This window comes from Leptosomus discolor, chromosome 4 (genome assembly GCF_034619465.1).
Source record: "Leptosomus discolor isolate bLepDis1 chromosome 4, bLepDis1.hap2, whole genome shotgun sequence".
NCBI classification, from domain to species: domain Eukaryota; kingdom Metazoa; phylum Chordata; class Aves; order Leptosomiformes; family Leptosomidae; genus Leptosomus; species Leptosomus discolor.
This window is the reverse complement of record NC_141394.1, coordinates 80,159,193-80,298,753: the sequence shown is the minus strand read 5'-3', so window position 1 is coordinate 80,298,753 and position 139,561 is coordinate 80,159,193. Positions and strand designations below refer to the sequence as shown.

The following is a 139,561-nucleotide window of genomic DNA, read 5'->3' as shown; positions in this document are numbered from 1 at the left end:
TTTTCTCCTCCTGGTGGAAGCCATCCTTGCAAGGAAAGTTCTTCCAAGTATTCCCCCACTCCTTTCTAGGTAGAGAATTTAAACTGCCCAGATTACACATTTGAGGAGTGAAAATGATACCTCCCTTCCAGTGAGCCCCTAATGACGTGGTACCCAATAAAGGTTTTTGAAGTCCTGTCTTTATAAAGCAGTCTTTCATCTCAATGAAGCCTTCTTCATTCAGCATTTCCAGGTGACACCAATACCAGCTTTTAGCTCTAAATGCTCTCCTACCAAGCGCAGAGAAGGTTAAAAGCGACATTTTCACTCATATTGGTATTTTCTAATGAAAACGAACAGGTGACAGTGACCCAAATAGACACTGCTGGAGGAGGGGCTCTCCAAAGTGAAAATACCAACATTTCTGATGCCCCCAAGCCATACCGTAAACCGTTAGCATCTCACTTTCATCCCCACGGTAATCTGCCCACTTAGATCTCGCCTCGGTTTCATCTTCACTTTCTCCCGGGGATGAACAATCATTTCCACATCAACCCCTCCTCTCTCCTTCCTTAAGGTCTTTTATAAATTATACAGAGGATTTCATTTTCGGCGCTATCTCCCTCAAAGCCACCGCGTTGGGCTTTTGCTCCCGCTGCGACGCCGCTTGTTTCCCAAGGACCCCGCGAGGCTCAGCCCGAGAGCAAGACCAGCCTCCCAGGAAGGTGCCAAGGGCGAAGCTGAACCCTAACGGCTCGGCACTCAGCGACGAACACCTCCCTCGTTAGCATGCTGAGCTACATTAGTTCTGCCACTTACAGCACTACAGCATCAAAAGCGGTGGCGAATCCTCAATTTCACAGTTCGCAACGTGATGCACGAGCTCCTCGGGGGGTCTCCGGGCACGGGGCGCCGGCAGCATTTACACGGTGTTTTAGATGCGCGAGGTGCCGCCAGTAAATCTGCTAACGCCTGCAAAAGAGGCAGCGTGTGCAAGAGATGAAGTCATCCGGACGTACGGCGGGGGTTCAGACGGCAGAGGGGCCAAACGACTGCCCGGTATCACAGGCGAGGCTTTGGTAATGCCATGACCTCAACCGAGGAGCTGGCATCATCCTACAAATCAAATATGGGCTGCCTAAGAAGCCAACTTACACCGCAGGCTTTCCATCAAGCCTGGGAAGGCTTATGATCTCTCCACTCAATCTCCCTGCTACTCAGTTTTCACAGAACTTGCAAGATTTGAAGACTTCAAAGTTTCTCAAACGTGGCTGAAATTGCTCCGCGGTTCCAAAGGTTACTTGGGATGGAGGGGCTGATAAATACAGACTGCGTCCCGTTAGTGCTCTCCTGTCTTTGGGAAATCAAGCTTAAAACCACAACGCTGCTCACCGTTATATGAAAACTATGAATGACAGTTGTAGCTGCAGTTGTAGCCGTATCTAATATCAAACATTACCATTTTAGCTCATGTAGCTAAATCATGTAGCTAATATAAATCACGTAGCTAATATCAACTATTAGCATTTTAGCTAATTTTTGCACTAAGAACTTTTTATCTGTATCGAAAACCTTGTCCCCCAGTAAGCACAAGCAACACATCAGCCCTGATGATCAGAGTAAGACCAACCAAGGCTAGGGACTATTTCCTTGGATTCAAAGTCCAAGCAAAAAGGTGTTGGGGATAGTAAAAGACTCCTAGATACTCAAACGAGGACTTGCAGTAGGATTCTTCAATGCCTATGTAGTATCATGGCTTTACAGGCATTGCGCAGATTAATCAAACAGAATCATGATCTCATAGTGAAGCACCGAGCTGGAATTAAAGAGATTAATGTTCGGGTCCAAGCTCTAGAAATTCGCACCCTTGGGGAAGTCGTATCAATTCCTGCATCTCGCCTCTCCTTTCCACAAATCCTCCTTCGAATTACCGACTGCAGTACTGCGTGAAGATGCCAGAGGGAAAGACCATTCCAAAGGCTTTTAAATATTATTATTTTTTTTCCTTAATACCCGCCATGAGGCACTGTCTTGTTTTATTCATGGCTCTTTGAAGAAAGGTCTTCCATCTTAAGGGAATAAAACCCAAGTCTGTGTTATCTTTTTAATGATATCCCGTGCTTCTACCGGTGAAGTACAATTCTAAACAAATACTCACACGAACACACCAAAAACCGCGTAGTACAACAACGCCTTGGACGGCACTTCCTTACCACGCGTCTGTAGACCCAAAGGTTAGGTCAGGCGAAATTCTGAAGTTAGTGGAGCACTTCTTGCCCTACGTTCACACAGGCGCAGAAGGGCACAGCAAGAAGTACTGTCCCACAGAGTGTTGTCTATTTTGTGATCTCTCATCGCTGAAGACTTTGGTTCGTCTAGAGTTAAAGCCAGGCTCTTCCTTTCGTTTCTCAGGCTCACACCATCGGAAGCAAGACATTTAACCATCCTGATGGATTTCTAATTCAGTTACTCCACACCAGCTCACCTGTCAACCCCTGAGCGTCCAACATCTGGCACCTGTAAGAGGTCGTATCCCAATTCCTCTGTAAACCACAGAGATATCCAAGACTACTTGGAATGTGGCTTTTTCTGAAGGCTCTTTGGATAAGTTCATTAAGTTCAAAGTCAGCCTAGCGACCGCACCATTGCCCCAAAGACAAAATGAAGGCCAGATTTTGGTGAGGATGAAAAGAAAGGGGAAAGAACGTGGGTGGAAGAAGAACAATGAAGTTCAGTCACATGTCAAAATGCAAGATTTCAACCAATCTCCAATTGCCTTCAAAGCATAATTAACTTCAATTGTCTTTTGATTTTATCTCCATTTTCTCAGGTTCTAGGCTATTTGGGAGAGCACCCCGTGTACGTACATGCGGGTACGCACACCGGTGTGTGCACGGACTTGTCTAGCATTACCAACTTCCCAGCGTATCTGCTTTTCTCAGGGCCTCCTTGGAGAGCAAAACTTCGTGAGGAAACCAAACCTTTGGGAAATTCTCCTTCTTATCCTGTACAGTCACCGATAAAAAGATTTCTGCTCCCACTGCACCCTGCTGACATGGATGAGCTTAAACCAAGAGAGTATTCGAGCTCAGCTTGGCTCTGCTAGGCTCAGCTCTCCACTTCCCCCAGCGTTTTCTGACAAATTGCTCTCACAGGGATTTCAAAAAAAGATGCTGACTGGGACCTTGCCGTAAGGAAGAGATTTTCCTTCCTTCTCCACATCAATTCTAAAGTTTCCTGAAAAACACAAGGACAGAATTCAGAGAAAGCGATGGGGAACCTGTAGAGACAAAAGACCGAGGAAAGCCTGACCCAGGCTAAAGACTAATTGACACTCCAGGCTACCTCCACAGCTCCATCCATTTTCCATTTACGCTTCTGAAGTTCCCTGGCAGCAGCTGGGGCAGCAGAAACCAAATCTCCAAACCTTGCTGCTGTCTGCGTGATCACACGCCCCGAGATGTGAGCCCGTCACTCACTTTTCCAGGAACCACAGCAAGTCAGTTCCCCCTCCTCCCTCCATGTCCTGCCGTATGTTGTGAGCCTCTAAATCTCTACGTGATGGTGAACCGAGAGTATTTTGAGGGAATTTAAAGGCAAATAATGATGGTCGGTGTTACCTTCACTGCAGCAGTTCTTACGGATTCCTACTGAAGAAATCAGTCCTGGATCTAGTCAGAGACTACATATCTATTCCCTCCTCTCCCCTTCTGCCCAAAATGAGATTTACCAGAAAAAAAACAGTCAATTGAGGGTCTCAGCAGCTCCCAGGCAGGCAAGTGACCGACATTACCATTCTCTCTTACGGGCCAAGAGGTAACGTGAGCAGCAAGACTACATGTTGGGGGGGCAAATACGGAAGAACATCAGCTTTAAGAAAACGTAATGACCCTGCAGGGTAGGTTCAGCACAAGTTTGATTCAGAAAAATAGACTGGGTGTAGCCAACGGGGTGGAGAATTCCAGCCAAAAAAATAGAAGGTTGTTTCACTCCCAAAAAACTTCCCTATTCAGTGGAAAATTCAGCTCGCTACGAAGTCAGATGGGAGTTTCTGAGCCAGCCCAGGCAGGGGTTCACCTATACACCCGAACGAGAAAGGCCAAGAACAAGGCATGCAAACACGCAAGCCCTGCCAAAACCCCCGTGGTTTTATCATCTAGAGTTCAAATCAAGACCTCCCGTCCTGCTGTTCGCACTGCACGCGGAAGAGTTTCCAAGAAACGTCTCTTGGCCGCCATCCCAAAAAACGCAGCTTCCGACCCGCTGCTGGGAGCGGAGCCGCTGCGCACGGCGGCGGCGGCGGCGGCTTCTCTGCAGCTGCTGAAATCCTGAAAGCTGAATTTCCTCCGAAGCCGCCCCCGTGCCACATCCTCTGCTGCAACAGCCCAGCGGTTTTGAACGATGCCCTCGATTTCTCTCAGCGCAACCGCTGACGCAAGCCCGAGGCGAGCCTGGTGGCCTAAGGCTCGAGGGGAAGATGAGCCCGCCCTTGCTCTCCTTGCAAGTTTTGCACGTCAGCGGGGACACTTCCCCCCTACCCTTCCTGTAAACCTGTTGAGATCGTGAAAACAAGGATGATGGAAAATCCTGGGCTAACCCAGCCGTGGCTCAGTCCTATCCAGTAGGGTAAGATGGGACAAACACCGAAGCTCTGGAAGATCTGGGAGTCATGAGCCAGCGCAACCATCCCCGGTGAGGAAAGGCAGGATTCAGGGTCAGGTTGGACGGGGCTCTGAGCAACCTGGTGTAGTTGAGGCTGTCCCCTGCTCGTGGCAGCGGGGTTGGACTAGATGGCCTCTAAAGGTCCCTTCCAGTGCAAATATTCTATGATGATGTGCTTCCCACTCATACTCTTCGGGAGAGGTGGCAAGCGTTTGCTAGGGCGTCTGTTTCTACCTCTCGCCCTCCTTCCCCTCCTCCAGTTCCGCAGCATTTTCACCTCAGCCAGTTGTGATTTGAGGCCACCACGACCTCTACCCAGAGGTGCCACCAGACCTGGGAGCACTACGATGCCTGGGATCTCAAGGTTTACAATTACACCCGCAGAACCTTTCAGGATGTAATCGAGGTTTCAGATCTCAACTCTGAAGTCTTCTTAGCCGTGTTCTGCAAATGCAAGCTCCCTCGTTTGCCGGCATTGCACCCCGTGCAAAGTCTGAGCTAGAATAAACGTGCCACATTGCTGAAACGGCTGACAAAAAGAGGACGGGAACTTGTGACAAGTGAATGTGACCCAGTGAAAACAAAGCCCAGAAATCTAGCGATCCATCTGAGTGGACAGCTTTGTATAGACTTCATGCAGCAGTTTTCTCCCACATAATCCAAACCTGAATGCTTTGGACCTGTGACATGAATCAGTAAGTGACGTATAATGAAACACTTTTTAAAAAGCAACCCACAAAAGGGTGCTCAAGCCCTTCCAGCGAACATCGGCTATTTCATAACCCCACTTTCAGAGGGAAAAAACCCCAAAATGCCTTTCCAGTAGCCCACAAGAGTTGAAAGGCTCACGGCGTGACAGACACGTCCAGCACCCCAGCACCCAGCGCTGCATCTTGCCTAGCAGCCCACGCTACCCGAAACAGCAGAACAAGCCCCATGACCTTAGCTGTGGACCTTGCTGCCTTATCCCAAAAGGACTTTGCTGCGGAAGAAAAGTGCTCTTGGATTATTTCACTCCAGCCAACAGAGTCACATCCACATCTGGCTTCATCACGCAAGCCAAACCCCTCTCACGCAAGCAATCCCCTTGAGACCATTTATGCTGGCCAGTCCCATCAGAGAGCGCTGGCCACAGCAAGGCATCAGCCCACGGCCGCCCCTCTTCACGTGAGTTCCGGCGCATCCTGCTGATTCGAGCGGCTTTAGGAGTCCAGGGGGCCACTGAATCGCCAACTCCCAACCCCAAAGAGCTAAGAAGCCTTGACAGGCACATCCAGGCCACAGGTTTTTTAGACAGCTACTGCCTGTGTGCAGGTAGCATCTTCATCCTACGTATTCACTGGATTACCACAGGACCTGTGTTATTTGGGGAGATATTTGAACATATGCATCTTGCTTCTCTAAAAAGGCTTTCCATACACAAGCAAAAACTGAGTAAGAAACGGAGTTTCGGCTATTAACGTTCACAGTGTGCACCACAGGCAAATTTCTTCTCTATCTCTGACTTTAGACTCGTTGAACTCAATGCTTTTCTGGAATCAGCTATGGAGAAAGCATGCACCAAAGACAAAGCCCTTCTTCGAGGACAGCCGGCCACTTCTCAGTACATTAGTGGCATTAATTCAGCCGTTGACCTCAACAGGAGTTGTCCCCAAATGAAGAAGTGAGCCAAGCAGACTAAAAAACACACGTAGCATAACACAACGTGAAATTCGGTTAAGTACATACACACACACACACTCACAGATCCGAAACACATGGCGAAGTATCACACACATTCAAAGGGAAGCATTTAGTCATCCATAAAAGTTACGACTGACTTCAGTTTGGCACAGAGGGATCACACCAGGTTTGCAAAGATTTCAAAGAATTTTTATACGAAACCATAAATTGGTCAAGCTCGTGAAGCACGCAGTGTCAGCGGGACTTTATGTGCAAGCTTTAAGGAAATATCAAACCACATATACAAATTTAATCTCCAGGCAGGGTGAATCCGTGAAAGCCACAGGAGCAAGAAATGCTTTCAAAAAAAGACCTCACTTATAAAAATCACCAGGTTTCACACACACATCTCAATTTTCTAGCAACACCATCCTAGCACCAAATCCATCTTGGTTGGGCTGAGTCCTTTGAAATACTAAACAAGAAATCTTGCAGTAAGATTTTTATATATTTTTTTAAAGCATTCTCAAACATTTCCTCAAGTCAGACCACGGGAAGAACTTAGACCAGAACAACTGCCCACAAACTCCCTGATGGATGTTGGTTTTTAAATTCTCTAACGTCCTGAGTAACGTTCCTTCTTACTCCATAACCTTCCTTCTTACTCCATGACCTTCCTTTTCTCAAAAAGACTCAGGGTTTTTTCTTTCCCTCTCCTTAATAAATCACTCATGCCAGAATTACGTGCCCATCTGTGCCAAGGTAATAGCAGAGGTCAGTATATTTCAGTCTAACACTGGTTTGTACAACCAAGAAGAACAAGCTTTAAGAAAAGCCCTCTTCAAAACATCGTGAATATTGATACCCAAACTCTGCGTGCCTCGCAACACAAACCACAAGCTTCAAAAATTAAAGATTCTTTCAAGTAAATAAAGAGAAAATACTGGATTTGTGAAAGTTTGCATCAAAACAAAGGCAAGCCCGCAGTTTAAGACGAGCACGCTCATTAAGGTCAAGCAGCGGAACGCCGGAGCGCAGGTTTCACCGTGCAGATGGTGTGCGACGGGAAGCTGTGAATCCACGAGAACGCTGTACGCTCAGCACCCCCGAAGGCTGCGGTGCCCCTGTGCACGGCTACAGCAGTACCAGCTTCAAACCCCAAACGTCTCATTTATGTTTCTACTATACCTCAAAAGGGATGCTCATCCAACTTTTCACCTCCCCAAGGTGACAGGCAAAGCTTTTTCCGATTAATAGCAAAGCGGGACGACGATGGGTAGTACACAGTCAATCCTTATTAAGGCTGATGATTATTCTCGATGCACCCTGTAAGACAGAAACATCCAGTTAATGGCTTGTGCCAAGACGAGTCGCTTCACGTGGTTGAGCCATGTTAAGCAAACTTTTTACTGCCCCAACTGCTTGAATTTTGGTGTGGATGGCTGGGGTTGTCCCATGTAACTGAGATTGTCCCACTCACTAACGTAGTCTCCATACAAAATTCGTTTATCAAAGCATTACAGGCACAGCTGGAGGTACACCAGCCTGCAGAAGGCATGGAGACGGTCAAGAAGACTGAAGACCACAGCTCAGGCCAATTAGGGAGCAATCCAAGGCTACGCGGTCTGCTAATACACATGGAGCTAACAAATTTACAAATTTAACAAAACAAATTTACTCTTTAACTGCTCTGTTTTGCAGAGGGGACAACACGGAACACACGTCACTTGGTCTGAAGCTGGAAAGATCTCCGTTTGCACCAGATTCTACATCCAAAACTAGACCGCTGCCTTCAAAACAACCTTATTTTCCCTCTTCTAGAGAAGGCAAGGTTTGTGGGCAGGAGCAGGGCAGCATCAGTGAAAAAAGGGACAAACTTTTCAACTGCACAAACCCTTCTGGAGGCCTGACACAGGGGAAGGTGCCTTCAAAGCTACGCTCTGCTGACGAAAATGGCTCCCAGGTGGAATTAGGCATGCACCAGTGAGACCATCTACAGGAGCGGATAGGTGGTTCTTCTGGAGTTGTGGGTACGTTATTAAGGAGGAGAAGAAAACAAGAACTATCACATCAAGTGCGAGGAGGGACGAATGAATTATTCCCTTGGCAACCAGTTTAACGGGACTCAGTTATTTTCTCAGTTATTCAGTTATATATACTTGGTTTCTCAGTTGCTTTCTGTAGGACTCCTTCCACTTTTAGATGTCATTTTCCACCAGAGCTTGTCACGCTTTCCACATGCCATACAACGCATAAACAGGCAAGATGCATTTTTATAAGGTAAGGCAAGCCCCAGGCAGCTAAAAGCACCTATGCTGTTAGAACACCTTGGCAAAATGCAACGTCCTCCTCAACTGCCACAAGTGAAAAGCTGATGCTCTTTCTTATGATGCTTTATCAGAGCCTTCAAGCCCTCTCACACATAGAGCAAGGTGCTATGCACAGCACCCAAATCACCCACCAGCACCCAGGCAGCAAAGCCGGCAGCAGAACCGATGCCCGAGAGCTCCAACAGCAGCTCCCAGGTTTGCCCCTGAGCATCTGGGTGTAGCTGACGGCGAGTGCCGGGCTGCAGAGCACCACTGGAAGAACCAACATCCCTGCTCCGACTCGAAGTATGGCACTGACAGCGTTTGTATTTGCATTTGGAGCGGGTCCAGAGGAGGCCACGAAGATGCTCAGGGGCTGGAGCAGCTCCCTGTGAGGACAGGCTGGGAGAGTTGGGGGTGTTCAGCCTGGAGAAGAGAAGGCTCCGGGGAGACCTTAGAGCGGCTTCCAGTGCTGAAAGGGGCTGCAGGAGAGGTGGGGAGGGACTCTGGATCAGGGGGTGGTGACAGGACGAGGGGTGACGGTTTCACACTGCAAGAGGGGAGATTGAGATGAGATCTTGGGAAGAAATTCTTCCCTGGGAGGGCGGTGAGGCCCTGGCCCAGGCTGCCCAGAGCAGCTGTGGCTGCCCCCTCCCTGGCAGGGCTCAAGGCCAGGCTGGATGGGGCTGGGAGCGACCTGCTCTGGTGGGAGGTGTCCCTGCCCAGGGCAGGGGGTTGGACTGGATGGGCTTTAAGGTCCCTTCCCACCCAAAATATTCCGAGATTCTGTGATTTGATAAATGGGATGATCAATTTATTTATTTGAAGCTGTTGCAGAAAGGAGATCTAGTCTGCAGACACAGGGAAGAAGCAGCAGAGCATCTCCTCCCTCGTGGCGCAGCAAAGCTCCCTGAGCGCCCACTCCAGCGCTTTGCATTCCCCAACAAATAACCCAGGCTCGCTCAGGGCAATGTGGATTCCCGATCCGGCTTTGTAGCAAAACAGGCTCCCTCTAATTATCCCTCAGCCTGATGACTTCTAAATGGTGGAACAGGAATACATCAGACTCAAAATGAGAGAGTGTGAAAACAAGACCGTCTCCTTTCTCCACTCACACCGCAGGTCCCAAGCGCACGAGGACACGCTCCCGCCTGAGTCATTCCCAGCAATGCTTCACAGCCCGGCAGCAACCACAGGCATTTCCCACGCAAGGGATTTTTTTTTTTTTAAATTATTTAAAATGAGAGGATAGAAAGAGCAACTTTGGGACTGCAAGGGGCAATGGCGTGATTTAGAAGGATCGGTCATGTCTATAGAGCCTTATTAGAAGTAATTTATATGCAAGTAAAACAAATCTCCCTCACTTTTCTAGGAAAATGCCAAATTCCATACTGATTTACACGCTTTACAATCTCATTGACTTCAGAGGGATTGCCTGCGGGGTGAATCACCAGGCTGCGGCCTCCCAGCGATACGGCGTAATCCCTTCATGCTCCTCCTTTCCAAAACCCCTATCCAGGTGCTGCAGCCGAGACCCCACGAGCCAAGTCTCAGCCCTGCGGCGACGTTTCTCCTCTCCCTGTTACAGCTTGGGGAGGGGGTGAAAGGGAAAGAAAAGGCTGATGAGGAAAAGCAAAACCCACAGCCTCGGCGAGCCCGGCGTGCGTGGCTGAGCACGGGGGCGGCCGGGGGGTTATTTGGGGCAGTGCAGGAGGAGAGACATGAACCCTCCTTCCACCTAATTAAATCCAGATCCAAAAGCCATTCTGAGCCGACAGCATGAAGTATTTTTGTTCGGAAGGGCAGGGATAAATTAACTCCTAACTCTGGCTCTAATCTTTTTTTTTTTTCATTGTTGTTTAAATTCTCCCACTTCCTAAGATTTCAGCATTTCCTCGTGAGAAAAGAGGAGCCCCGGCCTGCCAGCTCATCTACCCCTTCTCTCCAAGGCATCTGGGCAGATGCTTCCCCCAATCAGGCTCTTAAAAATTACACGACCTGCTTCTCCGTTTACAAACATCAGTGCAAAAGGCAACTGCCCACCCGGCCCTTCGCTGTTATTTACAGTGCTACCAACGCACCGGGCTAGAGGCTAATAAATGTGTAATGGCCCAGTAAACACCAAGGGCTTTATCTACAGCCCATTTCAAAGCCTGATCAAATATAATAATCCTTTGCACGTCTGTCTGCCCCTTCCCTGGCCTCCTGCGGGATGGGAGGAGATGAACACGGCTGCTCTATATTCAGACAAGAAAATGGGGTTAGCTATAGGGAAAGGGGGGGGTTAGCTATAAAGAAAGGGGGGGTTAGCTATAGAGAAAGGAGGGGGTTAGCTATAGGGAAAGGGGGGGGTTAGCTATAAAGAAAGGGGGGGTTAGCTATAGAGAAAGGAGGGGGTTAGCTATAGGGAAAGGGGGGGTTAGCTATAGGGAAAGGGGGGGTTAGCTATAGGGAAAGGGGGGGTTAGCTATAGAGAAAGGAGGGGGTTAGCTATAGGGACATGGATGTTTATCCCACTTCCACCTCAATTTCTTGGTCCCCAAAGGACAGGCACCAACCTGTCAGACCTCAACTTCCACACAATATAGAAATGCAGGTGGCACCTGCCTCTAGGATTCAGTAAAGCAGTTATTTATAAGACGAATATTACATGTAGGAAGCAGAGGGAAGTATTTACTTACAGACTGGGGTACAGGGGAAAAAGACCTGCACGCTTCATGAAGTGCTGTAGGAGACTATGAGATCAGAAATGCCGAAGCTTTTCAGAAGGAAGTGTTATTTTAAAAAAATATGGGAACAGGATCAATACTTAAGCAGTTTGTATATTACACAACTTGCACAATGCACAGGATTGCCAAGGAGCTGAATTCTTCGCGTGCATCTACCCAGGCAAGTGCTGACTTCTGCCAAGCCAACCGATTCAGCGCATGGGGGACAAAACTGATTTTTCAGGCAGATAATCCACCTCCTCAGATCTGAAATGGGAGATGTATTTCCCCCCCCCAATTACAGCTGTGGGTTCACTACTCAATATTGCTTCCCCATGCAAGTCTTGCTTGTCTTTTAGACTCTCATATCTCCAATATGCTATTTTAAATGAGTCATTTTGACACATTAAAGCTAAGCAGTTATGTTTTTATTATGCTATTACACATGGCTGTGACAAGCTTCCCTAAAGACCTGATGCTAAATCACAGTCCAATTATGGTTTGGTAAACTCACACGAACAAGAGCTAAACACACCAGAAAAAGCCACGAGGACTTCGCAGGGAGACCTCACCCCCAACGTGGGGTTACACCGCGGCACCATCCAGCCATTCAACACCCGGGGCTCCAGGAGCCAGACCTGCTCCATAGTTTTCTGGACCATATTCAAGGTTGGATTTTTTCCAGCCTCCGAAGTAGCCCCCAAACCAGGTCCCGGTGAGGTCTTCTGACAAAGCCAAGACCAGCTAACTTCACCACCGCCTCTTGGCTCAGGTGATGGGAGAGACCTGCTTCCCAGTTCGACCTGGTCAAGCTGGAGGGTCCTCCAACTCCGATCCACGCAGAAGGCGAGGGATCAAGGCAGGATTATGAAAATGGAGGCTCAAGGCCAAAATAAAGGAGCCTGGAGGCAGGGCTGTCATCAGGGCGTAGCTCACCCGTGCTGCCGCGCACCGGCCCCTTCCCTCCCCTCCACGGGACGTTTTTATTCAGCGTGGCCAGGAGACTCTTGCAGAGGATGTTTTAAAACTTGCAGAGCTGCCAAAAACGTCAAATTAGAGCTCAGCGAGAGCCCATAATAAATCCACCCAAGTGAACCGCAGCACTGCTCTGCTGCCTTTTTGGGTGAAACCAAAAATCGTGAAAGCAAAGATCGACCGGCAATTACACCCAAAACACTTCCTGTCTTTGCGCAGATCTTTGTTTGCTTTGGGTTTTCGTGGTAGATGGGAGCACAGACTACAATTTGCGAGAGATAGGTTATGGCTGCTAAGGCAAAGAGCTTGCTGGCTTCCCCCCTTCGCAGACAAAGCAAGCACTAAAAATGCCACTCTGAAACAGCTTGGTCCTGCATTCACAGATGGTAGCGAAAATTAGCATTATTTACTTGTGTCTTCAGTCACTTTTTAAAAGAAAAATAGATAAAGGAAGAAATGCACCTGAGTTAGGACTTCCTTCCCTTTCTTTTGCAACCCACACTTCAAATCGCAGCAGGGAAAGAGCATTTTGCACAGCTCTAGGAAACCACATTTAGAAAAAAAATTATACATTTACCCAAGAAGGAGAACGAAAACAAGCAGAACAATAAGAGTCACGGAAGTTTGCTCCGAGGAGACATCTGGGAAGGTGAAAGGAGGAAGCGAGCAAAAGAAAACACACAGCATAAAGATACAGGTTAATCCAAAACAGCAAGAGAAGAATTATTAAGGCATTTTACATCCATGCAGCACTGCATCCAACAAAGGAGATGGGATCAGATAGTGCTGTATGACCCAAACTCCGGCTGCACTTATATACACGGTCATACCCCTACACAGGGCTCAACCCTTCCCTGTATCTCCCGAGGACCTCAAGCTCCCTGTCTCAGAATCACAGAGTGGTTGAGGTTGGAAGGGACCCCTGGAGATCCGCTGGTCCAACCCCTGCTCAGGCAGGGTCACCCAGAGCTGGTTGCCCAGGACCATGTGCAGACAGGTTTTGAAGATCTCCAAGGACGGGCACTCCACAACCTCCCTGGGCAACCTGTGCCAGTGCTGGGTCACCCTCACAGTCAAAACCTGTTTCCTGATGTTCAAAGGGACCCTCCTGTGTCCCAGTTTGTGCCCATTGCCCCTCGTCCTGTCACTGGGCACCACTGGGAAGAGCCTGGCTCCGTCCCCTTTGCACCCTCCCCTCATGTATTTATAGACACGGACGAGACCCCCCGGAGCCTTCTCTTCTCCGGGCTGAACACTCCCAGCTCTCCCAGCCTGTCCTCGTAGCAGAGATGCTCCAGTCCCTTCATCGTCTTCACGGCCCTTTGCTGGACCCTCTCCAGTCTCTCCCTGTCTCTCTTGTACTGGGGAGCCCACCACTGGACACAGCGCTCCAGGCGTGGCCTCACCAGCGCTGAGTGGAGCAGAAGGGTCACCTCCCTCGACCTGCTGGTGATGCCTTGTCTAACGCAGCCCAGGACACCACTGGCCCTCTTTGCCACAAGGGCACGTTGCTGGCTCGTGGTCAGCTTGGTGCCCACCAGGACCCCCAGGTCCATTCCCGCCAAGCTGTTCTCCAGCGGGGTGGCCCCCAGCACGTACTGGTGCCTGGGGCTGTTCCTCCCCAGGGGCAGGACTTTGCATTTCCCCTTGTTGGACTTCATGAGGCTCCTGTTGGCCCATTTCTCCAGCTTGGTGAGGTCCTTCTGGATGGCAGCATGACCCTCTGGCATTTCAACCACTCCTCCCAGTTTGGTGTCATCAGCAAATTTGCTGAGGGTGCACCTAGTCCCAACTTCCAGATCATTAGTGAAGAAGCTAAACAGGACTGGACCCAGTATTGGACCCTGGGGTACACTGCTAGTTACTGGCCTCCCAGTAGACTTCATGCTACTGGTCACCATACTGTGGGCCCAACCATTCAGCCAGTTTTCAACCTCCCTCACTCTCTGCTCATCCAGTCCATACATCAACAGCTTCTCTACAAGGGTCTTAGGGGAGACAGGGTCTAAGGCCGCACTGAAGCCCAGGTAGACAATATCCACGGCTCTCCCTTCACCTGCCAGGCCAGTCACTTCACTGTAGAAGTTTCCCAAGTTGGTCAAGCAGGACTTCCCATTGGTGAATCCATGCTGACCACTCCTGATGATTTTCTCATCCATGAAGTGCCTAGGAATGGTTTCCAGGACGAGCTGCTCCATCTCCTACCTGTACTTATAGTTTTGGCTCAAAAAAGCTGTAGAATCTCACATTTATCTACTCAGCCTCTTGAGGAACACTGCTTGATTATAGTAGTGATAGAAATTGCAGGGAAACAGCACATGTAGGATAGAAAAATACTTGTAGGTGACTATGAAATCCGGTATCATACAGGCAAGGTCATCACCAAAGAGTTTAGTTTAGATGAACAAGTAAAAAAAGGCACAGAGAGCATCAGCTGTATGGATGATAAATACACATAATTTTCTCCAGTAGTGAAGCCTATCCTCGCAGCAAGAAATTGCCTTTTACTTCCAGCACAAATGGATTACTCATGGACAAAATGAACTCTTGAAGCCCAGTGTGTCCCAGGAGATCAGATCAAACCCAGCCTGCTCCTTTCCTCCACTGCACACAGAACCCGATGGCCTCTTTGATTGCTTCCATCATCACAATAACTATTTCAACTTTTAGCTTCTTGATTTCGGCAGACTCTTTTAAAAGCCGAATGAAGAACAATTAGACGCAAGAATTAAGTGAAATAAGGTGCCAACAAGGTTCGGTATCTGCCCCTCTTCCCTTAAGTGGGGTGGAAGATTAAGATTAAGCTCCCGAGAAAGCCTACAAAGCGAGGCACCCTCAGAAGAGATCCAAAAAACCTTTTTCTTAACAGAAACCATCTAGAACTCACTAATAAGAAAAGCTAAATCCTGCAAGGCCAGCAAGATGGAGCCCTGGCGTCAGCTGCCACTCGGGCTCAGCAGTTCAAATTCACTTCCCACACAGCAGGGAGAGCAGCCTCGTCAGCCCATGGGCTTTTCTGTCCTTCCCCGACGATGCTATGATGCTAAGCAGCCAAATACCAAAGGCACTACACCAGAAAGTACATAGCGTAGTCATTAACGGACTTACCTAGGAGGGAAATTCTGGCCATGGTCCTCTTTCTCAGGATTTTTTATGTGTTCTACATCATCTACATTGAATCTGAGAAACCCACATGCTGCTGAGAAGAGGGACTGGGACAGAAGTCCTTCCCAGTTATATTCCACCAAGAAATCGTGCGCTCCTCTGCACGGGTGCTCAGGCTTGAATGGCAAGAAGGGACTCGGCACTTGTGCTTCAAACAGCCAGACAGTGCTGCGGGTTTCTCGCCAACGATCAAAGGAACGGGAACCTAACACCTCGACCAGGAGCATCTCAAGGAGCTTCCAGTGTTGGCTGCCCAGGTTCCTGCGATCACAGTTCGGGTCTTGTTTTTTTTTTTGAAAGACCATAGGTCTTCAAAAAATTGTTTCTTACTCAAAGGCTAACAGCTGTATGACAGTCACATTCAGATTCAAAGTTTTCAGCTCATTCATGAATTCAAAAGTAAGGCTGAGCAGATGCACCATTAAGTCCAGTTTCCTTATTTTGAGAACAAGTATAATTATCCCCAACTTCACAGGCACAAGACACTCCTAGAGAAGTGACTTGTCAAACAGTGAGATGACAGAGGCAGCAACAAAAGCCCACTCACACTTCCACTGGTCTCATGCCTTGCAAAATAATTGCCTTCCCACCCAGAACTAAAGGTTACAATTACAGTGAGAATGAGTCAAGCCGGAAAGGCCTATTTAAAAAAAAAAAAAAACAACCCCAAAAAAAAGGAAAAAAATGGAAAAAAGTTTTAATGAAAACACGCAGGCGATGCCAAGACAGAAAATCAGCCCAGTTTTGTGTTGCACCTTGTTTGCTCACGCTTTGTCTCAGTTGCCGACCACAAATTGAATACTTGAGTTAAAACTTCGCTCATCTGGTACCTTTAATACTTACTCACTGGAAACCGAACATCTGTTTTGCTTTGAGGCTTTCAGCAGTGACTCAATGTTATCGACAGTGTTGGACCACTGAAGATGAATATTCCTGTGGTTTTTTCCCCCCCCCTTCCCCTAGCAACAGGGCTGCTTGCTTTCGGGAGAAGGCATCAGCCTGCACAATTGTATTACAAAATCATCAAAGTTTGACACAATTTGAGGAGGAAGCACAGGACCCCCGAGAGATTTCATCCACGCCTGGAAACAAACCGGCTGAGATCTCCACCAGCTCCCCCAGCTCTCCGGGACCGACGCAGGGCTTTCAGGCTCCGGAGAAGCAGCAGCAACCTCCTGCTGCGTTTACAGTAAGCACGAGAAACACGCCGCGATTCAAATGACTCCAGGGGCCCTCTCGGCATGTGCAGCTCCCTCCCGAGCCTGCAAGCAATCCCAAAGGTTTAGCTGGGATTTAACCTCCGCTGGCTTTGGGCAGGGCCGGTAGCTCAGCAGCACCTACCTTCAGCAGCAGTGAAGCACCCGAGGTAGACGCGGATCTTTAGGCAGAGGATGCAGCAGCAGGAAATATCCCTGCACCGAGGGACCCAATTAACTTGCTGATATAAGACACCAGCATCCTATTAACAGGGCAGACGCTGTGCATGCACAAAGGCACGCCACGCCTGGGAAAAGGACTTCAAGGATAACATATGCTGCATGTAGGCGCGAGGGAAAGAGCCTGGACACGGTCGTCGTGTTGTCCTGCTGGAAGGGAAGGGATCTGTGCAATATCCAAGCCAGCTGACAAACCACGAACAGCCATTTCCCCTCCATTTGGGCAGGGCTGATCCTGCAGCTCCTTTAGGGAAGGGGTATCTTCCCTGGAAGAGCGTTAGGCATAAAGCAAATCCATAGAGCTCCCCTTCGCCTCGCCAAAGGGCAGCCGTGGAACAGCCCCGTGGGCCCGAAAGGCGGACGCTGGGGCACACGTTGGCTTTACGGGGTTTCGCCGGCTCCCACGCCAGACGTAGGCACACCACGCTGGAAGGGTTTTACAGTCCCGTACAGGTTAAGGGCACTGCCGAGGAGGATGCAGCTATTAACCCGCTGGGGGACAGGGGGCCACAGGGAAATCTGGGGAAACCTCTATTCTCGGCTCCCACCCCAGCGCTTTAACCTCCCCAAAGGGTTTTCCCTCCTTCAGTAAAATCTCAAAAATTAGCGTGCACAGTTACAGCCTGAGACTGTGAACGAGCACGACGGACCACACCTAAGAATGGTTTCATCCAACACCTCCAAGAGAAACCAGCAGCGGGTCTAGGAAGCGAGGTCAGACCCACACCAGCACGTACCATTTTCTCCCCAGAACCCTTCCCAGTCTCTAGCAGGGACTGTTTCTGCCCAGGGAGCTTTGCACTTTTTCCTTCCATGAGTTTATCCAGTCACTTTTTTGATCCACGTACATTTTTAAGTATCCTACGGCAAGTAGCAGCATAACTTAACACATGGGGTGGAAGTGTTTACAAACACTGACAGCAGGCAGGGGGAGGACGTGCTGCCAGGAGAGTACCACCGACTCCAAAAATCACCATGCTACCAGGACAGTACCATCGACTCCAAATTTTACGATAGCCACAGCTCACAAAGCTCCACGGAGTTCTCACCCCGGAGTTTTTACAGCATTAATACAGACCACAACAAACCAGCATTGCCACGCAAGCCTTACAGATTCAAACCGTGCTCCTCATTAGTACCTCTGCGGGCAAAGACGCAGAAGAACTGGTTTGGAAAGAGAAAAGGAAAGAAAATACAGATGACTCTGATAACACGTCTAATTAATAAAGCATAAACTAGACGGGCTGGTTCAGTCTGCGCGTCCCATCTGCTTTGACTTCAGTCGGGATGGTTCCCATCTGCACAAGCGCCGCTTTCCATACAGATATTCCCACGTGCTGACAAGCCAAAGACGTGCCTTCAGCACCCGGGCCCATAGGCTCTTCCGCGGCGTTATCGCACGTCCTTGCGCTCTTCTTTTAGGAAGAAGGGGTGAACAACGAAAAATACGAGCGCCCAGTATGCAAAGCGTGGTCCTGAGACACCAAGGCCATATCCCAAGGACTAAATACAAGAGCTTGGTATGATTTTGCCGTCACTTTGTAGTCACCCGTCCTCCGTGGCCTCCAGATAGGTACTTATCTACCTTTAAAGCCTTAAATTCATAACAGCTAACGTTTTTTATTCGGTCCCACTTTAAGTGACTTTGCAATCAACTTTCATGAAGTTCTATGCTGTAAATGTTGATTTATAAAGATTTATTTGTGGAGTGACTAGGCATAGCTCCCTATAGGCATCCGTTGTTACGATACTAGAAGTTCAGGTTCAGACAAGGGCTTGATCTCTGCGTGGTTTCGCTCCTCCTTTTGGAAACAATAAGCAGAGAAAACACATTCCGTAGAGTCCCAACAAGGGGAAACATCCAGACACTCTCGCAAAACACACTCCCTGGCCCTAAAAGCTTCAATGAAAGCAAAAAGCGAGTAACAAAAGCGAGGGGAGCATCTCCACTGCTCCGCAGGAGGTCAGCGGCGGAGCCAAGGACAGGACGTGGGAGACGGAGAAGGACAGCAAGTGCCAGTGGCACCCTGACAAAGCAACCTCTGCCACTCCAAGCGAAACAGAGAAGAGGTCAGTAGGAGTCGCCGCCAGCGTAACGCAGGGATTTCAGCCCACGTGCCAGGAGAAATGCCTACGAGTTCAGAAAAGCAGCAGGTCCTCACCTGCACAAAGTACCATTGCTGCTGCCTAGGGAGGAGGGGGAAGATGGTTGTATCCCATTCCTGCTTTTTTGAGAGGATTTCTCCTAAGGTTTTCAATCTACAATACGTCTTGAGTCGTAGCAGCCAGGGACAGCCAGCAGAGAGCATAAGGAGCAGAAAACTTTCCCCTCCCAAAAAGCGAGGCAACCTCGCAGAGCACTTTTTCCTCTTTCTCCGTCGTTTAGCACACTGGAAATACCCGCTTTGTAACAGGCAGCAGGACGGAGGCAAGAGCTGTTCCAACAGCCATGCACAGGCCGCCAGAACAACAGGAAACTGGTGGTCAAGCGGTGGCGATAGTCCTGGTGCTTTCTCTGCACTGACGCTCAACTGAGGACAGGCTGACTCACTCACCCTGGTTAAAAACCCCAAACACCAACACGAGTCAGTCTGCCGGAGCCGGTGGTTCATTTTTTTTTCAGGTTTCATCGCTACAGGTGGATTTCACGAAAATGGAAACCTTTCACGGAGGTGAAACCCTCCAGATGCCGAGAGGAGGCTGCAGTCAATTCCAGCCAAGCTTCTCCTGCATCACTTCACGCGTGCTCGGAGCGGCTGTTGGCACCTGCTCCTGAACAAACCAGCAAGAACCAGACCCTGAAAAGACAGTCTATTATATTCTTGAAGCAGCACGAGGGAAGAGGAACGGGACTGAAGAAGCAACGCCCTATTGGGAAAGTCCACGCCACACCTACGATTAAATACAAGCCAGAAATCAGCCCAGCGTTCAAGCCAGCCAAACAGGGAACGCCAAACCTCTGCTAAAGGAAAACCTCGAGTAACTCTGATGCAAACAAGCTCACATCCACCTGGGATGCCAAACCCCTTTCACTGGCTTCCTACTAAAAAAAAGCTATTTTCATAAAGGTCTGATCTGCAGCCGGGGCTGGCTAGAGGAGGGACCGGGGAGGGATTTGCCATCCCAGAAGCAGCCCTAGCCCAAGCCGTGACTTCCCGCAGCGCTGGGGACATCCGACCGCCGCGGCTCGCTCCAGCCCGGCTCCCGTCTCCACACCCCTCGAAATTCAACAGTATTAAGCCACAGAGAGCCTCTGTTTGTAAGTCACAGCTGCTACACCGAGGGTCACCGTACCACGGCAGTGGCAAAGGAACATCGAAGCGGTGATGCCGAAATTCCCCGGCACAGGTTGGTTCTCCAGGCTTCCCGCTCGAAGCTAAATGAAGATGGTGCACGTAGGTGGCCGGAGCTTTGTCCCAGGATGGTCAACCAACGCAGGAAGCCTCAGCTGCACTAGAACAGCCGAGATCTTGGGCGAAATATTTAAAAGCAAGCAGTTTTCCTCCAGAAAGACAACAAGTTTCCAGCAGCATCCTGGAAGCTGTTCTTCCGACAAGGAACTGGTTACTTAGGAATGGAGCTAACTCAGGTACAAGCACAAAACAAAAGGCAGAAGAGAAGTTTAACTGGAGCTTGCTGACTATGCTGAGATGGTACCAGGGGGGCAGGGGAGATCGGGGCAGCAGCCAGTGCTTTGGAATAGGCACAGAAACAACTTTCCACGGGAGCGTGTTCCTTTAAAAGTCAGATGTATTAGATCATCTCGTCCCCTAGAGTATGTTGTTTCCTAATGTTTTGCCCAGACCAATTTCAAATGTCAAAAGCAACGGCTGGGTTTGTTGGTTTTGGGTTGGTTTTTTTGGGTTGGTTTTTTTTTTTTTTTTTCTTTTTTAACTACCTTGAGTCCCCACAGAGCCAGTCAAGGATGAGAATTTTAGACTCTGTTCTGTCTTTCGCATTACAAATGCAATTACCGCTGCAGCCTGGTTACAGCGTCTCCTGTCAAACAGATTCTGCAGGAGGCTGGAAGAACAGCTTGCCTTTCAAATGGAGTTAGAACAACTCAGATGAGTCCTTCAGTGCTCAGTGGTCACGTGCCACTGAAATTTAAGAAAAGCACGCGCAGTCTCGAGGGAAGAGCATCCCTCCGAGAAAGCTATTCGTGCTGTCTTCAAAAAAAAAGGACGTGATGAAAAGCCTTTGCAAAGCACTCACCCCGAAATACTCTCAAGATAGTCTTATTCCTCTCGCTTTTCAATACTTTCATCTAGTTAATGAAGAAAAACCTTCACTATGAGAAGGAGATTTTTAAGGCACGTGTCAGACTGGGTACGGGCAGACTTGCCCTACCTGGATGCAAGAGATACAGGATCGAGCAAAGTAACGGACCACAGGACTAACGTTAAGGTTAGTTTGACTCCTCTTCCCAGCTACGAAGGCAGAGAGCATCTTGGATAGAGCTCTTGGATAAACACAAGTGGAAATTAGCACTACAAGCTGGAAACATCTGGATACAGACAGTTAAACAAGATAGTATCGTCAGGTCACATCTGTTTCCCACATTTTCATCTCTGCTCACCAAGCGGCGAGAGTCAGGCGGTCGGGGCACCGGCTGGAAGTGGGAGAAGCTCTGCGGTGGGTTACTCGGGGTCCTCCGAGCCGGATGATCCCACAAACCACCGCCACCGGGCGAGAGCTCCCTTCTCCTCCCCCTCGCCACCCCAGGCATTCCCACAGCCGCCCGTGCCAGGCTCTGCGGCAGCCACGGCGGGCCAGCTCGCCCCGCGAACCTGCCAAACCATCAGCCGGGACGGCGTGCCGTGCCGGGGAGAGCGGTTTTACGCCGAGGTAAGCGAGAGGAGCTGCCTTACCCCATGGTCAGCTGTGGTCCAACACATGCAGAAAGAAGGGAACAGAAAAATAAACTCCCCAAACATCTTCCATCGGCTCCCTTCTGCCACATAACAACTCAGGAACTCTTCACACCTTAATTCCCTTTCGACACTGGGGCAATAGCCCTCCCTGCTCAAGCAAGTACTAATTAACGAGCCAACGCTGCCGTGCCTGAGCCCCAGCATTCGCCTAATTTTGACGAGACAGGGCTTGACCCCCGGTTATTAAGCAGTCAGTGGGAACACTAAGTGCAAACATCAATGGTGAAACAGGCACAAATGGCACCAAGGTTAAAGGGAGGTTATAGGACGGGACAAAAGCACTCAGTTCAGCTAACAGCGCATCAAAGACGACAAGGTTCAGCAGCTTATTATTAATAATGTCTGGCTATCAAAGACTACAAGGTTTAGCAGCTTATTATTAATAATGAATCCTCTCCAGGATGTTTTCTGCTTGAAAAAAGCGAAAGTGTTGCTTTTTCACCTGCCCATCACCTAAAGCGAGCTGGGCGAGCCTCACTTCAGAGGGAATAAATCCGTTTTGGAGCGGGCAGCGGGAAGCAGTCAGCATCGTTAGACGCATCATATCTATTCTCCAAGCAAGAGGTTTCAGGTCTAGAGTATCTCAAAAGCTGGCACTTCTCCACAAGCGTGGCATCACCAACTCCTCCCTTTATTTCACACCTCTCCCCTTTTCCCCTGGGGGCAGCAGGCAGCCTGGTGTGACGACACCCCAGTCCCTCCCTCGAGCACAAAACCTGCGAGCAAGGCAGGCGTCGATAAATGGGAGTAGGATGGCGAGTGAAGGAAAGTTCATGGAAGAGAGCTCACAGAAGACAGGAATATTAAAGAGCTTCAACGCTGAAGCCAGGAAAGAATTAACAAACAGGCATCTTTGCGCTTGAAGCTGTTAAGAAACAACCCGGCCCAGAGGGAAGAAAAACTACAAGTGGAAGAACAAAGTGGGCAAGAGCTTGACATAAGTGTGATTTTTGTCAGCGGAGACAATTTAGGGAACAGGTTCATAAAAGCAAAGGAGGGCGGGGGAAGAAAGGGCAGCGTGGGTACTGCCAGACTTTGCCTGCAAGCACCTTATTCCAAGATCATCCTTCGGCTCTTGGCCGTGGAGATGGAGGGGCGGGATCCAAGAGCAGCTCACAGCGGGGAGATGAAAACAGCTTCTCGGTGCCTCACTCCTGTCCTGCAGGAGACGGGTCTGGAGGGAGATTTCGGCGCGATCCAGCGCCGGTGGGCTCGGCAGCCCTTGCCTGCTTGCTCCGATCGGAGGAGCGAGGGTGCAAGGACGTCTGTGAGAAGAACTGGGAGCTCTCCTGCACGAGGCCGAATGCTGCACAAAGACTGAAATGAGCCAAGCTTCCGAGGTGCCTGGTCAACGTGGCTGGGCTCTGAGCAAAGAGAACATTCAGCAGAAACAAGGAGGTTTTTCTGAAGTCATCGGTTTTTTGTTGCTTCCAAAATTTATACCTGTACAAGCTCAGTGTCTCCAGCTGGCACATCTGCAGTCCTGGAATTCAAGACCCGGTGAGGCTGTTTGCCAGGGCATGGCGGAAAAGGGAGGGTTTGGCAGCTGAGGAATGGGAGTGAAGGAGGAGACAACCCAAAAAAACCAAGCCATGGATTCAGCTCCAGAACAGGATGGACCAAACTTGCACTCAGAAATGAATTCAAGTGGCTCTTACTGGCAAGAACAGATTTAAGCACCACATATTCAGTTCCACTCCCCCATACTGTCGCTTCCCAATGTTCCCCAGGCCTCTCACTTCTCCCCAGGGGTAGATCCAAGAGCCTCTGCAACCCAGGCACAGAGCTGGTATTCAGGATCAGATCCAGGATGGAAGTGACTTTGAGAATGTCTGAAGGCAGAAGGCTTGAAAGCTTTAGAGCATTTTATTCAATGTTTTCACTGCTTCAAAGTAAAATTAGGTCCCAGCTTCCAAAAATACATGAAGTAAAACCATCTGCAACAAGAAAAATTGATTCTAACGTAGCATCCAACACTATGGTTTGATGGGGTCATTTGTAACCGCACATCAAGCGACCACAAACTGGGGTAGCCAGAGATGCTGGAGAACTGGCTGGAGAACATTGGAGAGCTACAGCAGGATGACTGGGAGAGCCTCATTCAAGAGGGCAATAAAATACCTCTGTCTCTTTGACAAAAGCCATTGTTACCTGAGAGCTGGCCCAAAGATGGAAGTTGGTAGCCCAAATCGAAATGACGGGTTTGTGCCACAGCAGCTGCCAGCAGCCACGCTGCCTCCCAAGGCTTGATGCAGCCTTAGCTCTCCAAAAGCCCCCCAAAACTCCACCAAAACCCAGTGGCTGAACTTTGATTCCCCACAGACCAGAGGCTGCAGCACCTCTGGAGGGCAGCAGACGGGAAGCCTGTGTCCCGGCTGCTCACGGTGCATCCGCCCAGCCCCTGAAACAAGGCCTCAACCCCCACAGCCAAGTTTGGCACTTCCATCTTTAAAAAAAAAAAAAAACCCACATCATTCTCCAATTCCTCGCCACGCCACAGAGAAATGCATGACGAAGAACCACAGGGGAGAGCAAACCCACAAGCGCAGCTCAGCATCTGCTCCCGTCCTCAACCCTCCCGTCCTCTTCCTCCTCATCCTCAACCAAAGGCCGGGGTGGGAAGCAGGGCAGGCCCTCGGCTCTTGGGAAGGGGCTGCCGATGGCACCGCTCTACTAAGGTCTTGGGGGAAAGACACGCTTTGCCTCGCACAAAACGGTCCCGCGGCCCAGCCTGCTTCCCAAACTGGAAACCCCCCGGGCCTGGCACGCCGAGGGGCAAACTGCTGCCAGTCCTGTGGATCAAAGGACGGGAGGAAAAACCCTCTTGCAGCGCCGCAGCCTGAAGCCCATCACCCTTGTACCGGAGGCTTTGCCACGCTGCAGATCCTCCCCGTCGGAGATGCTGGCGTAGGGAGATAGAGAAGCAGGAAAGTTTTGGGCTGCAGGAGGATCAAGATTGAAAAGAGGCTTTTTGTAACCTTTTGTGCTGCCCAACCCAGGTCTCAAACCACGGGAGGGACACAAAAGGCCTGAGCTCTGGATGCCCAGCGCTCACTCGGAAGGCTAAGCTCTTCAAGCGTCAAGTCAAAGCATCCCAAAGGAGCTGAGCCTCAATTTGTCACCCAAACAGCAAAATCATCCTCCTGCCAAATGCCCTGCGCCAACAGGCCAGTCCTGTTAGTGAAGACAAAGCTCAGGCAATGCTTTAAGAGGTTTGTAATGATTACTGCAACAGGCAAAATGGGAAAAAAAAAAAAGGTGGAAGCAGCAGCCTTCTTCCTCCTTCCCCCCGGGCTTGGGATCTGCTGCCGCAGGGTTTCTGGCAGGGCTGGGAGCTTGGGGGCACTCCGGCGTTGGAGGGGGGACACTGCACACGGCGCCACAACCATCTCAGGGGCTGGAAACAGCTGAAGTGACACGGAAAGTGTTGGCTGTAGGACGGGACCGGTCACAGCCACGACGAGCGTGGCAGAGGTATCCTGAGACGACCTTTCCGCGTTGGACTGCAAACTGGGGAAAAACATCCACGTCCCCACGCAAGCCGGCTGCTGCGCTCCTGCCCATGTCCTTCATTAGTTAATTACTCACATTTCTGTAACTCCATCACCTTAATGAAGCAGCAGGGGAAGAAAAATTCAACAGCAAATATAAAGAGGCAATCTCAGCTGGCCAGCAGTACCTTCTCCGACGCAAGCAGATGGCATTTGGGCAGACAGGGATCCAGAAAACCAAATTCCCTTAAATCTGCACCACATTTCTAGGCGCTGAGTGGCCCCAAATTAAATCCCTCTGTGCCCACCACAACACCCTCCCTGTGCTAACGGCTTCCTGAGGAGCCACACCACGAGTCCCACTGGAGAAGGAATCCTTAAACATCGCAAAACACAGTTTTAAAGATTATCCCCAAACTGAGCCAAACCGTCAGCAGACAAAACCTCCCCACTCTGTGGGTGCCCCAGATCATGGGCAGCAACAGGCAGGACTGCGTTTCGGGGAGCAATGCCAGCTTAAACAGACTAAACTCCAGGTGTGGTCTGTTAGTCCAAAGGCTGCTAGCACGTCCAGGGATCCGTCACCTTTAACCAGGCACCACCTCGCTGGCACCTCAGCCCTCCTCCCCTGGCAGCAGCCAGGAGAGCCTTGCACTGCTGCTGGCCACGCCACGTCTTTCCACGGCAGCTGAACACACTCATCTCCAAAGATCCCACCTCGATGACTCTAAATCCACTCTGCAAGAATAAAATAATTCCAAATAATCCATATGAAAGCAGCTGAGCAAGGACTGAGCAACTCCAAAGTTCCTGGCTTCCTAAGAACCATCACGATCTTGCAGTAACTTTAAAAAAACCCCAATGAATAGGTCAATTCCTGGGCCTGGACACTGAGGAGCTCAGCCTTCCCATCACCGCTGAGGCTGCTTCGGTGCCCAGGAGCCCCGGCTGAAGTTTCCACCTAGCTATCACCAGACTGCGTGGCTCATCTCCGAAGCACTTTTTCCCCCCAGGACTTTCCACCTCTCCTGCGCACTTGTGGACAGACTTCCCCATTCTCCACCCGCTGGTCAAATAAAAGCAGAGTTTTCAGAGTAAAAATGGAGTTTCTCAACCTTAAAATTCAAAGGGGGGGGGGGGGGGGGGGTTGTGTGGGGGCTGGCCTACTTGGCTTTGCTCCAGAGGGGTTGGGGAGGGAATGGAAATGGGTGTTTCCAGATACCCTCACTACGTGCTGCGTAATTATTCAGCAGAGGCAGGCGGCAAACTCCGCAGCGTCACACCTACGAGCTCTTCTGCTTGTGACCGAGCCATTTCCAAAAAGGATGAGCAGAAACGAACCACCCAGCAGACGGGTGAACGGCTTCTGCCAAGTTTGCAGCGAACAAGAGCCGTGAATCTCCTACCAGCTGCCAGGCTTGTGTCCCACAGGAGCCCAAGGACCCTCTTCTGCAAGACGCCGAGCACCCTCAGACCCCCTCGAGCTACACAGGGACGGAGACCAGGCAGCACCCAGCAAGGTCAGGTCCTGCCAACTGGTTCGACCAACACTTGAGTGAAGGCTCCAGCGAAAACGCCAACCTCTCTGCTGGGCAGAGGGGCGCTGTTGGGAGCGCAGAGGTTTTGGGAAAGGGGCAGAGGGCTTGCAGGGACCGATGCTGGGGCTGCAGCACCTCCTCGGAGAGACCGCTGCCCTTCCTCACAGCACGTGCTTGCTCTGCTGACGGCTCCCCATGCCCTCTTCCCAGGGGAGCAGCACAGCGTTGGGCAACGGGGGCAGCATCAGATGCTCCATCCCACGCTGCTCACTCAGCTGCATGAGAGAGAAAATAAGGACAGAGGGCTCCCTGGGTTCCTCTTTGCTCGCCACAGGCAGGCAGAGATCCAGCAGAGGGTAGATCCTTTTAAAGCAGCTCCCTGCATTTCACAATTTATCTTCAAGTTTCTACACAAAGAGGGCAACATATGGGAAGTTACATAAACTGAAACACCCCCCGCAGAATATGCTGTAGCCTGGAAAAAAGACAACTACCTCTGCACAGGCACCGAACTCAGCTTAACAGATTTCAAGGAAGGCAAAGAGCAAACCCTCCGTCACAAAGCGGGTAAGACACGGACACCAGCAGCAATATCAGGTACTCAGATGTCTACACAACCTCTCTTTGGGTGGATCACGAGATCCCCCCACCTTTGTGAACACGCACCTGCAGCACTGGTTTTAGACCTGTATCACTAAGAGTTCCCCCCTCAGCCCTGACCGAGGGATGTGACCTCCCCCAGGGACCCTCTCAATAGCAACTGAGAGGGATGGAGACACTTTGGTGACCCTCCAAGCCGTCCCAACATGCTGGTGGAGCCACGGTGAAAAAACGCTTTCAGTTTGGGTTTGTCAGCCCTCTCTGGAGCCTCAGCTGAGGAGGGGATGGGAGAGCTGCTCTTCCTCTACCCACCAGAGGAGACAAGCAGGAGGAGGTGCTCTTAGAGACCAGGTTGAACAGACAGAGAAGGCTGCAAGCTGCCCATCCCACACCTCCTTCCATCACGCTTTAAGATACGAGAAAGAAAAAGAAAATCGTGCATTTAAGGAGGGCAGAGATTCACCCTAACCCTTCCAAAGCTGCCTTTGCACGTCAGCCAGCTCGTGCCTCAGCTTCCCTTGGTAACGAGACCTCTTTGGAGCATTTTATTCGTTTGGATGTTGGATTCTGGGAGGCCAGACCTGCCTGCTCAGCACGGCGAGAGCGAGAGGACAGGTCCAGAGCAGGCATTGCTGCACCCCTGGGTCACAGATTTCACCTCCAGGTCCCTCCTGGAGTCAAAAAATAACTTGCACACAACTGCTGCAGATCAAGCCAGGTATAGAAAAGAGGATGCACGAGTTGGCTGAATAATTCTTCTAAAGGGCAGCGCTACGGAAGGGATTCTCCCACAGCCCCACGGGAAACGTCCGTAGGCTGCTCTAGATGAGCTCGCCGACCCGTGCGGACTTTCAGAGCCCAGTGGAGGAGTGAAACGCTGAATTTCTCCAAGGCTTAAAATGATGGAAGAAATCAGGGATCCACTAATTAAGCTGTTGGAGGCCACTGCCCCATAGAAAGATTCTGAAGGACTGAGTGAATCAGAGCCAAAAAGCAGTAAAACGTTTTTATTCACAGAACTGCAAAGCAAAACCACGCTACTCGTGAAATCGGTCTTCCCATTTCTTTTCCATACGCTCCGAGATAACCTTAGAAAACACCTGAACCTCTCTAACCCCAGTCACAGTCTTCCTGAGTATCTAAAACCAAGCTGCTGCCATTGAGTTGACCAAAGCTCCCGCCTGGCATTCCCGCCCTGCCACCGGCACGAGAATGCAAATTCTACACGGCGACTGGGATTAAAAACATCTCTCTGTCTGCAGCCAAATAGGTTTAAAGTCTCCTCAAGAGAAAATCTTGAGGATTATCCACGCTTTCCAATTTATTATTAATTTCTAACTCATTTCTGTTCATCTCTAACTCATCACCCAGGCCTAGCAGGGATGGCATTAGGGTCTTTTGGGAGAGAGACGTGAAGTTGCTGCATTTGGGCTGCTGCAGAGAGAGGAAAGCACTGCCCTGCTGATCTAGCAACGCAGAGAAACAGGGGGAGACTGTACTTCCAGTTGGAAACTAGCTGAATATGCATGTGCACAGCTGAGAGCAGGCCTAAAGTGATGCTTCTGAGCCTTTGCACTCAAAAGTTCCCAGTTTGCAAGAGAGCGAAATCCCGAGGCTCCGAGATACACCACGTGTGAAGCAACACTGGAAAACACATGTGAATATATTTATTTTCAGGCTTCTCAACCATATCCATAAGAGCTTCGCTTCTGGAACAAAAGTGAGATGATTATCTGCTGGCATGATAAAAAGATTATTCACGTTGTAAAGCAGCAGGGAGGTTTTGCATGCTGTCCTGCCACGCACTATCAAGAGAAAAAATTATGGCACCTCAAAACCTTCAGGTTGAGAGCCAGGATATCCCCGTGCTGGGCGTGCGGTGCCTGGAACGAGAGGCTGCCCCTTCCCAGAGCGCTGCTGGAATCTTTATAAACCACTAAAATGCTTTTTTTTTTTTTCTTTTAAAAAAAAAAAGCAAATCCTGTTCTTCATATTTCTCCTTTTACTCAGCAAGATTTAATTACTTGAGGGTTTCTGCCTTCTAGAAACCTCTACCAGCAGCATCAATGTAATATCTGTCCCTTCCGCCCCCCAGGTTTAGTCGGGTCTCTCGGGTCACCTTGCCACCAGCACCAGACCTGAGGGGCCTTCCTGGCTTTTCTTCCACTAACCCATTTCACCACCTACGTGGGTCACTTCTTCCTCCACCTCCGTTTCTCCTCCTGTCCCTGCTCAGGGGCTGGATCCGCACAGCGTGGATGGAACAAGCACGGCTACGGCCGGGGTCTGCCCACATTAAGTGGACAGACCTCAGGTCAATGCAGGTCCTCCCTTTCCTTTTCTGTTTTTATTTTTTCTTCAAATAAAGATGAGTAAACACAGAACCTTCCCCAGATTCATCAAGACCCCTCGAGATCACATCATCCGTTATCACTTCAGCGCTCACCTGAAAGCTCCCGAGGGCAAGGTGGCTGTTTCAAAGGGTGGAGTAAGAGATGCCCAACTAGGAGCAACGATGACTTCAAGCCGGTTGCAACGCACGTTGAGGCCAGAAACAGATTTCCTGGCTGCAAAACGCACTCTGACACGTACCATGACGTAATTTACTGACACAAATTAGTAATATCAGCCCTTAGCTGATTTGGGAATGAAGTGTTTGAAATCCCCAGAGCACGAACCGAGACACCGGCTGCGAAAACGCAGGGTCGCAAGCGAGGGATGGACCCCACACAGCCCCAGGGCTTAAAGGAGGATCTGCTTCTTGGTTTTGCAAGTACCACACAGCTCACCACGATGGCTGAACCACTTCGTGGCAGCTACTATCAGCGTTCCCAAGGGCAGCAACGCTCCCGAGAAGCCCCAGAGCTGCCTAGCCCATCATCTCGGATCACTGCTCTTCCTACCACCTGGTCAACCAGCGCCAAAGACGAGCCCGAGCGAGCACACGCACTAAAACAGACACAGAAGACGACACGCTGGATGCACAGAAGACAAGCGAGGATGGTTGGGTACCAGTTTTGGGGAAACCCTCTACAAGTTGCCTTCTGGTCCCCAACTCTTTGGAGGACAGCGCCTGAGCACAGACCCAGGGAGACACCCTACCTTCACCAGTTAAACCAGAAAGGTCTGCTGCTTTCCAGAACAAGGTCACCGCCGACGGGGTGGGGACCAAAGCGAGCTAAACCCCTGGGTTTTCGATCATCAGAGCAATCGTGACTCGGAGAGGTTATTTCAAAACATCAGGCGTGACACGGGAAGGCAGTCATCCCAAGGGGGGGGAGGGTGGTTCAACCGCAGAGCAATCCAGCATTGATTGATTCACTGCTCATACCTGAATCAAGGTTTCCTGTCACCTATTACTTAAGTCAGACACACAAAACCTACAGGCTGGAACACGCCGGGATCTGTTTTTAAGGCCGGTGTGCTGCTGCAGCGCCTCTGTGAACGGCCTCTAACGCGTGTTTATCAACCTAGCTGAGAGGGTCAAACGGCGCTCTGGACCCCCAAGTTGGGCATACAGGTCTTGAACCCCCCCCCTCCCACCCAGCCCTGCAGGCAGGTAGCATCCATCAGCCAAGATTTCTCGCGGTCGGGTATCCAGATGCTGGGAAGCCCGTCTCGCTCGCAGCACGTCTCCTGCCAGCTGGGATTTCCAGGCCAGACATCTCCCATTTCCACCGCCTCCAGGGCTCAGCCTGAAGAGACATTCACGCAGCACTCTGGCAAACGAGGACGCGCGGCTTCGGCGCTCACCACCCCCACCAGCCAAAAACCATGACCCTACCAGTGCCGAGGAAGGCGGCTGCGAGACGGGCAGGGGCGACCCCGCCAACGGCACCTTCGCGTCGTAATTCACCTCGTGCTTCCCAGGTAAACGCCGGGGAAGCCGGGAAGGATGCCTGCACCACCCCTTCTTCAAACACGCAGGGATTTGGGGGAGGGAAGGAATTTGGCTGGCTTCCCTTCACTACACAAAGGAAGGGAGAACAGGGATGTCTTCCCGGAAGGACCAGAAAATAGCCGCGGCTCGAGTTAAGACCGTGGGGCAGGATGTGGAAGTCCTTGTTACGGCAATAAAAAGGTCTCAAGTACTTGGCCGGGGCTCCAGGAATACACCAACATGCCAGACAGGCTCAGGAGCAGCTTTCCACAACAGCGCGGTGGTGGGAACGTTTTTGTTTATCTGTTCCTCAGCGTTAGCCAAGGAGGAAGGAGGTGGTGGTCCGTTCCCCCTCACCACGGATGTCCCCAGCTCCCTGCAGCTTAAAATTGGTGACACCTACATCTCCTGCTCCCTCCTCCCAACCTGGGATGTTTGGCCTCACGTACAGGTTTTAATTTTGCTGTAGAGGAGGGATGGCACGGCACGACTTGACTCACGCAGGAGAGGCAGCGGTTACGCTCTGGTCTGCTCTTCTGAAGTCGAAGGACTCTTGTTTTCCATCCCAGGTCCAAATTAGTACTAATTATTCCATGCAAAATGGAGTTGCTTCAACAGGAAGGAATTAGGACAACAAATTATTCTGGAATAAAGAGGACTCATTGCTTAAGCGAGCGATCTGTTTGCACACGGAATAAAAGGGACGTTCTCCCCCACGTTTTGGGGAAAAAGCACTCCTCACTCCGTTTTTTAAAGAAAAAAATCTCTAACCTCCACGCCCGTTACAGCAGCCACCAGGATCTCCTACACGAGCAACGCGCCAAAACCCAACCCACACCCAGTCGTTTTGTCTTCCACCATCGAAACTGCAGCCACCATAACCACCACGGTACCACACGTGTAACCACCGCAAAAGCGGGTTCGATGGCGACGGCTGATGCTTTCAGTCAGTTTGGACTCGGAGCAGGGAGGGAAGGGGGGTGCAGGGAGGGAAGGGGGGGTGCAGGGAGGGAAGGGGGGGTGCAGGGAGGGAAGGGGGGGTGCAGGGAGGCACCCTCCCGCAGCCTAAAGCAGGGCTTCCCAAGACGGAGACACAACCCTAACATTTAGCCGAACCCCTGTAGTCCCTCCAGAGTCCCGGCGAGAGATTTAGTCCCGCAGGACACGCGGTGGTGGAGATGGATTATTTGTGTGCCCCGACGTGTCCCCCCGCCATCACCTCCTCCCTGCACAAACGCAGTGGCACCCAACCCCCGCCTTGCCGGGCTACAAAACACCTTACGCTTCCCAAAAAACCCCGCGTGGGTCAAGCTGGGGCAGACGTGGGAAGCGGCATCGCTGTCACAAGGGTTTCCAGAGCCACTCTGGAGACAACGGATGACATTCAAGGTCTCCTGAAGATATTAGCCAGGAAAAAGTATGGATGAGCCAGCTCTGGACTCATGGCTGGGCAAATCTGAGGGACAGTGACGGCACCCGCCCAGCCCAAGACACGTTTCCCACGAGCTTTGGCTACACACGTAGGCTTCAAGCACTGGCTTTGCAGTACAGCCACGGGAGTTGTAGGACAGAAAAAGGGTTTCCAGAACGTTTTGTGAGTTTAATGAGCACTTGCGATGAAAGCCACTCTACCCACTCACAAATGCGGGAGACATCAGGAAGAACAGGATCGGGCCAGCCTCTAGCGACATCCAGGACCAGCTGCTCCCAAGGAAGATGCAAGAAATCATTCCAGACAGTTCGGGAATCGCTCGCTTATCGGCAAATCTCTTCCTAAGCCTTTCAGATAGTGATTAAGCACAATGGTTCATACCCCATATATTAAATATTAATCCTTCCTAATGTGCTGATGTTCCGGTTATCCGATTCGGATAACCGCACACCCCCAACAGCCCATTCCTTTCCCACCCCAAACCACGTAAACACAACGCACGAAAACCCAGCGGCATTTTGCCATCCAGCTAGAGGAGAGCCGGCGATACCCTCCTCGGCTGGAAGCAAAACAGCTGGATCTCCTCAAAAAAAGCAGGAGGGAAAGGGTTAAGAGCAGGGAGATGAATCAGCCCACTGCTCTGAAGGGACATTTCTTACCTCTTCGCTCTAGCGTTTCTTCCTGTCCGCGGGCTTCGGAGATGCTTACAGACCCGGTCGCAACCGTGACAGGAAAACCCGGGGATTCGGTTTATTTCGAGAGGATTTGTGAATGAGACCAGCAAGCAGCCGTGAGGGCTGACCTCCTTCTCACGTAACACCAAGAATGAAGTACCAGCCGGCAGCGTGTGTAGCTGCTGGGCTGCTCGTGACCCTACGGGCGCTCTGCTCTACCCAAAATGACCCACCCCGGTGTTTCGAGGCACCACGCAGACCACGACCGAGTCACCAGCGGCTCAGCACCGCCTTACCCAAAGCGGCTGAGCGCGGCAGAGGTCCCCCAACCCTGCTCCCCTTCCCGCCGGATCGGGATCCGCCGTCCTGCTGCGAACGCAGAGGGTCGGGGGTGGTGGGGGGGGGGGGGGAGAACAGATGGAGGTCGGCGGCGGGAGGAGACGGGGAGAGAGGGAATTCAAACTGCTCTTCCACGAGGATGTTGATGTTGGACGGGGACCAGCAGCACGGATCCGCACAAAGCATCAGTTATTTGAGAGTGACATTTCGGAGAAGCAGAGCTATGTGGATCCTACTCGCTTGCAAACAATACAGCCGCACCAACGCCAGGACAGCAATGCCCCTGGAAACGGGAAACATCTATTTTCAGCACCTCCCAGTATCCCTCCACTGCTGTAACAAACTGGTTCGATACAAATCGGGCAAAAGCCCTGGAATGCCCCACAAATACCCCCCCACCTCCCCCCCCCCCCCCCCCCAAAAAAAAGCTCTCCAACGGGGATGGAGAGGAACAAGTGGAAGGGGAAGGTGGCAGCGCCCATCTTCTCGCACAGCACCCTCAGGTCCCAGCAAAGCTGTGGTCTGTGCTCCCCTCGTGCCCCCAAAATATCCTGGCTCTTCACCTCGGCCACAGCAGGAGTCATCGGGGGAGCTGGCAGCGCCGTGACAGTCCCTGGGGTCCCGTTCCTCATCCTCGAGCCGGTTTCCCAACCCCACCGTGGGAATAACGGCATGAGTTTGCATCTGATTCGTGATGGAGAGAGGCATAAATCCTCCTCCCAAACCCGGCAGCTCCCTGCATCAGCCGCAGCCACCCCGCGCGCCTCCTTCCCTGCCACCGGCTGCTGCAGCAACAGGAATTAAAACAAAGAAAAACGAAAAACTTCTAACGGGGCTGCAGTTTTATTCGGTGGCACCCCGGTCGTTTCTAGATGTCCTTGTACAGGAGGGGAAAAAATCCCTAAATGTTTTCAAAGCATCCTGCATGCTCACAGCAAGCTCTCCCCAGCCACGGACAGGCAGAGGAGGGATGACTAATTTTTTTAGCGTAATACGCTGCGGCGAGCGTCCTGCAAACAAGCAAAGTAAATTCCTGAGGCTCTCGGCAAGGACCCCGCTGCTCCTTGCGAAACTTCCCAGCTGGAACCTCACAGCCGAAAAAGCCAGAAAACATCGGGTTTTTTCCCTCCTCCAACAATCAGGGGTTGGGATTCCTTTCACGACAGTATTTGGATTTTAATGTCAGTCCATATTTAGCAGGCGGAAAAAAAGCCTCCCTTCCTTCCTGTCACATTTTCCACCCTTGATGACATCTAAGATCAGAAATAAGCAAGTGCTGGCCGAGGAGGGAGGACGCATCTCCCCGCGCGTGGCAGAGCCCGGAGCGTGGCAGCCCAGACGTTCCCGTGTGGGATGCAGGGAGACACCGGCGAGGAGGGGACGGAGCCCTTGGACCTCCGAGGTCCGGCTTGGAGCATCTCCCCGAGGGACGGCGCAGGGCGGGAGCCAGGCCACGAGCCTTCGAGGCTGGCGGATCCCTCCCGAAACGAAGCCTGACGGCCCCGGTACGGGCCAAGAGCTGCCGAGGAGGCCGTGGGCCCGGCCGAGCGTGGGTTGCTCGCTCACGGGGGTGCCCAGTGCCGGACCCCCCCGGTACCCACAAAGCCCGGCGACCCTGCGGCGGGGAGGAGGCGGCTGGAGACCGTAGGGTCTGACGGGGGGGAAGGGGGGGGGGGGGTGTCGGGGGGGGGTGCCCAGCTCCGACCCCCCCCCCCCCCCAGCCCCCCCCCGGGGGCCGTGAGCCGCTGCAGCCCCGCGTGTGGAAGTTTACACGGGGGATCCACAATTCACTTTTTATTATTGTTAATTACTAAAGAAGCGGAATACACCTCACGGCGGGGGGGGGGGGGGGGGGGGGGGGGGGCGAGGCAGGCCCGCCCGGGCCGGGCCCCACGCAGAAGCTGCGGACACGCGTGGGTGCCGCCCGGAGAGGCCCCGCCTGGCGCCCCCGCGTCGCCATAACAACCCCGTCCCCCGTGTGGTTTCCCCCGTCTCCCCCGTCCCCCTCCCCAAATTCGGGGCGGTCGCTCACCTGCGGCACGGCGGGCCGGTCCCGCTCCTTCTCCCTCGCTGCCTCACGCCGCCGCCCAACGGCTCCGGTACGACGCCGCGGCGGCCGGTCGCGACCATGGACGCCGCGCCGGGGGAGGGCGCGGGGGTCGGGGGGAGGTGGTTGGGGTGGGGGGTAGAGGGGAGGGGAAGGGGAGAGGGGGGAATGAAGGGGAGGGGAAGGGCGAGGGGGGGAGGCACCGCCGCCCCTCAGCGCCCCGCCGCGGGGCTGCCGGCCCTCAGCGGCGCCCCCGCCGCCGCCCGCCCGCTCCTGCCGCCGTTGCCGCCATGGTGCGGCTCCGCGCAGGGCGCGCTCGGCTGACAGGGCCGGGGCGGGGCGAAAGGGGCGGGGCGAAGGGGGCGGGGCGAAGCGGCCACAACGGGATCCCTCCGCCAGGTGCCCGGGGGAGGGGGGGACACGGACGACGTGCCTGTGACGGTGCTGCCACCTGCCGGCGTCGGAGGAGACCCTGTGTGTGTGTGTCCCGTCCCCCCCGCCCCTTTCCCCTCCCGCCGCCGTGGGATGACGGCCGGGACCGGCCCCGCCGCCGCCCCGGGCCCGCCCCGCTGCCCGGAGAGGAGAGGAAGGCTACTTCCCCTTCCCGGCCTCACAGCGCCTTGTCTATCACGGCGACGGGCGTGCGCGAAGGCCAATCAGCGGCGGCGACGCGCCGGGGTGGGCGGGCTCCGAGCGTTCACCTCAGCGCGGCGGCGGCGGCGGCGGGCGCAGGTTCGCGGGGTTCGTGCAGCGGCCGGGCCGGGCCGGGCCGGGCCGGGCCGGGCCGGGCCGAGCCGAGCCGGGCCGAGCCGACAGGGCCCTCCCTGGGGGGTCGGCGGGGACCGGGGCCCTCCGAGCAGGGAGCTCCGGGGGCGGTGGGGTGGGTCTGTCAAGTTTATTGGGAAGCAGCGAGTCTCGCAGCGCTGCCCGCGGGGCGGGAGGGCCGAGCTGCGGGCGGGGGCGTTTCCCTCGGGAGAAGGAGCTTTGTGGCTTTTTCCCTCCGCCGTCCGTTTCCATGCGGGAGAAGCCAGGGCCTCCAAGCAGGATTCCCACCGGCTTGGCCTGGCGTGACCCTGCGGCGCCCGTGTGGCGAGGCCTGCACGAAGCCGGGATAACTCCGGGCCGGGCGATGGCAGGAGGGAATCGGGTTTGTCAAAGCAAAGTCCGGAGCTGAACTCGAACCCGAGTGGTTTTTTCTTGGCGTGTTTTCTGCCCAAGATTTCCCCTTGCGCTGATTGCCGCAGCGAGTGTCAGGCTCCTGTGGAAAAGCCCAAACTCCTACAGAAGAGCCCTCTGCTGCCCTGAAGTCTTTCTCTCTCTCTCTCTTTTTCTTGGCAGGTGCTGAGCCAGGATGGGTTTGGCCGAAGACAAAGTGTACGACTACATCTTGAAGAACCTCAAGAACTTCAAGAACATCCGTGTGGCGTCGCTGGCTGATTCCCTGAGCTGCCTGACCGATGCTGACAGAGTAATTCCCTGCTTTCCTCTAGTCCTGCTGGGCTCCTTCCCCAGCGTATAGCTTGGGCAGCGTATAGCTACCTCCAGCGTGTAGTTCGGGCAGTGTACAGCTGCCTTAACCTCTCAGCCAGACCCGCTCTTAGATCCTTTCTCAGAGTGGTGGGTGAAAAGCTGGACAGGACCCAGCAATGTGTGCTCACAGCCCAGAAGGCCAACGGCATCCTGGGCTGCAGCCAGAGCAGCGTGGGCAGCAGGGCGAGGGAGGGGATTCTGCCCCTCTGCTCCGCTCTGGTGAGACCCCCCTGCAGGGCTGCGTCCAGCTCTGGGGTCCTCAGCACAGGACAGACACGGAGCTGCTTGAGCGGGTCCAGAGGAGGCCACGAAGATGCTCAGGGGCAGGAGCAGCTCCCTGTGAGGACAGGCTGGGAGAGTTGGGGGTGTTCAGCCTGGAGAAGAGAAGGCTCCGGGGAGACCTTAGAGCGGCTTCCAGTGCTGAAAGGGGCTGCAGGAGAGGTGGGGAGGGATTCTGGATCAGAGGGTGGTGACAGGACAAGGGGTAACGGTTTCACACTGAAAGAGGGGAGATTCAGACTCGATATAAAGAAGACATATTTCACAATGAGGGTGGTGAGGCCCTGGCCCAGGCTGCCCAGAGCCGCTGTGGCTGCCCCCTCCCTGGCAGGGCTCAAGGCCAGGCTGGATGGGGCTGGGAGCGACCTGCTCTGGTGGGAGGTGTCCCTGCCCAGGGCAGGGGGTTGGACTGGATGGTCTTGGAGGTCCCTTCCCACCCAAACCATCCTGTGGTTCTGTGATCCGCTGTGTGTTTTATTTAGGATGAACTTCACTCCCGGGAGGAAACACGGGGCAGCCAAGCGACCGTCTACAGGTTTTACCAGCACCTGAAGTGCCGGCAGGGCTGGGTGCTGGATCTCATCGACGCGCTGCGCCAGAACAACGCGGGGCACCTGGCCGACGAGCTGCAGGACGTATATGACTCCTGGCAAGCCCGTATGTAGCCTCGTTGTCCCTGGGTGCTACCACGGGGGTCTGATGGAAATGGGGACCTGAACCACGGCTCCTGGTGTCTGCCAAGCAGCTGGCCTCTCTCCCTGCCCCGGCTTCCCAGGGGCTTGGGGGGTGTCTGTGACCGTCCTCAGGGATGTCCCTCACCCCGGTGATGTGCCTGGGGATGGTGGGGTCCTTGTTCGAAGGTGCTTGGGTTGGCGGTGGGTTGGGTTTGTTGCCTGAGGGGAACTGGAAAGGTGATTGAAGGGGTGCTGCAGGCTCGGCCAGCGTGGGGATAGAGCAGCAGCACGTGAGGGGCTGCCTCGGCCCCACGCTCGTCCTCTGCCTCCTCGGCTTTTCTCCTGATGTCACCGCTCACGAACCACCTTGGCTTCCTCAGGACCCCCAGCGCGCACCGCTGCCTCCTTCCGCCCCGCGGCCAGCGATGCCCGTCCCGCCGTCTCCTCCGTCGGTGCCCAGATGCCATCCTCAGGGCCGAATCCTGCTCCAGACGCCCCTTTGGCTGAGCAGCGGCACCGAGACCTGCCCGCCGACGGCCGCCCGCCTCTCCTGCCCAGTGCTCCCACCGCCGCCAGCACGGAGCTGGACGCCAGGGCCCCGGTGCAGGAATCGGTAAGCGAGGCCCGTGTCAGAGGGGGACACAAAGGTCCATTTTGGACAGGAGCGTTGGCGCGGTGGGGCCTGGGGAGCCTGTGGTAGCGCCAGGCTCGTTCAGGGACACCCCAAGCAGCCTCTGCTTGCTGATCCCTGCTGCGTGCTTGCTGTGTCTGGCGTCATATAGCCTACATATGGCCCTATAACTGCTCCCCTCTCCTGCTCCCCCTCTGATCTGTTAGTCCAGGCTCCCCTCCACAGCCCCCGATCCCCACTGCGAGCTCCGCGGTGGGTGCTGAGGAGAGACCCCCTCATCGCCAGGCTCACGTAGGTCAGGGTTTGGGGCACTCCGGTGGTCCCAGACCCCCTCATTCTGACACAACAATTTAACACAGCTTATTTCCTTCCAGCTCCCCAAAAACCTCCTGGAGCAAGAGAGTTCCCAGCCACCTCCGCCTGAGAGCCCGGTCCGTGACGGAGCGAGCGATGGGCACGGCAGAGAGGGGCATCTCTCGCATCCCTTCGAGGCCGTGCAGGTGGCAGCGGGGACCCCCAAGGCAGCCAGCGTGGCCGTGCCATCGGCTGTCCCCACCGAGCAGGGCCGGGACTGGCTGAGCCGCCAGCAGCACCCGGTGTGTGTGGACAACGGGTGTTTCGGGAACGCCAACCACCTGCGCCGTGGCACGCCGGGCTTGGGTCTGGGCAGGTCCCTTCCACCGAGGGACGTGAGCTCTGCTCGCAGCCCCCAGCAGCGCAGGAACGAGCCCGAAGAGAACTTCTACATCTCCACTGAGTTACCCCCGAGGCTGCAGGAGACTGCTCGCAGCGAGGGGCCGCAGCCCCCAGACTCGCTGCCGAAAATCCAGGCTGAGCACGGCGACCCCCCGGGCAGCTTTGTGGATGTGCGCAGCCCCCTCCTCCTCCAGCAGCAGTTTGATGCGGAGCAGAAGCTGCGAGAGCACCAAGGCGGAGGTGGGTTTCCTTCCCGATGTAGCCACCGTGCTGACGGGGAGCGGGGTTGGAGGTGCTGTCAAATGCCCGTCCTGCTTGATGGTGAGGATGGAGAGGGGCAGAGAAGGTGCAGGCATGGGGTAGGGCCCTGCTGGGAGGCCATGGCGACCCTCCCAAGGAACAGTGGTAGCTGTGGTGGTTGGTACAGGACAGCCCAAGGTGCCTTCGGCCTTCGTGGCCCATGAGCACTCCTGGAGGTGTCCGCAGCAGCTCTCTGTGCTCTGTCACCCATCTCCTGGGCCGCAGTGACCTCCTCCAGGAAGGGAGCGAGGTGGGGCTGTGCAGAGATCCAGCCTGGCTGCTTGTTTTTCCCCCTGGTTTTCCTTCCACTTGTTGCAGTTGTCACTCAACTGTATTTTGGCACGACATCCTGACCAGGGCTTGGCAGAGGCACTTGCTTCATTTCCGATGTCAAACGACCCCATTGAACGTCTCTGCACCCCTGGTTCAGCAGCCTGGGGCCTCGAAGGGAGGAACAGACTGGGGGTGCTGGCTGGGCTGGTGCTGGCTGGTTTTACCTACTGGGAGAGCTCGGGTGCCGCTGCACGGGCAGCGCCCGGTGGTGCTGGATCCCCTCCCTGTCCCACTTCCTCAGCGCTGGGAGTATCCTGTTGCAGCATCCTGGCGGAAGAACGAAGCTCTTTTAGGACTCCTGATTAACCTGATAACGTTTTTTTCTCCTCCACAGACACTCGGCTGGAAACAACCACCCCCGTCGCTACCCCTGCGCCCAGAGACGCTTCCCCATCCCGCGACGCCTCCCTGAAGCCTCCGGTACAAGAGGAAAAACCACCCGCGGGGGAGGCGGCCAGCAGCACCCCCTCCGTGCTGACGAAGCAGAAAGTAGGTGACCTTCCCCCTCACCGCTTGCATTTCGTTCAGCTCCTTGTGAACTCCCCCTGGTTGAGAGACTTTCTGCTGCAGTGTAAGATTTTGAGCTGGTAGCGAGTTTATTCAGGGCTTTTTTTTCCCCACTGTCTTCACGCTCCCGTCTGGATGCTGTATTTTGGAGTGTGGGAAAAGGGAGCCAAGGTTTGTTGGGCTGTGACTCCTTATTTCCACTCCTTGACTTGCCAGTCAGCCTTCTGGCTTCCAGCTGCCTCTTGGCACCCCTCTCCTTGCTGCTTGTCTCCCTTTCCTTCCTTCCCATATCTCCCCCAAATCCCAAAGGTCCCCCGGAGCCCCAGCACCTCCCTGTCCCGCTCAGTTTCCCAGCCCTGGGAGTTACCTGTGACCCAACCTCGCTGTTAGTGGTTGAAGATGTGGTGGTTCGGCGCTGAAGTGGGCTTGTGCGTGACGTGGGTGCCTGAGACCAGGCCAAATGGGTGCTCCCTGTGGCACCCAGTCCCTCTCATTGTCTCCCAAAGGTGCTCCCGGCCTCGGTGGACCCTCTTCCAACTGCTACAGGAAGATTTGAAGGCACGTCTAGGAGGACAGCATCCCAGGTGAGCTCCGGCACGAGCATCTGGGTATCTTGCAGCAACGTGGAGAGGGATGTGGAGCTCAGCAAGCCGGGTGTTCTCCTCTCCATGGCTAGGGAGAGCCCAGAGGTGGCCAGCAGATGCCCCGGTGGCCCCTATTCCGAGGTGTCCGATAGCCTCACCTTCAGCAGCGACCCGCTCTTGGTGAGCACGGATAGCTCGAGCTCCGGAGAAGCTCTCTCCAGAGTCTCCTTGGGATGCCCGGCTCCAGCAGGTCGTGCAGACCCTGGGGAAGGGGAGGCAGCGGGAGCAAGCAGAGAGTCCCGTCCACCTCCGAGCTGGGACAGCACCTCCCTGGGCACCCACGAGGTCCGCGTGGCCCATTACCCCAGCACCCAGCTCGAGGCAGGCAGTGACCTCCAAGATGGAGCCGGTCCCCTGGGAAACCCTCCGGTTTTTGACTCAAGTAGGGGTCATGGCACTGCGACCAGCTCATCTCAGGCCAAAGTCCCCCCAGGGGACAGCCATGGCCCGTCCCTGCCATACATCATTCCGGCTGTGGGCATCGCTGTGATCTCAGCTGTGGTGTTCCTGGTGTACGCTCGATGGCAGAAATAGCCCTGGGGTGGATGGGATGCCACGACCGTCGCTCGGCCTGGGCGGTTCCTCTTCGTAGCAGGAATTTGGCCCACGTGATGAAGCCTGAAGAGCGGGGAGGGTGATGGGGGCATTGTTAAATCTCTTTCTGGCAGGTTTTGCTGGAAGAGGCCTTGGTTGCGTGATGCTGTTGGGTTTGGGTTTGTTTCCCGACCATCCTCTTGTCTGTAGCCTTCTCCTGTTACACCCATAGAGCGGGTCTCGCTCAGGGAGCGATCCCTTGAGTCAAAAAAGAAAGTCTTCATGGTGATGCTCCACGTCTTCCTTCTTTGGTCCCAGGAGGCTCCAGGGAAACATGTCCTGGTGGTCCAAAGGGTGACCTCCCCCCGGCTCCCTCCAGGCAGTGCAGCGAGGAGAGGTTTTGCAGACATTCTGTGCAAGTGGAGCCGGTTTTGTTGGCTCTGCTCATCTCAGCTTGAAAACGTGCCCGAGGGTCTGTGCAGCAGCCTTCATCAGGCGCCTCGTGTTGAATTTGCCTCACTGGGCGTCCCTGGCTCTGCTGCTGGGACTTTTGCTCAGCTCTGCTGCTCCTTTTCCCCCCCCCTCCCAGTGCTGGGTGCGTGGGCAGGACCCCGGTGCAGCAAGTCACACTGCCTTCTGCTCCGTCGTGGCGAGGGACACCCCTGTGAGGAGAATGCGCCAGGCCAGAGCACCAGCGAGCTGTCCCCTCACCTGGGAGCTGTTGTCCTGCTTCGGTGCTTTGCTTCAGAGCATCCTCCCCTGCTCCTGAGGGTCAGGGGTGGGCTCTGGGATCCCTCCATGCAGCACCGACACCCTGGGGGTGAAGCTGAGGGTCAGGAAAGAGCTGCCTCTAACCAGCTTTCTCCAGGATCAACCTCATTTCACCCCCTTCCAGCCAGGGAAGGTGGGATTATGCTTTAAAAGGGACATTTCACACCATGCCAGTGTTAAGCAGACTCGGTCCCACACAGGATTGTTGGGTGACTTTTAATCTTTAGGATGTATTTTTAGAGCCTGGCTAGGAGGGTGGCTGTGGTTCTCGCCTTTCCCGATGCCTGGTGCTATGGGATAGGGATGTAGGAAGTTTGTGTCCAGGATGGGACACAAGTAGGATCGACTCCGGGCATTGCAGGGAGGCCATACCCGGTGGTTAAAATGCTCTGGGTTATCTCGAAGGTCCCATTTAAAATGGCAATCCGTAATTTCCCTGCTATCCAGGGATCAGCTTGCAACGTGAGGGGATTGGGCTGCAAGATTTCGGAGATAAAATCCTCAACCCCAAATAAGTATTCCCAACTTCCCCCTGCCCGGGGCAGCTTTCGGGGGCAGAAGCAGCCCCGCTGCGTTGCTGTTGGCACGCGTTTCTCGCTCTAGGCAGAGTTCAGCCATCAGGAGTCGTGCTGCCCGCTTCTGTCCCTGCGGCTGCAGGTTGTTCGCCATCTCATCTGCTCCCTCCCGACAGCACAGGGGGACAAAAGTGACAAAACGACCTTTTTGTAGTTGGAGGGTTATTGTAGCGAGAGGATTTCTTGATTTCTTTTTTTTTTTTTAAGCTCTAAAGATGCCAGCGCAGACTTTTGGGTGTTCCTGCCCTCTTGGGGTTTGCTGGGGGGCAACAGGGGAGCTGTGGCAGGAAGCAGATCTGGGCAAAACATGCGATGATCCGGGTGTGGATTCGTACCGTGGAGGGCTCGTGCCGTGGGCTGGCACGGCTTGAATCCGGCGAGCCCGCAAGGATGCCGAGGGCCTTAAACCATTGCAGCGGCTCGGGGCTGCGCTCCTAATCCAGGCTGTTGCTTCTTCCCTGCTTCACTGTGTCCAGGAACTTATTCCTCCTGGATTCCTGCTGTTCGGCAGAGCATCCCCCAACGTGACCTGGAAGAGGCTGCCCAGGGAGGCTGTGGAGTCTCCTTCCCAGGGGATAACCAAAACCCACCTGGGCACGATCCTGTGTGACCTGCGGTAGGTGACCCTGCTTTAGCAGGGGGCTGTCACCAGATGATCTCCAGAGGTCCCTTCCAACCCCGGCCATGCGGTGATCCTATGACCTTCCTGCTGGCAGGGGAGCAGGAGGGGAGTTGAGCTCCCCAGGTCCTGGCCGCAAAGCGCAGCGATGGGAAGGGTCCCGTCGGCCCCACGACGGGGCGAGTGGCTGCTCCTCCCTCCTGACGCTTTCCCTTTGCCCAAAAATGCAAGAAGTGCCTCCCTTAAACGATAAGGACAATAAATACCTGCAATAGCGAGGTGTTGATTTGGGTCTGACGGGGCTGCTCTCCCGGTGAACCTGAGATAGTCGTCGCTTGCTCAGTGCCCAGCGCTTCATCCATCAATGCTCTTAAATGCACTTGACCTCCTCTGCTGGGAGAGGGGACGTGGGGGCTGGTCTTCCAGGAGAAAAAGCTGGAATTCCCCATCAACAGTCTCAAATAAGCTGGGTTTTTTTTCCCCCTCAGCTTTCATAATTTTGTCAGTGAGGGCTTTTCAGGGACCTGCCACCTCCCTGTGAAAGCGGCAGTTTTCAGCACTAAGAATCGCTCTTTATTTGCAGCGGGTGTGAAAATCTCCCCAAAGCCTTTCACCTTGTTAAAAGGCTCGTGTTTACTACTGACTATTGGGCTGAAATAAAGCAGAATACGTATCGCAAAGCAGAGTACATGAGTGTGCGTAACCACACTGCAGAATCTGTCCAAAAATTGGTTAAAGAGAGAGGGCACGTGATTCCGAGGAAGTCTGTGAGATCTCAAACCAGCAGCATCCGTACCAAGGCCCTCTCCTCTGATGCTTTACTTGCCTGCAAAACTCTGCACATGTTTTCCCACTACTTTTTAGCAATGGCTTGCACACTTGGCCTTTTCACCTCGAATCACTCTTGTGAAAGTGCCGCTTTATCACCACTTCACACTCGGTACAAGCGCACGTTACGGTTTTCTGCTGTGAAGTGCCGGTATTTTCACAGTTGTAATGTAGCACTTTGAAGGCGTAATCAGCAGGTGACCCTGCAGGAGGGAGCTGTGTCCCTCCACATCTTTGAAAAAAAGAGAAAAAAAAGCTTTTTACTAACTGTATAATAAAATCTTTTGCCACTCCACACTCAACTTGTGACGTTGCCGTGTGTGTTTGTAAGATGAGGGGGACGGAGCTCGGCTTTCGAAGCCTCTGCGGAGAAGGAAAGTTTTGCCGTAGAAGTTGGCTGGAGAATGAAATCACTCGCTCGGGGAGTGGAGGCTGCAAAGAAGGATCCAAACAGCCCTCTTCTGCTTTTTTGGGAGAGGGCTGCAGCGTTTCAGGCACCTTGGTTTTCCCATTTCAAGAGGCCGGTGCCTTTAGAAAAGGCCGTTGTACAACTTTTGCCACATACAATTCCAAGCGATTCCATCCGCGGGCGTTGGACCGTTTCCCTGCGTTTGGATTTCCTGGAGAACCCTTGCCTGTGTGTCGAGGAGCGTCTGCTGGGAATTCGGCTTCCTCACCTTCTCCTCCTCCTCGGCCTGCCTCTGGGCAGCCAGTTCTGGTCAGACCCTTGCTTTGATCTTCAGGGTTGGGCACGTCGGGGGTGACACCTCCCGTTCCACCATCCCAGAGACTTGAGGTGACATCCCAGGGTTTGGGGGTAGGTTCAGACAGTGCCAAGAACCACCGAATCTGCGGTCCCCTGGTGAAAAGGGGCTGGCAAACCCCTCTCTGTTGCTCACAGCGATGTCTGGATCTGTGCTGGGGTCCTGAGGAGCAGGAGGTTTGTGAAGCCGTCGCCAGAGGGAATGCTTCGAAGGGCCCTGCTGGCAGAGACGCAGCAAGTCTGAGGCCATCAGTCCCTATTGGGAAGAGGTGGACAGGATTTGGAGATGGTTTCCAGACCTCGTTTCGGAGCAAGCACAGGTCCTGGTCTAGAGGATGCTCGTCACGGCAGGTCGCGGGAAGCCCAGACGGCAGGTTCAGGATGAAGACGGAGAGGATGGTTCTCGAGGCAGCGCAGAGCTGAGCTGCAGAAGTCATCTCCTCAGGATGTTGGGGTTGCTGAAGAGGAACGGGACAAGTTCTGGGAAGAGAAATGCACCAAAGGCCTTTAAGCAGAGCTCTGAGCTGCAGACCGCTGCAGCTGGAAGAGAATTTGGAAGAAACAGGCTGTGGCTGAGCGGTGGCAAGCTGGAGGGAAGGGACTGGATGTGGCCACCAGGAGCAGATGTCTGCTGAGCTGGGCAGTGCGCACCAAGCCCAGGATGCTGCTCGCTCTTCTTCGTGATCCAGATTCTCCCACATCCTCCGGTCGACTCGGATCCCGGGATCCCGCACCGAGAAGGGACCTGGGCCACCTTTGCCACCCTGGGTTCCGCTCTGGTGTGCAGGCACCAGCGGTGGTTGCCCTCCAGGTACCGCTCCCCGTCTGCTGAACAGCTTTGGGCTTGGCCTGACCCGCAGAAAGGAGATACCAACGTCACCAAAACCACCACCGTGCCCCGTCTGGCTCAGCCCTCGCTGGCGAGGGAGCCCACGGGGGGAGACAGCCTGCGGCGTGTGCTTTTTGGGGACAAGTAGGAAGTTTTCAGGCAGCATGAAGGCAACAACCCTCTTCGGTATTTATATGCTCGCTGCGCTCGCCCAACAGGAGGTTAAAATTATACAAACTGAACCCTTTGCCCTGTTTTCACCGCAGCAGCCAGAATTCAGCCAATTCTTGGTGAAATTGTTGCACCTTCTTTGACCGTCGGCCGCTTTTCCCTTCGGTATCGAATTAACGCCTGAGGATTGCGGTGAGCTGAGATTAAGGCGGTGCAGGTGAAGAGCACCAGGGGTCACTGGGCTGCAGTTGCACGCTTGGCCGTGCTCTAGGTATGTCAGACATCGATTAACGTTCCACCTAGGAACCTCCATCGTGGAGCTGTTAATGACATCATCCCGTCTGTTTCCCTCTCGAATGTCATCCCGTTGATCACTGCTGGCGCCCCTCCTTGTGGTCACCTCTTTATGGACGGCTACTGCTGTAGTTGTTGGCTCAGCACCGACGGACGTAGGGTCAGAGTTTAAAGATCAGGAGGCATCAGCGCTTAAATTACGGTGTGATATGTAGGGGAGCCGAGGATTGGGTCGGAATCTTGATTCCTTGACCCTTGTTTCTTTGTCCCTCCTCCTAAACCTCCTGTCTCGGTTCCCATTTTGTTGTGTCCGTCCTTGCTACTGAGCTTGCAAGACCTTTGGAGAACTCGAGCGTTTTAATCTGCCCTCACGAGAAGGGGGAGTTTGGATCCAGCTGGATCTCTGAGGCCTTAGGAAGGCCAGCGGGATGGATCCAGCTGGATCTCTGAGGCTTAGGAAGGGCAGCGGGATGGATCCAGCTGGGTCTCTTAGGAAGGGCGGTGGGATGGATCCAGCTGGATCTCTGAGGCCTTAGGAAGGGCGGCGGGATGGTTCCAGCTGGATGTCTGAGGCCTCAGGAAGGGTGGCAGGATGGATCCAGCTGGATCTCTGAGGCCTCAGGAAGGGCGGCGGGATGGATCCAGCTGGATCTCTGAGGCTTAGGAAGGGCGGCGGGATGGATCCAGCCGTGTCTCTTAGGAAGGGCAGCGGGATGGATCCAGCCGGGTCTCTTAGGAAGGGTGGCGGGATGGATCCAGCCAGATCTCTGAGGCTTAGGAAGGGCAGCGGGACGGATCCAGCCGGATCTCTAAGGAAGGGCGGCGGGATGGATCCAGCCGGACCTCTAAGGAAGGGCGGTGGGATGGATCCAGCCGGATCTCTTAGGAAGGGCAGCGGGATGGATCCAGCCGGGTCTCTTAGGAAGGGTGGCGGGATGGATCCAGCCGGAACTCTGAGGCTTAGGAAGGGCAGCGGGATGGATCCAGCCGGATCTCTAAGGAAGGGCGGCGGGATGGATCCAGCCAGACCTCTAAGGAAGGGCGGTGGGATGGATCCAGCCGGATCTCTTAGGAAGGGCGGCGGGATGGATCCAGCCGGATCTCTTAGGAAGGGCAGTGGGATGGATGCAGCCGGATCTCTGAGGAAGGGCGGTGGGATGGATCCAGCTAGGGTGGCGGGATGGATCCAGCCGGATCTCTAAGGAAGGGCGGTGGGATGGATCCAGCTGGATCTCTGAGGAAGGATGGCGGGATGGATCCAGCTGGATCTCTGCGGCCTCAGGAAGGGCGGGGGGCCGGGGGCCGCCCCACAGGGAGGAGGTGAGGGAAGCCTCGTATCTGCATATGCAAATCGTATGCAAAGCAGCCCCCCCCTCCCGCGGCCCAGCCCAACCGGGCCTACTGCAGTCTTCCCTTTGCCCCCCCCCCCAGCGTTGCTATAGTTACCCGGCCTGTCAATAAGCCTGCCTTCTCCCGCCCCGCCCAGACAGCCGCTCACACCATTGGACAGCCCGCGTGTCGTTCTCTTCCCAGAGGACAACCATAGGCCGACGCTGTCGCATATCGGCCCGCCGCCGCGGGCGCCTTAATCCCCGCCCCGTATACCGAGCTTGCGCATTCCATTGGGCAGCCGCGCTTGTCACTCTCCGCGGCCGAACGCAGGGGGCGGGCCTGGCTCCCCGCTGCTTTCCAATCCCTGTCTCCCATTGGCGAAAACGCCTGTCGCTCCGTGCGGCGGAAGGCGCGGGTTGGGGGGGGGGGGAGGAGGAGCCATCGAACGGCCTATCCCGCCCCCCCCCGGGACCGGGGGCGCGCGCGCCGCGCGGGGGGCCGTTTGGCGCAGGCGCGCTGGAGGCGGTGGCTGCGGCGGTTGGCGGTTGCGAGGAGCGGCGGCGCGGCGGGGCGGGCGGCCCATGGGGCCGGGCCGCGCTGCGGATGGAGCCGCTGCGCAACGGCGGCGGCGGCGGCGGCGGCGGCGGCGGCGGCGCGGAGGAGAAACCGCGGCGGAAAGGCGGCGGGGCCGAGCCCGGACCCCCCCCCCCCCCGGCGGCGGAGCAGCGGCGCGGTGGGCGTTGACAGCGCGGCGGGGCCGCAGCCCCGCGAACGGGGCGGCTCCGTCAGCCGCCAGCGCAGGGACTCGGTCCGCAAGAACCGCCCGCGTGAGTGCGGCGGGAGCGGGGGGGGGGGGGGATGGGGGGGGGCCGTTGGGGGGTGGGGGGAGGGGTTTGAAGGGTGGGGGGAGGGGCGGGGCCGAGGGTGGGGGTTAAGGTAATGAGCTGGAGGGGGTGGGGCTATGGTGGGTGGGGCCAGGAGGGGGCGGGGTGAGGCTGGGGGAAGGGGAGTTGGGGGGCTGGGGAATGGGGCGGGGGGGGTGACCAGCCCTGGGGTGAGGCAGGGAGGGGGGGGGGGAGGGGACACTGGGACAGCGCGGTGGGGTGGTGATGTGGGCTCAGCACGGCCAGTTTGGGGACAGTGCGGTCGGGACACGGTGGGGTGATTTCTCATCCAGTATGGCCAGTTTGGGGACAGTGAGGTGGGGTGAGGATGTGGGCCCAGCACGGCCAGTTTGGGGACAGCACGGTGGAGACCTGATGGGGTGATGTCTCGTCCAGCATGGCCAGTTTGGGGACAGTATGGTGGGGACATGGTGGGGTGATGTCTCGCCCAGCGTGGCCAGTTTGGGGACAGTATGGTGGGGTGATGACGTGGGCCCAGCATGGCCAGTTTGGGGACAGTACGGTGGGGACATGGCGGGATGATAGCTTGCCCAGCATGGCCGGTTTGGGGACAGCACCGTGGGGATATGGTGGGAGAGCAACAGGGTCTCAGCAGGTTGGGGTGGAGGATGGGACAAGCTGAGCTGTGGGGGCTCGGGGAGATTGTGGGTGAGATGGCGCCTGGTGTGGTGGGGCAGGACGCGGGGGCTGGGGCCGTGGAGGGTGCTGAGGTGCCCGAGTTGGGGACCTTGGATCGGAGGGGGCGGGAAGGTCACTGGTAAGGACACAGAGGGCGAGGAAAAGGAGACAGAAGGACGGATGGAGGCACCAGGGTGTGCAGCCAGAGCCAGGGGGTAAGGGCTGAGTGGCCGGACTGGTAACTGCTGGAAGAAAAACAGTGGAGAGCAAAGAGAATGGTGTAAATTTTGGGAGGGGAGACCCCCGGGGGTTTGGCAGGGACTGGGCACAGACCAAGCCGGGCTTTGTAAGGAAAAAAAACCCGTCTCCTGAACCACGTTTTTAAACGCCGTGTCAGAAGCGGTCGGTGGAGCGAGCGAGGTGCAAAATGGATGGCAGCCTTCATTTTGGCAGCAGCAGGAGCTGCCGTTCAGGTGGCTGGGGCTGGGGCCTGGCTTCAGCCATGTTGGAAGTGGAACTGAGGGATTATTTCCTTTCCTTGTGCCCGTTGGAAGGAAACGGCCATCTCCTGAACATGAAACAGCGTCAGCGTCGTTCCCCGGTACCGGCACAGCCGTTAAAAGGACGTCAGTGAGCGAGTCCGAGCTGCAGACGGGACTCAGGATCATCCTGCGTCTCGCAGCAAGGCTCAGTCTGTTGGCTGGCAATGCCGAGACGTTATTTTTACTGTATGAATGTAAAGTTTTAAATAGTGTTCTGCCTCTTATTTTTTCCTTAGCTGGGAAAAAGGAAGCTTCTCTTTTGCCCTTAGTGTGGAAAAAGAGGAATTATATCTCGAAAGACTTTCAGAGTCGTTGGCTGAACCTGGATGCTGCTTGTGTTACTGATTTCATGCGAGCGCAGCTCAGCGATGCCAGCGTGGCCGTGCTGCCCTGCCTTCCCTTCGCCTCTCCCTTCCTTTCGTTTCCAGGATTACAGGAACGACCCTGCACCGGGAAATGATTGTAAACTTCTTGCGAAATAACAGAGGTCGTTGTGGGGTTTCCTGCTGCCCCGAGAATAACAGGATGAAAGAGAAATTTGATAGATGTCATGGTACTAGCAGCGGTGAGCATCCTTGCGATTTAGCTGCAGCAAAACCAGCTTTGTGGTCTGCAAGTCTGCTTGTGTGGCTGGTGTTACAGGGAAATCCCAGCAAACCCGACCAGTGGGAGCTGGGGAGTTGTTAATTAGAGACGTGCTGGTTCCTAGGTTGCGGCCCGCTGTGGGGAAATGTAGGAGATCTGTGGTATGAAAATTAGGGCGGGTTATACTCCTCTGCCTTGCTCAGGGGCAGCTTCTGCGTCTTCTGTGGAAAATGTGGATTGAAGTTGGCCGTGGAGGTTCTGGTTTGTTGCGGCACGGTTAACTGCAGAGGCTGGCGTGGGATGCTTTCGGGAAAACTGGTGTTTCTGGCAGCTTCCAAGGCAGGATTTGGATCCAGTCTGGAAGGTGAGCGTAGTGTGAGTCGGGATTAGAGTGTATCTTGTCTTTCCTAAATGATTCTTGTCATAATTGGAAGAGAAATGTGCTGGAGCAAGTCCATCCCTTAACGGGGACAATGTCTGACATCAGAGTAAATTACATTTTGAAGTTAAAACGCTCGATCCCACCTTAAGGAAGACTGAAGCAAGCCGAAATGAAAGCAAACCGCTTAACGGGCGTCTGATCCAAAACGTCCTACTTTAGCTCCCGCTTGTCTGCTGCTGGTGTGTGGCAAACGAGCTCAGTGACCTTGAGGCTTGTCTTGCCTGCCTGTGCTGGCAGATGCCCTGGCAGATGAGCCCTGCTGCCCCAGGAACGACAGGATTTCAGCGGGCTGCCGTTCAAGCTCGTGATCTTTCTTCCTCCGGAGTTGTCCGTCTGGAGCAGCCGTGTGCAGCGAGGGCGGTTTCCCTGCAGAGCTCTGGGAAGGGCTGAGGCCGAGGAGGGTGGGGGGGTGGGGGGGATGAAGATTCGATCTATCTGAAATCACCTGACCTGCAGCGGTACAACCGGCGTCGGAGCTGCGGGCCTGCCTGCACCTCGGGGCGTTCAGTGTTTCGGGGTGCGCTTCGCGGGAGCTTGATCGCGGGCGCCGTGATTTTCAGTGTGGCACGGGTAAAAGGAGGAGAAGTCAAGGACGCTATTGCTCTCGGAAGGGAGTGAGAAATGTCCCTGCAAACGTGGTGAAGCGGAGATCCGTTGAGGTTCCTCGCTGCTTCGGAGTATTGCGGTGGTGGGGAGCGTGACGGCGTTATTGGTACAGGCAGAAATGATAACGCCTTTGGCAGCTCCAGAGGCACGACGGAAGAATTCCTTGCTGGTAATGAATTATCATGGAATCTGCACTTACAAACTGGACTGGGGCTACCCCAGATGAGCAAAGAGGATGTTCACATCGTGCTTGCTTTAACGTAACGGTGGGGTATCAGGTGGCTCGCAGTGGGCAGGGTGAAGCGCCAGGCACAAACCCGATGGTGACCAGATCGTGATGAGCGGGGGAATATTTGTTGTAATCCATCTTCCTTACGATAAGAGGAGGAGGTCAGCGTTTCAGTTCAGCAGCTTCCCCCCTTCGCCCCTTCCTTCACTCTCTCCTGTGCTGCTGCTCCTTCCCGAAAACCTGGTTTCCTTGGCAGAGATGAGTTTCGATTATTTCCCCGAGAAACAAAATATGCTTTATTCTGTGGCATGTTTCTTGGGGGGGGGGGGGGGGGGGGGGGGGAAGAAAAGCTTGTTTTGATGCTTTTGCCAGGCATCATCCATAAAGTTTTACTGTTTGACAAGAGGGGAGGGGAAGTAAGTTGCAGAAAGTGTGTCTCTAGCGTAGGGTATTCATGAATTCCAGAAGAACGCCTAAAAACATCAAGAAGTTTCTGAAAACGTGTGCATGTGTGGTATAAAAAAAGAAAAAGCGTGTCCTCATCTATTCTGTAGTGGTTTTGTTTTGTGGGGTTTTTGGTTTTTTTTTTAGTTTTAGCGTCTTCTATCAGAATCGTGCAAAGCCATAACGTACACCTCGCTTTAAATTCTCAGTCTAGACAGTAGCCATGCAGAGGTACAAATAAAAGACTGTTTTGGCAGCTCCCTTGCGGTACAAAATGTAAGCTTTGGGGTTTAAATACCTTTTTATGTTTTGGCATTGTGTGTGAAATGTGAATTTCTAGCCGAGCCTGATTTTACAGATGGGAGGATATGTGGACTTAGCGTCACTTTATATTAAATGCTGATGAATACGGGTTGTTTTTTTTTTTTTTTCCTCAGTTGTAAAATTTCCACCGTGGTGTAACGCTAGGGAAATACAATGCTGAATATTTTAGAGTAAGCGTGGAGATGCTGTCACACTCTCAGCTAAATTGTCAGCCTTCATTGCTCCTCCGCAGGCTAATCTTTTTAGCTTCTGGTATAATTGGCTCATAACTTAAGGATCAGTCTGAGATACAACTTGAGCGGCTTGTCCTACGAAGACAATCCACCGTGGAGATCTGCTGTTATGTTGTCCCTTTCATCTTGACACTCCTGCAGCTCTCGGAAGTCTGTTCAGTTTGTTTTAATTTATATAGTGTCCAATTTTACAAAGTAATTTCCATAACAAATGCAGCCATTACATATTCCTCGCCCCAACGAGCTTACAGTCTAGCTCTGCAAGGGATTTGAAGAGGGAGGGAGGGTGGGCAGCTCTCTCTGGGGGGAACACACCGGATCCTTGAGCTTTTCTGCGTGGGTACGAGCCGTAAGCCCTGAGCTCTGTTTGCAGCCCGCTCCTTTGTTGTTTGTTCCGTATCCATAGACCTGCCCCTGAGAAGAAGGTTTATTTTTAAGACGAAGAGCTGTCTGTGCGTTGCGTGTACATAGGTACGTATGGAGCTGCTCTTCAAAAGTGCCTGCGCTAGGGGAAAACAACGCTTTGACAGGCCAAAAGGCGAAGAATTTTATTTTCTTGGGGAAAAAGTGGCTTGAACGTACTTTTATAACTGGTGCAGCGTGTCGCATTAGGGAAGCAAATGAAACTAGGGCTCGTGGTGGTGTCCCTGATCTGCTGAGCTGTGCCCCAGTCTCACCAGTTCCTTTTTCATACCCCTGCTCTCGCTCTTTTTCGCGCTGAATACCGTTGGCATTTATCTCTCTGTCTTACCCAATGTTTGAGAGCGGGGTTAAGCGGCTGTCACCGTGCTAACGAAGCAATGCGGAGTTTCTTTAAGGAAAAAGGAGGTTTTGAATGGAGAGAGCGGTGCTGCCTTTGAGGAGAGGATTTCCTGCCTTTCTTGTACGTGTCCAAGCACCCACGGAGAGCTTGAACGCTTCCCGGGAGGAGCTGGGCAGGAGGAGATGCTCGTCCCGTGCTCTCTGCCCGCGGGTTGCTCATCCTCCCCGTCGTCCTCTGCCCGGTGAGGAGAGACGTGCGGGGCTCGCTGCCGGCACAGAGGGCTCCCGGGAGCAGCAGGGAGGTGGTGAAGTGAGGCAGCGTTTGCCTTTTTCTGCCTTGGCCGTTAAAGCTGGCGGCTCCTTGCTCTGGTTATTTCAGCAGAACCTTCTGAGCGAGGAAAAATCAGCCTCTGGGCTCTCCAAAGGCTCCACCAGTTCTCCCAGTGCTCTAGATGTGCCGTCTTGTGCGGCAGCTCTCTTGGAAAAACTGCTTCAGAGGCTTTAAAGGGAGAGCTCTTCGGATGGCTTTCCGCTGCAGCGTAGGTGCTGGGGAAAAAACCGAGTGTTTTAAGAGAAATCTCGGTAGCAGATGGTGATGGCGGTCATCCAGGAGAGCTTCCTCCCTCCTGCCTTTGAAGGCGTGGATTTTTCTCGCTCTCAGATACGGAGGAGCTGTCGCTGCCCTGCGTGTTCACGTTGGCCGACTTCCTGTCACTGGAAGGAGAAAAAAAAACCAAACGCCACGGTCCGACATGTCATTGAAATGGCTTCCTCTTCTTCTTCGTGGGCCGTGCTGCTCTCCTACAAAATTGGGTTTGCAGGAGAAGTTTTCTCCATGCCCCACGTTATTCGAGCGCTCTGTGTGGATCTTAGCGCATAGAACGTCCTTTGTGGTGCGCTAAAGAATGACTTAATTTCGAGCTAGCACGCTGCTTCCTCGGATTCTTAACCTGTGGCTGGCACGTATATAATGAGAGATCCATAATTAAGAATCGTTTGGTGTAAGTTAATTACCTTAATAGGCTATCTTCAAGAATTTATCCCTGGTGGCTTACTGAAGGTATAACCGAGCTGTGGCAGATGGAGAACACCAGCTGCTCCGCGCGGAGAGGCTTTCTGCAGCTGGTGCCGCCTGAAGCCAGCGCTGATCCGAGGCCGTGTCCCTGCACGGGGGGTTGGATGCTCTTTTTGGGGCTAGCAGGGCCAGTGCTGGGTGAAGACTCGTACGCCCTGAGCCCACCCTGACTGCAGTTTTACACCCAGCTCTCCTGTTGCCCCATTAGCCGTCTGCCAGGCAGTGTATAACTGGTGTGGTTTAACGCCACACTTCATGTCCTGCAAGTATAACAACACCTGAATAAGAAGTAAATTTCTGGATGTTAGAAAATTGAAGGGTTTCAGGGCACTGAGAATGAGCTGGGATGAAGTTTCTAAGGAGCTGGTGTCTTTTTTTTTTGAAGGGGGAACTGGGAAAGCTTCCTAAACAGATGGACTGAGTTGGTGATTCTCGTGCCCTAAAATCTGCAGGATTTATGTCCCTGAACATAAGAGTTCTCTCCCTAAGAGTTTGGTGTGTGAGCTTCGCAACCAGCTTTAAAATGAGCTGCTGTTATTCTACTGAGCAAATGCAGGTGCTACCAGCTGAGCACCTGCCCTGACGTGGAAGCCCGTTAGCTTGGGATGAAGCAGCCCGCAGGGCGTTTTCAGCTACGTGGCTTCGGCGGGGCACCCTGCCTTAGGTTTCGGATGTTTTTCTGCTGCACCCCCATGAGGGCATCTCCAAAACCCCACCCTGTGCTCTCTCTCAGTTTTTACCCTTGGGAGAGTGAGGCTGGGGAGAGGATTGCTGTCTCTAAATACGAGGGTAGGGATGCTTTAAAAAAATATAAATAAAAAACGCAGGCTTGCAGGGAAAAAAAAAAAAAAAGGCATGTTGTGACGGGAAGAATTATATTCCAGAAATCACAAGGAGGTTTCCCGGCACCAGGACAGGAGGTTTCTGGAAGCAGTCCCTTCATCAGAGCAGAGATGACAAAGCAGCCGAGTGGGAAATCTGTGAAAAGGGAATTTGGGATGTCAGTGACCGCGACAGACAGGACGAGACTGGGCTGAGTGACGTGGGAAGCCTCTTCTCGTCCCTTTTCTCGCGTAGGGCTTGGTGGTTTTCCAGCAGAGTTCAAGCAGTATTGAAAAGTGAACGTGGGGAAACTGGTTTCGGTGAACTGGGCGTTCAGAGTGGCGTTCACCAGTTCAGTCACTGGAGGGACTGGAGCAGCAGCAGGCTCTGGTTTGGCTGCCAATGCCCTGTTTTTACCTGTATGATGGTATTTTTATTGCTTGTTCTCCCGCCAGCAGGGCACGATCCTTGTTCAGGGCATTTTTCCGCAGCGGTGAGTTGCTAAATCTAGGACTTTGGTTCAAAGAAAGACGAAACACTTTGAGAGGGGGATGCTATTCTGCCATTGACGCGGGGACTGCTGGCTTTTGGGTGCACGTGCCGTGTTGGAGGTGGCTTTGCTGTGGCATTAGGAGGGCCTGTGCGCAGGGTTTTGGGTTTGAGGTGCTGGGGAAGAGCAGGGGGGTGAAACACACGGAGGCTTGGTGTTTGCTGCCTTGGTGCCTGCTGTGCAGAAGTAGGGTGTCCGTCTCCCTGTCGGAGCGGTCGTGGTCTCTGTCACCTCTGTGTGTCACCTCACCTGCTGCTGCCACACTCCTCCACGACAGAGCCCTTCCTTTTCGGGCTACAGAAATCCTGGAGTTTGTCCTGCCTTTCCCTTCGCTTACATTCTGGGGTCTTGGACTCTCCTGCCCGTGAGGGTGCTCCTCCTGGTCTGGTGTCCCCAGGGACGTGGTTCTGGTGCTGCGTGAGGAGGCCCAGGCAGCCAACGTTCCTCTCTTGAGAAGTAACTTCACGGTGTAGTTTTTTGTGAAGCACTTCAGTCAGGTTTTCACGCAGGAGTCTTGGAGTAAGACACGTGTGCTAAAAATGGCTTTTCTCCGCTTAAAGCGCTCGTTAAGAGTTTCCGTCCTGAAATGCTGAGTTTGCAATTCTGGGATTCGTTTAGGGAGCGCAGAATGAGATTGCCGTGAAAAAAGTCCTTGACTTGCTCCTGCTTGCGTTCTCTGTTGGGCTGTGATTCAGATTCCTCCCTCTCTCTCATTCATGAGCAGTTATTTTTGTGTCTGTTCTTGTTTGAAGTAAATGCAGTAGAAATAGAGAGTGATTGGGATTTGGATGTGCCTCCTAAAATAGAGTTTGCGTCTTCTTTCAACGTTTCTTTTGGTGATGGTTAGGGGTGGCCTCTCTAAATATATAAAAATAACTCCGTGGTTTAAAAATAACGTGGGTAGCTGATGGCTCTAGCAGCTCCCGGGGAACTACGATGCTCTGAAAGGGCCTGTTTTACCTCCGCTCTGTGCGGCGACCACGTTCACCCGCCGAGGAGCGAGCACGTCGCCTTCAAACGTGCGCTTGAGGCTTTTCGCGGAGGGTTTTCCTTGGGAGCCAGTTCCCCCCCCTGCCCCTGAGCTGTTTTCTTTGCTCTTCAGCTTTCTGAAGCGCCGCCTCGGGGTGTTTGGGTGTTGCTCGCTGACGGCTTGGTGCTCCCGCGCCTCTCGGCGTGCTCCTCCCGCGCTCCTGGGATGGGGGGGACGGGGTCTGTGGGCAGTTCTGGGGCTGGCTGCCGCTTCCCGGAGCTCGACCGCAGGGATACCCGCTTCCCGAGGGCGGTAGGCGCGTGGGGCACGCTCCTCTCTCCGCGGATGAGCGAACGTGCGTTATCGCGCCTGTCTCTGACATGGAAGAATTTTCCTAAAACCCAAGATCCTTCCATCCAGAGGAACGTTAGTAACAGCTGCGCTGCGTTCGGGTTTATTTTCTAAACATTCGCTTTTTTTTCCTCTTGGAAAAAACCCCTCGGGGTGTAATCCCGCTGTCATAAGCGGTAACATGTGGCTACGTTTTTCTCTTCGCTCTGGAGCCCGCGCATCTCGTTAGCTCCAGCCTCTCCTTTAGCTCGTTAATAGCAATATTAATCTGTTCCAGCTCTCGGCTCTAATCGCAGATTCCATCTGATCAGGGTTTTCTCTTGATCTTTTCCAAGAAGCTCATTATCTAATACAGCTGTAAATGTTGCTGGGCCTGACACTGATGCATATTTTGTACCACGGGGGAATTTGACTAATAAAATAATCCAATTAGACATTTGTTTTTGTCTCCCTGGGGCATCTTGGATTACTTGTCTCCCTCGGTTATGAGTTGTAATTAGTTCACGTTTGTACATCCCTTTGATGTAAAAGCACCGGTGTTATCCTTGGCTCTGGATCAGCACTTTAGAGGAGAAATAGCTGGGGATTAAAACATCCAGGGGGCGTTGGGGTACCGTCAGACCCGCGCTGCGTGCGTCTGCGGTGCTGCCCGGTGGCGCTGCCGGTATTTCGGTGTCGCCCGTCGCATGTGGGAGCTCCTGAACACGGGAACGGGAGTCGGGCTCGTGTCCAGAGGAGGCTCAGCCGCGCTTGTCCAAGACAGACCAGGCTGCTAACGTTTTTCTTTGTTTTCCCCTCAAAAATGAACCGATCAGACGAGCGTTTCGCAGTCCCTAGAGAACTGCACGAATTCCTGCAGTTTAACTCTTTTTGCCGGTGGCGTGACAGTCTCGTACCCTGTTTCTTTGTCTTTTTTTTACATTTCTTTTTCTCTCCTCTCTCCAGTCTTTCCTTGGTTTGGCTTGGATATCGGAGGGACCTTGGTCAAACTTGTTTATTTCGAACCAAAGGACATCACGGCTGAAGAGGAGGAGGAGGAAGTGGAAAATCTCAAAAGCATCCGCAAATACCTGACCTCAAACGTAGCTTACGGATCGACAGGCATTCGGGACGTGCACCTTGAACTGAAGGACCTTACCCTGTGTGGACGTAAAGGCAATCTGCACTTTATACGCTTTCCTACTCACGACATGCCTGCTTTTATCCAAATGGGAAGCGAGAAACACTTCTCGAGCCTCCACACTACCTTATGTGCCACGGGAGGTGGAGCGTACAAATTTGAGCAGGACTTTCGCACAGTATGCATTTTTGGCTTCTATACGATTGGGGTCTGGTAGTGAAATTCTTTTTGAAGCTTAAAACTTTCTCTGCAGACTCGAAAGCTTCTCTAAATCTTGGCTTTGGAACAGTGTAGCTAACTCAAATTAAACCCCATTCAGCAGACAGCATGTGGAGTCAACTTTGCATCTCCCTGTTAGGATACTTTCTTTCCTGAAAGTGCACATAATGTTCCTGTAGCTCTAAAATTATTCACTAACTTCCACTGCCTGTGCTCTTACGAGACTTTTTCTGTATTATTAATCTCTGATTATGCTGATCTCGGTCTTGTGGGTTTTTTTTTTTTTTCTCACTGCTGTCTTTCACGTGCTTAATGTTAGTTTTGTTGTTCCTTTGCGCAGGTGGTTTCATTCCTAACAGGCATGTGAGGGAGCTGATCGAGGGTCTGTCAAATCTGCTGGTAAATTAACTGAAAGGGGGTTAGTAGCTGGGATTTGACGTCGTCGTCTGGCTTCGTTAGAAGTCTGATTTGTGTTCGTGGGTGAAAAATAAGTGTGTGATAAATACTTTGTTTAACCAGGGCTTGCAAAAAAAGCACCAAATAAAGAGGCTTTTTGTGCAGTCGAGGCAGTGACATGAGGGGAAACCAATTTCATAACTTCCTTCCTTTTTTTGCTTTTTTTTTTTTTTTTTTTTGTGCTGGGTTTGGGGGGATTTTTTTTTTTTTTTTGTGAAGTCCCTTCTCATTTTCCCTTGCTTTTCACAGAACCACAGAATGGTCAGGGCTGGAAGGCGCCTCTGGAGATCAGCTAGTCCAACCCCCTGCTAAAGCAGGTCACGCAGGAACGCGTCCAGGCGGGTTTTGAATGTCTCCAGGGAAGGAGACCCCACAGCCTCCCTGGGCAGCCTGTTCCAGGGCTCTGCCACCCTTAATGGAAAGAAGTTTTTCCTCATGTTGAGGCAGAACCTCCTGTGCTCCAGTTTGTGCCCGTTGCCCCTTGTCCTGTCACTGGGCACCACTGAGAGGAGCCTGGCCCCGTCCTCTGGACACCCACCCTGTAGATATTTATATTGATCATGCTGGTGCCTCAGAGCCAGGGCCTAAACCAGGCCCTTGGAAGCCGATGGGATTCTCTCGGTGTCCATCTGCGGATCCAGTTGTTGGTTTCCCCCCTCTGTCACGTCTGCCCGCCGCAGGGCCGGGCAGTTTGCACTCCGCGTGCGTGGGGAAAGCTGGAGCCCTCCTGTGATCGGGGCTTTCTCAGCCACCGCAGGGAGGGATGGAGGTGGCTGCGTTGAGCTGGCCCTGGACGCGTTTTTCTAGCCCTGAGCACGAGCACTTTAGCTCCCTGGCTACTTCCTGAATATTCTTCTTTCTGTTCTTTTTCCCCCCCCCCCCCGCCCCCCTGCCAGATGGGTGACCTTCAGCTTTGTAAGCTCGATGAACTCGATTGCCTTATCAAAGGAGTGTTGTACATCGATTCGGTGGGATTCAACGGGCATTCGGAGTGCTACTATTTTGAAAACCCGACGGATGCTGAGAGATGTCAGAAGCTCCCGTTCAACTTGGAGAATCCCTATCCTCTCCTGTTGGTGAACATTGGCTCAGGGGTCAGCATTTTGGCTGTGTATTCGAAAGAGAACTATAAACGGGTAACGGGCACCAGGTGAGTGCTGTCGGGGGGGTAAACTGAGTTTTGTTTTGGAGTCTGGAATGCGTTTCTGTGGTGTGGGTGACATTTTCAGGGACGAGCTGCGATAAAGGAGGTGAGTTGAATGGCTGAGCTCCTGCTTTTACTGCCGTCCCTTATCTCTGCCGGCACAGATCCCTCCTGGAAGAGAGGATCTGAATGTCAGCTTTTGGTTCCCTTACTGCAGCCCGTCTCTTGATTCCTACAGCAGGGCAACTGAAAAAACAGCTTCTGAACTGTTTCATTTGCCATCAGAGGGATCCCATAGTTCGGGATTATCCCAAATCTAATGAACATGTTGACAACCATTAGCTTTGATCCTAGTGGTAGAGATTTCCATCCTGACTTCCAAAGTTAACGTCGTTTTGGTGGAAGGGATGCTGGCGCGGCAGTAATTCCTCAGACAGTTCCTGGAGTGCTGCAGCTGCCCTTTTTGAAGGTGTCACTCTTGTTGCCAGGCAAAGCCAAAGAGCCCTGTGGCTTTAAGCTTTCCTGAATTTCCTGAAAGTCAGCAATAAGAATTAAAAAAAAACCCACAGTACAGATCTTACTCTTATTATACATCATTAGTGTCGTGTGTCCTCAATAAAGTGAACAGGACATCGTTTTTTCCCTCCCTGATTCTTGAATAGCTGTGCCCTAATACTCCAGTTACCCCTCAGGGCTAGTGTTCATTGTAAGATCGACTTCTCTGAGTGCTGGGAAGAAAGTGGGTCTTGGAAAATAAGAAAATGAATTTCTCATGTAGAAACGTGCCCTCTGCAGAAAGCGGCGAGGGCCTGGGATTCCTTACAGGCTGTAAGGTACTTGGGAGTGAATAAATTTAAGGATCTGCTCTTCCAAGGTTGCTCTGCCTGAGAAGAGAAGCAGCTGAGGGAAGGGGGCGGCCTGGGCGAGCCGGGCTGCGGGGCTGAGCCCTCCGAGCTTTCGGGGGAACGAGCCGTTTCTCGGTCTCCTTCGAAGCAAAGTGGGTGACTTTGGGTTTGCTTTCTGTTGCAGCCTTGGAGGGGGAACCTTTTTCGGTCTCTGCTGCCTCCTCACCGGTTGCTCCACCTTTGAGGAGGCCCTGGAGATGGCCTCCCACGGGGACAGTACCAAGGTGGACAAACTAGTGCGGGACATTTACGGAGGAGACTACGAGCGGTTCGGCTTGCCAGGCTGGGCCGTGGCGTCCAGGTAATGGCTGCTTTTGGGTTTTATCCTCACTGGAGATTCTGCCAGGGTTGAAAAACTGGATTGATGTGTCTTAGGAGAGCACCCCTTCCTTCTGCTGTTCTGCTTTACCAGACCTAAATTACCGCTAGCGGCGCTTTTTAAAGTTAGAAAGAAATACTTCCAGGGGAGCGACTTGGGTCGCCGTGTTTCTCCTGGGGTTCTGATGCAAACGGACCTTCAACCTTGTCTTTCCAGCTTTGGGAACATGATGAGCAAGGAGAAGCGGGAATCTGTCAGCAAGGAGGACCTGGCCAAGGCGACGTTAATAACCATCACCAACAACATCGGCTCCATAGCGCGGATGTGTGCGCTCAACGAGGTATTGGGGGGGAGATCCGCTGGCGTCGCTTCCCGTGTAGAGCATCCCTGGTGTGCCGCTGTCACGCAGAACCTCTCTTTCCCTGCGTACCCTCCCCCAGACACGCGTTCCTACTCGTCTTTTGGGGTGTCCGGTAGCTCGTCCTCCGCTCCGTTCGGCTGCTGCAGCAAACGCTGCCCTCGCTCGTCCCTGGGGTGTTGTGAAAACGGGGAAGTCAAGCACCGAATATGCGGCAGACGCGAATCGGGGGACAAACAGTAATCGTGTATTTACAGCAACGTTTGCAGGTTCTTTGGGATTGCCGGGGATAAATTAAAAGCTGCAGGTGTAACACAAAGTTTATCACTAATATAACACCACCACCACACACTACACGCACACGTACACACCACCACCAACAACAACTTGCCCGCTGTAGGCCCGGCCGCCGGGCGGATAGACAAGCCTGTAGAACAGGGATACAGCGGGACAAGAGACAGTAAAGTCACAACAAACGAGGATACGCTCAGGGAAGCACAGGAATGCACCTGAGGAGAAAATGTGAAGTACACCCGGGGAGGAAAAGTCTATCTCTCAGCGTGAGCTGAGGTAAATAATCTCACCCACACGGCGTCCCGAGTTGGGGGGATGGAGAAGGAGCGAATTCGTCAATCTGTCTGGTTGTTGGTGTGGTTCCGAGTTGATCCTGTCCCCGTTTTGGGGCCGAAATTGGGGTGATATTTATACTCGAAATTTTACATGACATCACCAGCGTATAGGTGGGGGTGGGGATGACTATAGACCATCTTATCACTGATGTTAATGCCACAAAGTCTGTCCCATGTACACCCCACAAAGTCTGTCCTTGTACACCCCACAAAGTCTGTCCTTGTACACCCCACAAAGTCTGTCCTTGTACACCCCACAAAGTCTGTCCATGTACACCCCACAAAGTCTGTCCATTTACACCTGCGTGGGGGGAGGTAGTGGCTCCTTTTCTTCGGGGCACAGAGAATGGGGGACTGGGACCTCCGCCCCGTCTCACCCTCCTCTGGGCATCCACCTAACCCCAGATCACGATCTAGGGCTGGTTGCCCCCTGCCCAGCGCTTGCCCCCTCGCCCGATGCCGAATTTCATGCTTCCAGGCGTGCAGCTACGTGGTGTACGGGACTCCAGACTTAGGGATTAACTTGGCGCTCTCGCTACGTGGGGTTTGGGCCGGAGCGTTGCTCCGGGACCCGAAGAGCCCTGGATGGGTTCGGGGTGGGCCGGGGCTCTCGCTGAAGCCCTCTGCTCAGTGGGGAGGTGAACAGCTTCTTGCGGGGCGGTGGGGGTGCGCCCAACCGCCGCTCTGGGGGGGGATGCTGCGAGCCAAGGGCAGCTGGGGCCGGGGGGGGGGACGGACACGCAGAGCCCGGGGGACATTCCCCGAGGTGTTTTTCCGAGTCGCTCTCCCGTTTTTTGGCCAGGCCCCGCCACTTCCCACGGCCGTTGCTGTACCTTTGGGCTTTCAGCTTCTTTACAGTGCTGCCTTGTTGCATTCATGTCAAGCAGCATTGTACAGGGCTATGAAAGAACAGAGACACGCTCTCCGCTCCCGGCCTCTTCCCGTGGGATGGGCTCGCGGGATGCAGCACCCTCCTGACTCCCGTGGCTGCTGGCAGGTGCTGGTTACCTTCCTTGGCCGCTGAAACGAGGCACGACGTGTTCCAGACGGTCTCGCCCGCGATAGATCGGCAGCGCCCTCGCTCTGGAGTACGCAGAGAGGCTGATGAATAATTAGGGGGAAAGCGTTAACGAACGTGGGGGTGGAAGGAGGATCCATAGAAGGATGCGAGTGAAGGAGCAGGTCGTGATCCTGATTCCTCTGTAAGGGCAGGGACTGGAAATTGTTTTCTTGTTGGAGAACAAGAAAGCTTCAGGGTTCCTCACTTGGCTCGGGAGGACCAAGTTGGCGTTGAAAAGTTTGGCTGGAAGTCTGATTTAAGTCCAAAGTATCGCTACTTGGTTGGTCTTTTCCTTTTTTTTTCAGAATATAGTTGGTTATGGGTTTCTAAATCTTTTTTTTTTTTTCCTCCAGATTAACAGTAGAGCGCCATTCGGCCTTTTGATGAGTCAGAGGCTGGAGTTGTGGGGAAGAGAGAGGAGATGGCATATGGTGATCAGTGTTCGAGCCAGTATAAGGATCTCATAGCCAAAAATCAACCATTCTGTTCAAATTCCAAAGTTAGAAAGGCTGTAGTTAGACCTGTGGCTTTCCAGGGAGTCTGAAAAAGAGCCTGCCTTGACATGCCCTGGCTGGTACTGCTTTCCGACGTGGGAACACCCACAAGGATGTCTGTAACGTTCTGCAAATCCTGCCCGACCCTTTCAGCAGTCCCTTAATTCAGAGAAGCGTTTCTGTTGGAAAAGACTGAGACCAAGTTTGACAAGGAGTGGCTGAGGGGGCTGGGATGGTTTGGTCTGGAGAAGAGGAGGCTGAGGGGAGAGCTTTTCCAACCCTAATGATTCTGTGACCTGTAAGATCATCAAGTCCAACCGTCACCTGAACACCACCAAGCCCACCCCTGAACCATGTCCCTCAGCACCACACCTACACGTCTTTTAAACACCTCCAGGGACGGTGACTCCACCACTCCCCTGGGCAGCCTGTTCCAGGGCTTGATAACCCTTTTGGTGAAGAAATTTTTCCTAATGTCCAGTCTAAACCTGCCCTGGTGCAGCTTGAGGCCATCACCTCTTGTCCTGTCACTTGTCATTGGGGAGAAGAGACCGACCCCCACCTCACCACAACCTCCTGTCAGGCAGTTGCAGAGAGCGATGAGGTCTCCCCTCAGCCTCCTCTTCTCCAGACTGAACACCCCCAGTTCCCTCAGCCGCTCCTCACAGACCTGTTCTCCAGACCCCTCACCAGCTTCGTTGCCCTTCTCTGGACACGCTCCAGCCCCTCCATGTCCTTCTTGCAGGGAGGGGCCCAAAACTGCACCCACCATTCGAGGGGCGGCCTCACCAGTGCCCAGTCCCATTCTCTCTTGTCTTCACTGGGGCCCTGGCCCCTCCCAGCACAGTTCCTCAGCGCTCCCTTTCTGACCTCCCCCTGCTCTTCCGAGCCGTCCCTTGCTGCTGCCAGACCCCAAGCCACCTCGATGTCACCTCTTGTTCGCAGATCAACCCTTTTGGGTCCAGTATTAAAATCCCGAGCTCCAAAAGCTGCCGGAGCGTTGCAGCTCTTCCCTCTGCAGCTCCCATCCCCGCTCACCGAGGCAGCTGCGCTCCGTAGCTGCCAGAACAGCTATCCAGGGTGATGCCGTTTCTCTGGGTCACTTGCTTGGGCGCTGACTGGTGCTTCCCTCTGCTCTCAGCTGGGTGTTTTTCATCGAGTCTTCACTGGAAAACGTAATTGAAAAGCTGCGTTTGCAACAGGCACTAAAAGTGTAACTTTTCTTCTTACTCCACGGCGGGGTTGTCATTGTTGCAAGCAGAAAATGGAATTTAGCCTTAACGTTCTCCTTTTCCCTTAATACTTGCAGAACATTAATCGAGTGGTGTTCGTGGGCAACTTCCTGCGGATCAATACCATCTCGATGAGGCTTCTGGCGTATGCGTTGGACTACTGGTCGAAGGGGCAGTTGAAAGCGCTTTTCTTGGAACACGAGGTGAAATTCCTGTTTCTGAAACTGATTTTTCTCTTGTGGCAAAACGCAAATCCTTGGAGACCGTAGCTGGTGGTGACGCCCAGGGTGCAGTAGGTTCCCAGTGCTTTGCTACTGCAGCCAGTGCCCAGGGTAGGGTCAGAAAAAAGCCATGTGTGTTGTTCCAGTAGCTAATACTGGAATTATTTACCACCAGTTGCCCAGAGCAGCTGGGGCTGCCCCCTCCCTGGCAGGGCTCAAGGCCAGGCTGGATGGGGCTGGGAGCGACCTGCTCTGGTGGGAGGTGTCCCTGCCCAGGGCAGGGGGGTTGGATTAGATGGTCTTGAAGGCCCCTTCCACCCCAAACCATCCTGTGGTTCTATGAATTTCACCTTTCTTGTGAATTTTAAGACTGTTGACAGTACAGAGGTGCAGCTCTGCTTTCCAGTACGGCCATTATACATCCATTTTGTGATGTACCGACCTAGAGTTCGGCCTTCCAGTACCTGAAGAGGCCTGCAGGAAGGCTGGGGAGGGACTTTTTACAAGACCCTGCAGTGACAGGACCAGTGGTACTGGGTGGGAAGCTGGGAGAGGGCAGGCTTAGACTAGAGACAAGGAAGAAGTTCTTCACCCTGAGGGTGGTGAGACCCTGGCACAGGTTGCCTAAGGAAATTGTGGATCCTCCATCCCTGGCAGTGCTCAAGGCCAGGCTGGATGGGGCTGGGAGCAACCTGGTCTGGTGGGAGGTGTCCCTGCCCAGGGCAGGGGGTTGGAACCAGATGATTTTGGAGGTCTCTTCCAACCCAAACCATCCTGTGATTCTTTTTTTCCGGTGTCCTCGTTAAAATTACACCGTATGTGTGATGTTACTGCTCGTGTGTCAGGCGGGTGCCCATGTTTGAGTACTTACTAGACGTTCCTGTCTGCTCCTCAGGGCTATTTCGGAGCAGTCGGTGCTCTCCTGGAACTCCTGGATTCCGCCTGACTCCGTGCGGGTTCCGCACGTCGCAGCCCCGGGTCGCTGAGCCCGCCTTCCTCTTCAGAGCCTTCGCTGACTGTTCCGCTCGCCCCCTGTCACCTCCTCGGGCGAGGACTGTCGCCTGCCTGTCTGCAAACAGTCGAAACCTCCCCTCCATGGCCCCGCAGGTTTGCTCACGGGTGCGCGGACACCCCGGCCGAAGGCGGCGGCTGTCTCCGAGCCCCCGGTTGCCGGCGCCGAACATCGGCGCGGCCCCGGCCCGCGGAGACCTCGTGGTCCGGGCTGTCCCCAGGGCTCCGCTCCCCTCACCCCAGCCTCTTCCCTGCGTCCGCTGGAGGCGGGGGGTGACGCACACCCCCCCTGTCCCGTGGTGGATGCCGATTTCGGGCTGTGACCCCCACCCCGCGGCACCCTCGGGGACACGCCGCGGCGCTGGCATCGCCTTGGGAGCGTCTGTCGGGCTCTGACCTTGAGATCTGCCGGGAGCAAAGCCGAGGATGAAATAGTGCGTTGGGGTTGGTTTGGGGTTGGTTTTTTTTTTCAGTTTGAGGCTGTTTTTCTCCGTTGTAAAGCTTGGCTGCATGTGTCCATACCAAAGAGTTGGCTTCTCAGTCGTGCGCTCGGGATCTTCTCTGGGACGTTCCGCCTCGCGTTTATGAATGATAAACCGCTGTAGTTTCGGGGGGGGGAAACCTCTCCTTCCCGCTGTACCCTTCCCTGTTTCCTCGTGCCTGCCAGCCTGGGTCGCTGCCGTTGGGAACGCGTGGGGCTGTCGCTCTCTCGGGCTGTGGCTTTGGGAAGGTCTGGGAACACACGCTGGCTCAAAGTGCCGGTGGCGGACGGCGGGTTCCCGGAGCAAAGCCGCGTGTGCTCCCCCTGCTCTCTGCAGAAATCCTTCCCAGCAGGTGGGAACGACCGGCCTCTCATCCCAAAAAACATCTGGAACAAGCCACGGGGTCTTTCGGAGAGGCGGGTTTTCATCATTCCCTCCCCCACGCACGTCTCGGTGCCCGACGGCGGCGCCGGTGCCGGTTCGGCGACCAGCAGCCCAGCAAATCGCAGCCGGCTCTACCCGTTGTTGCTGCAGCCCGGGATCCCGTTGGGTTCCTCCCGTCCTACCTGCCTCTCTTTTGGGCCTGGAAAGGGAAGAAACTCCCCGTTGAGAAGACGTTCCCCGCGCTAGGTCAGCTCCTGTGCGGTGTCTCTCTGGAAGGCTGTCCCCTCAGGGGGCCCAGGCAGCAGGCGCAGCGTTGAAAAGGCATTTTGGAAACTTGAGTTACTCAACTGGGGGCCTGGAGCTGCCTGAAAACATCCAGTAATTTGACAACCACGATGAAATGGGGGGAGAAGGAGAGAGGGGTGTTCACAGGAAGGGTTGCCCTTGCTCTATGCTGTCTGGGGAAAGAAATTTGTGTGCTTTTCCTGCGCTATAGTGCAGGTTTCAGTTGTATCCCGCTCCGCGTTCAGTGTAACGTTGTACTTTTAGAGGCGAGAGGTTTGAGCAGGATCATAAAGAATCAGGGAGTGGTTTGGGTGGGAAGGGACCTTAAAGATCATCCAGTTCCAACCCCCTGCCACGGGCAGGGACACCTCCCACCAGAGCAGGTCGCTCCCAGCCCCATCCAGCCTGGCCTTGAGCCCTGCCAGGGAGGGGGCAGCCCCAGCTGCTCTGGGCAAATTGCATCCAAGAGCTCATTTATTCTTCATTTCTTGGGAAATCACACAAAAGATACCCCCAAGTAGGTGTGTTAAAAAACCTCCACTTTCAAATTGCTGATTGTAGGTTTTCTGAACTTTTATTTCATATGGTAGAGCAAGAGTTAACGCACAGCACGTACCCGGCTGCTGCTTCAGGCAGGTCACCCACCCTCGCAGCCCAAAGTCGGGTCGTGGAAAAGAAACAGAAACACCCTTTGGCTTTTTGAAACATCCTCGTGCCCAGGATCGGCGTCCCTCCTCGGTGTGATACTGGAGTGATGCGCTGGGCTGATCGGGGTTAATGAATCCCGGGGGGGTTTTAGACGGACCACGTCGGGGTGGGGAGGGTGTAGGGGCCTCCTCTGAATCCCTGAAAGGCAGAAAAAGCGCCAGTTGGGTTTAGAGCTGTAGCCTTTGGGAGCTCATGGAAGGAAGAAGCCACCTTGGCAATGCTGTTGAGGAGAGCCGAGGGACCCCTGCAGAGCTGAGGGACCCCCGCGGAGCCCTGGTCTGGAGCGGGGCCGGGCTGGTGTCCCTGGGAGCAGCGGGAGCAGCATCCAGCGGGTGCCCCGGGGGTCACTGTGTCCCACTCGTTTTTCTGTGCATGTGCAGTAGATCCTGCGTGGGCTGACGTCCAGCGCCGAAGTCCCTGATGAGTTGCGTGTATTTTTTTGTAAATCGTTGGGTTTTTTTTCTTGTAATAAAAGATTACAGGTTTTTTTTTTTTACAAACTTCTCTCGTTTGCTTCTCGCCTCCTTCCTCCCAGCGACCGAGCAGGGGGTGCACATCGATCCGGACGGGCATCAAGAACGTGCCGGTGAAACGAGTCCTTCCCGTGGGTTTGTAGAAGCTTGTCACAAACGACCGGCGGCCTCCTCGGCCGCTTTGCGTTCCCCGTGTGTCCTGCTCCCCGCGTTTCGAAGCGTGTTCATGGAAGGGGGAAAAAAAAATAAATCAAAAATTCAAGATTGGCCGGTTGCTGGCGCTGGGGGTGGGGTGGGGGGGGGGGATGGGGTGTCCCTTCTTGGTGCTCCGGGGCTAGTGATGTTTTTAACCTTAAAGCCAGACGCTGCCGTGGGTCTGCGCCTCCGGGAGAAGGTGGGGTTGGGCAGGAGCGTCTGGGTTTCCCTGGGGAGCTCGGCTTTAGAGCCCCGAGGCTTTCGGAGGGCCGGGGGGTGCCGTTGTGAGCAGCAGCGGGCTCCCTGCACCCCTCAACCCAGCCGGGGGGGGGGGGGGGGGGGGTCTGGCATCGCTTTGGGGCAAACTGCGGCGTTTTGGGGGGTTGATGAAAGCTCCCGTGGGTGGCGATGGGCGCTTTGGAGGCGTAGGGACGGCGTGGGTTGGGTTGGTGGTGGAAAGGGGGAACAGAATGGTGGGAAACAACAACAACAACAACAAAAATGATGGTTTTGTGCATCTTGGTGCTGGAGCCAGGCCGGGCTCCGCTGCGTTGTGCCACCCACGAGCGGGGCTCCCGGCAGGTGACGGGGAGGGCAGCCCGGAGGTGGCTCCTTGTGTTCCCCGCTGGAGAAGGACAAGCAGAAGATCTCCAGGTGGGACCAGCACCCAGGCGCCCAGCACCCAGCACCCAACTCTGGGGGGTGCAGCCAGCACTAGAGGGCAGCAGCCCACTGCACTGGGGGGGGGGACACACACACGGAGGGGGGACAAGGGACACCAATGTGGGAGCGCGGCTTCCTCCAGGGGAGCTCAACCTGGGATGGGCCCAGCCGTGGTGGCGGCGGGAGATTTGGAAGGAGGAAAAAAAAAAAAAAAAAAAAAAAAAGGGGATTTTTATTTTGCTGCCTTGTGAAGCCTGGGGGAAGAGCGGGGGGGGGTGAGCGGGGGGGTGAGCGGGGCGGCTTCGAGCTGAACCCCGGGAAATCCCATAGGGTGGAGGCTGGAACCAAACTCCTCCAAATCCCGTGGGAGGTTGGCGTTGGCCCAGCCGGGCCTCTCGCTCGCCCACGGGCCGGGCTTTGGGCTGGGGGGGGGGGGGGGTGTTGGTTGGAGGTGAAACCTTCTCTTCCTCAGCGGGGCAGCCCACGGGGGGTGCGAAATCCCCCTCGGCCGGGGATCTCCAGGGGGTGCGGGGCAGCGGGTGATCCCTCCGATTTGGCACCGGGAGACACAGATAACAGGGGATCTCCCCCCCCCCCCCCCCCCCGCTCCACCCCAAACCAGCCCATTTTCCAGCCTCCCCCCCCCTGCAGAAAGGGCTGGAGGCAGACGTGGCACCGCAGGTCCCAGCCCCCCCCCCCCCCCCCCGGGGACATCCCTGGGGTGACAGAGGCTGAGCAATGAGGGACGCTCCCTTCTTCCCCACGGCCGGGGGGCTCCCAGGCGCAAACCCCCTCCACCACCCCTGCGAACACACCCCCGCTTCCAAAACCTGCTTTTATTTACATTTCAAGTCAAATCACATGCAAACTTGTTTTGTTTTTTTTTTTTCCTTTTTCTTTCCTCGTTTTTCCTTAAGAATAGTGTGATTAGCAAAAAAGACGCATTATTAGAATCTTAAAATAGCAATTAAATATACAAAAATATAGCTTACAAAAAAACCCAAAAAACAAACGAACAAACAAACAAACAAACAAACAAAAAAAACCTCCCAGCGAACGTTTTAAAAAATATTCTGCTGCAGAATTCGTAGTGTACAAACACGTCTATGAGGCTCCACGCTCCATAAACAGTCTCGGGAGTCGCACGGTAGTTACAGGACGGGGTGGGGGGACACGACGACCCCCAGTCCTGCCCCCCGGGAAAGCCACCGCCGCGTAATACTGACACCCCTCCACCCCCCCCCCCCCAAAAAAAACACCCCACCCCCCCCCCCCAAAAAAAAGGGGGGGGTTTGCCAAGATGGAAGGGGACGCCGGGGCGTTGGCTACGGTGCCCGAATTCGCCCCGTGAGGTGGCCGGTGGCGCAGCCGAGGGTGCCGGCTCACGGGTCCCTCAACCCGAAGCCCCCCCAGGGCCAGGCTGAAAGTGATGGGCTGAACCCCAAGGACAGGAGGTTCGCCCGCCCCCCCCCCCCCCCCCCCTCACCCTCCCTGGCCCCAGCGAGGTTTTTGGGGAGCAGGTGGTGGCCGCCGGCTCTCCCCGCTGATGGCTCACGCCGGGATGGTGCCCGCCGGAGGGACCAAGCCCTGCTGAGGTAGCCCAGGGGAGGGTGGGTGGGGGGTAACCAAAACCCACGAGACCCCCACGCAACCACCCCCCTGCCATCTCCCGCGGTGGGGGGGGGCGATGCCGCCTTCCCCATAGCCCTTTCGGAGGAGCAGCGGGTGCCGAGGTGACACCCCACCGCAGCGCGGACCCCCGGGGCGGAGGGGGGGGCCGAGACCCAATTTTCCAGGTAGAGCTTGCGAAGGCAAAGGTGACCCCGTGGGCAGGACCACGGGGCAGGAACAAACCGCGATGCTCCGGGGTCCGTTCCCCCACCCCGTGGCATTTTGGGCGTCGTTGGGGTGCAGGGGGGTGGCCGGGCTGGGGAGCGTAGCGGGGTGCTCGGGGCGGGAGGGGACGCGGGGACAGCGCGGCGTCGCAGGAGGCTGTCGGGGGGCTCGATCCTGCTCCGTCGTGCCCCACGCCGCTTCCCGTGGGGCGGACGTTTGTGGTGGGAGAAGGATGTCGTGCGGGTGCCCGAGGATGACACCCCCCCCCCCTCCCCCGAGTCCCCTCCTCACACCGGAGAGAGGAATCGAGCCCGGGGCTCCGGTGCAAGACCCTTCACCCCGACACGGCTCCGCGGAGGCAGGATTTTAGGGCGCAGGGCTCTTCTGCTGCGATGGGGGGGGGGGGGGGGAGGGAACCCCCCCCTCTAAAGTGCTCCGGGCTCCCCGCCCGGCCACCCGTGTCCTTGCCTGTCCCTCCGTGCTGGTGCCGTAGTGCTTTGGTTGTCTCCGAGCGGCCCGGGCCGGCGGCGGGGCGGCCCGTGGGGCAGGGGAGCTATACGATGTTCTGGGCGCCGGGGAGGGGGCCCTGGGGGGGGCCGGGGTCCTGCTTGCTGTGGAGCTGGGCGAGCTGCAGCACCGGCATGTTGCAGAGCGGGCAGACTTTCCGCACCTCCAGCCACTTGATGAGGCACCTGGGGGGGGACACACACACACAGAGAGGGGTGAAGGGGGGTCATTCGGGGTGCTGTCAACCCCCCCCCCCCCGAGCGGCTGCCTCCTGCGCCCCTTTGGGGTGGCAGCCACCCCTCGGCGAGCGACGGGCCACACGCCAGGGCTGAGCCGTGGTCGCCCTCCCTGGGTTTTGCTGCTGCCGAATTGTTCATTCGCCATTCGGGGGCCTCTAGATTTTATTAGGACTTTTTTGTGCGCGTGTACATACAGTAGGATTTTTTTGTGCACATCGATCTATTTATAAAATAAGATATAAAAATGCATACACACACACGAAAATATAGAAAACCCGTGTATACACAAAAGGGTATATAGGAATACATGAATTTTAAAAATAGATAATCTATAAAATGTGTATGTGCATCACATACATACATTGCACATACAGAACGAATATGAAATATAAAAAATAATGAAATATATACTAAAAATAATGCAAAAACCCCCGGAAAATAATGCAATATATACTAAAAATAATGCAAAAAATACTAAAATAATGCAAAAACGTGTCTGCTTCAAGCATATAAAATTCATAGTGTTTTACATTTTTATAAAATACGTATATTAAAACATTACATCTATATCTATATCTACATCTATCTCTCCATTCTTCACAGAATGGCAGCCGGAGCTGAAGGGCCCCAGAGGCTCCCCAAGGCCAACGCCCGGCTCAGCACAGGGCGACCCACACGCTCGGCCCCGCGCCCAGGGGCGATGCCCAAACGCTTCCTGAACACCACCAGCCCCGGGGCCGTGACTGCTTCCCTGGGGAGCTTGTTGCAGTGGCTCCGAGTATCTCTTTTATAAATACATACACATTTTATACACGTGAATGCGCACACACGAACGCACGTACACATTTTGGAAGCGAAGCACCTTGACTGCCCCAAACGCTCCAATTCATCCCGTCAGGAGCTTTTGCTGCCATTCCCCTCCTTCCCCCGGAGCTGGGGTGGGAAGAAACCCCAGGCGAGGAGCAGCAGCACCAGGAAACCTCACGCCAAGAGCCTCTCCGGGCAGGATTCGGGGCAGCCCGGCGCCCCAGCACTTACTTTCTGTGGAAGGCATGTTTGCAGGGACAGATCCCCAGCTCGTCCTTGGGCTTGAACTCCTCCAGGCAAACGGCGCAGATCTGAAAGGCGTGAGAGAAGGCAAGTCAGCAGCCGGGAAGCGGGTTTTTTTTTCTGCACAAACATCACCAAAACGGCCAAAATATCCCCCCACCCCCCCCCAAACCCCCTCCGCCCTAAGCGAGGCCCATCATCTCCCCGGTGCTGCCCCTGCCTTTGGTTGGGGAAACAAAAAAAAAGGGCAATTTGGCTTCTTGATGCCAGCGAGGACACACTGGGGGTGGGGGAAAGCAAACGCTTTTGCTATAAACCCTCCGTTTTGGCCGAGAAGCTGCTTTTTTTTTTTTCCCCTGCCCCTTGTGCGGCAGAAGAAACGCTTGGGAGGTTTCTGCACCGCCGAGGGGTGAAAGCCCGAAACCTCCTTCCCCCCACGCTGCTGGTTTTTCCCTGACCCCATTCTGGATATTCCCAGGGATTGTGGATATTCCCAGCTGTTTTTCCCACCGGCCTGGGAGTCTCCAGCAGCCCGAAACAAGGGCCGCGGCCAAAAGCCCTCGGGAGGAGGCAGGCGGCTGGCGAGCGCCATGGGAGCTTCCCGGCTTTCCCGGGGCTGCGGTGCCCCGTCGATACTTTCCAGCCCCCCCAAAGCTCAGCAGAGACCTTTCATGGAGCGAGCAAACTCTGGCGTAGCTGCTCGGGTTGGCCCCCAAGGAACTGGCACATCTTGAGCCCTGGGAAAGCCTGGGAGAGGCGGCGGGATGGAAAAAAACAGGGGAAAAACAAACCCAAAACCATGGGGCTGAAGAGCTCGGTGGGGACTTTCCCCTCTGCGAGGCTCCGGGTGAGCCCTGGCAGCCGCCCCGGGAGGTTGCAAAATCCCCCCCCCCCCCCGCCCCGTGCTCCGCTTGCAGAACCTCTTACTGTAAATACCGAAATCTGAATGCCCAAAAAGGGATGTTTTGGAGGGAGCTGGAGAAAATCCTTCCCAGCCTTTTCCCGACTCCCAGGGAAGCGCTCGAGCTGCTCTATCCCCTTCCCCACGGACCCCTCGTCCTCCCCGAAAGCGTTTGGGCTGGGAGAGCCGGGAACAGGGGCGATGGAGGAGGAGGACGGCGGGTTACCGCGACCGCTCCCAGCGCTGGCGCGCTCCCCGGTTCCTCCTGCAACGAGCTTCTCACCCCGGGAAGCGCTTTTGAGTCTGCGTGCCGGCGAAAAAACCCCCCCCAAAACCCCACTGCAAGTCAGTTCAACACCAGCAGATCTGAAATCGGGGCCTCAAGATGGGACCGCTCCATCCCTCCGCCACCCTCCTGCCCTTGGGGGGTTTAACCCCTGGGGTTTTGGGGAGCGGAGGGGGAGGGTGAAACGTGGGGTGGGCTCCTGTTGCTCTGCTCAGGGCATTAAAATGTCAAAAAAGCGGCTTATTATCCAAGGGAGCTGGTATTTAACAGCCGCACGGACTCGGGATGTGGGTGGGCATTTCAGCCGTCATGAGGGCCCGTGTTTGCAGCAGGGCTCGAGCAGATTCCTGCTCAACTTCAGCCTCAAAAATAAGTCTTGTCAATCGGGACGCCCTGCCCCAAAGCAGCCTGGAAAACCCGTGGAGAACAACCAACGTGTTTCCCGCCTCAAGGGGTGGGCAGGTGGGGGGGGGGTGCTGAGGGTAACGTGGTCACCCCGGGGTGTGTTTCAGCCTCCCCTCAAGGCGAGGAGCCGCTGCTGCGCCCACACGGTGCGATTTCCCCCTTGAAACGCAAAGTCCCTCCTCCCAAATCTGAGAAGAAACCCCCCCCCGGTTTCGGGGCTGGGAAAAAGGGGGTTCAAGTCAAAGCAGGCCGGAGCAGCCCCCCCTTTGGCTGCTGCCTCCAGGCAGTGCCCCCCTGCGCCGCCACCGCCGCCCCGGGGGCGAGGGGCAGAGGCCGGGGAGCGGGTTCGGGTCCGGTGTCGGGTCAGGCCCCGCGGAGCTCCCTCCGCCCGAGGCCGGTGGGGTCACGCTCCGAGGGCGGCGGGGCCGAGGGGGACGTAACCGCCGGTTATACAGGGCCCAGGCCGCCCCTGCCTCCCCTCCGAGCCACAGCTCTTCATCCCCGTGATGACAATAAAAATAAAAATAATGATCATGATAATGATAATAATAATAATAATAATGATGATAATGCAATATATACTAAAAATAATGCAAAAATTACTGAAATAATGCAAAAATTACTAAAAATAAGGCTAAAATATGAAAAATAATGCAATATATACTAAAAATAATGCAAAAATACGAAAAATAATGCAAAAAATACTAAAATAATGCAAAAAATACGAAAAATAATGCAATATATACTGAAAATGATGCAATAAATATGAAAAATAATGCAAAAAACCTAAAAATAATGCAAAAATACTAAAAATAATGCAAAAATATGAAAAATAATGCAAAAATACTGAAATAATGGAAAACATACTAAAAATAACGCAAAACCACAAAAAATAATGCAAAAATTACTAAAAACAATGCAAAAATACCAAAAATAATGCAAAAATTACTAAAAATAATGCAATATATACTAAAAATAATGCAAAAAATACTAAAATGATGCAAAAAATACTAAAAATAATGCAATATATACTAAAAATGATGCTAAAATTACTAAAAATAACCCAAAACCACAAAAAACAATGCAAAAATTACTAAAAACAATGCAAAAATAATAACATAATGCAAAAAATGCTAAAAGTAATGCAATATATACTCAAAAAGATGCAATACATACTAAAAATAATGCAAAATTTACTAAAAATAATGCAAAAATACTAAAAATAATGCAATAAATACTAATAATGCCGTAGCAGCTGAAGGGGACCCAGGAGGAGGAGGAAGGTGGTTTAACCCAGACCCCCTTTCCCGACGGGCCTCTGCCGGCGGCACAAACAAGCGGTCACACCGGCCGCAGAGCCGAGCGGCGCCAGGAGCTGCCGTTCCCCTGCCCCGGCCGCGCTCCCCGCCATGGGCTGAGAGGCCGCCGAGCAAACGGTGATGCCTGCCCGCCTCGGGAGCCGGGTAACATCCTCTCCGGGCGGGTTTCATGAAATCCGACGGATTCCCCGTTGGCTGCAGCGGCCGCAGGTTCCCCCGGGGCTCCTCACGCTGCTCCTGGGACTCCTCACGCTGCTCCTGGGCCTCTCGCCCCGGCCAAAAGGCCGAGAGCCAAGGCCGGGGCATCCTGGCTGGCTGCTGGGACGGGGGTCCAGAGCCCCCCCCGAGCCCCCCCTCAGCCCCCCGCTGCACTCCCGGAGCGGGACGAAGGCTCTCGAGGCTGCGGGGTGCCCCGTTTCTCCAACCCCAAGCGAAGCAGTTGCGCTTTCCAGACGGCCAAAGCCCACCCAAGCTGCGTGCTTTGCTCCCGACAAGAGTTGATTTTGCTCCCTCCTACCTCTGCCTGCCCTTCCTCCCCTCCCCAGTGCGAGGAAGAGGAGGGTGAGGGAGTCTTTGCCACTACGTGGCCGCCCCAGGGACGTACTCACCTCGTGGAGGTTCAGCTCCTTCACCTTTTCCTTGAGTATAACCTGTAAGACAGATCACCGGGGTCAGGGCGCGGCTATTTGTGGAAAAATCTCCGTGAAGCGAGTTCCCATCTAGCACCCCAGTAGAACCAGAAACTCCCAGTGAACCCAGCAGAGCCGGGGAGCGCATCGGGTCTTCACCCCTGCGCAGGAACAGGAGGCCGGCAGCGCTGGCACGGCTATAACCACCAGCAGGAGGCCCAAATCTACGTCTCCTCCGGAATCTAAACCTCCCGGGCTCCCACGCTCTGCTACAAGCTCCTCCCTGGATGTCTGCCACTTCGTTTTCCCTCCATCCAGGCTGAACACCCGGGGAGGGCCACAAACCCAGGGTGACCGTGCGTTATCAGCCCTTATCAGCCCCAGTCCAGCCGGTTTCCAGCTCGCACGACGCATCAGAGGCAGAAAAATGACACGAGCCCCCGAGAAAACGGGACGTCGAAGCAGCAACCGGCCACGGAACCCTTGGCCCTGTTGATTTTAAGGGGTTGGCCAAGGGGACGCGGAGGTGGTCCCTACGAGAGGTCCCTACGAGAGCCCCAAGGCCGGGGGGTGGCTCGGAGCAGCCGGGTCCAAGCTGGGGAGAGGATTCGGACCCCACAAAACGTCGTTTGATTGCCGGGGAAGCGACGGCGTTCCCGCTCACCAGTTTGGAGAGGTTGGCCAGTTGAGGTGCTCCAGGGGGTGGAGATGTCCCCACCGCTCAGGGACTATTTTCTGTGACTTCTGAAGATAGAGTAATCCTAATAAAGATCAGTTTGATTCTGAGTTGTGACAGATTTATAACGTGGTTTTTCAGTAACACTTTCAGCATGTCAGGAAACCAGCGTGTTTGTTGGGATTTGTCCTAATTTGCTTTCTTCTAGAAAGAAAACCGAATATACTCGGGCTGCAGAGTCAAAACCACAGAAAGCGTAATCATTTGCAGAAATGAATTCTATAAAGCTTGCAGGTAAACAAGAATCGAACACTCTTATTTGTGGTAGGTGACAAGTAGTTACCATCACCCTGGTGGAAGGAGCACTAGAACGGGTAGAACACGTTGGCAAGAGGGACTGGGCAGGCAGACAACCATGCTACTAGCTGTGTGTGCTGTTATCACGTCCACATCTATCATTTACTCAATAAACTTGCGTAGCAAGAGAAAAGGAAGGGAAAAATATTACGATGTCCACTTTTAATTGCATATTATTTTGAAACTACACATTCAGAAATACCGGATCTCTGACGTCTGATGCCCTGAGACGGGATTTCACACAGTCAGTTCCTGTCCTTTCCCAGCAAAAAGCTGGTACCATCACCTCTCTTACTCTGGGCCAGACACAGCCAGTTGGCCGTATCTTGGTGACAGACTCTTCTTCCCTTGGGAAGGTTTCCACGTTCTAGAAGAGGACTGGCCAACATTACCCCAGAGTTTTTATCCTCCAACAGGGAAACTTCAAGCACCTTCAGCGGAAGGGTTAGTGGTAGGGCATTGTGTTAACTCCAAGAAATTTAATTTTTGGTCAAAAGTCTAAAGAAAATATTTTTTTCTGCTCTGACCTCCTTCTTCTCATCCTGTGAGTCTTTAGCACAGAAATTTCTGGTGCAGTATTTTTTTGTGCCAGTTATTTTCTTTTTTTCTGTTGTAACAGAGGAAGTTTACTAGAACGCTTTGACTTACGGAGCTAAAGAGCATAATGTTATGACCAGACACCAAAAAGCTAGTTTTGATGCTACCCAACACATTGAACGTGGAGACCTGGAGGTGAGAAACGCCCCCGGGGCGCCCCGCTGGCAGGAAACAATGAAATCAGCAAGGCCAGGAGTTTGCCCCGGCGTTCCAACTCCTCGTCGAAGCCCAAAAGCCTCCCAAGGAGAAGGAACAGCGCAAGGAAACCTCCAGGAGCGCAAGGAAACCTCCAGGAGCGGCTGCTCCGGCGGGGATTTGGGGCGAAGCAGGCGGGGAGCAGGAGACAACTTACTGCGCGTCGTCTCACCTGTTTGTAGGCGTAAAGCTCTTTGTGCGCTTGATGTCTGAGCCTGCAATCGAAACGGGGGAGAGTTGTGAAGACAGGCCGAGGAACAAACACAGTTATTATTCCTGTAATACCGCAAACCTTCCATTTCCCTCCTTTCTGGATTTAATACTTTAATTTTTTTGTTTAATTTTTCACTTTGGAAAGGAGAAGGGCCACACGGAACGGCGCGTTTGAGCAAGAGCCAGCTTCCCCTGTAGCTGGGAAGGCAACACCTCTGTCCAGAAGCACAGGACTTCCTCCCCTTTTCCTCCTTGGACCCCCCTGATTTTCCCCGCAGGCATCACCTGCACCGTTACGACCAGCAAAAGCCACTGAGTAAATCAGGAGCCGCCACAAACACCCCCAGTTCTGCTGCCGACAACTCCCAGACTGGATGTGGCCCCTTTTTCCAAGGGGCAGGGAGGCAAAGAGGAGGGAAGCGAGGATGGGGAAGGAGCCCTCCCTGCCCAGAGGTTTCCCACCAAAGCCCCCCATCACGCTGCTCGGGCGACGTTGGGTTCCTCCAACACAGTTTCATCTTCAGTTGTAAGATGGATGGTGCTGCTCCTGCCTCCCAAACTCTCGGGAAGAAGCGTTCCACGAGAGGTTGGGTAAGCCAAGGACGAAGACGCCACCAGGGCAGAAAGCTTTGGAAGAGAAGCAACGGGATGTCCTCCATCTCCTGCCTCCTGTCACAGCGGGTATTTTGATAACTAGAGGTTATTAATTGCCAAAACCTGCCAAAAACCGCAGCAGAACAAACCTGTTTCTTGGGATTTTGGAGGATTTTCTTTGATCAGGAGAGCAGATGGGGTGGGCCGTGTTAAAGCACGGGGTGACCAGTCCACCCAGTCACGGGGAAGGAGCCAGGGCCAGAGCCGGTGGAGCAAAACCAGGATCCCAACCCGCAGAAGCTGCTTCCTCACCAGCACCTTTCCAAGCACTGCGCTCAGCACAACTTTGGGTTTCCGAGTGGGTTTTTTTTGGTCCCCAAAAGCACCCAATCCTGGAGCAAATCAAGGGATGGAGATGGAGGGAATGGACCCGTCCCAAAGACACCTGCCACGGTGGGAAGTCCAGTCGGTGGCAGCAAGAATTCGAGGCCACAAGCCAAGGGCCAGTCCCGTCCCCTCCCTCTCCAGGAGATACGGATGGGAGCATTTTTCCCCATTCCTGGGGGAAACAGCACACACACCCACCCACACACCCCCACCCCACCTCCCTCCACAGGTTTCAGTTCAAACTATGATTCATAAAACCTCTTTCCCCGGCAGAACGAGCAGCCGCCCATTTTCCACAGCCCAGCAGAGCGCTCTGCAGGCATCGGCCGGTGGGAGAAGCCGATTATGCTCCTCAAATAAATACACTTAAAAAAAAATCCAACCCAACAACTAATACTGCTTCTCACGGCAAGACCTGGCATTCAGCGAGGTGCTCTGAAAACGCACGGGGGAAGCCATCAAGGCTGAAGAGCCGGGCAAGGACTTTTAACAAGACGTCCGTGTGAGCCTGCAGGGCTTGGACAGCCACTGGAGTGTTTTCCCCAGCCAGCCTCGAGTGTGATTTTGGACGGGAAACCCCCTTGCCTGTAACTTCACTTCTCTGAAAATATTTTGGGGGCTGTCTCAAACCCCAGCGGTTTCACCCTGCGCCCTTGGAGACTTTCCAATCCTGCAAGGCCGCAGCGGGCGAGTTATGAAAATAGGATGTAAAAAAATCTACCTCTGTGCTTTGTTTTGCTCAAAAACAACCCCCCAAAACGTCATGGGCCTTAAAAGTCAAGGAATGGGTGAAAATACACCGTAAGGCTGCAGAGAGAGTCGCGAAAAGTCAGCTCCCGAGCGCTGAATTTAACGGGGAGCAATCCCGACGACGATGCAGGGAATCTGCCTGCAGAGCCGCGGGGAAAACGGCCGCAGGCGGGAAGGAGAAGGCCGGGGTCGCATCCCTCCGCCAACGACCCCGAGCAGAAGATGCCCGAACAATAGAGAAAACGGGATGAAACCAGCCCGATCCGCAGGGATCCCGGCGGCTGGGAAACCGGTTATGAAAGACAGATGGGGCGAAGCGAGATGCGCGGCTGGAGACCGCATCCAAGGAGCGGAGGGGGGGGAAAAAAATCTCCCAGCACGGGAAAAAGGATCTGACGGAGCGTCGAGACGTTGGTGCCAACGCCAGCGGAGGGAAGGTGTCGCCGAACGAGCCCGAGCGCCTGCGGCCGCTGCGGAGGCGCCCGGGGATGGGGAAGAAGCGGCCGCGGGTCGGCGCAGCTCCGCGCGGCCAGAGCGTGGATGCTACGATGCCACGGGCTGGCGTTGTACGCTGGGGGGGATTTTGGCCCCCTCCAAAAAACATCCCACCTCCCTGAAGGTGGTGGGGAACGGCACGAGCACATCTGGTCCCGAAGCGCGCCGGCTCCTCCACGCTTTCCTCTCAAATCCAGGCTCCCAGGCCAGCCGGATCCCGGCCGGACCCAGCGCAGCTGTCGTAAGGAGACCTCGTATCCTGGCAAGCCGTATTCCCCGCCGGACCCAGGGCTTCATCCATCCAGTGTCAAGAGCTGTGACTCGGGAGGAATTGCTGGCAGAGGCCTCGTTTAGATAAGGGACCACACAGCGTCTGAAAAGCCGGCGCGTGGCTGGGTGTCCTGGTCTGGGCTAAACCAGAACTAATTCTGCTTAAGCGCTTTAATTTTTCAGTTAATTCTCCTCTAAGTAACGGCACTTTCTGAAACAGCAGCCTGTTTTTCCAGGCAGGGACTGCTCCCAGCAGTGACAAGGCCTGATGGTTATAGCTCGTACCAAGGAATGGGATGCAGGGAGGCCCTGGCTTATCCTTGTTCTTATGGTGACCCAGGTCACTGCTGAGTCTTGTGCTGCGTGTTGGGGTGCTGGGAGGGAAAAGGGTCACAAGCACGAAAAAAGTCACCCCTGCAGGGAGAGGTGAACCGGACAGGTGACCCAAACCTGACCCACCGAGTGTTCCGTCCCATGGACGTCATGGTCAGTGTAAAGCTGAGGGGTCACGAGGGTCTCGCTCTCTTCGTCTCTTCCTGGCTTCTTCGATGGCCGACATCTGAGGAGGACTCTGTCTGTTCCTCTGTTGTCGATCCCGATCCGTGCATCCCTGAATCCAGTGCCTGAGTCCTGCTCCTGCGTCCCGTCCCTGTCTGCTGCCCAGTCCAGCCTGGGACTGCCCCAGTGCCAGCCCTGCGGTGTGGTGGGGACGTATCGTCATCAGGGTGGGGGGAGTTGGGCTCGGTATTGGTTTTGTGTATATTTGTACATATTGTATGTATTTAATTATTTCCTTATTATTTTCTTTTATTGTTATTGTTTCATTAAAGCTGTTTTAGTTTTCTTTTCCAAATCGTAAAGCCTCTCTCCCTTGTTCTCTCTCCTTTTCCCTTTTTGGGAGGGGAGAGGGGTTAATAGAGACCCTCTGTCATTCATTAGTGGCCGGCCCAGCCTCAAAACGCGACACTGGGCTCCTCGGGCTCTCCAAACCCAACCGCGGCGTTTAGATCCCGGCAGGTTTGAAGGCAGAAGGAAACGGCTTTGTAAAAAAAAAAAAAAAAGGGGGGGTTTGAAGAGCTACGGACCCTGCGCCTGCCGCAGACTTCGTGGAGCTCCAGCCCGGGCCGAGCCGAGCCCCGTGCGACCCGCAGCGAGCGAGGGGGCCGCAGCTCCCACCCGGGGCGGCAGCGCTCGGCTCGGCATCCCTCTGCACGGGGTTGGATGGGACCGATGGCACCAGGAGGTTATCCCTTTCATTAATGCAGCAGACATCAGACACAAACAGCTGCCTGCAACATTTCATTTCCTTTTTCTTCCCTTTTTTCCCCAAAGTTTTCCAAGCAGAGGCAGCAGCCACGAGGGCGGGACGCTTGCTTTGTACCAGCGCGGTTTGCAGCGCCAGAAGAGCTCGAGATTCACCGACCGCTGCTCTGCTTTTGGCTGAGACCCCGGTCAGACCCCGTTCCGAGCCGAGCCGGTTCCGAACGTCACTCCTTCCTCCCCTCGGAGCAGGCAGCGCACCCCGTGGTGACACGGCGGCAGCCCACGTGCCCACCTTCCCCGGCGCAGCCTTGACTTAATGCCAACAGCTCTGCGATTCGGGGTAAATACACCAGATATTGGGTTTTCCACGCTCCGGATGCCTCCCCAGGCGGGGATGAGGAGGAGGGCTGCAAGGGATGCTCCAACCCAGAGCTGCCAATGAGAACCAGGGCCTGGAGGATGGTGCCACGAGCTCCACTTGTTGTTTGCCCAATATTTGGAGATGAGTGAGGCAGGAGAAGAGGGAGAAGGATGGGCTGCGCCGCCTCGGCACCCAAGCGAGGCCTGGGGAAAGCCACGAGCCGCTGCTACCTGCAAATAACCCCCCCGGGCGCCAGCAGAGCCCCAGCAGCTCCCCAAGGGACCGTCCCTGGCCGCACCCCTCTGCCCTGGGTTGGTTTCTCTGCCATCACACGGTTTGATCCCCGCGGCACCTGCTCGGTGAATTAACACCTCTCTCCTCCTCCAGCCGTCATTCCGCCTTAAAGCCGCGCATCTCATCGCGGAAGGGGTCAGGAATGCACGGGGTAATCCAGGAGGCTTCAGCAGCTGGTTTGGGACGGGGAAAAATTCAATTGAAATTCAACATCTTACTTCATACACCAAATCCTCCCGCCGCAGGGCCACGGGTCTTTGCTTGCTACGCAGCAACGCTTCGGCGTTCAACGGCACTGAAGGGGAGCGACGCGGCCAACCGTGCCCGGAGCAATCGGGTGGGATGCTCTTCACTTGCAGGCACGTGGTCCTCGTCCCACTGTCCATCTCCCAAGGCTCTCCAAACCATGCCAAAGCTCGAGCTTTTCTACCCAGGATGCTCCTGGCCCGGCTAAAACCCATGGCAGGGCGAAATCCCCCGAACCGGAGGGTTGGAGGCTTCTTGTTTGGCTCCGGTTTGCCACTAGAGGAACGGGGGGTGGTGGTTTGAAGAGTGATTTGTAGAGTCTCTATAGAGTTTAGGGCTATAAAGGGATCATTAGATGATCTAATCCAACCTCCCATCTATCATAGGTCGTTAAATAGCACTTCGTTACTCCCGGGAACGGGAGCCAAAACGTCTCATCCAGAAAGGCGCTCTGTCTTGATTTAAAGACACGAAGAGACGGAGGACTTGCCACTTCCCTTGCTGGCTTGTTTCGACGGTTACTCACCCTCTCTCTTACAACATGCCTCCACCTTCTAAATTTGAAGATTTTCTAACTTGATCTTCCAGACATGACTGCTTGTTATTTCTTCTTTGGGGCAGAACACACCCAGCAAGACCCGGTGCCCAGGAAAACACTCTGAAAGTCCAAACACCTCCTCATCTTGCAAGCGAGCCATATAGATTCGAGCTCAATCCGGGCAAAACACGTCCTTGAGCCTTCTGAATGCTATTTGTCTGTTTTTTCGGCGTCCCCTCCCCCTGGCTTCCCGGTGAACGTGCGAAAGCTGGACGCAGAGGCAATATCCCTTGTTAACATCGAGCATCGAGACACGCATCACCTCGCTGGGGATGACCCCTCGACCTGCCTCTGCCATGCCTGCTGGGGTGGACAGATGGGTGGCACCTTCAAACACCCTTTTCTTGTGCATAACTGCGGGCAAAAGTGAAGATACGATGCCCAGGCAGCCCAAATCCCCCCTGGGGAAGCCTGGCTTTGGGCTCACCTGCAAGTTTTATGAGGTTTTGCTTCGTACAGAGCTGAAAATAGGTGGAAATGACCAAATATTCAGAAGGTAACACTGAAATCTTCCTTCCTTGGTCTGTAAAAGTCGGACAAACCATTTTCAACACCCTCTGGACAGAAAACCCGGTGGGACTGGCTGTTGTCAGCCAGCCAGACGCAGCCTCTGTGGCGCGAGAAGAGACCAGGCACCTCTCTTACGGGGACAGAGGGAGGGGAGGCCACGGATCTACGGCCAGCGGGGAGCTGGGGGCATCCGAAAAGCCAGAGGGGAGGGAAAGGGGATGGGAAAGCCCTTCTGCCACTTGGCAGGAGAGCTCTGGGCGCGCAGGATTTCGGGAGCCGCTCCCGGCAGAGCGGCGCGTTCTTCTCCCAGCCGCAGGGAGAGGTGCGGCCGGCCCCGCGTCCCGGATTATCGGCACAACTTGCCCCCACGGCTGCCTCGATTCCCAGGCACCGTGGGTTTTCCCCTCTCGCCTCTCGCTTTCCCTCCGGCAGGAAGAGTTTCTCCTCTCAATTAGTGGCCCGGCTCTCTTCCCTGATGGCCCATAAAATAATTAAAACGAGCCCCAAAGTGGAACAGCCTTTAACCCTCCCGCCCCGCTCCCCATTGTTCAGATTAACGAATCAACTCTGCATCATTAATCTCTAAACTGCGCTGTTGAAGGAGCAATTTGTGTACAATAACGAATGGAACAGGTATTAAACATTTCTTAAGCACACAGTACACAAGTTACTCATTAAAGCGGAAAACGTGTTGAAACATTAAGCAGAAAGCAGGGACCATAAACCATCCCTTTTCCGTCCTTCTGAGGAGCCAACCACGTTTTCACGCCCGTTTGAGCACACGTATAAATACACCTCCTGTTTTTAAGGCAGGCACTGGAAGGGCCTTGTGGGACCGGCAGCTCCAAGCTGTGCCGGGCGGACGGCGGTCAGCACCCGCCGGGTCTATCGTTCATCGATTAGGGATGAACGTTGGGTCTGGCACTACGTGGCCGAGCAAGTTCTTTGATGATGAGGCAAAGTTAAACCGCTTCAGGGGTCTCATGGGGTTGGCAGGAGACGCATTGAGGGAAGACAAGGCGATGCCAGCCTGGTTTCGGGATGGAGGGATCGGTGACAGGCTCGGTCTGAGCCGAGGAAGCTCTTGGAGCAGCCGGGGGACATTCCCTTACCTGATCAAGTAGCAACAGAAGAGCAAACTGAGGATGAAGACGAAGATGGCCGTGCCGAAAACCACGATATATATGTTGAGAGGCAGGTTCTGGAACCCGATGTTCGGCATCCTGAAACTGTAATGCTGGAAGTCCGAGCTCATGGGTAGGCTGAGGGAGAAAACACAGGGATGTGAGGCTCCTCCGGCAGCACGGGCTGCCCTGCCGAGACCCAGGGTCCCTCCAAAGGCAGGCGGAGCAGGGAAGGAGAGGGGCACTGAGCAGCGCCGCCGCCGCCTCACTCCTCGCCCCCTGAGGCAAAGGCATCCTTGCCCAAAACTGAGCCCCCCAGCTCGGTAACCCTGAAAACAAAGCGGGGCTGGATCAGCCGGGGCTGGGGTTTGTCTGCTCCCGCTGGGAGCTTCTCCTCCAGCTATTTTCCCCTCTTCCTTACGAACATCATCCTTCAAGTTAAATGCTGCATCAGCTGGACGGCAGGGATCTGCATCCGAGCTGCCCCAGCTGCAGCCGAGGATCCCCAAACCCCTCGTTAATTAGGCCCAAATACCAAAAGCAGCCAAAAAGCCTCGTAGCAAGGCAGGTTTCCCTTCCCTTCCCCTCCTGCAGGTTTCCCTTCCCTTCCCCTCCTGCAGGTTTCCCTTCCCTTCCCCTCCTGCAGGTTTTCCTTCCCTTCCCCTCCTGCAGGTTTCCCTTCCCTTCTTCCCCTCCTGCAGGTTTCCCTTCCCTTCTTCCCCTCCTGCAGGTTTCCCTTCCCTTCTTCCCCTCCTGCAGGTTTTCCTTCCCTTCTTCCCCTCCTGCAGGTTTTCCTTCCCTTCTTCCCCTCCTGCAGGTTTTCCTTCCCTTCTTCCCCTCCTGCAGGTTTTCCTCCCCTTCTTCCCCTCCTGCAGGTTTTCCTTCCCTTCTTCCCCTCCTGCAGGTTTTCCTTCCCTTCTTCCCCTCCTGCAGGTTTTCCTCCCCTTCTTCCCCTCCTGCAGGTTTTCCTTCCCTTCCCCTCCTGCAGGTTTTCCTTCCCTTCCCCTCCTGCAGGTTTCCTTTCCCTTCCCCTCCTGCAGGTTTCCCTTCCCTTCTTCCCCTCCTGCAGGTTTTCCTTCCCTTCTTCCCCTCCTGCAGGTTTTCCTCCCCTTCTTCCCCTCCTGCAGGTTTTCCTCCCCTTCTTCCCCTCCTGCAGGTTTTCCTCCCCTTCTTCCCCTCCTGCAGGTTTCCCTTCCCTTCCCCTCCTGCAGATTTTCCTCCCCTTCCCCTCCTGCAGGTTTTCCTTCCCTTCCCCTCCTGCAGGTTTCCCTTCCCTTCCCCTCCTGCAGGTTTCCCTTCCCTTCCCCTCCTGCAGATTTTCCTCCCCTTCTTCCCCTCCTGCAGGTTTCTGAGATCCCTCACTCTGCAGAAATCCCCCCTCCAAACCCATCGCGCGGGTTCCACGCGCTCCCGAGCGCATCCCTGGCAGGAAGAGGAGGACCAGGACATTCCCGTGCCATACGGCGGCGCCGCCAAGAAATGACAGGGGGCATAAAAGAGACTTGGTTCGTTCTGACCACGCGAGACGCAGGTTTGGTGGTTCCAGGGGCATTTTTGCCGGTTTTGGCTTTATTCCTCAGTACAACCCCAGGCTGCTTCCCCCCAGCCAAACCCCAACGCGGCCAAGAGGAAGAGGCAACGCTTTTGGCTGTCGATGTACCACGTCTCGGACGCGTGACCAAAACCCTCTCTCCCCTCCCCAGTGACACCACGAGCAGCTGGTTGGGATAACGACTTCAGCGTGTCGTCTCTCCCATGATTTTAGTTTTATGATTCATCGCACGGGACGCTCATCTGTTATAATAACCCTAAACAGGGTGTTTTTCAGGAGTCAGGCAGAAAACCAGCCTGATGTCTCTGTATGGCCGTAAAAAAAAAAACCCTCACTGCCGTAACGCCACGTTAACGCTCAAACCCCTTAACTGGAAAGCACATATTTATTATTTCTTCTTCTTGTTCCTTTCTATTGCAATCATTCTGAGTCATTCACCCTTGAATGATCACAACCGTCTCTGGCCAGGCATAAAGTTCACCCACCCCCAGCTTAGAAAAGGAAGTTCAAAAATACGCCTTGTTTTCCCTTCTGCCCACAGGAGAGGGCTGGACGTGCAATTAAGCTGCACAACAAGCAGGGAAAGTACCTGAAGCCTGAGTCCTGTTTCCCAAATAAAATCACGAAGGGATAACAAAACCCTCCCCGCCCCCCGGAGCGGGGGTGCATTAATCGCCCGGCTCCCCGTCCTGTGTGGGGTGAGAAGGCAGCGGGGAAAGCGCAGGACCTGAACCCAAACACGCCAGGGAGCGCTGCTCCAAAACTCAAAGCATCCTCTGAATGTCCCGCTCCTCCAAAACTCAAAGCATCCTCCACACATCCCGCTCCTCCAAAACTCAAAGCATCCTCCGAACGTCCCGCTCCTCCAAAACTCAAAGCATCCTCCAAACGTCCCGCTCCTCCAAAACTCAAAGCATCCTCCGAACGTCCCGCTCCTCCAAAACTCAAAGCATCCTCCAAACGTCCCGCTCCTCCAAAACTCAAAGCATCCTCCGAACGTCCCGCTCCTCCAAAACTCAAAGCATCCTCCGCACGTCCCGCTCCTCCAAAACTCAAAGCATCCTCCGAACATCCCGCTCCTCCAAGCAGCATCCTCGCTCCTGCATCTCCCTTCCCCCTCGAGACCCTTTTTTTTTTTGCCAACCCCCCTGGGTTTTTCCTCCATCCTCCCATCACACACGCACCGAGACGCCGCCGGGAGCGGACTCACCTTTCATCCCGGCTGCTTGGCCAGCGCTAGCCCCTCGCCCGCACCCTCCCCGCGCCCCTCGCCGCATCCCAACACCCGCCCAAAAGCCTCCTTGCTCCGGCTGCTTTCGGTTTTCCTCGGCTCGCTGGAAGTTTCGAGGCGATTTCTGGTAAAGCCTGGATTTGATTAAAGCCTCCAGAGACCAACACGCATGTTCAGAAACTCTCCCGGCCAACGTGGAAACGCTACAAGAGCTCGGGGCGGCGGGGGCGGGGGGGGAGCCAGCACACCCCCGCTGCGAGCACTGGTGGGGATGGGATTTTATAGCACACCAACCACCCAGCAGCTCACGCTCCTCCACCAATACTTGCTCCGCTCGGCCAAGCTCTTTTGCTTTGCAAATCAATTAAAAAAAAAAAAAAAAAAAAAAGGCAAAACCAGCCCCCAAACCTTTGTTCCCGGCTCTGGCAAGAGTTAATGCGCAGCTCGGCGTCGCCGCGTAGGGTTGGGTTGGGTCGCCATTTCCGCGCCGTTTGCTGGGTCAAAGGGATTTGAGACGGTTCAGGGGCTCTCCCCTCGGTCACGCTCACGCCACGGTGGATGTTTCGGTTGGAGGACGAGGCTCCGGCTGTCCCCGCTCACCCTCGGGCTTGTGCTGATAGTTACTGGCGTTGGTCAAGGTTGGCTGGTTCCAGCTCCTCAACCACCCAAGAGAACGTCCAACGTCCTCCACCCGGGGCAGCTTCGGGCCATTTTTTGCAAGGAAAGTGAAACCGCTCTTGGAGAAGGGGCCACAAAACCAACCAGCGCCGAGCTATTATTTTTTCTTTCCTTTACAACTCCTTTAACTTCGCTTTTCTTACTCGAGCTGGGGGCTTCGCTTCGGCTCTCCCACCAGGAGATGCCGCAGCGGACCGAGGTCGAAAGCGGAGACGGCGGGGAGGCCGGTCAGGAGGGTAAGGAGGACCCCGGCTGCATTTTGGGCAGCAAACCCCACCGAGCCAGAACGACTCCTTTTGGCCGCGTCCAGCCGAGCTGTGCAGCTCTCCCACCGGTCCCCACGACCGCAGCCGCAGCTACAAACCGTCACAGCCCCCGGCGAACGAACGGTCAGTAGAAACGGAGCTCCATCCCACCCGCAGCATCCTACTCTCTTCCCCCAACAGTACCGCTTCTCCGGTATTTTGCCCCAAAAAGACATCACCGATGCAGCCATGACCTACCTACTGGCCATACCGTGGGGGCTCAGGCTCCTTGGGACAACCTTCGGTCCCCTACGGTGCAAGTCCAGTGAGTCCCACAGCAGATTCCTCCAGGCCCTGCCTGAAATAACCTTCTCCACATGAGAGCCACCCTGGTCCTCCCTTCCTCCTGCTGCAACAGCTGAGAAACGTTACGGCAAAAAACACGGAGTTTAGAAGGAAAAAATAAGTTAGCCTGCAGAAGATCCAGGAAACTGTTAACTTTAAAAGACTTCATTGAAATCTGATGATGTTGAGCAGCCAAGCTTTGGGGTTGGGTTTTTTTTTTTTTTCAGGGGAGCCGGGAGGGGGGAAGGAACTGTATTTTAATCTGCTTCAGATTTGTGAGAGCGCAGCCAAAAGAAATAAAAAAGGAGCCATAAAGAAGGATGAAAAGTTTCTGGGGCAGAACAAAAAGTCTCCCTGTTGCTCTCTCCATGGCCAAGGCATTTCAGAGCAGGCAGATGCTCCTCCTGGGGCACCCACCACCCCCGGGATGCTGGTGGTGGGGGGGGTACAAGCTGCCTGGAGAAAAGGGGGTTGGATGCGACCCTCTCTGCGGCGTGAAGTTATGGGGTGTGGGGCGGGGGGAGATGCCAACTTGGTCTTTATCTCAAAACTGAGCTTGCTGTGTCGGCAGAGCGGAAGCGGTGGGGAATTTGGGGAGCCACCTGCCCGATGCCCCATTTCCCCCAGACCGTGCCTGGCTCCATCGGGTCTGCGTGTCCTCGCAGAGCGAGAAACCACGGGGAGAGGACGGTGAAACATCGAAGGGTGCCTGCCAGCCAGCAGCGCTCCGGACAGGAGAAATGAGTTTGCTGAAGAAAGATAAAACCCGGAGAAAGAGTGGGAAGAAAAAGCCCCGAACCAGGGAAACCCTACGGGAGTCCCTAGGGCTGGCTGGAGGAAAATCTTTTAAGTGCACACTAAAAAAAAAGTAAATAAATCAATCGAGATGCATACATACTTCTTTGCTCGCTCTCGCTTTATATTCCAATGTATTGTACTGCAATATTTTGTTTATACAACATATTACACACAATTTATTGAGTTTATACCTATATACATATTGCAAACGCCTTCCCATTAAAGCAGAGCAACGTCCCTGCTTTCCCCAGGCGGCAGCACGGGGGGGAACCGGAGGGTATTTGTTTAACGGGACGCAGAGAGCGGGGGACAGCAGCACGACCCCAGCTCCGCGCCCTCTCCTGCCTCCCACCCTCCCGTGAATCAGCCGAGCGCGCCCTCGCTTCTTCGAGGGCTACGAACCCGAGCTGTCATTAAAAGCCACGTCCGGGTTAGTGGCGTAACGAGGAGTCAGGAAGGCAAGTGTTGCAGGTCAGCATTAACTCGCCGGCTTGGCAGAGCTTGGATTACCCGTTGGGCTGTTAAAGGCGAACCTCCGTCAGCCACCCAGCCCAATTAATCCCTGTTAGAGTCACAGCGAGCGCTTAATGCGCTTAATCAGCGGGGCCGACCTCTTCGCCAGAGCTTTCATCACGAGATCTCAAAGGCGTTAATAAAGAAGGCGATTCTCTTCTCACAGGCAGGGAAACTGAGGCAGGGAGGAGGGGAGCGAGGCAGGAGAGCCGCGAGGCCGGGGGGTGACCCCGGGGATGCGGCTGGTCCGCTGCAGGCGATGCCACGAGCATCATGCAGGGGCTGAAAGCTGTGAATTTTCTTCCTCCTGCTGCTCTGTCACACGGGTTGGAACCGTGTGCTCCTTCTCCGGGTTTTACTTATTAAAAGGAGCTGCTTTTTTTACACTTCAGTATTATTTATTTATAACACCAGTGCACGGGCGCTGCGCATCCACACCTAAATACAGTCCCTGCGCTGCGTGGAGGGGTGGTTTCTGCCTCTGCTGATGTCAATAAAACCCCATTTTCAGAGGGATTCACCTTACGTTTTCGAGATGAACAACTTCCTCCGCAGGGATTCAAAGCGAACCCAGCCTGGTCTGAACCTCCCGAACCCTTAACTGGGGAAACCAGACGGAGCTGGTCGTCCCTGCAGCATCCCACCGGAGCCGACCCATCTCCAGGAAACACGGAGCTTTAAAAACCTCGGCAAAGCCCGGCGCACGCAGGTTCCCGTCACCCAACCGAAACCACGGATCTCAGGGAAAAGAAAAGGCTAAGCCGTGGCGAAACTCCAAGTTGAAATATTTCATCGATGGGAATGATTTCAAGCGGGCGCGAACGGCGCCTCGGGTTTCAAAGGCGTCACGCAAGGCCGCAGCGTGTTTTATGCAGCTTTAACCAAAACGGTTATTAACTCGGTTGAAAGTTAAACGGCGAGCAGCTGGCAAGACCTTTCTGAAACCCCCCGAGTCGTACAGCGAAGCAGGGTATTCTTCCACGCCATAAATCCACAACAAACAAAGGCTGTTTAACGGGCATGCCTAACAGGAGAACATGTAAAAAAAAGGTTGTTCCAGGTGTTTAAAAAGGGAGATGCCCGCTTTTCCCGCGCAGGCAACCCTCCCCCTCGCGAACCCCGAAAGAAAAGCCAAGCCCTGACCTCAAGCAGCTGGAAGGAATTTCCTTCAGCTCCACCTCTGGAGCCGCTCCAGCGCGGGGATGCGCAGCGTGGCGGTGGGAAAAGCGGAGCCAAGCCCCGAAAGCAGCGCCGCCGTCGCCCGAGGGGCCCCGCAGCCGCATCGCCTTCGCCTGGGGTGGAGCAAGGGGGGCGAAGCTCGACGCTGCTCCGAAACCAGGGGACAGCAGGACTGAGAGGGAGGGGAAGAAACATCTCTCAGCGCGCTGCGATTTTCGTAGAACTACGGGGCCAGGGTCAGGCTGCAGCCCGGCCGTGTCCGAGCATCCAGCCGGGCCCTCCTGGAGCGCCAAAAGCCACGGCTCGGCAGCGTTACTGGTTAACGGGATTAACGGCGGCGCGGCGGAGCGTGCCGGGACCGGAGAGCACCCCGCCGGGTCCCTCGCACCGCGGGGCAGAGCCGCACTGAGATCCAGCAAGGCTCGTCCAGGGCTTTGGGGAGCAGAGGAGGACGCTGGAGCGTCCAACGGAACCAAACCCGGTTGTTGGAGCCGTTTCAGCCCCGCGGGGGTTTGGGGGTGGATTTTTGTGGTTTGCCTGGACAACCAAGGAACACAACCGACCTCCAACCAAGAACCGCTTCGAACCTTTGCTCCCTTCTCTCCCCAAGAGCGAATCCGATGCTTTTTTTTTTTTTTTTTTTGAACTGGAATCAGGAAATTTCCTGGCCACAATCCCCAGCTGGGCCAGCTCCCGAGCACAAAACCTTAACCCTCTCCACCGCCTCTGGGCAGGGGGACGCAGACAGAGGGATGTGACAACGCCACGAAGCAACTGGCCACGGGAAAAACCAGAAAAGCCTTTGTAACGGGAGAAATACCCAGCAGCACAAGCGGTACCGCTGGTGTTTTCAGCGAGCGCTTTTGATCCCGGACAGTTTAACACACAAACGATCCCAGGACCTTCATACCAAAGAGCACCTTTACACGTGGAAATGGTTTTGCTACTGTGGGCAGAGAACCGCGCAGAAAATAGGTCAGCTGCAGCTCCCATTGCCGAGTTTAAAGTCGGGAAGGCAAACCAGAGGTTTGCTCAGGGCCGATTTTGCAAGTTCCAGTAAAAAAAAAAAAAAAGGCAAAAAATAAACAGGAAAAAAAAAATTAAAAAATCAATAGTGCTGTTGAATCTGGTCTGCAGGAGCGGGGAAGAGGAGTTTGGAGGGCAAGAGGAGTTTGGAGGGGAGCCTTGCTTGGGCTCCCATCGGGGAGATGGAGCTTCAGGAGATGAAGAGCACTTCTCGGGAGGGTTTGAGGCGGAGTGGGCAGCTTCTCCCTCTGACACGCGCACACAAGCCGCCCCGCGCACGGCTCGGTTCGCTTCTCGGCGATGAAACAACGCTTCAGGAAGTTTTTCCCTTTGGCCCTGGGGATTTTTTTTCCTCTTTTTTTTCTTTTGCTCCCTTTCCCTGGCACACGGCTCCATCCCAGATCCAACGTCACGATGCTCTGAGCTCACGAAAAACGCGGTGGGAAAGGATGAGCCGCCGCCTCCTCCTGCCCCCAGCCCCGTCCCTAAGGCGGTGAGAGCAGAAGGCAGCAGCCCCCCGACACCCCGTAGGGGGTCAGGGTGATGGGACCACGTCACCCCACGCTGCCTCCAGCCCTGCCTGCCACCGCATCACCCCGTACGTTGTAGCTCAGGCGCTAAAAAAATCGAATAACACATTTTTGTTACCAAAACGGGAGTATTTTAGACCGAGCAAAGCCATGGATGAAGTCAGACATCACCACGGGGTGGGCAGCTTCACGTCACACGTTGCAGCCCCCTCCCAACCCCTATTGTTTAATTTGGGGGAAATTCTTCCCCCTTTGCTGTTGCTTGTCCTCATTTGCAGAGTTTTCCCCAAATAATGGGTTTCTCGGGAGAAGCGGATCGGAAACCCCACGAGAAACGCTCGGCCTACACCGCCGAAGGGCCAGAGCAGAGAAGCTGGTGTTAAACGCTCCGCGGAATTAGCAGATTCCTGACACCGAGAGCCAGAGGGGGCTCCCAAAATATCACACCTGGAAGAACATCTTGTCTCGATCCAGGTCATCTCCAGGCTGAACAAAAGCAAATTGCTTTCTGCGGAGCAGAAGAGCGACCAGCCTTCTCCACTCTTTTGAATTGAGAAGCAGATGGACTAAACGCCCTCCTGCAACCCTTTTCCCCCTGTTTCCTAAGCTCCTTTAACAAGGAAAAAAAAAATAAAATCAGTGCAACATCCAGGCATCAATAATCCCTACAAAATCCTGCCGGAGCTACGCGCCCTGCGCCGGCGATGGGGCTGGCAGCTGCGAGCAGCCAACCCATAAAGGCAGCGAGAGGAGCCAAGCACCATTTGGGATGCAGGAAGGCATAATGCTCTCATTTACACTAAATAAGGTTGCTAGGTTATGGATTTTTTTGGGGGGCGGGGGGAGGAGGGGGACATAATCTGAAAGGGGATCCAGATGGCTGTAAAGCCTCGCGGTGGAAAAGCAGCGTGAGGCCAGAGAGGGAAGAATTCCTCTTTATGCTGCTGCAGCCTGCTCCCGGATTTCAGACCTCAGGAATGCTCTCCGTGGACTCTTATTAACAGCACTCTTAATATTTGCGGTAAAAATTAAGGAGAAGAGGTAGCTGGATGCAGTCGAGCGAAAAAGCTGGTGTCTGGATACCGGAAAAAAGTCACTAAACCAAATCCTACGGAGGAGCCACCCCCCCTCAAGCCCACGGCGATTCTGCAAGGTTTGTATTTTAAGATGCTGACAGCATTCAAAAGCCTGCAGGAAAACCCAAACAACCCCAAAGCCCAGCCTGCTGGGAATTTACACTAATGCCACGTCACTGCCATTTGCTGTTTTTCCTAATACTTCCAGAAAAACGAGCCGCGCCGTCAGCCCGCCCTTCCCCTGCTTTTAACAGAAGTACTGGGTTTTCGGAGAGTCTTTTTTTTTTTTAATCGTTCCTTCTGCTTTGCTAACAGAGACCGAGGGATTTTGCAACACTTCAGAGTCCAGCAAAAAACCCTCCCCGGAGCCCTATGGATACAGGACACAAACTGCTTCGCTCCCAGAGGATCGGCACAAGCAAAGGTGGCTGCAAACCCTCACAATTTAGCTGGAAAAGGAACTTTTTCACTCCCAGACTTGCACGGCCAAGCGAGGTGCTCGGGGGAGATAAATATGCATAAACCCACCACACGTATCTCCTCTGCAGCGCAGAGTCTCGGCACCAAAGGCGACGCCGTGGGACACCATCCTCACCCCTTGTTCTCCTCAGCACCGCGGCCGGACCTTAGCGGGACAGAGAAAGTCAAGGGACCTTAAAATTCAGGGGTACCTGCACCCTGGGGGGGGGGTCTGTCGCCAGGAGGTGGTGGATAGCCACGTGCGAAGGTGCAGCACTACCTACCCGCACCCCCACCTTGCCGAAAGACGCTGCTTCTTACAAGGGTTTCTCATAAATTGAGTCCTAAATAAGTAAAACCCGAAGTTACGGGCGTGCTGCTGCTGTAGGACTCATCAAAAAAAAAAAAACCCAATAACCAACCAACTTAAAACTTAACGTTCGCGTTTTTCTTGCAGCCGACCGAACAAAACCTGCTCAACGTTTTCCAGCTGCTTCAAGGCTACCAGGGCCTCCTCGGGCAGCAAAGCTAAAAATCACCAGCGCGACTTGCAGGCGCGGAACGGTTTGCTGTCGGATCTTTACAAATCCCCGGGTGCCGCCTCGCCGAGGAGAAGGCAAAACGTACGAGTGGCACTAACGAGTCGGCTTAGCAACGAGCAGGCAGGCTGCCTCGAGTGCCTTTTTAAAGGTCAAGAGAGCACATGATGCCCGGGAGCCCTCGCGTTCGGTTTTTACTACGAGTTTAAGATACTTCCAGCGAGGCTGGCTGTTCCACTGCCGCCCTGCACCAGCCAGCCCCGCAGTTTTTAAAAGCAAGCTTTAAACCCAAGGCTTTCCCCTCCTCCAACTCAAACATCATTCTTCCTCTTTCAACCCATTCCTACCCTTCCTGCCCCAAACCGGCGGCGTTTGGGGGGAAAAACCCGCGCGGAGACGAAACGCAAGGCAAGGTCCCGCCGCTGCGGGGATTTTCGGGCAGGGCCGCCCAGAAGCATCATTGAAATTCAGCGGGAGAAGCCGGTTTTCCTCCGCTCCGCGGGGGCTGCCATGTTCAATCACATTGGGATTCACGGTACAAGGCTGCTAAAATACCACCGCGGCGGCGATTGGCACGTTGCAATGAAAACGCCGCGGCCTCATTAGTAGAGTGGAAATGATGAGCTTGTCTTTGTATATATTTAAAACCTCGCCTCTGAAAGTATATTGGGTCGGGGCCAGAAATTCCTGGCTCGGAGCTCCTACCGCTCGGCAGCTCGGGATCGCCTCGCTCACGCAGGTCAAGCGACGGCGCAGCCATTGACCCGGGAGAAAAGGCGTTGAACAAACCACCCTGCGGGGAAAGGGACGGGGCGGCATCGCGGCAGCAACGGGGTTGGAACTAAACCCTCCTCCACGTGGTTTTCCTCGCGAGCCGGTTAGCGATCGCGTCCCAAAGAAAGCGCGGGTTATAACCAAGAGGACGCTGGGGGAGGGACCACAAAAGCCAGAAATCTTTGCAGCAAGGGGCCACCTCGTGAAGAAACATCGTTTTCAGGATCTGCTCGTCTCGAGACGTGATTTTGCCAAGTCTCTACCGAGGAAAGCTTTCGGGTCAGCTCCCTACTTACCCGCACGGGTGCCGCCACGCAGCCCAGCCACGCAAACCCAACGTATCTGCTGAACGGCTACCGCGGTTTGGTGCCAGGGGCGCTGGAAAAAAAAAGAGAGAAAAAAACACCCTAATATCGCACATAAAGCCAGAGCGAGCGAGGGAGAGGATGAAGACGTTGTTTTGAAAGGCTTTGAGTGGCAAAGGCTCCCATAAATTGGTTCGGCACAGAGATCCCCTTCTAAAGCGCGGCGATGACGTTACACGGCGCAGAGAGAAAATGGTGAGAGGAAAAAAAAAAAAAACCCACAACCCAGGCTCGGCTAATCCTCACAATTTTATAAGCATCCGAGACACTAATCCGTTGATCTCATTGGAAAGGATTAGAATTACTCCCTCGCCAGTAAATTTAAGAAGTTTTCTACCAGATGTAAACAAAAGCGGAGAGCAGCCCGCAGAGACGGCTGCCACACAGCGAGTCCTCGCCGAGAAATCCTCACCGGGGCTGGTTTTGGGGTGGAAAAGGGTGATTTCCATCCCAGTGCCGTGGAGGGTCGTCTGGTACCCGAGGCGAGCCCAGGGAGCTCGCCCCGCCGCGGCCAAAAGGCGGGATCCCATCCCAGGCGAGCATCCCGCCGGGGCGGCACGATCCATTTTTGGGGTCCCGCTCTTCTGGGAATGATGTTCCAGCTAAAAATAGTCCCACCCCAACCCCCTCAACTTGCTCTGCACTGGCTAAGGGAAACATCAACAGTGAGTAAGAAAGCAGGGGAACTTCTGAGCAGCGAATCCACCCAAACTTTGTGCCCAGCTCCGCAGCCACCTTCACTTGCAGAGCCCTGCGGCAAGGACCCGCGTTATTGAGGCGGTGAAATACAACGTGGTACCCTCGTGTAAACAGTCTGGTACCTGCTGCTACGCTTGCAAAGAATAATTCATTATATTAAGGGATAAATTATTTGATTTAGAAGATGAAGCAGGCAACGTGCAACCTGGGTTTTGATACCAACCGCAGTTTGCTCCTAAGTTTGATGCGCTGGCTCGTGAACAGCGGAAATAAATCAAAAGCTAAAGGAGGCTTCAGGCAAAAAAAAAAAAAGGCTTCAGGTGGTCTTTTGGTGAGGAAAAGCAAACTTTTGTTAGTGCTCGCTTCTTTCCTCTTCTAAATCCCATCCAAGAAAGGAACCTCAGTTCAAACCAGGACTCAACCGCATCAGGGCTTGGCTTAAAGACACCCCTTTCGGAGGTGCCTGATGGGATGGCAGCGCAATCTCCCTTCTCCAGCCCATTTTCATGGGGTACCATATAGTTTTTCTCTCCTTAGGCACAGAAAAATATTCTCTTGGCTTTGGGAAAACACACACCATCCCCGTGCAGCCCAGCTCCTAACTCCCTGCAACGCTCCCAGCTTCAGCATCCAAGGCTCCTCCAGAGACGGGAATAAACCACCTGATGCCGGGCTCGTCTCCAGCCCCTCGCCCGGCTGCAACACCCCCCTGCCCCGTTCCTCCTGCTGCACCGAGGGGAGATGCAGGAGGTGCCAGGGGGGAAGCCCCAAGGGCAGGCAGGAGCACACAACCCCTCAGCATCCCCCGTGCGCTGAGGAAATGACCCATTTTTCCTGCTTTTCCTCCCAAAGCGCCGCCCCCGAACAACGCTCAGCGCAGCCGTGAGGGGGGTTGTTTTCGGTGCAGAGGCAAAGTGAAAGCGGGGCGGAAGGCTCAGCCAGCGGACGGGCTCCAGCCAGCTCTGGGCTGAGATGATCCCTATTTATTCAGCCACAAAACCACCCGCCGCTGCAATCCCGTCCCGCTTTGGCCGCTCGAGAGTCTCCAAAACCCTCGTCTTTTATTTCCCCTTTCGGACGCCAAGAGAGCGAGATGCCGGGTCACCATCCAGCTAAAACCAACCCCGCAGCTGCGCTCATAACCCACGAGCCAGGAATTCGCCCCGGGGGAAGCCCGGCTTGGCAACGGGGGTTTTTAATCCAGAACAATAGAAAAACCGAGAGTCTAAAGCACCAGGGAAATATCCGGCCCGCTCGCGAGAAAGCTCTGCCTGGAGAGGAGTTTAATGCGATCCTTACGCTACGCCGGCAGCTGAATTCCGTGCAGGCTGCGAGGACGAAGAGCCTGGTCGGGGGGGAGGGCGAGGCACGACACTCAGATGGATTTCTTTCAGTGGGAAGCCGTCGGGCGGGAGGCTGTGCTCCCTCCCACCCAATTTCGGTGGGCGATTTGCCTGCGCCCATCTTCTTACCTGCTGGGCTGCTCCTCCTGCCTCCAAACGGACGGACCGAAGAGCCAAACCGCTCCTGCCTCCACGCTACTGGTTTCCCAGCTCTTCCGCCTTCCCCTAAATCCTCTTCCAAGGCAGGCAGCCGGGAAACCCCCCGCTATTTTTTGGGCAGGGAGAGGGATAACAGCCCACTCTGAGGGCTGCAAGGAGAGCGGCCGCTCTCCCCGCTCAGCGCTTTCAGTTTCTCTCTTGCAAACGCCCTCCTGGCGTGGTTTCCTCCAAGGGGCTTTGCGAGTTAAAGGCTGTATTAGCGGCCAGATTAATCCTCCGTGGGGATAAAAAAAAATACACACCAGAAGTTATTCCTGCTTCCTTCTCACATGCGCAGCCCCGGAGCTGGAGCAGAAAAAGCCACTGGCCGAAGGACTTCCCTGCCCGGGCTTCCCGTGGCCCGGCCCTCGCTCCTCCTCCTGCTTCTCGGCGTCTCGCCCGTTTTTTTTTTTTTCCGAAGGCTGATCCAGTTTTAGCTCCGGCGTCGGAGCAACCCGAGACCTCGCAGCCTTCGGCTACGCCGAGGCAGCTGCTCCGCAGCTAATTTGGTCCGTGGGCTCTGGCACCCGCCCGTGCGTCGGTGTCGAGGCTTTTTTGCTCCTCTCGGAGCAGCGAGGCCGTCCATCCTCCCCGAGCGTGTCTTCTCCTCGCCTGCCACGGCCCACCTTGACCTCGGAGGCTCCGCAGCTCCCACGGCTCACCTTGACCTCGGAGGCTCCGCAGCTCCCACGGCTCACCCCGACCTCGGAGGCTCCGCAGCTCCCACGGCTCACCCCGACCTCGGAGGCTCCGCAGCTCCCACGGCTCACCTTGACCTCGGAGGCTCCGCAGCTCCCACGGCTCACCCCGACCTCGGAGGCTCCGCAGCTCCCACGGCTCACCTTGACCTCGGAGGCTCCGCAGCTCCCACGGCTCACCCCGACCTCGGAGGCTCCGCAGCTCCCACGGCTCACCCCGACCTCGGAGGCTCCGCAGCTCCTCACGGCCGATGCCACAGCTGGCACGGAGGCGCTGTGGATGGCTGCTCCTTCCTCCCGTCGACGTCCCTCTGGCACCGCGACCAGCTCACAGCAGCCCACAGGAGCCCTTGACACGTGGTTGGAACCGTTTAGGTTGCTTTTTTTCCCTTTGACGGATATTAAACGTGGTATATAGGCAGAAAAACACCCCTTGGATGGCCCATGTCATCGCTCCGGGGACGGAGAAGCATCCGCAAGGGACGAAGCTGACCTCTACCCATCGCTACCGCGGGGGTTTGGCAGCCTCTCCTCGAGGGCGTCTCCGAGGGGATCACCTGCCCGTCCCACCCCAGCCAGAGGGACCCGCCGGGGTCAGGCGATGGCTGAGCTCCCTTGCCGATAAACCCCGCGCCGCACCATGGCTGATGTCACCCTGGAGCGCCGTCAGCGAGTCACGGGTGGGGACGCGGGCAGGGCGGCCGCTCCCGAGGCACAGCCTGAGCAGTTTCAGGGCAACGACGTCGTCGCTACGGGAGGGCCAGGGGAGGGAAGTCGGCGGGAGGTGGATGTTATCTTGTGTCAACAACACTCAGCTTCACGATGAGCGACTGCAGGAAACAAAACCAAACAGAAACCCAGCTCGGGGACACCAGCCACAGCCCCAAAGCCCAGGGGAAGCTTCAAACCCAACAAACCACCCTCCAGGCGTTGACACCGATGGTTCCAAGGTGGTTGAAGACCACCAGAAGCATCTGCACCTCCTACGCCAGCCTGAGGGACAGGGTGTTGGCTGTGCACCCAGGTGAGAGAGCAAGAGTGCGACCCGGTGGGAGAGGAGCTCGTCTCGGCCGTGCCATCCCACGGCAGAAGCGTTTCAGGTCACGGTGGTGGGAGCAGGAGGAGACGAGCGCGCCCAGCTGCGCCTCTCTCCACCTTTTGGACATCCAGGTGGCGTTTTATGGCTACGAGCTCATCGCTTGCAACACACCTTCTGCCATATGGGCACTGGGGAGGCGACGGCTGGGCTGTCGGGAGGGGTGACCCAAGGGGGAACTTGTGGAGAGGTGGTCCATGAGCAGGAAAAGGTCCATGAGCAGGAAAAGGTCCATGAGCAAAAGCTGGGTGTCCTCGTATCATCCCACATAGCGTTTAGCCCAGGAGATCAGCTGGGAACATCAGTCCTTCTTGGGTAAAACCTCCAGGCTCGGTTCAGTCTCACAGTCTGGAGACAGCCCACCAGCAGCTCTGTCATTTCCTCACCACGTAACCCTCAACCTCCTCCTCTTCGTCACCTTGCCTGTCCCTCAGGACATGGCCAGGACTATCCTCCGGCCAAGAACAGCGGTAGCAACCAGCGCTCATCATCTTATTGCCCATTTGGCACATAGGGTCTTCCTTATCCGAAGGGCAGACAGATCCCACAGCATCCAGAGCTTGTTGACCAAGGTGTCCTTCACGGCTGCTCCATCACAGGTCTCTCCAGTCATACTCGGAGGCGAGCAGACTGGAGCTTGGGCCGCACAAGCAAGAGGTTCCACCACAGCTGACCCACCTCCACCATCTCGTCCCCTCCAACCTGAGTCAGCCTTTGACCAAACGACAACACCAGTGATCCAACCAGTAGTGTCCAAACCCAGCTGGAGATGAGAAGGAAGGTCCTAGCCAGCGGGCCAGCCTTGGCATAAACTTTTACTGGGCCGAGCAGGGACAAAATCAGCAAACCTGAGCCGAGCAGGGGGTCAGGTGAAGCTTTGGGAGGTTGTGAAGGGGATTTCCTTCGACAGCAAGACCGGGAGACCCAGGAGGTCGCCACCACGCTCACCTCCAGCAGCTCCACCACCCACCCGGCATGAGGACCTTCATCCACCTACAACACCATCCCCTCCTGGCTGCTTTCAGCACGCGCTGCCAAAGGTGGAAGGATTTATTTTCCTTCTTTTCCTTTTTTTTAAATACCTCAATTAGCACATTTTGGGTTCCTTCCACATTGCCCCCGAGCATTTCTCCCGTCAGGGGCGATATTCTTCTGCCGCCAGTTATGGGAGGCAAAGGCTTGTTATTTTTCCGGGCTGGGGGCCAAATGTCTATTTAATTTTTGCTCCAGATGGCACAGCACTCTAGATGCATCAGCTGGAGCACCTAACCTGTATGAATAAAGTAATAGAGCAAATAACCTGATTTACTCAGGGGCTGTTTGACACGCTCGAGGCAGCTCTGTTCACACTCGTCACCAAAAAGAAGCGCTAATACGAATTCGGGCTGCGGTCTCGCCATCAAACCAAACCCCCACGGGAACTGACACAACAATAGGAATCTAGAAAATAATAATAATATTAAAAACTTGTTCTTTGCTTTCTCGCCTAAAAAAAAAAAAAAAGGTTTATTTCACTCATCCAGGCAGTCAGGTCTGAGCCTGGAGCTGGATTTTGTTCGCCTTCCTCCGTCCTCGCACGGTCCCGGCAGCGGGTCGTGCAAATCGGGGTCCAACTTCTCCCCCCCTCCGAGCAAGGAGAAGGGTGGGTGAACCCGGGTTTGAACGCGCGGCGCTGAGAGCTCACGGCCCCGCTCCCCCCCCAGGAGGGCACGAGCAGACAACCCCGAGATGCTCCAGTTACGCTTCTGGCTGATTCGCCCTGTTTCTAGGAAGCTGCTGCATCCCTGCAGCTGGGATGTGTTCCCTGCAAACTACATCACTCAAAATAACCCAGAAAGATTTAAAAAAATAAAAAAGGAGATGCGAGTAGTCAATTTATCTGCCTGGGCACACGAAAAAATGCATAAAATCAGCTGAACGGCTGGAAACAAAGGGACGGGGATGGGGGGGGGGGGTTTGTACTTGTCTTTGCTCCGTTCAGAGCATCCTCGGGCCGCACAAGCTGGTCCTGGCAGCAGCTGAGACAAAGGAAAGGCAGGAGCTGTCGGCAGGAGCCGGCCGGGGAAAACCGGGGCGAGGAGGCACCCGCATCGCCCTCCCCGGGAGCCGCGGAGCCGGGTTCGCGTGTTGCCGAACACGTTATACACGGCAGGAAACCGGAGATCAAAGGAGAGGAGCGTGCCAGAGCAAGATGTCATCCAAACCTCCTGCCAAAGGTGCGCAAGGAGCGGGGGAAAGAACCCCCAGACACACACGCTGGCACATGGGGAGGATCCAGCACCGCTCGTAGGCGCGCAGGGCGACCAGACGCATGGAGATGCTCTCCTCCGCACGCCCGGGCTACAACAAAGACGGGCTAAACTAAACCAAAAAAAAACCCCAACAAACAACCCCCAAACCCCAAGAGGTGTATTTTTACCCGTCGGTTTTCAGTCCCGTGGGACCCACAGGCATCCCCTGCCCAAGCGGGCGAAGCGGCGGGTGCAGGGAGGGCTCCGTACGTGCCTGGATGGCAGGAACAGCCGCCCCGTGTAACTCCAAAAAGCAGCTTTTTCCCATTTCTGGGTGTTTTTTTTTAAGCCAAAGAAACCCACAGCGTCCTGTCTCGGCCCCAGGAAAGCAAGGGGACGTGCCTGATCCCAAGCCAGTGGCTACTGCGAATAGGGTCACCCAGGGACCTCGAGCTGAGAGTGCGGTGGGGACCCCCAGGAGCTCCCTCTCCTAAAGGGGGTCCGGGCAGGACGGACACGTTCCCTGTCCCTTTGCACGGCCCCAGCCCCCTCCTCTGTCACTGCTGGGTGATGTGGTCCCAGGCCACGGTCCAGCCTCTGCTGCCTCCTCCCCCGGGCAGCCCCCTCTGCCCCACAACTCGGGACCTTATGGGTCCCAAGTGGGGACCTTACGGCACCCCTATAGGGCTGCCGGCCACCCCAAAGGCACACCCCGCTCACCCTGAGGAGGGTCTGCCCTATAGGGGTCTGCGTGGGGGGCAGCAGGGACAGGTCTGGCCCTGCAGGGCACAGTCAGGGACAGCCCCACTTCCCTATGGAGGTCCCTGCCCCACAGGAGCCAACAGGGAGGGTGCCCTGCCCCCCACTGGGGCTGCTGAAGAGGGGGTGCCCCTGCCCCACAGGGGTGCTGGAAGAGGGACCCTGCCCCACAGAGCAGTGCACAAAGAGGGGCTCTGCCCCACAGGGGTGCTGGAAGAAGGACCCTGCCCCACAGAGCAATGCACAAGGAGGGGCCCTGCCCCACGGAGCGGTGCACAGGGCAAAGGGCCCTGCCCCACAGAGCAGTGCATAGGGAGGGGAGACCCTTCCCCACGGAGCGGTGCACAAGGAGGGGCCCTGCCCCACGGAGCGGTGCACAGGGCAAAGGGCCCTGCCCCACAGGGGTGCTGCAGGAGGGGCCTCGCCCCATAGAACAACGCGTAGGATGAGGCCCTGCCCCACAGGGGTGCCGGAGGAGGGACCCTGCCCCACAGAGCGGTGCACAGGGAGAGGGCCCTGCCCCACAGAGCGGTGCACAGGGAGGGGCCCTGCCCCACCGGGTCGCCGGAGCAGGGACCCTGCCCCACAGAGCGGTGCACAGGGAGAGGGCCCTGCCCCACCGGGTCGCCGGAGCAGGGACCCTGCCCCACAGAGCGGTGCACAGGGAGAGGGCCCTGCCCCACCGGGTCGCCGGAGCCGGGACCCTGCCCCACAGAGCGGTGCACAGGGAGAGGGCCCTGCCCCACCGGGTCGCCGGAGCAGGGACCCTGCCCCACAGAGCGGTGCACAGGGAGAGGGCCCTGCCCCACCGCGGCGCCGGAGGAGGGCCCTACCCCACAGACCAACGCACAGGGAGGGGGCCCTGCCCCCCAGAGGGGCCGGAGCGGGGGGACCCTGCCCCACAGAGCGCTGCACGGGGAGGGGCTGCCCGGTCCTCCGGCCCCCCAGGGGGCCCCCGCCGCCCCGCGGCCGCCCCGCACTCACCCGCCGCTGTCCCGCCGAGGCTCGCGCCGCCCGCACTGCCCGGCGGCGGGGAGGGACCCGGATGGAGACAGGCCCCGCCCCTTGCCCCGCCCCGCCCCCCCCGCCCGGCGCCGGGCACCGCTGCCCCGCTTCGCCGCCCGCAATGCGCCTGCGCGGCTCCGCGCCCCCACCCCCCCCCTCCCGTGGGCGGAGCTGCGGGGTGATGTCATGGTGGGGGGCGGGGCTGAGGCGCCATTGAGGGAGGGGGTGGGGACGGGGAGGGGGCTGTGGGGAGGGGGGTGGGGAGGGGACAGGGGGTGACGTGGGGACAGGAGTGGCACTGGGGACAGGGGGGTGATGTGGTGGGGACAGGAGGTGACTGTGGGGACAGGAGATGGTGGGGGGACATGGCACTGGGGACAGGGTGGCACTGGGGACAGGGTGGCACTGGGACAGGGTGGCACTGGGGACAGGGGGATGATGTGGGGACAGGAGATGGTGTGGGGACATGAGGTGGCACTGGGGACAGGGGGATGATGTGGGGACAGGAGATGGTGTGGGGACATGAGGTGGCACTGGGGACAGGGTGGCACTGGGGACAGGGGGGTGATGTGGGGACAGGAGATGGTGTGGGGACATGAGGTGACACTGGGGACAGGGTGGCACTGAGGACAGGATGGCACTGGGGACAGGGGGATGATGTGGGGACAGGAGATGGTGTGGGGACATGAGGTGACACTGGGGACAGGGTGGCACTGGGGACAGGGGGATGATGTGGGGACAGGAGATGGTGTGGGGACATGAGGTGACACTGGGGACAGGGTGGCACTGAGGACAGGATGGCACTGGGGACAGGGGGATGATGTGGGGACAGGAGATGGTGTGGGGACATGAGGTGACACTGGGGACAGGGTGGCACTGGGGACAGGGGGATGATGTGTGGACAGGAGATGGTGTGGGGACATGGCACTGGGGACAGGGTGGCACTGGGGACAGGGGGATGATTTGGTGGGGACAGGAGGTGACAGTGGGGCGGTATGGGGAGGGTGTGGGGACACGAGGTGACCCTGGAGAGATGAGGTGGCAGCGGAGACGGGAGGTAGCAGTGCGGACAGGGACGGGGGTGGCCGTGGGTGAAAGTGGGGACAGGGCACGGCAGCGGGGATGGGGTGATGGGGGTGACAAGGAAGATGGTATTGGGGGGGGGGGGGGAGGGCGGCGGGGCCAAAAGTGGACGAGGGGACAGGAGGTGGCACCATCCTGCCCTGCTCACCTCTGCCAGCAGCCGCCCCCAGCCAGAGCGGGGGGAAGGATCCGTCCCTGTCCCCATCCCTGTCCTCATCCTTGTCCCCTGCGAGAGCTCGAACGGATCCCGGCTCCGGCTGGCGGCGGCGGGAGGGCGGGAGGCCCCGGTGAAGCGTCATGGGACGACTTGGGGTGTCCTCGGCGCTGGCCTCGGGGGGCCGGAGCGATGGGACGGGTTTGGGGGGCGTTTTCCCTGAGCGCAGCCCCGCTCCCGCGGCGGGAATCCCCGCTTGGCACCGGAGGGGTTTGCCGGAACGCGCCGGAGCCGCCTGGAGCGGGGGGTCCTGGCGTCGAGGAAGGGGCTGCGGAGCCGAGGCCCCGGGGGGAACCTGCTGCTGGCAGCCTTGGTCCTCGGCCCATGGAGAACCACAGGATGGTTTGGGTGGGAAGGGACCTCCAAGACCATCCAGTCCAACCCCCCGCCACGGGCAGGGACACCTCTCACCAGAGCAGGTCGCTCCCAGCCCCATCCAGCCTGGCCTTGAGCCCTGCCAGGGAGGGGGCAGCCCCAGCTGCTCTGGGCAGCCTGGGCCAGGGCCTCACCGCCCTCCCAGGGAAGAATTTCTTCCCAAGATCTCATCTCAATCTCCCCTCTTGCAGTGTGAAACCGTCACCCCTCGTCCTGTCACCACCCCCTGATCCAGAGTCCCTCCCCACCTCTCCTGCAGCCCCTTTCAGCACTGGAAGCCGCTCTAAGGTCTCCCCGGAGCCTTCTCTTCCCCAGGCTGAACACCCCCAACTCTCCCAGCCTGTCCTCACAGGGAGCTGCTCCAGCCCCTGAGCATCTTCGTGGCCTCCTCTGGACCCGCTTGAGCAGCTCCATGTCTGTCCTGTGCTTTCACCACCCTCACTGTAAAAAATGTCTTCCTTTTGTCCAACCTCAACCAACTTTCTTTCAGTTTAAAACCTTCGCCCCTTGTCCTGTCGCTGTAGGCCCTAGTAAAGGCTGCAGTAAGGTCTCCCCAGAACCTTCTGTTCTCCAGGCTGAAAATTCCAACCTCTCTAAGCCTTTGTTCATAGGAGAGCTGCTCCAGCCCCTGAGCATCTTCGTGGCCTTTTCTGGACTGGCTTCAACAGCTCCGTGTCTGTCCTGTGCTGAGGACCCCAGAGCTGGACGCAGCCCTGCAGGGGGGTCTCACCAGAGCGGAGCAGAGGGGCAGAATCCCCTCCCTCGACCTGCTGCCCACGCTGCTCTGGATGCAGCCCAGGATGCCGTTGGCTTTCTGGGCCGTGAGCGCCCATTGCCGGGTCGTGTCCAGCTTTTCACCCCCCAGCACCCCCAAGCCCTTCTCCCCAGGGCTGCCCCCCCTCACCCCTCACGGCAGGCTGCCGTCACGAACGTGAGGGCAGGCGACGCGCTGCGTCCGACCGCGCTGCCGGCTCCGTTACCCCCGTTCACGGAGGAGCGAGTTTGGCCCTTGTTCACCCGTGAGCCGGCCGGTGGAGCTGGCGCAGGGCTGCGGGGTCTGTACTGGCTCCAACACCTCACCGGGCATCGCACGAGGGGTGGGAGAGGGAAAACCAGTCCAGCCCGAATTCTCCGGCGGGGTTTGGGCAGAGGATGCTGCCCGCAGGACGCTGCGTGAGCACAGGCTTCCCACGGACGTGGAGCAGCCCCACGGCACGGCCCCGCTCGCCGTGGCGAAGGATGTCGGGTGTCCCCGCGGGCGGCTCCTCTGGGGGGGAGTCTGCGAGGATCGATGGCCGAGGGATCGGGGGCTGCGCTGGGGAGGGGGGCTGCGTGCGGGAGGGTAGGGCTTCCGCTCAGTCTGTCGGTCTGTCCACTTCTCCGTAAATACCACCTCCTCCTCTGGCTCTCCTGAGCTGCTGGAACCTGGGAGGAGGTGACATCCACCCCGAGGAGGTGACATCCACCCTGAGGAGGTGACATCCACCCCGAGGAGGTGACAAACGCAGGCACAGAGGAGTTTGGAAACCAGGCTGTAACATTTCACCAGAGGGAGAAATTCCCTGGAAAAGAGACAAAACCCCCACCAAATTGGCGCTAGAACCAGGGACCTTCTGCCTCTGGACATCAGCTACCTGCGAGGGAGGGCGGCCAGGACGGCGGGGTGGCCGTTGGGACTCGCAGAGCTGGCACAGGGCTCCTGGACACTGCCCTACGCCCAGGCTCTGCTGCGGTTATAGCAAGTGGCTCCTGTGAGGTACCGTCCTCCCTGCCTCAGTTTCCCCTTTGAGAAGCGCTCCTGCCTCCAATGGGGACATGGCCAAGAAAGTCTCCTTGGTGGATGAGGAAAGGTTGGATGAGCCGTGTCCTGCCTGAGGGCTGGTGGTGTGAGACTTGTAGAATCATCGGGTTGGAATAGACCTCTGAGATCATCAAGTCCAACCGTTGACCTAACGCCACCGTGCCCACTGAACCATGTCCCTCAGCGCCACATCTACATGTTTTTTGAGCACCTCCAGGGATGGTGACTCCACCACTCCCCTGGGCAGCCTGTATCAGTGTTTGACCGCTCTTTCAGTGAAGAAATTCTTCCTAATGCCCAATCTAAACCTCCCCTGGTGCAACTTGAGGCCATTTCCTCTCATTCTATCGCTTGTTACTTGGGAGAAGAGACCGACCCCACCTCGCTACAACCTCCTTTCAGGTAGTTATGAAGGGAAGGTGGAAGATGTCTCCTTTCCCTTCTCATTTTTCTCCATAATCTTTTTTTTGCTTCGTGATAATCACCTGTCCTCAGTTGTAGGAGGGCTCGCAGGCCGGCTGGTGGACCTCCACCGCCTCCTTCCATCCCTGCACTGCACCAGCATAGCCCCTGCTGGCAAAATGCATAAAGCAGAGGGAGCAGAGGCTGCCTTCTCCTGGATGAGGGATCTCCTGCTCCTCTTACGATGGACGTGATGCTCTTCTGCACTGATCCAGCTTGTAGAGATACCCCGAAGTCTTTATTCTGATTTTTGGGAGGAAGCAGAGGGGGTTAAGGACTTGTTGTAGGAGCAGCTCGTCTTTGGGAAGGTCTTCTGATGGCACGTGAACCAAGCCAGCTGCAAAGCTCTCCTCTTAGCCCAGTCCTGAGTTCAGGTGGTGCTGGACCACAAATACCACATCAGATCTGTTGTTATCCCAAGACAAATGGGGTGACAAGCCCAGGGATGGGACCTCTGTGTCCCTCTGAAGCGGGCAGAGGCTGGAGTGGCGGGAGCAGCTCTGGCTCGCCGCCTCCTGCAGCCTGCTAGGATCTCCTGCTCCTCTGAGGTTGGCTTGGGCGGATCATGACTGGGCTATGGGACAGGGATGAGATCTTTTCTGGTGGCATTTCAGCCTTGCTTGTGGGTGGTGGCTGAGTTTTGGGTTCCCTGCGGTGAGTTAACCCTACACCCAGCCATGCAGCCCAAGGAAAGCCATGGTCTGCTCTGTGGGCCTGGTGGACCCAACAGAGAAGTGAGCTGGGCAATCCCGATGAGATACTTGCCCTTTGGTTCTCTCAGGCCCTCTGAAAGCCAATGCTGATACCCAACTTGTCACTGCCCAAGGGCCCTCATTTGAGCAGAGAACCTCAAATTTGCCCGGCACGCAGGGGAACACCAACCTCAGCAAGGTTTGGGTATAATTTTCCCGATTTGGATAAAAACTGATGACGTGGCTGTGGGGAAAGACACCCTCTGATTGCCAGGATGGAGGAGGTGGTGGGAGGTGTAGACCCATAGTGTTATCGCTGCCTGGTGACATGTGGTCCCCCAGGGCCCTCCCCACCCCAGTGGAGAGTTCACAGGGCTCGTCAAGGGCTGATCCTTGGCTGAGGCCTCGATGAAATGAGGCAGAAGAGGGTGTTAGTGGGTCTCACAGCAGGACCCCTCTTTGACCTTCCCTTCTCATCGCTGAGAGTGACCCTCCGGCTGTTTCCTTCAGGCTTTTTCCTGAGCCACGTTACTGGGTGAGGTCTACGCCGCCGAAATCTCAGCCCTCAGCCCATCTGCCAGCGGCAGAAGGTTTGGTGTGGGCTCAACTCTGCCAGCAGAAATGGGCTTTGGTCATCTTGGATGTGCCAATGGTAAAGAGGACATAAAACCAGCCTGCCTGGACCGTCTATCCCCATATCTTGTCTCTGCCCAGTCAGCCTCACCAAGCTCCTCACCAACCCGGCCAAGCCAACATCATACAGGTGTTGTGGATGGGAGACCTGGTGGGCAGAGGAAGAGATGGGCTCCTGCAGACCTTCCCCTTCTCTGGTCCCAGCACCCATGGCCTGTTGCTGTCAGGTCCTGAACACCTTCACAATCCAAGTGTCCTCCTCCAGCTCCTTTGCTGGAAACAACCCCCCTCACTCTTCCTCTTTTTTCCTTCTTCATCCACCACGACTGTTTGGTCTCCCCATTCCTTGCCTCCCCTTCTCCCTCCTTTCACTCAAGGTCTATGGGGTGGCCTTGCTGGCCGATCTGAGAGGGAACGTGACCAGCAAAGGACACTTTGGTGAACATCAGACATTGCAGAGCGTGCCCGTCCCACCTCTGCCTCCGAAGCGGGATGTGGGGAACCTCCCTCCCTCCCTCCCTGCTGCGTCGTCGCCGTTCAGCCGGCGGCGCAGGCGTTGCTCCGCGCTTGGGGTGCGGGATTGCTTTCTCAGACCTCTTCTCCACCCCTTTCACGGCGTCAGCAGGACTTTGATTTTGACCCTTGCCAGACTGATGTGGAGCGGGGTGGAGCAGGACCGGCTCTTCCTTCTAGTAGGGCGCGATTATCCGGGAGCTTTGACTCATAAATGACTCTGTGAGTCAAGGAACAACGCTGCTTTTGCCGGGCTTTGCCCAAGGGTGATCCACCTCCTCGTGACCCACCTCCTCGGTCCTCGCACCCACCCGGGGCGACCTCGCTCTGAGCATCACATCCAGCTGAACGAGCGGAGCAGGTATGGCTCCTGGGTGGCAACCCAAACCCCGTGGCTCTTCCTCTCCGTCGACGCGCCGTGGGGCTCAGCTGCGGCGCAGGATCCTTCCAGTCCAAATAGGAAAGGGGAATTTGGGTAACCACCGCTCGCATCCACGCCAAGAAGCAAATGGAGTCAAGGCCCGTTTTCAGGTGCTCAGGGAGGCGGCACGGCACAGCCTGCATCCACGTAGGTCCATCCTCATCCTCCTGCTCTGCCCCAGACCATGCCAAAAACATGCCAGGGAAAAATGAACAACCTGCACATCGCTGGGCAATGCTGGAAGCTTTAGTTGGGGCAGACACGGGCTGTAGGGCTCAGAGCTACGGGCAGGGAGTGATCCTGCCGGGACTGCCCAGCCCCCGGCAGTTTGGGGTGTCCGGCAGAGCTGGGCTCAGCACGGTCAGGATGGAGAGGCGGCTGCCACGGGTGTTTTCCTACCACTGAGGTCAGGAAAACTTTTGAAGCGCTTTCTTCTGGAGCTGGGACCGTTTGCTGGTGGATGCAGGTGATTTCCCGAGAGGCGAGGAAGCGCTCGGGTATTCCCATCAAGCAGCCAGACCCTCCCTCACCCTGTTAACACCACGGGGCTCTGCCTGTGCCCTCCCCTCCCGCCCCAGGAAAAAGTCTCTCATGGAGTCTGAGTGTCCTTGTCCTGTGCAGGATCTGGCACTGGTGCAAGGACGGGCAGGCAAAGTAAAGCCCACAAAGCCTCCACCACCGCATCTCTCCAGGGTTTGGTGTCCAGGGCAGCTCCTTGCCCTTGGTGATGTATGGACCGCAGAGGGGTGAGGATTGGGAAGATGGGACAGGTGGGATGTCTTTGGAATGGATAAAAAGAAGGATCTATAAATAGCAAATCAGAATGTTTCCTAAACAGAAGTTGAACCGGTTTGTCCAAAACAGGGTGTGCATCAGCTGCGGGGTGACTAAGGCGTGGAAAATGTGATGCCCTGCTGCATCGATGCTGCCAGGTCCCGTGGCTGGGGACCTGCCATGTCCCCGTTGGGGATGGGACCAAGCTGAGAACTGCCACGCTCATTGCCCACAGGGACCAAACCAGAGCCAAGAGCTGAAGGAGGGGAAGTGAAATTCCCCCTTACCCCTTAGGAGTGCCCCAAGCACATCATCCCACCTTCGGAAGACACAGGCAGAAAGTGAAAACAGCCGGGTCTTCGGTCGCAACCTCCGTTTGTTCCACAAAATCTGCTGAAACTGGACAAGACGGGCAAGGGAGATGCACATAAGGTGGGATGAGAGCTCCTCCTGGCTCAGAGCCACGGTCTGTCTCCATCCACTGGCCGGGACCGAGGGGAGCTGCTTGGGAGGAATGCAAGGCGAGGGCCAAGCCAGGGTAATGCTTTCCACATCGTATTCTCTCAGTTTCCGGCAATTTGCTGCTTCGGGACTTCCTGAGCCAGAGGTTGTATCCATCTCTCTCTGTTTAACAGCACTAGACGGCTGCGGGGAGGTGGGGTGATCGCATGTGCAGTGTTTCCTTGGGAAAAAGGCTTCAGGAACAGGGGCCAGCACTGGAGTAGGCACCTTGGTGCAGCCGTGGTTCAGCCCCAGGGTTGCTTTAAATATAATAAATGCCATATGGAGATGTAAAATCACCCTCCTCCTCTCTGCTGGGTGTAACGTGGAGGGCTGAGGAGGATTCAGCCCCGCGGCCAGTGGGTTTCCACATGAGGCTGCAATACAAAACATCTGGAGAACATCAGCCATAAAGAGACAGGAATGCTCCAAACTAGGAACGGGTCCAAGCCGCCCTTCGCAGACTCAGACGGTCACACGTACACACACACACAGTCTCACCCCAAAGCTCTGCCAGGGCTTCGGGTGGGTTTTTGCTAGAGGTGCATCCTGTCCTGGAGCGTGTGGGGTTTGTAGATCTGTCCCAGGCACATTTTTGGGGCACGCTCGGTCGTGAGACTATGCAGGAGCTGGGGTTCGCAGCTCCTGGATCTGCTGCCTGCTCCGTCTCGCCAGCATCCCCCCAAGACTTGGCAGTTTCGGGGATTTTACACCCTTCCGAGCAGCTGTGTTGGAGGTAGAAGGCAATTCCCACCTTACTGGGAGCAGCTGCTTCTCCTCAACACGTCGATTTAGCCATAGGGTGGAGTGACAGACCAAAATTCATCACCATCCCGGGGGTTTTGAGGGCAATTTTCTTTTTGGAATCTTTTTTTTTGGTGGAAATAAGGATCTTGCAATCAAAGGAGGAGGAGGGGAGCAGAGAGCCCAGAGCATCTTTATTAAACAGTGTCTTTTCCTCAGATCCTTGTTGGTGATGCCTCAGTTTGGGACCACGCTTGATCAGCTAGGATTGATTTAAAATTAGGCTGGGAAAAGCCTTGCAGGAGCTCCTGGGTAAAGCCAGGGACAACTTTTACGTGAAAAATAGGAGGAGATGCGCTTGTGCACGGAGGTGGTGGGGCGGTACCTGGCTTGTGGCATCAGAAATAGGTCAGGACGCAGGCGGGCAGGGTTGAGGGACGTCCTCTGTCCCGTGGTGGGTCAGTAGGAGATGGAGATGCTGCCACACGCAAGAGACGGCGGCATTTGTGAGGAATCCGAGGGGAGCTCATGTGACAGACAACATCTCTGGGTGTGGAGGGCCACCACTGCAACATCCAGCAGACGGGATGACCAGCGCTCTTCTCGTGACTTAACGCTTTTGGAGCTGAGGAGACTGAATTTGGGACTCGACACGCTCTTTTGCTGACCCTCGTGCCTCTTGTGAAGAGCAGGTCCTGCGTGGAGCGAGCTTTAGGTAGCGAATGCGTATGCAGGGCAAATAATTTCTACCCTGAATTAAATTTAAAAAAAAAAATTAAAAAAAAGGAAAGGGAAATAACTCCCCTGGAGCAAGCAATGACACCTCCAGCCCTGTTCTGGTGGCTACCCCTGGCCCCGAGCGGGAGAGGCCAATTAACTTACGTCTTCCACAGCTGAAAAGAACTTGCTGCGCGCTGAGGAGAGGCAGATGCTGCTCCTCTGAAGCTGCCTTTAAGTCGGGAGCGGGGAAAGTCCCCACCCTTCGTACCGAATGCCGATTTACCTCCTGCAAGTACGGGCAGAGCCGTGACTCCTGATAGCATCGCACACCAGTAACCACGGGGAGCTGGTGAAGCTTTCCAGTGGAGCCGGCCGAGCCTGGCCCTGAGAGCGGGGGAGAAGGAAACGCTGAACGTGTCAGCAGCAGAGGCCACCCGAAACGGCTCTTCTCTAATCCTTCCTCCAACGCTTGCCCCTCTGAAGGGTTTTTTGGGGGGGTTGTGGGTCTTGGCCTTTCTCAGAGCTGTTTGCCTTGTGGTTACGGGGAATTTTACCTGCGTCTATAGGAAGATGCAGTCCCTGCCCTAAGCACCTTCCAGCTCCGGCTGCTCCCCTACCCTGGCATGTGAGGAGGGAGTGGAGCACTCGCTGGGTCAGTGAATCCTGCCTGTGGGTCATTTTGAACCTGCTTTTCTCTTGCTGAACCTCCTTGTTGGACGTAGGCACCGAACTTCCCTGCAGACATGGTGCTGTGCTGGCAGCAGCGTGATGAGATGGTCACCCCGGCCGTCTGAGCTGAGCTTCTGGGTCTGCCTTTACACCCTGATGGCAGTTTGCAGCTCCCAGCGCCGTCATCACCCCCTTGCACCCAAACTGGGTGAGAAGGGACTTCCCATGCCACCTGCGGACAACCGCTGCGACGCTCCTGCAAAGCTTCCCTGGCCCTGGCCAGCCCTGGAGGCGAGCGGGTGGTTTTTTGGGAGGTTGGCATCACACAGGCACTCGAACATTTTCGTGATTGAGCTGGTGGGAAGCATCAGAGCTGGGTTTGCAACGCGATCGTGGGGAGAGAAACCCAGATGCCTCGTTACCTCACACTGTGGGAAACGATCCCAAGCGATTTTCCCCCAGCCATCCCGGCCCTGTAACGGGAGAAGGTTAGCTCCTCGCCAGGGATTAAAGCTGCTCATGTGGCAGTAAATCACTGTGCAATGGCCCAGGGAGAAACGGCGGAGGGTGAAGAGGGAGAGGTGGGATCCTCCGCCGAAGCCGTAATTCAGGCGGTCGCGCAAGGAGGGAGTAGATGGAGAGGTCAGCATCCCTCGCTCTGCACGAGCTGGAACAAAAAAGTGAGAGAAGATGCAAAATCCTGGCTTGCACCCCAAAATCCTTCAATGCTCACGGAGAAACAATGGCTGGGAGCTCTCTGGCCAATCTGCGTCCCCGTGCCTCAGTTTCCCCAGGTGTAGAATGCGGGTGAACACCCTTGAGGGGGATTTCCTTGCTCTTGGGTGGGCTTGGGACTTCATAGATAGGGTGATGGGGGTGATGCTTAAGGTGTTTTTCTCTGCTCTGCTATGAACTCCTCCTGCAAACATCTCCCCCGCAGGAGAAATCTCAGCCCAGAAGCACCTTCACAAAATGGAAGCCATGCCGGGAAAGCGCTTCACCTCTCCTCCCACCCTGACACGTGGGTGGCAAATCCTGTCGGGCAGGTGTGGCACTGGGACTCTCCCCATAAATCCTCTCTCCATTTACCCTCCAGATAAATGGGGAGACTGGAAGAACCGGTGCTCAGCATCTGGAGTAGTTTCTGGGCACAGGGAAGCACAGCACGCCGCGTGACCTCCCCCGTGATGTCCCTGCCTGTCACGTGGCTAACTGGGGAGGCAAGGCTTCACCAGATCTCCTCTGCCTGGGCAGCACTGGGAGCAGCCCAGATGAGCTGTTGCCTGCACGATGCTCAGTCCTGCCCCAGCGGTGTTTATTTCTGAGCCTCCCAACATCCTGGAAATGAACTAATCCTCTTTTGATAGCCGGGGGAACTGAGGCACAGCCCACTGGGGCGACCTGTTCTGCCCAGAGACACCTGGCTTCGTAACGTTGGCCTTCTCAGGGCACCGAGAAATGGTCTTTCACATTGCCCTTGGGAACAGAGGGGGAAAAGATCAGCAGCTCCCATGGGAAGGGGGTGGGACACCATCACATGGAGAGGAGAGAGCAGGAGGCCCTGGAAAACATATTGCAGCTCCCCCCAGAATTGGAGAATTCTAGGTCAGAGCTTTGGCTGGAACTGAAAAGGATTATTACCTCTGCAGAGCAGGGCTGGGAGACAACTCCAAGTTGTCTGGAGGCCTTGGGAGAGGCCAGTCTCACTGGCTTGATCCAGAAAACCTGGGACATGTCCTCAGCCTTTTGAGGCTGGCGTTGGGCAGTCGCGTTGGGTAACCTCCCTCAGCAGTTGGCCAAAGTCCATCCTGAACCTGGATGCTGCAGCAGAGCCATCCTCCTTGGGGGGCTCCTGAAGATGCTCTTCACCGGCTGCCCCACCAGCCCCAGCTCATAGTACCCTTCCAGCCAAGGGCTTTCCTGTGGGGTAGCAGCAATTTTTAAGCTGAGCATCTTTGGGAGTATTTACGATCTATGGAGCAGGCTGGTTCCACGGAGGAGGCACCTGCCTCCATTCACGTAGCCGATGCCCTGTTTTGTGCACGGGTGAGGAGCACTTGACCTGGGCAATGCTTCATACGCCTCTTGGCTGGATGCCTTTCCCATAAAAATAAGGTGCATCACATCCAGCTGGCAAGCCGGTAGGGACCTTTGACTCAGCTGGACTTGGCTCCAGCTCTGAAACTTCAACCCAGTCCCTTATGAAAACCTGCTCTTCTCGCTGGAAGGAATTTGCTGGATGAACCTCAGGTCTCGCTGTATCTTTTTATAACCCTGTTTGGGTGGAGAAATCTGAGCCACCACATGAAAATCCTCACTGGAGAGAAAAGGGGGTCCAGATGCTCGGTTAGACCGTCCATATGAGGGTGGCAGGGGACATAGAGGTCCCCCTCTGAAGGCACCACAAGGTGGGAGAGCAGCAGTGCTGATCCATCCTGCTTCTGCTACCACCTGCCCCTTTTTATGGAGGGGACCGACCGCTTCCTTGGGGCCAGCAGCTCCCCTCGTCCCTCCTGTGCCAGGCTGGAGGCCACCGGCATGGCCACAAGGAGGGAGGCGGGGAGTGGCGAGCTGGAATTTGGGGGATCGGTTTCCATCCCTGCCCTTGACACCGTGCAGAGCCCTGGACACCGCCAGCTGTTATGCAACCACCTGGCATTAAAACGAACGCCGACGTCGGAGCCTTTAAATAGCAGTGGGAAATTGTTTTGGGGATGCTGCGGGTGGATGCTGCGCTACCAGGTCCCCCTCCCCGGGGCTGGGATACAGCCTGGGAAGGGTGAGGAGGCATCACTGTGCCCCTCGTGCCCCCAAAAGCACCCAACGGCTGGTGCAGATGGCTGAAGCAAAGCGTCCCTGACACGTGTGGGGTGTCCCGGGGCACTTGAGGAGCTTTATTGTGTTTTTTTTTTTTTTCCCCCAGCCTCTTGAGGTTTGTCTCGGGGATTCCCAGAGCCAATGGCAGATCTTTGCATTTTGTGGGCAACACCAAATTGGGGAGCAGGGTTGCCATTCAGCAGGATGGAGAATGAGGCTGACAGGATGCTCCTGAAGTTCAGCAAAGGCAAATGTCACATCCCAGGACAGGCTGGACACCTGCAGAGCAGGACCTGGGACCACCACAAGAGCACGTCTGCAGATCGTGTCTCATTTTGGACTCCCCAGTCCAGGAGAGACCTTGGTGTACTGGGGCCAGCCCAGCAGATCCACCACGCTGTGCTCAGCATAACTGGGTCTGTCTTCTTGGTGGGAGGGAAGGGAAGAGCCACAGCTGACCTCAGCTGGGAGAACAGGTCGTCATTGCTGCCAGTATTCACTCTAAGGCAGACATGAGCAAATTCAGTCTATTTGCATACCGAGATCTATTTGCCTATTGAGATAATTAATTCTTCCCAATGTCTTAGGAGGGCTATCCTGCTTGCTTTGCTCAAACCCACCAGGAACTGAACATTTTCTGCTCTGCTTGGAGAAAACCACTTGCAACACTGGGTAGAATTCAGCCCCAGGGGAGAGGAGAGGTTGGTTCCCAGTGAATCGTTCAGGATCACCCGTCCCGTGGCCGCAGCAGGGCGATGCACACCCATGAATAAGGCACACACAGCCTCCAGTTTGATCACACTCTTAATTGTGATCTTATTTTGAAGCAACTGGTCATGTTTTATTCCCCAGTGAGTCCTTCTTCAAAGGTAATCCAGCTCATCTCATTCTGCAGCTCAGTGTGGCTTTTATGCTTCCTTGTGAGGAGGAATATTTCTTCAAGCCGTGGCTCAGACAGGACATTTTTGGCATAATGAGGCTTTTACTTTGGCATTCGTCATTCCGAGACATTTGTTTGCCTCGAAAGACCCCTGCAAAGTGTGCTGGGGATATGCTGGGGTCAAGGTATCGGCTGTCTCCATCTCCTTGGCTTGTCAGGCTCCCCATGTTCTGGAAATCACAGCGCTGTGAAGAGCCCAGAGGGTCATTGCTCTGGTCAAATTGTCGGGTGGTGGATGCAGAAAAACCGTGGAGGAGGTGGAGACTCTCTGATGATGGGGCTGTGACTGCTCTGTGGTCACAAAAATGTGTGTGTGTGTGTGTGGACACCACGATGACAGTACTATCTGGAAATGCACCAGGTAACTCAGCGAAACACCCACCCACCCATGTCCTGAGGGGACCAGGGAGCACGTGTGGGCTGATAACCCGTAAAATCTCCATTACCAGTCTCCGAAGGGGCTGCCTTTGCTTGGGATGTGAAGCGAAGCTGCGTGCTGGGGATTTTCAGCTTGAGATTTGGACTTGAGTGACGCGGGATGGGTGTTTTTGGTGGCCTCGGCGGTGACGGGATCCCCCGTACAGCCGGTTTCCAAAGCTGGATCTCGGTGATTTCCAGCGTGCGGTGGGTGGCCTAGGACATTGCCATCCTCTAGTGGCTGTATCCAGAAGCACAGCAGCGCTGGTGGGGCGGAGATGTTTTCGGAGCTGCCAGCACCACGCAGGGCGTGCGGCTCTTCTCTGGGGAGGTGGGAGCGTGGGGTTGGGAGGACCTCCATGGGGGCTCCCCTTTCCCCTTCCTCCACCAGCAGCGAAGGTCAAGGGCAGCTTTTCTTGCCTGAAAAGGGCTCGGTGTCCAATACCACCAGGCTTTGGAAATCTGTATTTAAAACTCTGCTTTGCTGGTGATGCTTTGCTCAGGGACTGGTGCTTTGCCCTGATCCGTGTTGATAGGACAAACGGGGCTGTGGCGTTACCTGCTAAGTGTGAAGAGAGCAGCTGCTGAGTTTTTCAGTTTATTTGCCCCGTCATCCTCTGCACAGACCCTGCAGAGAGACCCAAACCAGGCTTCACTGCGGGCTGGTCCATGTACAAGCCCTCGTGTGCAGACTGACGTCTGCAGCCAACACCAAGCTCCTCCATGGGCTACGTGTCTCGGGTCTGTCTCTCCAAGGAGGCCTGGATTTAGTGGCCAGCTACTAACTCCTTTCACCCAGATAAATTCCTGTGGACTATCTGCCGTGAGGAGCTATGTTAGACATGACTGTGAGATCCCTGTCTTCGGGAAATTTTTTGCCATTGGTAGGCTGTGGTCTTGGCGCCTCCCCCTCTTTCTTCAGCCCTGTCTTCAAAGTGTTCTTGACTTGAACCTACTACTTGGACCTACAACTGTGTGGAGGTTGGGTAGCGTTGGGGAGGACAGAAAAGATCCTTTTTTTTCCTCTTTCCCAGCAGGAGAAAGTGTGTTGGGAGCAGCTCCAGGGACAAGGAGTTGCTTAGTGAAGGGTATAGGACCAGGGAGGAGATCCCAGGTTGGAAGTCCTGTGGGTCAGGAGACAGGGTCACTGCAGGAGGGGTGTTAGCCATGACGCTGTCTGAGCAGCAGGTGCCCAGGTTAGCATCGGGCCAAGGCACAGGGAGCTGGTTTATGTGGGAGATGGAGAAGGGAGAGATGGGGAGGTGATGACTTTGGCATCCCTGCGTGGATGCGTGCGTCATGCTTGAAGGACCCCATGTTGGACCTTCGGGGGTGGTGGAAGGTGAACCCACTGCCTCCATTCACCAGGTAGCCTGAGAAACCTGTTGGAGGGCTGCAAGCCAGCGTCTGGCTCTGGAAGGACCACGTGCTTCTCCCGCAGCAAAACCAGAGGATGGCCACGCTGGGGAGACCCTGCCGTTAGCAGGAGTGATGGACCAGTGACCACCGCAACCTAAAGTCCAGCTTTGGCTTTTTGGCAAAGCCAGGGTTTTACCAGGTCTCCCAGATCCATCAGAACGCTGGGTCTTGGGGTCTTGCCCTGTTCCCATGTCTTGTGCCAGGCTGGAGGCACGGCTTTGTCATGGAGGGAGCATGTGGTGGGGAGCATCTCTGGAGGGTCACGTCTTGGGGTCACGGAGCTGGTGGCTGTTGGGGTTCAGCAGTCGAGACATGCTCTGCAGAGGAGACCGGGCAACTCAGTGCAGCGATGGGAGGGACAGTGGTGGGAGCAAGGGGACGGGAAAGAGATTTCTGCTCAAGGGAGCTTTAAAGCAAATTTTTTTTTTAAAAAGGACCCAAAATGGGGCTAGGCCCCGAGTCAACTCTCATCAAACCCTGGTGGGGACATGAGCGCCACAAGGCCTGCGACGCGGCTGGCACAGGATATTTCCTTTGAATCCTGACAGCCCCGTTTCCCCTGCCTGCCTTCCTCCCCCAGACACGATCCCTTCTCTCCGCAGGATTTCCTGCAGCGACGGGCACAGCGGTCCCAGTGACAACGGACCTCCCTCGATGGGCAGGGATACAGGAATCGGGGGAAGAAGGGATGGGGGACTGACCACGCCTCCCTGCAGGCAATGAGCGTGCACGGAGCTGTCGTTATGTCTTCTGGCTCCGTGATGGGAGATGAATATTGCTGGATATACTTCAGATGTGCCTTTTGGGATGCTCACCCTACTCCCCTATCACTCCCCTCTCCAAGAGTACGAAGGTTTGAAATCTCACCCAATTCTTGATGTTTGGTGCAAACTTGAAACCTAGCTTGAAACTGTAGTGGAAATCCTGTCTCTTTGCACCAGAAACTGGTTTTTTTTTGGTTGCATTACATCTAGCTCAAAGTGATCCTGGTCCGTGAAAGGATAGCTTAGGAATTAAAGCAATAAAATCAATTAGTAGAAAAATCATTATAGCAACTAATTAAGAACAATACATCAGAGATACAGAGGATGTTGGCTGTTGGCTGGGATCTCTGATGCTTTTTCTTACTGCCCTGGCTTGTGTTTGTGTTCGCAGGAGTAGTGCACGAATAGATCTTTATGCGAGAAAAATGTCTGGTCCATTCAGCTGCACAGAGGAGGCTGAAAAGATAGGACCTCATAGTTCAAAAGCGAAGAGATAGACCAAAAAAAGCCCAAACAAGATACTTTAACGATCCAAGAATTCCTGAGTCAGTGTTTTTGAGGTCTGAATGTGCTGGTCTGTCCGTCCTGCTGATCCCAAATGAGATGGAAATGTTCTTGGCCAAAGCAGAGTTTCAGATTGTTCACAGCTTTTGCTGTATCTGCAATGCTGAGGTTTTGTGGTTTCGATGGAAATCTGCTACCCTCCAGCTGTCTGTCGCTGGATTACAGTCTCCAGCTGCATTTCTCGCTGGTGTGAGCAAGCCCAGAGCTCTGCAATGATGTTTCCACCCGTGTTCAACGTCCGAGCTGGCTGGACACCCCAGGTCACTCTGTGCAATTTGGGATTGTGTCGCGGTGAGGCGTTTAGTGGTCTTAACTCATACTGGGGGCTTGTGGGTCATAAGCCTGCTTTTCCCGGGGCAAAGAGGACTGTTGGGTGCCTTTGGAGCAAGCTACCCATGCAGAGCTTTGCTTGTGCAGTGTTGAATTAACTTGGTAGTACCGTCCCCTTGCTAGATCCCAAAGCATCCTTCCTATTTCAGGAAGAAACTTGTCTTCTGCTGAAGATGCCACCTTCCATAGTCCAAGCATTGGAAGGCCATGTGTTATTTCCCTGTGATTCTAGGTGCAGCCCAGAGAAAGCATCTGGGCAGTTGAGTGCTCCAGGAGCTGCCTGTGGCCTGGAGAAGACCAAGGACCCGTTCTCCCAGCGACATGACAATGAAAGACACCAGTACCATGGGCCAGCTGTGAAGGGCAGCCTGAAGTGTGTCTGGTGCCCATGGAGAAGGGGCTGAGAGGACCTCCTCTGACTGTGGTTGTGCTCCTAGGGCTTTATCTGGAGGACGTGAAGAGGACCCTGCCCTTTGTCCTGAGTGGGGAATGGGCTTCTCTTTTTTTTTACCACTTTTCTCCATCCATCCATCCATCCATCCATCCATCCATCCATCCATCCATCCATCCATCTGTCCATCCATAACTCACTCCTTTCTGGTGCCCCAGGGCAGCTCTGTTTCAGTGGCTGGTGAGGTGCTACCTGTCTAAAGGGAGAGCTGGTATCTATCGTTATCACGCTCCTCGTTTCCTATTATTACAAGACCTTGCCTTTAGTTACTGATAACTCCGCCAGACTTTACTTTTTCTCCAGGCTGGCAGGCTGCCTCCAGGCTGAAATGGTTTTGGAAAATTTCAGCTAAAACAGTTCAGCATTTTGCAAGAATGAGATTAGGAGGGGAAAAGAAAAGATGTTTTGCCCCTGTTGGGTGGAGAGGGAAGCTTCCAGCTGTTTTCTGCAGCCGTTCCGTTCCTTGCGCATCGGAGAGGACCCTGAAATTCAGAGCGGGGGAAGGTCCTTGCATTCGCTGTACCACCAGGACTTGCCAAGGATGGGCTTCTGTCCTTGAGCATATCTCGTCCTTGGCTGGCAGCCTCTGTTGGCCACGTGCCTGTTGCAACCTCCTTCTGGCACAGCAAGACTGCTCCTTCCTGCAATGCTGGATCAGGGAAAAGGGAGAAAGGGCTGCAGGCAGCTGCCCTGAAGCTCTTTACATCTTCCTGAAATTCCTTTTCAGTCCCAGAGAAGTTTGTAACACATGCGTTCTATGGGCCCAGTGCTTCCTCCCTCCCTAAGGTTCAATCCAGTAGAAGCAACGTTGCTCCCTGGGGCAATGCACTGGGGCACCTGGGACATCCCTGTGGGGCTGGTAGATTTAGCAGAGGACCTCCAAGAGACTGGGAGTCTGCTGGAACAGCAGCTGGAGGCAGGTGGGATATCCCAGTCCTACATAGCTGGACCCCTGCACAGTTCAACCAAGCCCTGGTGTCCTAATCCATCTCCTGTAGTGGTAGGATGGGACTATAATGCTGAGCCAGGTTGAGTATAGAGCCTGTGACCCTCACTAGAGCATCTGGTTCTTCATTTCATCTCCTCTTTTGCTCTGTGAAAACGTTTTACTTCTCACGCTGGGACTGCTTAGCTGTGTGGTTGCACCTCTGGTACACACGGAAAGTCTCAATGTGATTGCCCCGTTTGCTTTTCCCAACAGATGCATCGGCTCAGCCAGCACATTTTCAAAGATTAATGAGGCATCAATGAGTTCCTCTGCTGGAACTAGCCCCCAAAACATGAACCCTCAAAATCCCTACCTTTGTGGAGACGGGGCGGAGGCTGCAAACCAGAGACGTCACTGAGAAATCCTCCATCCCCTTCTCTTCCTTCACCCTGAGCTGCGAGGCAGGTGGGGCTCCTAAAGACACCGGTTCTGGGTTAAACTGGCCTTTGGCATTGCTTTGCCACAGGACCATGGCTCTTCCTTACCACGCTGCCTCCCACAGCATGGGACTGTGTTTGTACGGAGAGGTGGAAGAGGAAAAGCTGGACTCATTCCAGCCTCTTCGCTCTCTGATGTGTGGGTTGGGGCTGTCCATGCAAATCCTCTACCAATGTGCTTGGATGGAGGTTCTGCCTTCCCAGACCATGGCCAGAGGGAACCAGGACACTGCTTCTCTGCTGCTCACAAAACTCTTAATTAAATTTGCTCCATTTTTCATTTCTGCAAATGTTATCTTTGCCTTTTCTTTTAGCTGAATAGCTGTTGTTTCTGGTGGCTTTCATGGCACGTAGGAGAGGGTGTGAACACTGGAATGGGTTGCCCAGAGAGGTGGTAGCAGCCCCATCCCTGGAAACATTCAAGGTCAGGTTGGACGGGGCTCTGAGCAACCTGGTCTAGTTGGAGATGTCCCTGCTGACTGCAAGGGGGTTGGACTAGATGGCCTTTAAAGGTCCCTTCCAGCCCAAACCATGCCATGATTCTATGATCCTACGAATTCACCACACTCCTGCCTTTGCTTGGCACTGTGGGTTGCACAGGGCCGCTGGAAGACAAGGGAAAGGTTGAGATATGCTGTGGCCATCCCTCCTGCTCCTCTGTCACAGGACGTCTCGTGTGGCACTTTTGGGTTGACCCCAAGTGGCTGTCCCTACGCCCTCCATCACGAGGGGCTCGTGCTCTGCGGCGGGGCGTGCAGGCAGCTGTGCAAACAACCGAGTTTCACCTTCAGCTTGCACTGAAAAATCAAAGCAGATTTTGGGGCTGAGTCAAACAAAGTAAACAAACAGAAGAACCCCCTCCACTGAAAACAGAAAAAAAAAAATAAAAGAAGGGAAATCTGACCCAAAACAAGAGTTGTTTTGGTTTTGTTTCCAGCCTTAACTCTGTTTTGATTTAGTACTGCTGGTGTGAATAAGCTGTGTCAGATGTTGACATTTCTGAACGCCCCCCTGACTTTTGTGTATTTTTTCTTCTTCTTTTTTTTTTTTTTTAAACTGGCCAGAGTGATTTGCCAAATTTGCGAGTTCTTCTGGCCACTTGAATCCACATTTTTCAGCGGAAAAAAGGCAATCTGAGCCAGGTCCCGTTACGTTAAGGTGCAGTGGCTCATGTAGGACACACGTGCAGCTGCAGACTCATAGTGCTGCCTTAGCTTTTGGTCTCCAGACGCTGCTCTGGGAGGGTGTGCATGTCCCTTTGGTCCTCTGTCCTAACAGCCAGCCCCTTGTGGATGGTGACTTGAGCTTCTTCGTGGCCCAGAGGTCCCCAGTGGGCAGCTGCATCCCACCCCAGAGCCTACTGGGACTGCCAGGCTTTGTGATTCCTGTTCTTGATTCAACCTGGTACCCCATGAGGTGACACATGTCACAGGGCCTGAGGAGTGACCTCCCCCTTCTCTTCAGATGGCCTTGATCAAAGAGGAGTTGAGAGAAGGTTGAAGCAGTGGGCCATGATGTTCTACAACGACATTTCTGTGTTGCAGGATAATAAATACACTTGTGTAACCTTGCTAATTTATAGTAGGGTCTGGAAAAACCCATGGTCATTTCAGTTTTGCAGCTGATGTGGAGGAAAGAAGAGGATTTGGCAACAAGAGTGGTGTCCTGAAGTCTTGGCCACGGCACTTGGCCTAATGTTAATCAGGTCTGGGTCTTCCTTTGACAACAGTAGGAAAATCCTTAAAAGAAAAATCCTTAAAATCTCAGACTTGGATGAGATTTGGTCTCGCTTTTTCTTGGAAATGAAGGATTGTGAGGGTCCTTCAAGTTCTCCTTGTTGTTTGCCTATCTGCCCTTCACTGTTTCTTTTCAGAGTGCCTTGTGAGAGCTGTCATTAAGTTTCATAATATCTAGATGTTAATGCAAAGGTGATTATTGCACCCTGGATGCCGAAAAGCAGCCCATCTGAGAGGGGACATGTGACCATGCAACTGTGCCCCACGCCACTGTGCTGTATTTTGGCTGTTGACCCTTGGAAATTGTAGCAGGATCTCAAGGAGGTTGGAGGTAACTGTGCTTCAGAAAGGTACCAGGGGTTCGCAGTTCATGACACAAAAATGCTGGAGGGTCACTAATAATGAAGAGGTGACAGGACCTTGGCTTGATTTGCCATGGAAGGCAGGACATCCAGCAGTCCAGCAACTTTGTTTTGCTACCCCAAGCTGGTTAGGGTCCGGAGCACATCACCTGTAAGGAAAGGCTGAAGGTGTTAACAGGGAGCTACAAAGACCATTACCCACCCTGTGGGCTCCCGCCAGGGCAGGCCCCACCCCAAACTCTGCTGAGCCCTCCAGAGCTTGGAGTAAATTTAGATCCAGGTGTGGATCTCCATCTCTTTCTCTCCTGGCTTCATCAATACGATATGTCAGTTGGACTAGATTATTGCTCTAGGTCCCTTCCAACTGAAATATCCTGTTGTATTCATTGGGTAGAAACGTCCTGGCAGCTTATGACATCTGGAGGCAGGTCTGAGCACTTTCCTTGGGCCACATCCAGGTGCCAAACCCCCTGCCTGCTGGCAGCTCTAGCCCTACCTCAGGAATTTTTGCCTTTCAGCACTTTCTCTACACCACGTCACACCCCCAGCTCTGTTGGCTGGGAGAGGGTAGGAGAAGACACTTTCTCTGACTGGTTTCTGAGCCAGCAGAAGGGACAGAGTAAATGGACACTTTCTGGTCCTGGATGGTTTCTCCAGGTTTGTACAAATTATTTGAGTTCCCTGGGTTTGCATTTAACAAGTGCTCTGAAATGCTAATATTGAAGGAGGAGAAGCCAACGGAATGGTGTTCAATCTTCTGCCAGTGAGTGCTCACCATAACCCATAAACCATAAGCTCAAGGTCTTTAGGTGCAGGGTATGGTGGCAACGCGCCTGGGGGTGGAGGGAGATGGAGGAGTCTCATTGCTGGTGTCCTCCTCCTTCCTGGAGCTCTCCCTGGGCTGTCCCATCACTTTTCAGGCTTAGCAGGAGAAGTAAAGTGATGGTAAATGCAGAAAAAGAGTAGGACAGCAGCAGATGAGCAGGGGGGTCGTGGCTGATGTGAAGCAATCTGGTAGAAAGGCTGAAACCAAAACCGTGTCTAGAGAGGACCCTCCCCGCACACGCAGCTGCCTGCCAGCCAAAAATGTAAGGTGTGGGGCAAGGAGGGCATGGGAAAAAGGCACCAGTCTGTGGGATAGAACTCTGACAGAGAGGGAAACTGAGGCAAGGTGCCCTGACTTGCTGTGTGGCTTTTGCTCAGTGTTTTGCTTCTCCTGCAAAGTATTCCTTGGTCTGGGTGTTCCCAGGGAAATCTCCCTCCCAGGCTTTGGGCCGGGGCTTGCTGCAGGGTTAGCAGGAACCCACAGGGATTTAAATAAACCCCATGCGCTCCAGCAAGAGCAGGCGAAGCAATTTCCCAGCTCTGCGACCTGTTCTCAGCAGGAACTGCACAAGGTAGACGTTGCCTGAGTTGCTTTCCAGGATCCCTCTTTGGGCAAACCAACGAAGGTTTGGGGCAGGGGGAGCAGGTAGCACTTCACCTGCAGAAGAAAATGACCCAGGGGTGTGGCTGAGACTTTTCTTTCATGCAGTCGGATCAGAGTATGCCCTCACGGCCCAAGTGTATCTGGGCTCTTTTTCCATGCTGGTGGGTGAACAGGACGTTGATATAATTAGCTTTCCTGTCATCAAACCTATATAGCTGTAGAGCGGAAAAAAACCTCTTGGCAGCCTTTGGCCATTTCGTTTTCATAAGATCCAGTGTCTGATTTCGGCCCCCTCCTTCCAAGCTACAGGTGGGAAGTCTCAGAGGTGTCCTGCTTTGCTCTTTAACACTCCCCATCCCTGTTTGTACCCATGAGGAGGGGAAAAGACACTTGGAGCTTGGCACAGGGGAAAAAATGGCTTGGGACATGATTTTTTACAGGGTGGGCTCCCTATGGAGAGCATCTCTGCCATGTGACGAGCTGCCTCCAGCCTCTGCTGTTGCTGGAGGGAAGGTGGATGCTTGTGGGACAGATGAGACCCACCTATTGCCAAAGATTTATAGGGGGATACAAGGATGGTGGGAACAAGGGGCCCTGCAAATACGCCTGATCTGGGAAGGAACCAGTCTGTGTGTCCTAAAGTAAAGGTTGAGCTTTGAATCCTTCTGCCAGGGAGGTAGAACTCCCCAAATGGCTGGCACGACGACTACTGCATACGCAACAAGAATCATTGAAATCTGAAATAAAACAGCAAAACCGAACCAACAAACATTCTCTCCCCCACCCCGGCCCCATAATGTTGCGTTTTAGTAAGATGCAAAACGGGATGTTTGGCAGAACATCAAACCTTCCCCAACTCCCCTGAGCTGGGAAAGGCAATGTGTCCTGCTGAGATACATATTTATACGTTCTGTAATTTTTTGGGGGGGAAGGAAGACAGGTCTGTCCAAATATTCCTAACTGGCTGAAGTTGGAGGCAGTGCTGGGAAGGGTTGCAGCGGTGTGGCTACATGCGCACAGCTTCCCAGTTACATCCTGGGCTTGTGGCTAGACTGGGGTGGGGAAGGGACAAGACTGAGCAGGATGAAAGCTTCTGGGTGGACTGAAAACTCCCTTTGGGCCAGGAAGAAGCATCCCGAGCCTTGACATGAGACTGAGTGGAAGCTGGTCGGTCTTAAGCTCTGCAGGGCTTTACTTGCATGGCATGGTGGGGAAGGGGCTGATGCGAGCCAGGATCTTACCTGGCTGTGGAGGGAGGAGGCTGGGACCTTGGGTGGGCTCTTACATCCCTCAATTTCTGTACGGAGCCTTGGTTTCAGAGGATTGACTGCCCTCAGACCTGCTCCTTATGTGACTTCTCCTTGTGGGAGCACTGTGTCGCTCTAAGCGTGATGACGTGGTTTGCCTGGGTAGGGATGGGCTGCACTGGTGTAAGCGCATTTCTTCCCGGGCAGTGACATCTTCACGAGGGGAACCGTAGTGCTAAATCGATGCAACTCTCAGCCTGCCTGTGCTGGTAGTGAAGAGGGTCTTGCTCAAGCCCATGCTCTGCCATCTTTGCTGTTGCTGGCGTGTAAAGGTGCTGTTGGGCCAAACTTCAGCCAAGCTCTGGGTCCTCCAGACCTTGGTGCATTAATGGTGTCCAAGGTCTTGCTCATCCAGGCTGTATGGCAGAGGCTGAAGCCAGGGTGAGTGACCGATGAAGCATGTCCATAGGGGCTGTCCTGGCCTCCGTTCACCCACAGCACGATGGAAATAGTGTGGATTGTGCTTTTGGTCTGCAGGAGTCTGCCTCGGGCTTGCTTTTGCCTTCCAGCTCAGGCAGAGCCTTGTCTGTGGCTCGGCCCTGCTGCAAGTCCTGCCCTTTCTTGAAACATGAGGAGCTGGTTGACCTTGACGACTCAGTGCTCTCTCTCTTTATTTTCCTTGCAGAGACATCCCTCAGGGCTTTCCCAAGCTAGATTAAAACCAGAGCACCCTTGGATAACAAAACAGAGCCACAGTCACATCTTTTTCCTACGCTATTTTCCTGCTCCCTCCCCTACCAACTCTCCCCAGCACAGGCAGACCAGCTGGAGCCACTGGCAGTAAAAAAGCATCCAGGACCCAGCAGCCACTCGTCGGCTCCCAGCCAGGCAGCCAAGAAACTGGGCTCAGGAGCTGTGGGGGGAGAAGCAGCAGCCAAATTTTTGGAGGTCCAGGCTGGGTTGACCAGGAGGCCTCTGAAGGAGGGTGTGCAGAGAGGCTTCGAAGCACTGCAGCAAGTGACCCAGCTGCCCATAGCGGTGGGCAAAGCTGATCTTCCCACTCCTGCATTGCCAGCAGAAGTTTGTGTCCTGGTGGGTCCCTCCTAGAGGTGAAAACCTCCTGGGGAAATACCAGCTACAACCATGCCCTCAGCTGCTTCAGGTAAAATCTGGTGTCTCACCATCATCAATGTGGCCTTCTGAAAACAAGAGGGGTGTTACTCGGTGCAGTCCACTTTGGGTAGCTACCTCCTGATGGCCAAATGCCTTAAGCATTTGCTGGCCAAGCATCTTTCAGCATTCCCATATGCAGGTAAGATGTGCTAAGGTTCACACCACTGGTGGCTGCAACTGGAGAGAGGGTGAACCATCTCAGCTCAAAATGATACCTGCGAAAAAGGGGAGGGAGGTGGAAGGAAGACTGTGACTGTAATGAAGTGCAGAAGTCTGGGCCAAATAAGTAGGTCTCGGTGGGGTGGTGACCTTAATCTGAGATGGTGGCTTTCACCATGGATTTGCAACTCAAGCAAGAAGAGCAAGGGAGTCTATGGAGTCTCCTGTCAGCAGGAGACCAAGACCAGAGTCTGTCTGCTATGGAGGCCCTTACCGAAAAGCCAGGACATTGCTGCTGGCCAAGATGCTGCCGTTAGCAGCACCAGGAGCAGTTCATACTGCAAGGTACTCAACGTCACCTCATTTGCTTTGTTTTTGCTTGTCTTCTTTCAAATAAAGCCCCTTCTTTTCAACTATGTCCTAGAGCACCCAAGAGCTGAGTTCGTTTTTCCCCAGCATGTGGGCAGGGCTGAGCCCAGACACCACTGTCATTTGAACCCGCTCCTTTTGCCTTCCTAAAACACAGGTGTTTGCTGCTTGCAGGCCAGCCCAGTGCTGGCAGGACCCCATGGCAGGCAGGGGTCAGTGAGCTGGAGGGCAGAAGAAAGGAGCCTTCCTTCCCAATGGTCATATCCCTCTCTTGGGGTGGGAAGACACAACGTGAAGAAAGCAAAGAGGTTTCCACAAGCAGGCTGGTATGGATCAGGTTAGTAGGGCACTGCAAGCCAAATGGGTGCCGATGGGTTACGGGAGGTACCTTGAAGAGCTCTGTGTGCATAATCTCCAGAACATCCCAATCCAGAGGGTATGTCCATGGTGTCTGTGCTGCCGAGTCTTGCTGGGGCCATTTAAGATGAAGCCCCCTCCCAGCAATCCCTGCCTCTTCATAGCTGCCTCTTACCTGAGGGGGATGGAGAAGACATGTTCCTGCTTCTTGGCCACTTCAGAGCAAAGCCTAGTGACATCCCCTAAGTTGATGATGAAGGTGGTTTAACACGTTGCACTGTGAGAGCTGGCTGGAGTGGGTGGGGTGGACATGCATCCCCTTTGAAAGTGTCTGTGATGTCTGGCAACGTCCACCACATCAACTCACCAGCTCTCATGTCCCACCTGCAGTGTCTGATGCTTGGGCATCCTGGGAAAACGAGCCTGTGCGAACATCCCAGCCCTGAGCGCCTTGTCCTGGCACTGTGTCCCGGTTTGTGCCCATTGCCCCTTGTCCTGTCACTGGGCACCACTGGGAAGAGCCTGGCTCCTTCTTCTTTGCACCCTCCCCTCAGATATTTATAGACATTGATGAGACCCCCCTGAGCCTTCTCTTCTCCAGGCTCAACACTCCCAGCTCTCTCAGCCTGTCCTCAGTCACCCCCACTATCAAAACGTGTCTCCTGATGTTCAGAGACAGACTGGAGAGGGTCCAGCAAAGGGCCACGAAGATGATGAAGGGACTGGAGCATCTCTGCTTTGAGGAAAGGCTGGGACTTTCCAGTGGTGCCCAGTGACAGGACAAGGGGCAATGGGCACAAACTGGGACACAGGAGGGTCCCTCTGAACATCAGGAAACACTTTTTAACTGTGAGGGTGACCCAGCACTGGCATAGGTTGCCCAGGGAGGTTGTGGAGTCCCCATCCTTGGAGATCTTCAAAAATCTGTCTGGACATGGTCCTGGGCAACTGGCTCTGGTTGACCCTGCCTGAGCAGAAGTGTTGGACCAGGTGGCCTCCAGAGGACCCTTCCAACCTCAATCACTTTATGATTCTCTTTAGGCTTCCCTAGTTTTGGGGAGCAGGAGGCACCCCCTAGGAGAAGGTCTGGAGAGCCTCGTGGAGGAGGATCCTAAGGCAGACAGTTTCTCATTACCTTTGGGTGTTGCTGATCTCTGGCTGGGGCAAAGCAGAGATTTAGGGTTCTGGAGAGTGATGGACAGCCAAGCTGGCCCCAAGCCCATGCCACAAATAAAGCCCTTCAAGCAGGAGCCCTGCAGGTCCACCTGCCCCCTCTTCTTCAGCAGGTCCTGCCTGAACCAGGGCTTATAGCCTGATCTGCAGAGCCTGCACTTGCCAAGGGTAACCCTGACTGCTGGGGTCCTTAGTGCTGGTGTTTCCGTTTGCTGTGGCTGCTGGCAGATGCTCTGCAACCCACAACGAGCCACCTTCGCCCAGGGCTCGTAACGGCGGGCAGGGGATCTGACAGGAGAGGGATTCCCCGTTCGGATCACTGTTAGCTACAGCCAGGGGGAAGCGGGGGTTCGTTTGTGTCGCTGCCAGTCAGACGGGTGCAGTCTGCAGGATGGTGGGAGGTGCCTACAGGCTGTCTCAGATGGGTCGTATGTGTCCATGGGGGGTGGGCACCACTCCCACCCTTCCCACGTGCTGGCAGACCAGCCCTGGAGTACCTTCTCCTCCACCAATTGTCCTCAAAAGGTATCTGGTTCCTCCTTCCCTCTATATTCCATCCATTGTCTGTGGAAACCAGAGGTACCATGTGCTCCAGTGGGCTTCAGGCCAGGTCTGCAGTCATTCAGGCAGTGACTCCATGTGGGTCTGCAAGAATGAAGAGTAAAGTATTGCCCCGTGCAAGGGGAGCAGCCTACTGCTTGTGTCATGATGATTCTTGAATGACCTTGTCTCATCAGTGAAGATCAGAAGTCATTCTGGATGGAGGTGAGCTGGGACCAGAGGTCACACTTTGCTTTCTTCCTCTGCAAAGTCTTTCCCTGGTTTTCAAAGCCACACTCGAACCCCGAGATATTTGTTGGCCACCTTACAGGTCAAAAGAGGGCTTGGGTTAGGTGATGGGGAGCTGGGGCTTGGTTTTGCCCCTTCCCAGTGCTTGTGACTCTGGAGTGTGAAGTCTTCTCAATGCCCTGAAGACTTCTGGGACAGCCCACACTGCCACAGCATTTGCTTTGTGAGTCAATAAGAGTTTTGCTCACTGTAAGGTCTCCGTTTCTGTCTCGCACAGCCAAGGTCTTCTGAAGGACTGACCAGCCCCTTGGTGGTAATGTCACAACCTACAAACTTTCCTGCGGACACGGATGCTTCACGTTGATGCTTGCATGGGAACTGACCTTGTCTAAAGCTGAATTTAGAATCAGTTTTTAGTGTGAATGCATAGAAAGAAGACTGACTTCCTTCCTTGGGTGGGACTTTTTCCCCTTCAGCCACATGCCTTTGTTTACTCATGGGTATTAATGTTCAGAAGAGATAACATCCCCAAAGCCATTAGTTGGCGTCAGAGCAGAATAGTTTCACTACCAGGCTGCAGTAAAAACAGGCACTTTTGAACATAAGATGTTGGGATTTCCAAGCTCCTACTAGCTACTAATTAGGTGATTTCCATACTTCAAAGGGTGATAGAAATATGACGCGGGCTTGCGGTCTGCAGATTTCTTCTGGACTGATGTGGCACTGCTTGCTCCAGGGTCTCGAACACTTCGCTGAGCAGACACTATGCAAGCCCTGGAGTCGGAAGGGGGCGATGCTGAAGGGAACCACCCCTAAAATAAGCGAGATCAGCGGGAGAAAGGAAGGAGGGTGTTTACAACATGTGGAAACAAGCTATTGGCGTGTTTTCTGAGGTGAAGTGTTTCTGCTGGCCCTTTCGTGATTTGTGTCCCCTTCATGGCTGGATCACCTTCGCTGAACTGCTCAGCTCATGCCGCTGCACGCACGGTTGTGATCCCCCAGGAATGAGGCTCCATTGGCTGCTCACACACAGGTGTCTTCTGCCATCAGAGGCATCCTTGGTGGCAGGGCTCCAAGGGCACTAATGGCCATGACTACCCTCACCCGTGTCCTCCACCTCCACCCATGGGCCCCGGAGCTCTGTTTAAGCTCAGCTTGGGGCATTCAGTCTCTGTTTGATGTGTTTTGGAGGAGTGGTGGTCTCTAGCTTTGTCCTTCTTTTTAAGCTGTTATGAGACTTGGTGTTCACATCTCCTGAATGTACACAAGCTCCTTGACTGGAGCATAAGAGCCTGCAGTATCTCCTGGTCCTTGTTCACTGGCCACGGCCATCTCCGTGGTAGCATCTCTAAGCACGTGTGTGCAGGAACGAGAAACCAAGTGTGGGATTTGGCTTCTGGTCTGAGGTGCCTGTGGGTAGAGGTATCAGCGTGCTGGCTTTGGATGTCCCGAGGTAGGTGTGTTGCTGTTGGAGATGCCTGGGAGTATCCCAAACTTCTACAGGGTGCTGGCTAGGACAAGGTAGACCTTCTCCATTCTTGACCAGCAAAGTGGGGAGATAGGCCTAAACCATCTCCAAGGGCACTAGATGTCTGAAGGATGTTGTTCCAGCCAGCCAAGACTGCTTCCAGCTGGAACTTCAAACTGGTCCCAGTGGGATGGGGTGGGAAGTGTTCTCCAGACCAGCACATCCTCAGTGTCTTTTCCCTTCCACTCTCACCTCACAATTGCTGGCCTTTGGTGTGTTGCTGTTATCTTGCTCACTGTATCCACAGGGGTGATACTTCCAGCAGCCCTCTGAGGCTTTGCTTGGTGGCACGTTGTCCTTTCCTGCCTTTCCTTCTGGACCCCGCTCCCTGACTGCAGAAGGTTGGACAATGCTGGTTTGGGCTGGCTGTGTTGCAAGGTAAGGACATAGTGGAAGAGATGGATCCATTGTGTCTTGCTCTTTGTGGCTGAGACTGTCTACCAACCGCTCTGGCTTGGTCATGACTACATCTTGCATCTTCTCAAGATCCTACTGAGGTCTTTTTTCTGCTCCAGCATCCCAAATGTTGTAAAATCCAGCTGCTTTGTCTGCTTTATGACCAACAGTTGTGTGGCCCGCAGGGTCCCAAAATGTGAGAGGAGCCAAGGGAGGCCAGAAGACTGGTTCCTTGCTCTGTGGGGTGGGAATAGAAGCACTGGGACTTTGCAAATTGCCACCCAAAGCTGAACCGGGGCCATGCTCCTGTCACCAGCCGGCCTTGGCACAGCTTGCAGCCACCCCTGGGGTTTCCCAGGATGATGGTTTTGGTTCAGGGCTTGTAACATAAGCCAGTCCAGCTGAATTTTGCTGGCTTTGGGATTAAGTTCCCGAAAGTGGCACGTAGCTCAAACCGTAGCTGTTGGTTATGAGCGCTGAGAAGTCAGATCTTTGCAGCGGGGCAGTTAGCAAACCCTGGGGCTTGAGGGCAACAGGATAACTGTCTCTTAGGGTGGATGCGCTGGTGCCTCTGTACTTGTGACCACTGTGCAAAGTGCAGCTCAGGGCTATGGGTAGGGATGGCTCCGTTTGATCAGGCTGTCCTACTGCTGGAAGCCTGGGAGACCTCACCTGCAGGAGCTTTCTCTCCACCTTTGCCACTAGCTAGTGTCAGCTCATGTCCTGCAGTTCAAGCCTACATAAGCCTTCCCAGATCCCTGCTCTCTGCTGCATAGCGTCACTGTGGATGCTGTCTTTTACATATATTTAAGATACTCTCAGGTAGTGAGGGTTGCTCAGCCCAGATCTCAAAAGCTGGGGATGTATGGTTGCCCAAATAACATTCCCGCTGCTCCTTGGGTGCGTGATGGCACAGTCTGGAATTCATGATTTTCCCCACCATATGTGTTTTTTGTAGGTTATTTGCATGTGCAGCACAGAGGCCATCGGGAAGGGTCTCCTCCTTGCTGTCCTGAGTGTGGCTGGGTGGTTACTGGTGGTCCTCCTCAAGCCCAGCTCTGGAGCCAGGCTCACGTCATTGCTGGAGACCCGAGTGATTTCATGACGTAGATGTCCCTGTCATCGCAGGCATCTGGGAAATAAGGCAGAAGCAAGCGAAATCTTCCTCCTCTTCCTTCTCCAGGTGATTTGGTATCACAGCAGAGATGGCCACAGCATTTGCAGGCAATGTGCAATGGCTTTAACAAGGAAAGTAGCTGTCCTTTTTAATGTCCCAACCCTCATGCAGGGCACTGTTCCTCGGAGACCTACAGACCCTGATTTCCTATGACATGGTTCAGATTCAGTCCCAGAGCTGCTTCGTCCCAGAAAGCTCTTGCAGGGACAAGCACATGAGCTGTTGCATGCCCTAGCACATGGGGTGAGGCGGGGGGGGAAGGTCACCTAATCAAGGTGTCTCCTATCACTTTAAGGTTTGACATCAGCATCTTCATTTTCTCTTGATAGATTTTTCTGGGTGTGAATAATGTAACGAAGCTGAAACATAAGGTACTCGAGCATGTTTTGGGTCATACGAGATTGAAGTCTGTTTCTGAGGGATGTATTTCATATGGAAATCAGGTAGAAGTAATGACATTTAGTACCTTAAAAGCTTCAGGAGCATTTTTGGTGGTGAGTTCCACAGATTAATGGCAGGTTGTTAGTAAAACAATTCTTTTCCAATTTGCAGTCTTTTCCTATTTGCCTACCAAGACAAATTTGGAGAGGTGCCTGCTGTTTCTGCCTTCCCCCTCTTTTACTGGTCTTTGCTGGTCTGGAGAAGCTGTCTGCTTTCAAACCATGGGAAGTTTTTGTTTTGGAGCCTCTCAGTTTGCTGGGAGAGTGCATAGGAAGTTGTTTTAAAATGGAGATTTCCAAAGAGAATTTTTTAAATAATTCCTCAAGAAATAGACAGCTAGAACTCATTCATATCTTGAATAAGATTTTATCAATTTTATCCAGAACACTTTTCCATTAAAAAATGCCATAAACTGCTGAGAAACAGCAAAGACTGCAGTCCTGGGGAAAGGTCACATGTTCAGTTGGGTTTGTATTTTCCATGGATGCTTTTGCCTCAGGGCAGCTTTTAACTGTGTCTTAAAAATGCCACCGTGGTCCTGGCTGGCACTTGGCTTTCTTGACAGGCAGCTCGCCAAGTGTCACTGACACCAGGGAGCTCCCTGGGAGCGGCAGCGCAGCCCCTGACACAGATTTGGGGAGCTGTTGGAGAAGTGATGCACAAGGTGTGGTCTGTGGTCTCCTCCAGTGAGTTTTCTCATTGAGTTTGTCCTTGCTTTTCTTTAAGGATTTCATTTGGGTTGATGAGCGTGAATAGAGTGCGATTGGGTGGGGAGAGCAAGTGATGCTCCTGCTTCTTGTAGAGTTGGACCCTTGGGATGGAGCGATGGGGAGGGAATGGATGGGAAGAAATTAAATAATAAGCAATATTGCCAGAAGCGGCCAAAGGCAGTTGAGAGGCAGGGCTGAGCATCCTGCTCCAGAAGCTGCTTTTTCACCCCTTGTGTCCCTGGGTCACTGAGGAGAGATTTGGATATGACCCCATGGCTGTAACTGTCTCTTGTCACCGTGCTGGATGTTGTGGCCTCCACCAGTAGCATCGCTCACGGAGGGGTGGGAACAACCCTTCCCAGACACAAGGTGATGGCCAAGCTGTGCCTGAGGTGTTGCCCAGGGAGTTGGTCACTGTGGTTGAGAAAGCCCTGATCCACACACGGCAGAGTCTGGAGGATGTGGGGGGGTGACTTGGGGCAGCGTAAACGCCCACCCCGGTGCCCTGCGCTAGGGGATGGCTGGGCTGGCTCCGTCTCATGGATTTGCAGGCAGCAGCCATGCTGGTGGTCTCTGAGGTTGGGGAATGAGAGATGACGCTGAGGATGCTCCTTGCAAATGCAGGGGGAGGTGGCTGTGCTAAAGCATTTCAGCAAACAGGGCACCTGCAGGGCATCTGCAAAGGCTCAGTGGTTGGCAGCCGTGCCCCTGTGCCCCAGGGACGAGCCCTGAAGGGTTGGGAGCCTCAGCTGTGAGCCTGGCCAGTGCTCCCAGCTCTCAGTCCTGCAGAGCCATGGAGGGCTGCGGCCATCCATCAGCATCTCCTTCCTCCTCCCTCGCCAAACCTGCACCTCCCAAGACAGCTGCGACCACCCCCTGCAACAGAAAATAATACAGCTCCTTCCCTGGAGTGCACGCTGGGCAGCACCCTGCATGGCCCTCCAGCAACCCCCGGGCACAGGGGGTGGGGTTCAGCTTGAACATTTACCCTTTGGCTCTAAAACAAGAGGTCTCCTGGGCTGAAGGAGATCCATGGTGGTCTTCAGGCTGGATATCCAGAGGGCAAAACCCATCGCAGGCGTGTGCAGCCTGCAAGGAGCAGGGAGGGCGCTGCAGTGAGGATTTGCAAGGTCCAGGAGCCGCAAAGGATGGGATGCAAGTTCTCCTTGTGTTAGCTGCATGTGCCATTTGCTGCAGGTGGAAATGTCTTCATGATCTCAGCCAGCGATCAGCTTTCTCTGCCCCGAAGCATAAGAGCTGTGACGCGCTGCAGCTGGCTCCGAGCTGGAGTGACAGCAGATGCTACTTGTGGAGACATCAAAATATTTAATCCTTTGTTGGAAATTATTATCTGTGGCGTCATTGCAAAGGTGGAGATCAAAGGAGCATGATAAATGTGTCAGAATAAAACCGGAGGTGAAGGGAAGTCGCTAGCAGAGGGTAATTACCAAACAAAGCGTAGAGATCTTTTCATCTCTGGAAACTCCCTGTGCTGTGAAAAGTCACCAGGTGGAAGTCAGGGGCCACTGTATCTCTCATGTCAGCTCTGCTGCCTCTGGCAGAGCTGTGCTCATTCCCCTTGGGAGAAAAACTGGCTTTCTGCTCCCGCAGGCCATGAAAAGCAGTGTTGGGGTTTGGAATGTGACTTACAAATTCTCCTGCTGGCATTTTTACTTTAGGGCTCCTAAAACACAATTGGTTATTTTTCCTTATTTATTCCTTTTCTGTGAACTTCGTCTTCCCTTGCTAGGCTGGAGGAGTCTGCAGGGCTCTCCTTGCTGGTGGTGGCTTTTCCCGTGCTTGTGTGACCATGTCTTTCTGCTACACATGTGCCTGCTCTATCCCCCAAATAATTTCCTCTGGATGAGGGGTGCTGGCAGTATTTGCACAGATCTTTTGTAATGGGTATGGAGCAAGACTATGCTGAACGGTGCCCACACTTGCATGTGGGGCTTTAGTTCCAGAACATCCTTGTGGCCCGAGCAGATGCTGCAAAACCCACCTTTCCCAGGGATATAGACTTGGATTTAACTGCTGCCCTCCTGGACAGGCTTCTTGCCTGCACTGGAAGTGGGAGAGAAAGCCAGGGGATACCCCACCAGCATCTCTTCTGTCTTTAACTCCTCCTTTTTTAGGTCAGTGGAGGCATTTGGTTGTTTTAATCTTTCCTGTCTGTGGGTTTTTCCTTTGCCATGATGGAAAGGGACTATAAAGTTCTTATAAAGGACACAATAGATTTTGGCACTGAGTGTTGGGTCTGGATCTGTTCCTGCATGTCCTGAGCAAGGTATCCCAGGAAGAGAAGCCTGGCATCCTCAATCTGTGCTCTTCTGTGCACGTTCCCTGTACCCCGTTTTTTCTATTGTAACAATTTTTGTCCCCTTTCCC

General features: G+C 54.7%; 4 protein-coding genes across 4 annotated transcripts in view; 2 read left to right on the top strand and 2 right to left on the bottom strand.

Annotated features, from left to right (window-relative positions):
- PTPRA (protein tyrosine phosphatase receptor type A) overlaps positions 1-7,594 on the bottom strand; it is a 101,103-nt gene extending 93,509 nt beyond the window's left edge. The window contains exon 1 of the mRNA XM_086464564.1: positions 7,492-7,594. Coding sequence (XP_086320690.1) covers positions 7,492-7,509 — 18 coding nt within the window. The 5' untranslated portion in view covers positions 7,510-7,594. The remainder of the gene's footprint in view (positions 1-7,491) is intronic.
- A 29,534-nt stretch (positions 7,595-37,128) lies between these two features.
- On the top strand, positions 37,129-45,054 carry MAVS (mitochondrial antiviral signaling protein). Its single transcript, XM_086463962.1, has 6 exons — positions 37,129-37,299; positions 38,123-38,297; positions 38,695-38,927; positions 39,320-39,881; positions 40,609-40,763; positions 41,288-45,054. Exons 1-6 carry the CDS (start codon positions 37,183-37,185, stop codon positions 41,957-41,959), a joined length of 1,914 nt encoding a protein of 637 aa, XP_086320088.1. The 5' UTR covers positions 37,129-37,182; the 3' UTR covers positions 41,960-45,054.
- Positions 45,055-48,922: 3,868 nt separating this feature from the next.
- PANK2 (pantothenate kinase 2) lies at positions 48,923-66,908 on the top strand. The gene is made up of 7 exons (XM_086463733.1): positions 48,923-48,968; positions 58,545-58,897; positions 60,291-60,544; positions 61,568-61,744; positions 61,979-62,102; positions 65,613-65,738; positions 66,652-66,908. The coding sequence occupies exons 2-7, from the start codon at positions 58,790-58,792 to the stop codon at positions 66,700-66,702; spliced, it is 840 nt and encodes a 279-aa protein (XP_086319859.1). The 5' UTR covers positions 48,923-48,968; positions 58,545-58,789; the 3' UTR covers positions 66,703-66,908.
- A 5,438-nt stretch (positions 66,909-72,346) lies between these two features.
- Positions 72,347-99,568, bottom strand: RNF24 (ring finger protein 24). Its single transcript, XM_086464154.1, has 7 exons — positions 99,541-99,568; positions 97,301-97,382; positions 86,048-86,197; positions 79,127-79,169; positions 77,109-77,150; positions 73,578-73,657; positions 72,347-72,485 (listed from the first exon to the last, which is right to left on the bottom strand). Exons 3-7 carry the CDS (start codon positions 86,188-86,190, stop codon positions 72,347-72,349), a joined length of 447 nt encoding a protein of 148 aa, XP_086320280.1. The 5' UTR covers positions 86,191-86,197; positions 97,301-97,382; positions 99,541-99,568.
- Between the last annotated feature and the right edge of the window lie 39,993 nt (positions 99,569-139,561).

Excerpts from the sequence above, each read along its gene's own strand:
- MAVS (XM_086463962.1), top strand. The coding sequence starts at position 37,183 with ATGGGTTTGGCCGAAGACAAAGTGTACGACTACATCTTGAAGAACCTC. Across the intron at positions 38,298-38,694 it reads ATATGACTCCTGGCAAGCCC|GACCCCCAGCGCGCACCGCT; the intron begins GTATGTAGCCTC and ends TGGCTTCCTCAG. Across the intron at positions 38,928-39,319 it reads GGGCCCCGGTGCAGGAATCG|CTCCCCAAAAACCTCCTGGA; the intron begins GTAAGCGAGGCC and ends ATTTCCTTCCAG.
- PANK2 (XM_086463733.1), top strand. The coding sequence starts at position 58,790 with ATGCCTGCTTTTATCCAAATGGGAAGCGAGAAACACTTCTCGAGCCTC. Across the intron at positions 58,898-60,290 it reads TTGAGCAGGACTTTCGCACA|ATGGGTGACCTTCAGCTTTG; the intron begins GTATGCATTTTT and ends CCCCCCTGCCAG. Across the intron at positions 61,745-61,978 it reads GGCTGGGCCGTGGCGTCCAG|CTTTGGGAACATGATGAGCA; the intron begins GTAATGGCTGCT and ends TTGTCTTTCCAG.
- RNF24 (XM_086464154.1), bottom strand. The coding sequence starts at position 86,190 with ATGAGCTCGGACTTCCAGCATTACAGTTTCAGGATGCCGAACATCGGG. Across the intron at positions 77,151-79,126 it reads AGCTTTACGCCTACAAACAG|GTTATACTCAAGGAAAAGGT; the intron begins GTGAGACGACGC and ends TCTGTCTTACAG. Across the intron at positions 72,486-73,577 it reads AAACATGCCTTCCACAGAAA|GTGCCTCATCAAGTGGCTGG; the intron begins GTAAGTGCTGGG and ends GTCCCCCCCCAG.